Raw genomic sequence first — 121,896 nt, 5'->3', positions numbered from 1 at the left:
AGCCATGGTTTACTCTGAAGGGAGCTATACTTTTATACGAACTAGTTTTATCGATAGTGCCGCGGTCGTTATGCAACAGAATCAATTTTGAAAAGAATTTAGACCTGAAGTCAACTGTGGCTTGTAAAAGGAATACACTTAGCAATTATCAACCACTTCATGTTAAGGCTAGACTGAACTCAACAGGGCTATGACGATAATAATCCCAAAATACGTCTAGGCTAAATAATTATACATTGGTGATTTTGAGTGTAAACTGGAAACAAGAATGTACTGCATGGATACATTTTACAAAAGCAAAAATGCACCAAAATGAATTTGAGTTTCATCACTTTAATGAGTTCATTTTATACCAACAAACACAGTCTCCCTCTCCCTCCCAACATCCACCCAGGGCAGGCTGTCAGAATAGGAACGCAAAAAAAAAAAAAAAAATTAAAATCAACCCATAAAATACGGTTAAAAGAAAAATGTACAGTCATTTCTTCATTTGGGGCTGGCAGTACAACTGGGAACAAACACTAAGACGGGAACAATATCGGGGAACGTGCTCTCAATCCGCAGACACTGACGATTCTGACGCTTACGCACTTTTCTCTCAGACACGCGCACAAGCAGCAGGTCCAAGCTCTCAGACGCACGCACACATTTCACAGATATTTCACACCGGCTTTCAACAACACTGCTCATGTGGGGAGAGGAAAGAAAAGAGAGGGCGCGAAACGCATCGTCTCCTGGGTTCCATTCATGTCCGTGTCCGCGCGACGAATGCACACATTCCCCACGCTGTCCTAGACGGCTCGGGCACATTCAGGAACGCAGGCCATGTTCACCCGCGCCACCACTGTAAATCTTAAAACCACGAAGGTACACTTTCACATTAAACTGGTTTGATGTATCACGGCTCCAGAATCACTGTACAGTGCTGACTGGATGTCTCAGATCTTTCTAAAGACACTATCTGAATATGGTGAACTTGACAACATTACATGTCAAGGAAAAAAAAAAAAAAGAATCCCCAACACAAAAAATAAATAAAAGCAACAGCAACAAAATTACATTTGATGAGGAGAGGTGGTATAGACAGCCAGATAGAAATGGTGGGAGAGAGATTAGAGAAAAAAAAAATTTAAAAGACCGTTTTTTTTTTTCTCCTCTTTGACCCCAGGACTTAAAATAACCATATTTACAGACTTGAGACTGAAGTGATTGAAGGCCGGTCACACCCAAACCAGCCCTCCTACGCAAGAGAAAAAGAACACAATATAACAATAACAAAAAAAAAAAAAAATTAAGGTAGTCGATATTTACAGATTAATTTCAGAAGAAAGGTAAAGGGGGAGGAAGGGAAAGGTGGCTCCAAAAAGAGACAGGGTAAGGTAAGAATCCAGCTAAGCTTTCCATCTCTGTAGCAGTGGGAGTGAGGGGCAAGTGGTAGAGTGAATATTAAGACTAATGTAACAACCAACCACCGTTGAATTCCTACTGATGTGAACAGCGGTGATGAGGACAGCACTCTATAATTCATGCAATCAAGATTTTTGGATACACAAAACATGACAGCCGCTCAATATGCACCGCACATTGAGACTGCTGATACACACGAGTCACCGACAATTCAGTCATACTTTTCTCACTCAATCTCACGTTCTCTCTCTCTCTCCCTCTCGATCGTTCACAGACAGACAAGCAAGCATGCACGCACACACGCACAAAAGTGCATACCATGGCATGCAAGTGCAATCATCATCTGGTTAAAGAAAAGAAGAAAAAGAAAAAAAAAAGGGCAAGACTTATGTGGATGAGACGGTGTGAGGTAGCGTTCGCACAACAGAGAACGGGCAGTTTGCACCTTGCCAAACCGAATGAACACAGCCGTGTCTGCCAGTCATCTACCCTAGCTTCAGTGCACCAGAGTGCTCAAACACTTATCTAACGCAGCCTGAACCTGACGCGGCTGGTACTTGGCCCCAACGCAAACACGCGCTAGCCAGCTCTCCCGGGCCCCTTGCTCCCTTGATAAATAGGTGTGATCCTAAGAGCTCCCCTCCGTTTACTTTGATGTCCGCTTTACTGACACTGATGCATTTATGTACACGTGGTGGTGGTCGGCTGTGCAGACTCCATTTTAAAAAGGTCCCTCCTAAAACGATTAACATTAAGACTTTTCGCATGGACACTTTTGAATGTCAAACAGTTCTATAAAACAACCAGCAACAGCTCTAGCCCCTGTGGGACATTTGGATGTTAATACACAACTCACAGCCCATCTCCATCCTAACTTAAACCTGACAAAAAAATTAAAAAATTAATAATAATAAACTTCAATGTCCATTCAAAAAGAAAAATAAATACATTTACAGGCATGTAAAAAAAAAAGCAGTTTCCATTTTGTTTTTTTAAATAAAATTTAATAAAAAGTATAAAAACCTCAGCCTCTTTCTCCATTTATATAACCATGAGGAAATGACCCTGTTTTAGCTCGTAAACTGACCATTTAAGAACAGACAGAAGCATGGAGGACTACAGAGGATGAACGCTTTTCCAACTGAACTTGAGGCGTGCCATGCCTGGGCACTGGTCTAACACAGCAGGGGACGCCTTCTCCGATTGCGGCAGAGAGCTCCCCCCTCAGCCTGTTCTGAAACAGAGCGCCATCACAAACTGGCCTTAACTGGTAGAGTAGCAGCAGCTGAGATATTGGTACAGTACGAATCCACGCTACGGTTGTGTGTGTGCGAACGAGCTCCCGGGCTCCCGGGACTGCGATTTGGGCCGGGGGGGTCCAGCGCTAGTCATCAGTGTTGTTGGTCCTGAGCTACCGTGTCAAAGCAGGAGAGGGCAAGAGAGCCGCGGGGAGGGGAGAGTAACCCTTACACTGTGCAATCGGGCGTCGACCCTGCGGTACGCACTGCCAGAACACTGATATCTTTTCATTGTCGTCGTCATAAAAACAAAGTCTAAAGAGTCAAATAAATTAACATTTCTTAAAAAAAAAAAAAAAAAAAAAAAAACTGAGAAAAAATTGTGCTAACTATACAGACCACCTGCCCCTTCCCTTATTAAAACTCCTGTTTAAAAAAAAAAAAAAAAAAAAAAGAAAAAGAAACAATCTGGTACGTTGCAGATATCATTACCGGCAATAATGAGATTCAGAGGGACCCAGACGGATGAGTCGCTGATCAGAACTAGCTTGGTTCATCGGGTACGGATACTGGACCAAAGTGAGGCTTCCACTGACCAGGCAGTCTAACTGGTGCATGAAAACTGGACTGACGGGGGTCACTGTCTGTGACAATGACACTCCCACTCTGCTACCCTACCGCAGAACTGAACACTTACACTAGAGCTGCAGTGAGGTCATGGGCTGGGCTAACGGGCTAATCGGTGCGTGTCTGTGTGCATGTGTGTCAAAGTGTATTATCTGCTTACTACAGTTTGGAGCCGGTAAGGAATAAAAAGAGGAATGAGGAGGAGGAGAGGAGGCAGTGGGAGAAAAGGAGGTCTGGAGGGGGAGACAGACAAACAGAAGAGTTTCAGGGAAGTATGGGGGAGGGGAGGGGCACAGATGGGCAAGTGTTCAGGTGCTGTTGCTAAGAGGTCCTGGCGCTGAGCTGGGCTGGGCTGGGCTGTCGGACACACCGCCCTCTGCAGGAGAAGGAGAGAAACGCCATCACACACAGCTAATGATTTAGACCGCCAGTGTCCTTGAGCTCAGAGCTCCTTTTCAGCCTTTAAAATTCTGAGTGCGGGCACAAAATGTGGGCAGGAAGCTGAATAATTTAAAGCTGACATAACTCTGTGCTTCAAATGGACCATTAGATTCTGAGGAATTCCAACACGCCGACAGAATATCTGGCATTTTTTACAGGTTCACTTGCATGGTTTCATCTCATTTGTGCTCATGAGATGATTCCTTCCTTCATTCAATCATCAAACAACACAGCACGGCAACACGTCCATGACAAGACCATGATGGCATCGGAGAAGCATCTGTTCAGTTAACGACTAAAAAATGTCAAATCTTAATCAGGCCAAAACATTTGACGTCACTGACAATGATGAGCTGCAATTCATCCAAAACATCCCAACCTCTGAGAGAGAGACTTTCACATGATACTGGCTGCAAAGAGCACAAGAGGTGGAAAGGACGGCGCAGGCGTACCGTGCGAGGTGGGCGTGGCCTGTGCGCGGGCGTGAGGAGGAATGAGCATGGGGTTGAGCTGGGGCTGAATGGACAGCTCTGCGGAGGAGACAGAGGGAGGTTAGCAAACACGACCAGCAAGCCCTGCCGAAATCACACCGCGCCGACTCCACGCTCGACAGAACCTTCAGGGTCCAAGCTGAACTATGCGGTTGTTCCCTGCACTTGGACCGGTACTTCTCTCTAGGGGTTTCGTCATACTTGTTCCTGGTTATGGTTATACACTTTGTTGTACGTCGCTCTGGATAAGAGCGTCTGGCCAAATGCCTGTAATGTGATGTAATGAACAGCCGATGGAACGCGGCCGTCCTGTAGAATAACCAGCCTCCTGAGGCGCTGGAGATGGGGATTCGGGGGGGGGGTGGTAAGGGAGGCCCCGCGGCGGGCTGACTGACCCACGGGGCTGAAGTTGAAGAGCTGGGGCAGGTCGCGGCCGCTGGGCAGGCGGGCGCCGGGCTGGCGCAGCTCCTCGAAGAAGGCGTGGGCGCAGGCCTCCAGGGGCGACAGCCGCCGCACCGGCGTGTACTCCAGCAGCCGCGAGCACAGCATGATGGCCTCCGGGGGCGTGCGAGGCTTGAACACCTGACCCGCGGGAGGAGAGAGAGAGGGAGAGAGAGGGGAGAGAGAGAGAGAGAGAGGGAGGAGAGAGAGAGGGAGGGAGAGGGGAGAGGAGAGGGGAGGTAGAGGGAGAGAGAGATAGACAGAGGCTTCGTCATAAACGGGAGCTCGCTGCTGTGCATCGCAAACAGTGAGGGAGAGAGACGCCGCCTACCTTTGTCCAGGGGTGTGCTTTGATCTGTGGGAATTTGAACTCCGTGTAGTTGGGGTTCATCTCGCGGATCTGTTCCCTCGTCGGGGTCCCCAAGACCTGGGAGGGAACCGGAGAGAGAACGTGAGTTCAGGCGCAAATGCCGTCTTTCAAGCACTATGGCTGTGTGACCACAAGTTCTGCAGGTCCACCAATACTCTGTATTACCATCACCGATTGTTCTGTCTGAACCTTCCAAGTAGATGCATCCTATGAGCATTTATAAAGGGGCCTGGCCATGGGTGGTCTGTACTGTAATACAGCCCCGGGAACACTTTAGGAAGCAGGAGGTTGAAAGGAAAGGGGCTGCCCATCTGGTTAGTCTACAGCAGGGCTGCCCAACCCTGTTCCTGGAGATCTACCGTCCTGTAGGTTTTCATTTCAGCCCTAATCTGGCACACCTGATTCTACTAATTAGCAGCTCGATGAGGTTTCCCAGCTGTTGAATGAGGTGCACTTCATTAGGTTTGGAGTGAGAACCTGCAGGACGGTAGATCTCCAGTGACAGGTCGGGCAGCCCTGGTCGATATAATCGGCGGTTGAATCGGGGACCGCGGTCTCCGCGGTGCTGCCGGTGCAGCTCAGAGCCGAAGCCTCACCTTGATGATCTCCACCAGCTGGTCCACCCCGCTGTCCCCGGGGAAGATGGGCTGCCCCAGCAGCAGCTCGGCCAGCACGCAGCCCGCCGACCAGATGTCGATGTTGGAGGTGTAGTCGGTGGCCCCGAAGATGAGCTCGGGGGCGCGGTAGTACCGCGAGCAGATGTAGGACACGTTGGGCTCCCCACGCACCAGCTGTTTGGCACTGCAGACAGGTCGATCGGGCAGGTGAGCAACCTGCCTCAGCACTAATCCTCCTTACAAATATACTCTGTATTACAGCTGCATGGCTAAAACCTGCCTAATGCTTTTACATTCTTACTCTCAGTGTTCAACGCTCTTCCCACTGAATGCTATGGAGGCAACTGACCAGCCCACATTAAAGAGCTGTGCGGACTGGTGAGCATTAGCCAGCTTACATGCGTCCAACTACTTTCACAGTTGACATTAACGATTATAAATTGTCTTTTTAAAATTTTTATCCATATAAACAGTTATTACCCAAACTAGCCAACTACCACAGCGACAGATTCTAGTGATACATTCAGCTTCGAAAGCTTTTCATTTTAAAACATTAGAAAACAAAGAAATCTCTTTCTTATATATGAACAAGTGTGTAAAGCTCCAGACTAATATGACGAGATGACAGAAAGCACCCAGTTAGGGTGAGTCTCTCCCCCTGGCTCTACCCCGCTGGGGCAGAGCCCGAGGAGAGGGGCGCGGCAGACCCACCTCCCGAAATCGCAGAGCTTCAGGATGGCGGTCTCCGGGTCCACCAGCAGGTTCTGGGGTTTGATGTCTCTGTGGCAGACGCCCTGGGAATGGATATAGGCCAGGCTGCGGAACAGCTGGTACATGTACACCTGCCGGGGCCACAGAGGGGCGGTTAGAGAAGGCCGCGTCGCTGCCGCCGGTGGGGCGTGGGGATACGCCCCGAGCGCGTCTAACAGGGCAGCGCACGCATCGCCACGCCCCACCGGAAACGGCCGCATTAGCATCGCGGCTGGCCTTTCCTCCGGGCACCGTGATTTCAACTGGAGGGAAAGTTCATAGAAAGGTCCAGAACTTTCTCCGCGTCGAGCGATTGTGAGCGATGAGCTAGGAGCTATTTTAACCCAGCGAAGCGGCCCAGTGCGGACCGCCCCATCACTCATACGCCTTCGGTTGCACAGTTTTACGGTCAGCAGACACAGTGTGGGGGAGGGGGGGAGTGGGGGGTGAGGGAGGGGGGGTGCGGTTAATGACATGAACGCTGCGCGTGATGAAACGCGGCAGGCTGAGGGAGCGAAGCGCCATTTTAACACGCCGGCGCCCTGACGACCCCGCTCGGCTGGCTAGGGGACGTCCGGCCAGCGCACCGTGCGCCGCTCACCCCCCCCCTCAGGCCGCGGAGAGCAGGGGGGCAATGAGGCGTGACTGAAATACAGGGAGGGGCTCCCCTGTGCGCACCGCGACTCAAAGGTCAAGGACTCCAACACCTGCTTGTGACAATGTCTCTTTTTATGGCTACCACAGGTGCACGCTGGCTGGTGTGTGTGTGTGCGTGTGCGTGAATATGACACACTGGGCGGGGTCCGCACTCAGCCGCAGTGCGCTGCCGAAGCAGACCATTCACACAACCGACAAAGAAGCCCGGCCTCCATGTGTAACCTTTCCGCACCACCCGAATTTCAATTCAGCGTAATCCAGAAAGGATTAAGTGCAGTTTACTGAGAAACACCTGACCTGACCAAACGGCCAATAAGAGCCTTTTACAGGAGAAGGCTGCCAGTATCAATATTACGGCTTTGAGTATTTAAAAGTAAACATAATGCGTGACATTTGAAAAGATTAAGTTGCTGGGGAACAAGGGATGGAGGGAGGGAGTGGGAGGGAGGGAGAGAAACAGACAAAGAGAGCAAGAAAGTGACAGACAGCAGGAGCGTGGCAGACAGCGGCATATAAAGAACAACATGAGAAGAGCGCGTCACAGAGAGAACCTATCGGCTTGCTGCGCGCGTGACTGTGGGGGCGCTGGGAGAGCAGACTGTAAACGCACACAGACGGAGGGACAGACAGACAGACAAACAGACTCGGTGACTCAGAGCACGGTTAGAGCTGTGTTACCTTGACGTAGATTACAGGGATGGTCGTCTTGGCCTTGTTGAAGTGCCGAGCCACCCTGTACACCGTCTCTGGGACAAAGTCCAGCACCAGGTTCAGGTACACCTCATCTTTCTGGAGGAAGAAAAAGTCACCAACATAGGCTCGTAAAGTGACTGTTTATAATGCCACTCCTTCAACCAGAAACACGCAGGCAATGACAATGGCTTGTATTTAGGCATGTTAAAACAAAGGGAACATAGATCCTCTTCCCCATAATATATACAGTGCTTTTAACAAACCCGTGTCATCATTTACCACCTATATGCATCTGGTGCTTGAAGGGAATGAGGTTTAGATAGGTAAGATCAGAGTAATACAGACACTGTGCCTCACACCCGTCCATGCATAAGCAGCTAAGATGCATTTGATGCACCGTAGATGCTTTCAATTAAGTGAAAATTTCATGCTTGAAAAGTTGTCTAATCAGTCATCTGCAGCTCTGTTGTTCGTAATTTATTTTCATTTTTAATAGCCATGCTCACAAGCAAAGCTATATGCTGGTCTCTGTAGCACTCCAGATTCATGTTCTCTGCATAATTAAGTTCAGTAAAGTGAAACTTAAGTCAAAATATTATGTTACCCAAATAAAATCGGTTATCATTTTTCCTTGGATCTGTGCTCCTCCGCTTCTTCCCTGAATGTGCAAACCTGGTTACAGTTTGCATTTGAGCTACAATGTAAAACGTGGAGGTATCAGCATCAGCCAATATGGCCAGCCAAACACTGGTTATTAATGTTTGCCCCAGAATTTTTAAATTGTGCATCAAAGGATCATGACAAAGCTATCAATTTGCACATTACCAAAACGGCACAGAGCAGAGAAGCAACATTTTTTTACACCTTCTTTCCCAAAAGAAAAAACGAACACATTCCAAGTAAATACAGAAAATATATAAACGTACTCCTAGATCAGGTTTCCTTCAAATGAAAAGTAACAGAAGTTTCTGGAACTTTACAGAATCTTCTGACACCTGTGTCACCACTGCGTATAAAAGGAGGTTATGCACACGATGAGCAAATCCATTAGTAGAATTCAGTGTTGTGTGGTCCAGATATTTCATGAAAATGATCATTACTCTATTATTTGATGACAGCTAGAACGAAAAAAGCAAAAAAAAGGCACAAAAATAAAGGTAAACAGGAAACCGACTCCACAGTGGCGTGAGGTTCCAGGCTCCGGCGGCTGTGTTACATTGCCAGGGGCAGGAAGGTATTTTAACCACAGCGAGCGGTGAGAAGCTCAGGCCGTGACTGCGGAAGGCCGATGGCGGAGGTGCGAGTTTGAGACCTGTCCCCTGGCCGCGACAGGAAGGTGGCAAAGCGCCGCGGGCCTGCCGAAGCGCGTCGTCACTCTTCACACCTCTCTCCGCACCGCTCGCTACGCTCAGACTGCCCCAGCGCCCACAGACCCGCTCAGTGGCCGCTATATCTGGAGCCCAACGGCCAAACCTATCCGTAGCTCTGAATCGCGGAGGCAGCGATCCACTTTGCTCTGGGGATGACTTGCGGCTTATCCCAGGGCCTCGGATAGAATTGGGGGGGGGTAATTGAATGGGGGAATGGAGGCAGATGTGTACTGTGAAATTGAGCTCGGGAACCGAGCGTCCTCAGCTCAGAGGCTAAGGCCGGTCTAGAGATGCACACTCGCACAGGACAGTAATCCAGAGCGCACGTCCATGTCAACAAAGAAACAAGTTACGTGAGCACAAATTTATCTCAGCCAATCTGGCCATTGCAATCCCCAGACTTACAACTGAGCACGCTCAAATTAAATCAGGGGCTCAGCAGGCAAAATCCAAGAAATATTAAAAGACCCGTAGAAAATCTGGCAAGGGTAGTGGCCAAAAACCCCTCCCTGAAAGAACCTTCATGAATGAGGGCCCTTGCTGTATCATCATAAGAGCAAGTTCAAAAAGCTGATAGGGTAGTAGCCAGTATTTTTTCCCCAATAACTACTGGTTAAACAGGTCTTGTACTGCATTGGCCATACTAAACTTGACCTACTTTTACTTATGATTGCATTTCTTCCATGAAACCCTTTTTTGCTGAGGTTTAATGGCTTATGGCAGAAAAACAGACAGAAAAAACTGTTTATTGCCGCTTTCCCACAGGCTGGTAGGAATATTTTTAATTGGTGTTTAACACCTTACAAACACACAGTTCATTGCCAATTAAAGCCAACTGCGCAAAATGAAATGTATTTTTTTAATAGAGAATCGAGTAGCTGCAGCACACCGGGGCTTTAAACTAAATCGACCAATCATTCAGAGCGTAGCCGTTCTTACGGCTCGAGCTGCTCCCCAGGCTCACAGCTCATACAGCCGTACTGCCCGCAACCACGTGCACAAACAAACGCCAAGACGAGATTAGCCTGACACCGAACGTCACTTCTATGGCTGGCGATAAGCTGAGCGCCGCTCTTAAAAAAAAAAAGAGGAGTTTTCAGCTTTGAAACGTGCAGGCTGCTGCTGCTGCTGCTTAACGTCTGCAGGGCGGATGTGTTCAGCGGAGGCAGACTCAGCCGCGCCGCTCGGCACACAACGCGGAGACAGATGGGAGGTGGCATTAATCTGGGGGGAGTCGGAAACCGCTCTCTCCCCGACAGCTTCAGCCCCGCTGGGCAGCAGCAGCCATTCACCAACTGCTCGCTAGCGCTTAAACCCCAACTTTGTTTCCAAAATGTTTCACAGAACGATCCACGGCCGTGAAAAGGCTGGCTCCAGTCCCCACTGGCGGCAGCGTAGTGTAGTATAACGGGTCAGGAGCTGGTTCTTGTAACCGAAAGGTCGCAGGTTCGATTCCCAGGCAGGACAGTGCCGTTGTAACCATGAGCAAGGTCCTTAACCTGCATTGCTTCAGTGTATATCCGGCTGTATAAATGGATGCAGTGTAAATGCCTGTGATGTAATGTAACAATGTGCACTGGCGTGATTACGGTCAGGGCCAGGAGAGATCTACACACAGCCCAACAGCTCGCCTCCCTGAGGGCGGTTTGCATGAGTCTTTACGTGCAAGCAAACACTTTCAACTGCCCATATCTATTCATTTTCCTCACAGAAACACTCCAGGAGTCTTAAGTGGGATGAAGAAAAGCATGCTGGGAAGAGAGAGACATGTCCACAGTGAACTCTGAACCCTATTGGACGGTTGTGGCGGAGGGCGGTACCTTCTCCCCGCTGGAGTAGAAGAAGTAGCGCAGCCTGACGATGTTGCAGTGGTCCAGCTTCCTCATGATCTGTAACTCACGGTTCTGCAGGAGGGGGAGGGACGGGGGGGCAGAGGGGTGATGAGCACAGTGACAGCTCCCGCTCTGACTAACCGCTTCTCACCATGTGTCATATGAAGATGCACAAAGTTCAACCGTATCATACCGACTGACTGCTTATGGAGCCGTTATTGTGGGACGTGATTCAGTCTTTATGGATTAACACATTCTGCACAAGGGCATACAGGAACAATGAAACACAAGCATTTTATTAGCAACTGCGAGTGCTAGCTTTTGTTGTGTTATTCATCCTTTAGCTTCAGCACCAAAAATAATGTAATAAGTCTTTATTCCATCACTAGCGTAAAGCTGGCGAGCAAAGATAAGAGGTGCACAGGTATATATCCCGTAACATCCCCGGTGTGTCTGCAGCGTTGAGTACCTTGAACCTCTTGTCCTGCAGAACCTTCTTGATGGCCACCATCTCCTGGCTGTCGATGAGGCGCGCCTGGTACACCACGCCGAAGGAGCCGTTCCCGATCACCTTGTGGTCCGTGTAGGACACCTCCTGCGGGCGGTCGGGCCCCTGCCCCGGCGTGGCCACCACCGTGGTCACCTTGCTGCTGTCTCCTGGGAAACGCAGAGCGGCGGCGTCAGTGGCGGCGGCGACCGTCCCTCGGGCCGTCCTCCGGAACGTTCCCCAGACGCCCGCGCCGTCCCCGAAACGACCGCGGGGCCCCGACGCGTCCCGAGGGGCCCGAGAACCGGCCCTCCGCCTCACGGGGAGGGTCGCCAGGGAGGCCCCTTCTCCCAGACAAAGACATCAGTCCCCCACTCCCGAAAAACGATCGCATACCGCAGCCCGCCCCCCGGGGTACACAACAAACAGCGCGTCTCCCCGCTCTCAGCAGGCAGGCAGACGCGCTCGCGAGGGCTCTCACGCGCCAGCGCACCGCGGGCCTCCTTTCAGCTGAATATTTAGCCAACATCTGTGCGCTGCCAATTAGCGCCGCGCAGAACTCCTCAAGGAGAACATCACGGCGTCGCGAGCAGGCACTGTGCACAGAATGCGTCCTGCCGAGTAGTGAAGTAGCTAAAAGTCTTCTCAACTGGTGTTTCCTCCTCCTGGTTTTAACGCACCGGATTGTAAACGCAGGATCAACCACTGGCACGAGCTTAAACGTGAATCTAAACTAATGAAATAAAAATCAGACAGGAACCTCTGTTACCTCCTTCCCTGTAGCGGTCACGATTGCTCTGACTGCTCTGTATCTGTGTGTGTACCATCACACTGAATGGAAACCAACCAAAATCATCCAGGGGACAGACTCAGCTTATGCAACTATAGTGTAAACCTATACACAAAACAAATAAATATCCAGAAAATACAGCACAGAGGGCTGCAGGGTGACTCATTCTGTTATGGTGTGGGTAGGCCCCACAGACTGGCACAGAATCAGGACTGTGCGCCAGTGTCAACTGTGGCCAGCAGGGCATCACATCATTGGCACCAGGGTCACCCAGCCTCCAGCCAGCCAGGACTAAACATCTCGTTGTGCACCGGCAGCCCCTGCTGGTCAATCCGGCGCTCGCGGTTTGCCCGTTAAGCCGCACGTGGGGAGTCCTCCTCCAGCTCGCGTCTGTGCGAGCAAGCGCCATCACATGCTCCGGGGGAAAGGGCATTCTAGCCTATGGCCCTCCTGAACTAAGAACAGAGGTTGCGATAAGCGTAGCAGTGCGACCGTGACCACGCATACCGAACTGTGGAGAAAAAGCGTTGAATAACCACATTCCTTATGACTGATTTTACTGGACACGTTGGGCCAAGCTAGTTTTGTGACTGCTGACATGTGCAGGGTTCCCTCACCAGAGGACGATCATGCATGAAGCGAAAGGCCTGCAATGCAACCACTGTGAAATCACACCCATTTCAGAACTCGTCTGTGTTCACACCACTCCCCAGGCCCCTCCCATTTCCTCCATGGGTAATGCCTCAGACTGGGTTCTGTGTTCTTTACACACCAAGTGCTTATCACTTATGCACATAATGGCAGGTATCTGATGAAAAAAAACAATGTCCATTTGCAGGACATGAGCCAATTGGCACAAATCAATTACACATCACATACAACTAACCGTTCCATAAAGGCACTCTGTCTTACACTAGTATTATGTGTTGAAATTAACCAAGATGATGTTCAGTTTTGTGTCTAGGTTACTTTAGAAGACTCTATAACCCATACTTCAATTCTGCCATGTTCTGTCCATTTCAGCAGGTTTCTAAAATACGGTACCTCCAGGCATGACTGTACTTGTAGTTTGTAGTCTTTTCAACCAGTTAACATTACTCATGGGGACTGAAAATGGAACCTGATTTTCTGATAAATGCTCATTTAGCAGGGAGTCAGGGACAGACCAATAAGGGTCTGATGAAGGTGCCAGCCATCCCAAGCAACAATGCGCAGGAGAGTTCCCCGAGACGTATGCGTGCTCAGACATGGCCGGACGACACGCCCATCCTCACTTCCCCTGCAAAGAAGCAAAAAGCAGGCAACGCATCACCTGACATAAACCAACTGAGCCTCTCAAACAGCTCCAGGCATGCGTGCTGACAGGCAGCACAGCCACGTACATGTGCTCATTGAGCGGAACAAGATTTATCAGACCAACATAATACAACTCTCGATGATGCCAAGGCGGTTAAAAATGACCGATGGCACTAAATGGAGAACTCTCCAGGTATTTAAAAGGTTTTGTAAAACTAGTTTCGATAGGTCAAGTCAAATCATTCATTTTTAAATCATCATAGCTATCCCACAAAAATGCAAAAAATGTAGGAACAAACATAATGGTGGGGAAAAAAAGTGTAAAAAGAAAAAGAATAAAGTAAAAGCCTACCGTTTTGTCAAATTATTGCCAGATGAAATTGCATTCTTTTGTTAAGAAAAGAAGGAACAATCTGAACAATCATTTGCTCTGTTCAGGGTAAGTTCAGGACAGACTGAATTTACCACAGGCGTAAGTGTTTCTAAATGAAAACATTCACTTCATGTTCTTTCAGAGCTCCTTCATGCTAGCGCCTCTCTCGCGTTCTGAGCGTTATGAGTGGACACACGCAGAGCTGATGCAGTGTCCAGAATGACCGGTTACCAAGTAATGCTGGTTCCAGTGCTTAGTGGCTTGGCTTCTCATATTCATTTTTAAAATCCCCCCCCCCCCCCATTTTGAGTGTGATTATAAAGTCACCTCTGCCTTTTCCTCCCCACAGTAGTGTGGCTTTAGTAAGTTCAAAGGTCCAGGCAACTGGATTCAAATTGCGGGGATATTCCTCATAAGTGACAAAGGATTGTCTTCTTAATATTTATTTCCAGTTTTTAACCCAATTATAACCATTAAATTGTTCAGCAGATAAGGACAGGGAGGGCGTGTATCCTGCCCTCATTAACTTTCATATCCGTACGACACGTCATATGTAAACCGTTCCTCATCGTTAGCTTGGTTAGAGCGGTAACCTTACACTACAAGAAAAAAACAAAAGAAAGCAACATAAACTAAGCTTTACCATTCTTGTATAGTTAAACCTGAGGATCATTCAATGTTGTAACACTGAGCTTCTGTACACTAACAACAGACTCTTTAGAGGTCTCAAACTCTGGACATTACACCCGAATAAAGAAAATCTTTGATTCCACATATCTACACTTAAAAGCTATCTAACTGCCGCTAGCTAACGTAGGCCTACTTACCAATACACCACATTCTGCGAGTTACAGGCAAAAATGGGCACTGCAAATACTCACGTCATTGTAACATTGCAGTGCCCGTGGGCTCCAGAAATAAAACCCATTTCTTGTAGGTCTCTTCATTTTTGTGAGGAAAAAAAGTCTGTATCCAGAGAAGGGGCAATGCTTAGGCATTGTCAACTTAGCTTGCCATACCCATACAAAAGTGGCAATTTACATATTAGCCTACATGTAGAAACGATTTCACAGGACTTAAGGTTTTTGTTACATAACTAACACCCAGTTAACCATACCAGTGAAAATCTGGCGTTTGGCCAAGGGGGAAAGCAAGCCAATTTCGGCACAGTCTTTGATGTTTTTTTTTTTTTCCAAGACTCATTTTTAAATATCCTTCGGCCATTTGTCAATGCAAAAAAGTATTAAAACAACACATCGGCAAAGAATTCACAGATTTCAGTTTCCTGGACCTCTAATAATGAGGTTTGGCACATTGCTCCTTTCCTTTAGCTGGTATAACAGAAGTAGCCAGTCTGCCATGCCAATATTGCCAACCATTCACCCCAGGAATGTGCAAATGAATATGATATAATTTCATTCATAGCCTAGAGCCTATATTTTCATTTAAATTAGTGTCTGCAACATAGAACAAGCCCATGTGTGTCACTAAGTCTTAGAACACACATGCACATGTTCTCTTACAATGCATGCATATGGTATTTATTTGCCAAAATCTTTTTGGTTATGCCTCCGAAGTGATTTGTTTAATCCTCCACTTTTCACATAAGCACCCAGTCACGTATTCTGGCCTAACAGCGCAAACAATGCATTAACATTTCAGATTAGCCTCTTTCTTCCCCCACATGGAGTATTAAAATTAATCAACACCGAGCCGAATTTAAGCTCAAACCTTCACAAAACAAGCTCTGAGAGATGCACGGAGGAGGAAGGCAAACATGGAAGCAGATTCATTTTTGAGTCCCGGGCCACTTGATATTACTACAGCATACGAACCTGGCACCATGCAACAGGAATCGATAAGTGAAAACCTCATTAAAACTGGACACTAGATCTACATAATCAACAAACTTTTGAATGCCCCATTATGGCAGTGACCTTTGAACCTTGTTGAGGGTATGCGGAATTATATATGCATAACGCCTACATATTATATAGCTTTCGCGTTTATATTCGAGTAAAACAATAAATTACTTGGATGTGCTGTTCTGCAAACGCTAATGGATTACCACAGAGAAGTTCACAATGGCTGAATGGCCATCAAACACGATCGGATACGGATGAAACACGCGACCCATGATCCTTGAGCGGCAAAGTCCCAGCCCGGAACTTCATCGCATTATTATTTCCAGCACATTCTCTAAAAAATATCACAAAGGCTAAACAGTACACTGGCACTCCCAATCATTGTGTACAGGGGCTGGAATTACTGCAGGGCTGGCATTCCGACTTCTAATTCCAAAACATGTAGAATTGAAGAATACTCACGTAAGATAATCAGATCATTTCTGGCGATAAACACCCAAGCATATTTTTTTATGATGATGATGAAAGACCACATTTTGGACACAGAAGGACAGGCAGCAGCTAGTTAGAGGACTGCAAATAGACCATGTGTGCCCACCTGTTGGCCACAGACTTCAACTAACATGGAAACATTAAGCAACATCCTACATCGTGAGCCCTGAAGGGCGAGCATTTCTTTAAAGGACCAACATTACACTATTAATATGAGGCTTCAGGCTTTCTTACCACAGGTAGTACGTGGCAATGCATGCCAGGAAAGCCGTTAGTGAACAACCTCTGCAAATCCTTATTTTCAGACTTGCAGTGTTCACGTTGTTTGTGGAAATAAAAACACCACTGGGTTAACTATTTAACTTTTGTACGGAGAATGCGAGTTCAGATCAGTGATAACTCAAACTAAGTTGATGCTGCTACTAGGAGACGCAGCTTATCCAGATACTCCGTTTGGCTTCAGAAACTACTGGTCAAACTAGTTACAGTCAGGTTCAATTTCTTTACCTGGAGAGATGCTACAAAATCTATTCACCAAACTCAACGTTCAATGAACAGCAGATGCTAGAACACAGCTTTTCACCTAACTTTTTTCGTAGGCAGTTTTAGATCTAGTAGCTAATTGAGCGTTGCCAGTTCGAAACATGTCTTTCACAAACATCCACTCTTCCTTTACCCCACTCAAAATCAAACTCAATCTTTCTACCGCATAGTTAGCTTGTAAGCGAACTTACGGTATATGCATTTCAGTGTTTTTCCGAGCAGTTAGCCTCGTCTCAACACTAGCCAGCTAACCAACTGCCTAGGTGCCTAGCTAACCAACTAAGGAAGGCTAAACAAGTTCACAACTCTAGCCAACATTACTTGACGGTTTACATACAGGTCAACTGCATCGAATACAATTGAACAAATATCATAAGTTGATAGCTAACAGGGGGAAATAAACGCCAGATTGTGAGAGATACCCATGAAATGTAATTCCGTACAGCTAACGTTAGCTAGCAACAGCCCTCGCCAGTATTTCTGGCAAACCGAGTCGTAAATGGCTAACAAGCGAAGACATGTAATCGGACGAGAAGGTCTTCACTACCCAGGAACCCTTGACAAGAAAAAGCAAAGAGCCTCGTGTATCTAGTGACACCGACCCATACTGGAGCTACCCTAGCCAGCCCGGAGAACAAGATCTGATATAGCTAGCTGCGTGGAAGTCGACACTGCTTGCTTGTATTTTAGTCATCATAATCCTATTTTAAACAGAACTCATTTGCATTTTACCTCAAACACAAAATTCCCCTAGGCCTCTTTTTAAAGCAAGACAGTCAGTTACCAAAATTCATTCCACTGCATGAAAGAAAGCTCGCCTCAAACAGCTGTTCATAAGCAAGCAAAGCCCTCTTTTAATCCAAACTGGCTAGCTAACATTAACTGGCTAACCATTTCCCCAGACGACTCTCTTCACATTTAGCTAAACTACCTAGCTTGCTAATAGATAACTCCACAAGTCGCTCGTCTCAGCGTCCATTTTTATTATGGATAGTTAAAATACAATAAATACTCACTGCTTAATTTCAAGTTTCCGAACCCAGACGAACTGCTCCCTGAGGCCTGTGCAGCCCCGGACTTCCCTGCAGTGTTCCCCCCCGCAGTGGCCGATCCGGCAGCGGCTGCAGCGGCTCCTGGAGCACCGGGTGGCTCGGCAAACGAGCTGGCCCTGGGCCGCCCGCTGCCGCTCATGACTGTGCGCAAGGGTGTCGGGGCGGGGGGGATGGGGTTCGCTAAATTGGGCCAGGTGAGCGACGGCCGGGTCTCCTCTGACTTAGCTAAATAATCTTTAAAATAGAGACCGCATTAAAAGCATATCGCTGAGTCCCCCTCTCCGTTTGTCTGGACAGCTACACCTGACGCATTGAATGTTTGCATTGCCTCCTGGGAAACGAAGTTCGAAGTAGCAGTTCTTTAAAATGATTCGAGAACCTCTGTAAAACCAAAACAACTACAAGAACCGCAATGACATTTGTAAATTGAACGAGAGATGGCGCTCCGTCTCAGATATTCACACAAAAGAAGCGAGGATGCGTCCTAAAAACTACAATGCCCACAATCGTTCACATGCACACACGCGCACACACACCATAGACGCACAACAATACTTAAAATATGTATTTATAAAATATATTTTTAATTGCTTACTTTTTAAACCCACAGCCTCCGTCTTCAGACAACTGCTCATTCCTAACGGCTCCACCTTTCCTCGGGACCACAGCGAGCGCCGTTCTGCGAATCACTGGAAACAGGTGAACAGACTGTGCTGATGAGATCCTCTGTATGATATGGGTATATAAATGAAGCACCAGGGCTTGCTGTTGACATCTGGGATGGCATTTCAGGTGAATGAAATACTGTTTCCAGGACAGTTCATGTAATCCCATACTGCAAAAATATCGGGATATCTCTTGAATAGACTAATTTGCAGGCATAAATCGCCTCAGTAAATGCTTTTATGATTGTTTTATCACTTAAATGTGAAACCTGATGATTAGCTGTTCTTGCGCATGCTGTATAATCTGCATTCATCTGCATTCAGCTACTAGTTTTTTTTTTTTGTTTCCTACATGTTTTTATCTTTGGGAAAAAAGTGCGTCTGACCCCGAATCAGATAAAGTCCTCAGCTGCCCTGTATCCTAACAGGGTATCAGCAGAAGGTGTATACATAGAATGTCTGGTGATAGTTGTGATGATGTCGTTACGCCTGGTGCAGGAAACAGGTTAAAGGTGGAACACAGTGTTCTGTGGATTAATGGACAACCCGTGCTGTGCACATGACACAGCATGTAGTGTTCAAGGCAATTGAAGACAGACTCACATAGCTGTGTTCTAACTGCACGGGTCTTTTTTGTCTTCTTGTTCTGACAGAACTTCATTAAAGTTTTAAATCCCCACCCCCAAAGCAGCTTTGGATCTCCTTGGAAGCACTTGTAGAAGCAAATTTCCACAGATCACCAGCACACACATACACACAAGCCCTCCCCCTAAGCGTTTCCAAAGCTTTCTCCTGGCTAGTTGACCCATCAAGGCACAAGTTGCCTCTGTAAATGTGTATGTGCATCTGCGAGTCTCTGCACGTGTGGGTGCATCTGGGAGTAAACACAAATATCTCTGCCATCCAGTGAGCTCCTAGTTCCCTTGAAAACAGGGAAATTGGGAGAAATCACAAAAATTAACAATTAATGTGTTCAGGATTTAAAGGAAATCATATTATGAATTTTAATATGAAAATTTGCTAAAGAAAATGGTTATTTGAAATTTTTGGCACTATAGTACTTTGAATACTAGTAGCATTTTAGAAGTAACAACAAAACCACTGGCGGTATCAGTGACAGCTTGTATGTTTGTGGCCATTTTTCTCTGGAGACCTGTTGATGTACATAATATGGATACCTGCTATAACCATTATAACCCCACTCTCTCTTTTCCCTCATCTTTCATGTAGAAATGACAGGCAGACAGTATGCTGTGTTAAGTCTTTAATATTATTTTTTTTTTTAAGTAAGAAATATTGCACATGGTCAACATGCCCCGTTTAGGAACTATCACTCACCATCAGTCTCATTGTAAAATTCCTTCTCAAAATAAGAACAATTTATTTCACACACACATACATACATACATACAAAGTACACACATACAGGTGTCTGTGCATGTTGTTGCACCTGCATGATTGAAACTGCAAATTGGATTTTTTTTCATGTTAAAAATCGGTCAAAGTTTCAATTAATACAATAAAACAAAACTGCACACCATCCGACTTCACCTAAATTGTCTCATCCTTCAAAACCCTGTTTTAATTGTTCTCTATATAGCAGTGCGTCTGGCATTTGCGAACAGAAAGGTTTGACAACTTCCGATTGTACAGTCTTTTAGTACAAGAAACATACACTCACTCATACATATTTGAACATTATTTGTATACTGAAAGGTACAGATACACACTCAGAATATTTCATATATATTTATATAATATATCTTTTTTTTTTTTTTACTTTATCAGCAAAAACAAGTAGTTACATAAAAATTAATTGTATTTTTTTATTTTACAATTGTAATTTCTTTGATGATGTCTGTAACACTCAATTATGAATCTTATTAATATCATTTATATTATTCTGATGAGTCTTCTGACTCTACAGTAAATATCTATGGGTCAGACCAGTCTTGCACAATGAAGACTTTGCTACTGTAACACCCAAACCTAATTTCCTCTTATTGCCCCCTGTAAAGTGAACAACAGAGAAGAAAAAGTGACAAGCAGTTGGGACAGGGGAGGAAAGGAAGAGAAGGAGCAGGGGGAGGGAGGGACCAGTACAGGGGTGGGAATCTGAAGCTTAACGCTTAGAGGAAAGGGGAGTATTAATACACCTATAAAAATAATTGTTTTTCATTAAAACTTTAAAATTTTATATTCCAGCCCCTTTCCCCCCCCAATAAAATAAAAACTAAAATAAGGGGGGGGGGGGTTGGAAGGTCAGAAGGAAGACCTAGGGAGTTTCGTGGGGGGGGGGGGTAGTAGTGATTGTTACAGATCCCCTCATTTTCTGGTGAAAAATAATGAGAAGTGGATGCTGCTAAATCTACACAGAACGAGAATCCGCAACACCAACACCGAAAGGATCAGCAATAACAATCATAACATCGTCAGAAAGGTGAGTGGACTCAGTGAAATCAACTCAGTAGGTTCTCTCTTCTTTTTTATAATTATAACTAAAGCTCCACTTATCTTGAGAGGAAAGAGTTACTACTGTGTTCCCTTCCTCAGTTCTATTTTTTTTGTTATTCATTATTTTTTTAGGTCACTGCAGAGCAGCTGCAGTTTGTTTGAGTCTGAACTCAGGCTCTCGTTATAATTTGACCCGTTAAAAGCCCACAGACCGCCTTCCCCCACCGCCCTCCATCCTGGCTGGAGATTCACAGCTGACAGACAGGAGCTGCAGTCAGCTCCAGCCAATCACAGGAGAGCAGTTGACTACATCAGAACTAATGTTAACCTGACACTGATGCTCGTCAGCAACTTGAGTTTTCAAACCGGTGGAGCCAATGAGAGGCGGCGAAAGATCGCACCTCTCTTCAGAAGCCATTAAAAGCCCTTCTCCAGTCAGTCAAGTCCTATGACAATGGTGCTCGAGACCCTGTGAATATAGACCGCACTCTTGTGTTAACAGTACACAAAACGACAAAGAAAGCCTGACAGTTACAATGGTGATAGTAACGGTGTGCCTATTTAAGTGGCATGTGGAGTGCTCAGTCTTCTGAGGGTCGCTCACTGGCCAAGTTTCAGTGTCAGTGGGGGGCGGGGGCGGGTACATTTGTAAGGACGTCCCATTCCTTTGCTTTCTCGCGCAGCCTTTCCAAAACTCCCTGTCTACCGAGAAAGCAAGCGAGAGGGAGAAGGGAGGACCGAGAGGTGCTCTGGGTGCTCATCTGGTGGACTCCTGCGACTCGCTGGTGCTCTTTTGATCCTTGGGGCTGCCCTCTCTCTCTGGCTCCGCCTCCCTCTCGGCCAGCTCCGCCCCTCCGGCTTCCCCCTGCGGGGGATTGGAGGGCCCCGGGGAGGAGGTGGCGCTGTCCGGGCCCCCCGCCTCCGAGGGCGCGTTGGTCTGCATGATCTTCTGGCGCACCTCCCGGATCTTCAGCTGCAGGCACACCTTGGTGGGGAAGATGTCCGCGTAGCGCGCCTGAAAGGCGGCCGTGGCCTGGGCTGGGAAGGGGGAGGAGCCGGGAGAACAGCATTAACACCGCGGTGTGAAGCCGCGAAAGGCCAGAGCGCGCATCTCTTAGCCGTCCACACAGGCTTAATCCACCTGGTAAATTATCCGTTTAAGTAAATGAGTTTATGTTCAGGCCACGCCTAGTGAAAATGCAACGATAGCTCTGTGAAAACGATGCCTTGTACCAGCGTGAACAACAAAAGTGACACCCAGACTTCCAAGATACTAAGACTTGCAAGTCCAAGTACAAAATCAAATACACAATTTATGATTTTCCTGCAGAAAATACTGATGGAAAGAGAGAGAGAGAGAGAGAGAGAGAGAATGTGAGAGGTGCATGCTATAACCATTGAGAGTCTGGTGATAATTAGTGGTAATCCCACCCAGACACTGGGCCAGGATGTTTACATCTACACATTTAAAGGGTGTTTAAATCCACAAGAGAGAAAGGTTAGGTATACCCAGTGAGAGGAGAAACGACACTGTAGAGCGAGAATCGACACTGGACCAATGGGAGAGGGAGAGGGAGGTCACCTGACGGGAAGAAGCCGTGCTCCTGGAAGAGCTGCATGACGAAGGCGCGCCGCTGGTCCAGAGTGCGCCGCAGCGAGGAGAAGGACACCTTCTCAAACTCCAGCTCCCCGAGGATGTCCTCCGAGTCTGTGCCTGGGGAGAGAGGACACGGGTGAGGGAGGAGAGAGATGAGGGAGGAGAGGATGGAGGTTATGGAGAGAGACAGAGGTGAGGGAGAAGAGGGACAAAGGGATGGAGAGAGATGAAGGTGAGGAAGTAAAGGGATGGTGGTGGGGGAGGATAGGATGCAGGTGTGGGAGGAGAGGGATGGAGGTGAGGGAGGAGAGGGATGGACAGAGGAGAGAACAGAGGTGAGGGAGGGAGGAGAGAGCTGGAGGTGAGGGAGGAGAGGATGGAGGTGAGGGAGGAGAGGTATGGATGGAGGAGAGAGGATGGAGGCGAGGGAGGAGAGGAATGGAGGGACAGCAGGGGCATACCAGCCCTGTCGAAGGTGAAGATGTCCCCCTCGCACTTGGCGGCGCTCTTGGGCGTGTTGGGCTCCGAGCTGCAGCTGGAGCGGCGCCTGCTCTTCCTCTTGGGGGAGATGGGGTCATCCGTGGAGGAGTCCAGATCTGGGGGAGGGTTAGGGTTCAGTCAGGTAATCAGTCCATCAACCTTTACTCAGCACAGCAGGTACATCAGAAACTGAGCAGCACTGGGAAATGGTGGTACACCCAGGAGAACAGAACACTAAGACACTAAATACAAGCATACATGCAGGGATCTCAAACTCCAGTCCTGAAGGCCACAGTGTCTGTGGGTTCTTAAACAATGGGAGAGAACTCTTTAGCCATTCAGCCACTTAAATTAAGCACTAAAGTGCAAACACACAATGAAACCTGCAGACACTGCAGCCCTCCCCAACTTGAGTTTCAGATCCTTGATATGGGTGAGAAAGGCAGGAAGTCCTCAGAGATCCTGGATGACTCATGTTGTGTAATGGACATTTTCATTGCTTATGAAAGCTATTCAGGGTTTAGAGGCTGAAAGGTACATTCATAAACAGACTCCCCATTCACCTTAAGCCACTCAATTAAAATAAAAATCTATCAGTGACAATACGCTAGCACAGGCTCCATTTGCCTCATCTTGGAATCTGAGATATAGCTCTCTATACTCCTCTCATTGGTGAAGTCATTCACGTTCTAGGTCAGCCGACCCATATTTCTCCTCTACTTCTCCATCCCATCTCCCTCGCTGTTCTTTCCTTGCCTGATCCCTCCCTCCCTCCCTCTCTCACCGGTGGAGTTCTTCCTCTTCTTGCGGTAGCTGCCCAGGATGACGCGGGGGGAGGTGGCCAGGCTCTGCAGGGTGGGGGAGGGGAGCACTTCTTCTGGACGGAACTCAGGCAGCTCCGCAAAGCGCTCCTCAAAGTACATTCCGGAAAGGACCCTGGAACAAGACAGGCAGTCAGTGAGCCTCAGTCTCTCTGTTTACAGTCAGTGAGCCTCAGTCTCTCTGTTTACAGTCAGTGAGCCTCAGTCTCTCTGTTTACAGTCAGTGAGCCTCAGTCTCTCTGTTTACAGTCAGTGAGCCTCAGTCTCTCTGTTTACAGTCAGTGAGCCTCAGTCTCTCTGTTTACAGCCAGTGAGCCTCAGTCTCTCTGTTTACAGTCAGTGAGCCTCAGTCTCTCTGTTTACAGCCAGTGAGCCTCAGGCTCTCTGTTTAGTGTCAGTGAGCCTCAGGCTCTCTGTTTAGTGTCAGTGAGCCTCAGGCTCTCTGTTTACAGTCAGTGAGCCTCAGGCTCTCTGTTTACAGTCAGTGAGCCTCAGGCTCTCTGTTTACAGTCAGTGAGCCTCAGTCTCTCTGTTTAGTGTCAGTGAGCCTCAGCCTCTCTGTTTACAGTCAGTGAGCCTCAGCCTCTCTGTTTACAGTCAGTGAGCCTCAGCCTCTCTGTTTACAGTCAGTGAGCCTCAGTCTCTCTGTTTACAGTCAGTGAGCCTCAGTCTCTCTGTTTACAGTCAGTGAGCCTCAGTCTCTCTGTTTACAGTCAGTGAGCCTCAGGCTCTCTGTTTAGTGTCAGTGAGCCTCAGGCTCTCTGTTTACAGTCAGTGAGCCTCAGGCTCTCTGTTTACAGTCAGTGAGCCTCAGTCTCTCTGTTTAGTGTCAGTGAGCCTCAGGCTCTCTGTTTACAGTCAGTGAGCCTCAGGCTCTCTGTTTACAGTCAGTGAGCCTCAGTCTCTCTGTTTACAGTCAGTGAGCCTCAGTCTCTCTGTTTACAGTCAGTGAGCCTCAGTCTCTCTGTTTACAGTCAGTGAGCCTCAGTCTCTCTGTTTACAGTCAGTGAGCCTCAGGCTCTCTGTTTAGTGTCAGTGAGCCTCAGGTTCTCTGTTTAATGTCAGTGAGCCTCAGTCTCTCTGTTTACAGTCAGTGAGCCTCAGGCTCTCTGTTTACAGTCAGTGAGCCTCAGGCTCTCTGTTTACAGTCAGTGAGCCTCAGGCTCTCTGTTTAGTGTCAGTGAGCCTCAGTCTCTCTGTTTAGTGTCAGTGAGCCTCAGGCTCTCTGTTTAGTGTCAGTGAGCTTCAGTCTTTAGTCATGGCTGCTTTGTTAGGTCAGTGAGCCTCAGGCTCTCTGTTTAGTCAGTGAGCCTCAGTCTCTCTGTTTACAGTCAGTGAGCCTCAGTCTCTCTGTTTAGTCAGTGAGCCTCAGGCTCTCTGTTTACAGTCAGTGAGCCTCAGTCTCTCTGTTTACAGTCAGTGAGCCTCAGGCTCTCTGTTTACAGTCAGTGAGCCTCAGGCTCTCTGTTTAGTGTCAGTGAGCCTCAGTCTCTCTGTTTAGTTCAGTGAGCCTCAGTCTCTCTGTTTAGTGTCAGTGAGCCTCAGTCTCTCTGTTTACAGTCAGTGAGCCTCAGGCTCTCTGTTTAGTGTCAGTGAGCCTCAGTCTCTCTGTTTATAGTCTGTGAGCCTCAGTCTCTCTGTTTATAGTTTGTATAAAACTCACTTGTCCACAGAGTCAAAGGTCCTCTTGAGTGGTGGGGGGCGGGACTTCGCCTTCTTTGGCAGGTGGGCGTCCTTGTCATTCTGTGGGGGTGGCAGTGGGGTGTCCAGCCCAGAGGGTGGGGGCAAGGGTGAGGAGGGCAGGGAATCCTTCCATGCAAACCACAGAGAGGGGAAGATGTGTACCTTATCATACAGTACATTGCGTCTCTTAACGGTGTGAAGCTGAAAGCGGGCATTACCCTTAAATCTGTGTATTATGGCGTACGGGTGAGTGGTCCTGGCCTACCTCTTTGGCACCTCCCTCCCTGCTGCGACCGCCGGGGCCGTCTGCATCGCTGTGGCCCTCGGGACGTCCCGCCGAAGGGCCCTCCTCGGCAGGACGAGGCAGGGGGGACCCGGTGCCCCCGACCCGCTCCGGCTCGAAGGAGAAGCGCCCGCCGAGGGCGCCGTCCCTCTCCCGCTCTCGTTCCCTCTCTCTCTCCTTCTCCCTTCCTCGCCCGCCTCCTTCGTAGCTGCCCACGGGGATGCTGGCCACCGCGGCCTTCACTTTCTGAGGGGTCCTTGCTGCGACCGGGGGCAGCTTGGGGGCGTCTAGCGCGCTGCCTGCTTAAAAATAGAAAAGAACACAAGTGTTGAGATGGACCAGGCAGAAGTGAGGAGTACTAAGATATAAAGGTATAAAAGCGATAGCATAAAAAGAGGAAGACGCAGAGAAGGCGGGTCAAAGCAAAAGGGAGGGACGCAGGCGAGCCGCAGCTTCTCTCACCCGTGTGCGGGGGCGGCGTGGGGCTGCCGGGCCGCAGCGGCGCGGTCACGCCGTTGGGGGCGCCGCCCGGCCTGACGGAGGCCTGCCCCTCGCCCCGCCCGTCCGTCGGGGACCGGGCGGGGGGCTCCGGCCGCGCCTCCGCCAGGGGCTCGGCCTGCGCGCGGGCGGGCCTGTCCGTCTGTCCGTCCGCTTGCGGGTCGGCCGGCGGCGGCGCGGCGGCGTGCTTGGGCAGGATGTGCGGGGAGGCGGGCGAGGGGGCCGCGTACGCCCCGCCGGGGGGCACCGTCGTCACGGAGACCACCCCCGCCGCCAGGGTGACGCTAGGGGGAGGGTAAATGGCAGTGACTATTTGTCCCCCGACTCCTGAGGCAGGGGCGGATAGGGAGGTGAGCGGGGGGCAGGGAGACTGTGCTGGAGCCAGGAGGGGCGGCTGGCCTGGGGAGGAAAGAGAGCAGAATCAGAACAGCGTCTGTAACACTAACGCTTCCACACTTCACTGCTGCGGTGATGACTGACTCTTCTACACTGGATCACTATGGGTGATCCCTCCAGTGGTGACTTGCAGTGGACTGACCTGCTATAAGGGGCTGTACCAAGGTCTGCCCGGCTGGGGCGATGGCTGTGAAGCCCAGAGTTGCCAGGGGCGACGGCATGTACGCCGGGGCAGGAGGGGGCTGTGCTGGCTGAGGGGAGGACCCAGTCACCGTGGAGACCAATGGCAGAGGGGTGGGGACTCCAGGGGTGGACTGAACATACGTGATCCTATAAGACAAAATTTTTAAAATATAATTCAACACTATAATTCAGGTACTTGGCTAGAAACACATTAGTGTGTGACAGTGATGGTGGAGGTTGCATTGTGATGTCAGACCCTGTTCCCTGGCAACAGTACCTTGTTGGTGGCGGAGGAAGTAGCACCGTCTGTGAAGGGGCGGGGCCTGAAGCCATCATCGTCGCCGTTGCCACAGACACAGGAAAGGGGCTCCCAGCATGCACGGCACCCCCGGAGGGCAGCTGGGATTGGACGACCGGCATGGGTGCAATCTGGAAGATCTGCATAAGAGATGTGACACGCGTCAATCACAGCGACTTCAGGTTCTGTTCAAAGCTCCACACCATGCAGTTCCAGCCTCCCTACGGTGGATATAAGCAGGGCCCGATGCCCGTTTTGACCTTGCGATGAGCGTACGTCTCTCGGTGAGTGTCTGAGGCTCGCCGTAAAGCTGACCGTCTGTGTGACGGCAGTCACTTTGTTCCGAGTTCTATCAAGCCTAACGAGCTGCGAAATCAATTTCCTTTTCAGGAACCGCATAAAATGAATGGAATGTGAAAACACCGCTTCAGGATCCAATCGGCAGTGCAGAGTCTATTTCACCCAAGCACATGCGCCAAGTTGCATTTCTATTGGGTTCCAGGTGCCTGGTAGTTAAACGCATTAAGGCACTATCGTTTTGCTGGCTTTTGCCAATATCGTTGCCTCCTCTCATTCTACCGGTGGCCGCGTGAACCGAGCTGGTAAATTGCTGCCGTTTTTCATCGCGTCGGCGCCGGGCTCGTAAACCCGCCTGCCAGGGCTGCCAGACGGGCTAAAAAAGACTTTATACCACCTCAGCCCCCCGCACCGCCCGCTCGCACCGTTAAGAGCGAGAGGAGCAATCACAGCACACGGCTCATATTCGGCTGCTGCTGCTGCCTGGCTGAGAACAGCTTGAGATCTTTTGTATATGATGTGTTTTTATGTCCGAACGACGTAGCGAAGAGCGCGGTTATCTAACTTTAATGCAATCCGTCCCCTCTGTCCCATTAAGAAGGGCCTCTGAAGGGCGCCGCAGCGAAGCGCTCGCATTAGCGTGAACGAGGGTCTGCCGGGAGACAGACGAGCAGCCCGCACGGGAGAGAGTCAAAGGCAGCCTCGCCTGGTGCCATGACAACACGGCAGTTCAGCTGCAATCAGCAGTAGCAACAGCAGCAGTCTGGGGGGGGTGGAAGGGGGGGGGAGCAGAGACACCACCACCCCCCCCCCCCTTCTGAAGGTCAAAACTCGGACGTGTACCTTGCTTGCTGGCTGGGTGCCATTTTGGACCGGGAGAGCCGGGGCCACCAGGGGCACAGGCTGAGGGGGGGCGGAGCCCGTTCTCACAGTCGCCATGGGAACCACCATCTTGCCTTGTAAGACTGGAGACTGCGCTTGAACTATAGAGGAGATAGGGGGTATAGTTTACACCTCGTGCCCGGAAGTATGCAAATTCTCCAACTCATTCATCTTTACACCAAATGACATGAATAATTTACTACAAATAATGACACTTTCACCAACCTCATCCCTCTTAATGGTCACTAAAGGCAATGTGAAACTAGGATTCAATAATAGTGCGTGAGTGTATATGCATGTTAACCCTCACCTTTACAAAACCCAACCCTTTTGTAGGGAAGGTACATGTGCATGTATGAGTGAGTGTGTGAGAGTGTTCATTTGAGGGTGACTCTCTGACGGTGTGGGTGCGGGTGTGGACTGGCATGCACGCGGGCGAGCTGGAGGGAAGCGAGTGTGTTTCAGCAGGCAGTGGAGTTGGGTTAATGGTGATCTCTGGGTTTTAGTGCTGAAGCCCTACCCTGCAGGCAGCATGCCTAAGCACCCCTCCCTCACTACCCCCTCACCTCTGGCTCCAGGGCTGACCACTCCCACTGCCGCCGGACTGGTGGCGTACGCTATTCCTGGCCCCACCCCCGAGTGCTTCCCGTTGGCCAGGGAGACGTGAGTGGGCGGAGCTGTGGGCAGGGTGAAGATGCTGGTTGGCTGCAGGGGCTGCTGGGGGGAGGGGCTCTTGGGGTTAGCGCTGGCGTGCAGGGTGGGCAGGATGTACTGGACTTGCGTGATGGCCTTGCTGCCGCACGAAGACGCCAGCTGAGCAGCGGGAAGGAACTGGGACTGGAGTACGGGGAGGGGCAAGGGGCCGTTGCTATGGCTGGAGGGCGTGGCCGGAAGCGGCTGGGGTGTCAGCTGGGGAGGGGTTATAAGCTGAACGGTGGGCGGAGCCGGGAAGGCGTTCCCGAGGACCAGGTTGGTGACCAGCCCCCCTTGGCCGACGGCGCCTACGCTCACGGGGTTGGGAGAGGACGAGGAGTAGTACCCACCCCCTCTGGCTGCCCCGCCTCCTCCTCCTCCTGCTGCTCCAATCAGCAGCTGCGCATGGGGCTGCTGCTGCTGCAGGGCGGGCTTCCTCTCCGCGGTGACGGGGCTGAGGGGCGGCCCGCCCTCGCGGGGCTTGCTGGCGATGGGCACGGGCGTGCTCACCACGGGCCGCACCACGTTGGTCACCATGGTGGAGGCCACCCGGCCCACGCCCAGTATGGGGGACAGGCCCAGGGGGTTGGCGAGGGCGAGGCCGGGGCCGGGGTCTGGGGAGCGGAGGGGCGTGCCAGCGGCAGAGCCGGCCATTAGGGACTGGCTGGAGGCGGGGCCTGAATGAGTGGCGGTTGTTCCTCCACCACCAGCTCCGACTCCATCCTTGGTACTGCTGCTTCCTCCGCCTTCCCCTCCTTCTCCCCCTCCTCCTCTGCCCTCGTTCCCTCTCTTCCTTCTGCTTTCCGAGGCCCCTCCCCCATTGCCCTCGGGGTAGGAGGAGAGAGGGGTGCTCCGCCCCAGAGAGGAGGAGAGGGAGACTGAGGGGGAGGAGGCAGAGGAGGAGAAGATCATAGGAGCAAAGGAGCGCTGTAGAAAAGGAATAGAGAAAAGAACTGTCATAGATTACACCTGTTTTCACCTGAAAGCATGGCGCTCCAACACTGAACTGTCCTTCTGTTGTTTTTTCTGATGCAAGAGCAGAACGCTTGCTGGCTGTTTCTTCCCATGGATGCAAACAGGAGCACGTTTCAACGTCTCAGTTTCAATCACATAGATATAATAACATATACTGAGAAAAGCAAACATGGCAAACAAAGTCACAACCTTTATATTTACTAAGAATTTACCAAAAAGTTAGTCACATTTTCAATAGCTCCCAATTTTAAAGAATCACTATATTGTAAACCCTATTAGAACGCATTCCTCACTTCTTTCTGTATTTACCCCTACCTTACACAATGTACACGATGGGGAAACTCTGACATTATTGAGAGCATCGTATTTACATACATACAGAGCACACGGCACGTGCACATCATAAATGAGCGGTCAGAAGGTGCGGTTCCAGCAGCAGTACCTTTCCGTCGGCCTCGTCTGCAGAGACGTTCTCGCTGTCGCTGTCGGTCACTCTCTCCTTACACTTCAGGTCAATGGAGCTGCCCGGGTAGGAGTCATCTGCAGAGGACACGAACAATCAGACCTGCGTCCCAATACTCTAAAAGTGCATCCTCCTCTCCTCCGTGCCCCGGACACCCGTCTGTGCGTCCTCCCTCCCTCCCTCCAGCGTCCCAATATCGGAGGAGACGAGCAAAGTGGCTTCAAACTCAGCCCCTCCCGGGGAAGGACACATCGATGTCTGCGACCGCGCAAGTCTTTTCACATTTCTGGGTTGTGTCCTCATGTCCACGCCCACAGGGATTGAAATACCATCCCACAAAATCTGTCACCCAAATTATAGAAGGTAAAGATGAGAGAGAAATTGGATTTCCTCAATTATGCAAGATATTTAGCCAAATTTGTGTGTAGTTCAGCAGGTTATCACCGGAAAGATCGATTGCCAACAACAGGTGTCAAAATGTTAGTTCGTTTTTGTCGCTCATATCCTACCGAGAAATTTGGCAATTTAAGACTGGTTTATTTATTTGCCTGCCGTTGAATGTTTATGGAACTAACATGACTCCAAACATAAATAAGCATGGCAGCCACCATTATTTCAGAATGTGAATAGTATGCGTTAATAAATTTATTCAACCAAACGTTTCCAAAGGACATATTTATTATCAACAAATGTTATTTCAGATGTTACAGTGGAAGATTATCACTTTTGAACACTGGGAAACAACTCAGATGTTATGAATGAAGCGACATATCCATTTAATCCACAGAAATGTTTCTGAATTAGCCTGTGTGAACTGACAGTAAGAATGTAGGCTGCCACAGTACATGAGGTAAATTAGTGCTCTGTATGATAAGACATGCACACTGGGATTCTGGAATTGCAGTAAATTACGTTTGTGTACTATGAGACGTTTGCTTTGATCTAATGTTGCCGCTACCATATCAGAGTCTCCACGCAAACTGCAACCTCAGGTTCATATTTGTACAGGCTACTGTGGCCTACATCCAACAACTTGCACTTGAAACATACACGCTATTTTGTAGCTTTAAATAGGCTGACTATGTCAACGTTGACTATGACGACGGAGAGGCAGATACGCTGTCCCTGTCTTCACACCTCCTCGTTCTCTCCTTTCCTCCAGTCCTCTCCTCCCCTCCTTTCCTCCACATACTTCCAGGTAGGAGACGAGAGGGAGTGGGGGGAGTGGAGGAAAGGAGGTGAGGAGTGACAAGTAATGGGACGCACCCCGCTGACTGAGCCCGGGGCAAAAACATTACAACGCAGGGCGAGGAGGCGCACGCTTATGACATCACAGAGGCGCCGGGACCGCGGACCCACCGATGACATCGTCGTCGCCCTCTTCCTCGCAGATGACCATGCGCTCCTCGTCGCTGGTCATGTCCTCGCTCGCTCCGCGCTGGGACTGGGAGAGGGGCGGGGGACGTCCTGAGCTCTGGCCCCCACCGTCCCGGGACATCTAAACACAGGGACCGCGGTCAGAACGCAGGTAGAGGAAAGGCCAGTAAAGGTAAAGGATGGGTAAAGGACAGGTAAGGACAGGTAAGGACAGGTAAGGACGGGTAAAGGACAGGTAAGGACAGGTAAAGGACGGGTAAAGTACAGGTAAAGGACAGGTAAGGACAGGTAAAGGACGGGTAAAGTACAGGTAAAGGACAGGTAAGGACAGGTAAGGACAGGTAAGGACTGGTAAAGGACAGGTAAGGACAGGTAAGGACAGGTAAGGACCGGTAAAGGACTGGTAAAGGACAGGTAAGGACAGGTAAGGACTGGTAAAGGACAGGTAAGGACAGGTAAGGACGGGCAGGAATGTGAAGGGTGCTGATTGGTCGAGGCAGCTCACCAGCTCTTCCAGGGCCTGCACGTTCCCCCGCTCCCGCTCCCTCTTCTCCAGGGTGTGCACGGCACTCTGGGAAAAGGCTCGCGGGCGCGTGAGCTGGGTCATGAGCCCCGCCCCCGCGTTCCGCTCGGCCGCACCTGACTGACCGGGCCCCGCCCCCTTCAGCTCCGCCCCCAGCGAGGTGGGCTGAGGCTCTGTTGGGCAAAAGAGGGAGAGGTGAGGTCAGAGACAGCTCACACACATACGCGCGGCGCAAACACATGCTCACACACACACGCTCAATCGCTCTCACACAAACACACACTTACACACCCACACACGCGCACGCACGCTCACACACACACATGCATTGTATAACAGACGCACAGCCACCTCTCCTCACCAGTGGTTTCGGACATGCTCCTCTCCCGCACATCTTTGCCACAGGGGAGTCCCCGGCCTTCAGGGACGGACTTCTTCCTGTCTTTGTTGCACCACTTCCAGTCAGGGTGGGCCTTGAAGTGAGCCTCCTTAACCTGAGAGAGGAAGGCAGGACAGCAGGAGGACAGGGAGGGAGTCAGGAGAGAGGGCATAAGGGTGTGCATCTGACCACTCACAAACACAGCCAGGACTCTGCTATTCTCTAAATCAATTCCACTACCCTCCTCACGCTTTCATTTTAACTTGCTTTTCAACTGCTCTTCTAAATTCTTTTGTTACGAATACATTTAATACAGACCTGGGACAAATACGTATTTGCTTTGGATTCAAATACTTTTCTACGCTTCACTGATCTTGTCTGCTGTATTGGAACCAATTAAATACTCCCAAAAAGTGCAAACCCTGCCTTCTGGTCATACGGGAGAAAGTCTAAATGAGAAGTCGATCAGCTCAGCCGGGTGTGTTAGGGTGGGGGTGTGTTCTGACCTGGAAGGCGAGGTCGTGGTACTTCTGCTTCTCTTTCTGCCCCAGCGCGTACCACCACTCCCCCAGGATCTTGCTGACCGTGCGGTTGTCCTGGTTGGGGTGCCGCTGGTGCACCAGGGCCCGGTGGCGCTTGCTGAAGATCATGAACGCGTTCATGGGCCGTCGGATGTGGTCTTTCTCCCTCTGGGGAAGGGTGGAGGGGGAAAGAGGGAGAGACGCAAAGGGAGGGAGGGAGAGGAGGGCAGGAGCAGAGAGGCAGAGTTACACAGCCGACTCCGTCAGTGTCAGTGACCTGAGGGTGACGGGCGTAAAAGGGCGGGGGGAGACAGCCAGTCAGAGAGCGGACGTGAGTCACGCTCGCACGCGGGGACGTACCTTCCCTGGGCTGCTCTTGTCGTCCTTGGGAAGGGCGCTCAGTGACTGGGTGCGCCTCTTCCCGGGTGACGCCGACAGCACCGCGTCAGGGAGCACGCCCGAAAAAAACCTGTCGTGGGAAAGAGAGCAGGACACTTAAATCTGCGCGAGGGAAACCGCGACAGGAAGCTGCACAATGCGACGCGCCGTCCTGCAGCAGACTGAAGCACACACAGCGTAGTTAGCCTGCAGTTAGCCGCAGCACAGACACACAGCCTCCTATTCCAGCACCTGAGCAGTTAGCAAATTCCTAACAGCATTGTTTTCTGCTTGCAGATTCTTTGCATCGGCAGTAGTAGTAGGAACTGAGAGACCCTTTCTGAAAAGGGATATAACGCAATATACAAAATAAAATATATTATCAAGATATTACCACAATTCACAACATACGGGCAAACACACTAACTACTGTCACTGTCAGATGTCTTCATACATTTATTTTAAAAAGTCACTGCTGTCAAATACGTTGACCATCATATTTTAGTTATTTACAATACGCTGCACGGTGTTCCAGTATGTTTCACTTTCGATAACACACAAAACGCTTACGGGTCGTCCACATCACTCTCGGTCTCGCTGTCCCCCCTCTGTCTCTCGGCCTCCCTCTCCCTCTCTCTATCCCGCTCCCTCTCCGGAGGGGGGGACTTGTTCGTGGTGGCGGGCGGGCGAGACGGTGATCCTCTCTCCACCTTTGGGGAGTCTGTGCGTCCGTCAGCGGCCGGGGCGGTGCTACACTGTGGCTCTGACACACCGGGACACGTGGGGAAAGAGACGTTAACGACAGAGACTACGGCGATCACAGATTCCGGTTTCATTTCTCATGTACAGCTGTATAAGAACAATAAGAACCTCTGAACGTTTTTTTGGACGTGGTGGGATTTTAGCTCTTTTTCCGATGGGAGAATTTGTGGCAGGGTACATTTTCAAAATACTCATTTCTGATTATTAGAGCTACCACTGAATGCAGACCCCATAACAAACATAATAATATCTCTCAGTGTTGTCTCTTTAGTAGATGCTGTTATCCATAACATCTCATAGTGGTAGGATACATAATGCTTTTTAAATGTTCTCAAAATTCTTAAGATACTTCAAATGTGTTCTTTCTCCAAAACTGCGCTAGTCATCTTACCTTTGCTCGGATTGGTTGTATGAGCCTGATCTACAGGCTGTTGGCCGTCAGTCGGCTGGGCAGATGATTCTGATTGGCTCGGTGCCAGAAAAGGGACCAATGAATGCCAAGGAAAAACAGGAACTGACCGGGGCTCCACATTCGTCCACACTGGAGAAAGGAGGAGGAAGTAACAATAATTTAGACAATAAATCGTCACCTTGCTCATATACACTGTATAATAAATCAGTTATATTCAATTTCTTCTGTCCCATTGGATAGTGTGAAGTTGTGATACTGGCTACAACTTGCTCCAGCAATACATAAATGAAGTCTGCTCTTAACCATGGTATACAGGACTCAGGTTTCACTTCAATAACTGATCACTGCTTTAGTCAGTCTGACTTTATGAGCTAATACGGAAGTGAAGAGGTTAAACTGGGGTCTGCCTTTTACATCGTGTATGAGTAGTTTTATCACCCCAGCACCCTACATCATGGTACCTTTCACAAGTAAAGCTTAGTTGTTGAATTTGGGATTATTATGGCTGAATAGGCCTTGTCCACAGTGTTATACTAGGTGGAACTACACATGGCTGTAGTATTAAGGTTTTAAACATTAAACATTTAAACATTTAAAGAGTTATAGAGGCCAACAGAAGTAGGAGTTCAGCAAATATTCTGTAGTATTCTGTGGGTCACACGGTCTGACCATCATGTTGGATTATGTTGAGTTCTTTTTTTTTTTTAAACACAATTCAATCTAAAAAAAAACACAAAGGCTTAAAGCAATAAAACTTAAATTGCCTGAGTGCTTCCTGGCATAGAAGTCAGTACTACTGAAAGGTATTTCGATAATTTAATGCACAAGTATAGTCTTGGGTGTCTTGCTATTGTATGTTGCTGAAGGACCTGCATCACTCCCTATTTGCTGTGGCACAACAAATTCGGCAGTGTTTCGGTCTGGTGTAAACAAAGAACTCGCGTTAATATTAATCAGTTTGTCGAATAACTTGATGAAAGTATCACAAGACCACATATAGTACTAAACAGCTACACTGCATTAATAATAGCCAGTATTAAATACATTGTTTTGTTATTTATGCTTCTGGTTTCTTGCTCATCGCTATGAATGAATCGCCAGTTAGGCCTACTGGAATTAAACCATACTCCATAGCAACACTTTCCTGGTAGTTCAGAAAAAAATTCAGCAAAATTAGCAAATATTAAACTCGATATAAGGCAGACAATACGAAGTGAATACACGAATGTCATGTATGGTAAATGTAATGGAAAATATGAGTGTTTAATGGAAAATAAGTAGATTATCAAGACTTGTATAGGTAGGAAATGTTATTATACTGACCGAACATACTCAAGCCTTGCGAGGGATGCTGATGACGTTGCGTCGAAAACATGTTTCATTTCTTAAAGACTGCGAGGACCCCAATTACTCGGTAACTATAAGTTAGTGTCACCCTTTCAAACCCTTATTCTGGACCGTTTAAACTCCTTACAGATGTATAAAAAAGATAGATCCAGGGGGACTGTGTTCAATTACAGCCAGTCCATGCAACGCAGGGCACGTGCTCTTCGATTCTCGATTCAGTGGTTCCTGGAGTCAGTAAAATGCTAATCAAGCAAGCCAATTCCAAGGAAACGGAACAAGCAAGTCGTTTTCATTACGTAGAAAAGATGTCATTTCAACTCATAGCTTGCTAAACAAAACCGATCATCAATATAGTTAGTTTTGCATGCCTGAGTATGTCAAACATTACCACTGGTTAGCTAGTTCGTCAAACATTAACATTTCGGACCTTTACTACTACACTTATGTACAGTCAGTAACGAAGAGCATGTGAGGCTTGACCGTTTAGATATTTTTAATTTGACCAGTCCTGAAATGGTAAGTAACTAGTAGATAATAATCCTTTCGCGAGTTTCATAGTATTGGGGGACAGAAATAAGATTTATTCATTTGAGCAGAGTTAGCGAACACTAACTAGGCCTCTTCCACATCCTCGGCATTGCGTACCTAGTATCGACTCTGCAGTAGTCGCATTGAAAGTGACGTTAGAGTCTCATCCGTTTCTTTCAGGTTGACTTCAAGGCAGTGCAGAGTTCAGTAATTAGTTAACTTGGCTTTTCCATTTTTCGGTATTCCGCATGAGTACTGTTGCTTCGTTGCTAGACTGTTAACCTTTTCCCAAACCCTATACAGCTAACGTTTAATGAAAAAATATTTATTTTTATTTCACCATTTAAATGTCAACTTCGTTGACTTAAGTTTAATGGCTAGCGCCACCGCATGCTGAATAGCCAACGTGTTTTAGTGCTTCAGTATTTTCCCGTATTTTGCACCAGTGTCTTTATAGCCAGGCACAACACCCGTTTAGTGGGCCAGTGTTCCTTTTTTTAACAAACTAATGTCGTTCCCTGTTGTTTATACAATTTCTATGATAAGTATTGCCCACCAAACGCAATGTGTTATTCCAGAATCCACCCAATGTAGCCAGTTCGCGACGTTCATTTAGCAGGTTGACGAAAAAGGTGTCAGACATTGATAACATTAGTTATGCATCTACGCACTTTTCCTTAATTAAAGCCAGCCGTAGTCATATGACTCCAAAGAGTTTAATTCCCAAAATATACAACAGCCTGCTAAATTTATGTTATACTGGATTATCACTCAACTGGCCACCATCCCTGAATAATAAAAGACAACAGTCCTAACTCCACTAATAACACATTGGGTAACACCAACTTGTTAACAGGTTATGGAGGTATCAAATAAGCTCCACAGTACTTTTATTTAACTGGCTAGAACAGTAACTGCATTGAAGTCAGGACGATTTAAATCCAGGTAACTGGTTTCAACAACAGCATGATGGCCAGTTCCCGCAATGTTGCAATCTAATTAGCAAGTTAGCTTGCTAGCTCGCAATATCCATCTCTCATATCAGTTATCTCTGCTGTGACGTTCACTATACATCTCGTTTTTAATTCTACCTAATATAACGTCTAGTCCCTACAACCACGCTTTTATCCAGAAAATAAAACACCAGAATTCCATTACCAACGAGGACGCATAAACAAATACATCAACCAGACTGCAAGGCGAATGACCCAAACGGCTCAGTATCACGCTTTTCTGAAGTTCTTAAGACAACGCGTTTTTACAATCTACAACAACACATACACATGATACATATTCAGAGATAAAGATCTGTGCAATGCCGGCTTAACTGTACATCTAAACAACGGATATGTAGGTCCAGTGCAAGCTGTCTGCAGGTTACTCAATGTTATTATTTCCCCAAAGCGACACGCACAATACTCCCTCCAGTCAGGTCAGGCTTTGGTCTTAGAAAGTCACATAATTGACTCATTCGCTCTTCATAAACATTACGCTCTCATTACATTGCCTCTCGTTATTTCCCTGCCCCGCCCACTACCCCTGTGAAAACAAGGCTGCCCCCACTGAACTGGATAAGAACTGCCCCTTTCCGTAGTGCTGTGATCTCAGAATCACGTGAGACCAGTGAACGTTCCGCCCCCTCCCTGGGTATGAAAATAAACATCGTCCCGCTGATTGGACACTATGGCTGTGTCCCAAACCGCAAACTTCCATGCTCCACACTACCGTGCTCCGGAATACGCACTCCAGGCAATGCTTGGGACTACGCACTCCGAACCATGGAAGTGCAGTAGCACGGAGAAACAGTTAAATAAGTGGGATGCACTTCGTGACGACATCTGACCCATAACCTTTAACCTTTGCCGTAACTATTGGTAAAATTCCGGTAATAAACCTGAGGGGAATAACGTGAGAGTGAGAGGACATATTATCGACCATCTGAAATGCTACCGCATTTATTTAATTTTTAACCAAGCGGACTGGACTCCATTACCTATTTAAATGCAAGTCTTGTAAAAATTACACATAACTGTCTAAATGGGAAAAAAATCCAACTTAATACATATACATTTTAGTTATATTGATATACTAATTAATTCCGTAATCGCGAACATTAAGTAGTGAAAATGTCGCTTCTTCTTAATGGCTATTTTGCTTCCTGCTACTTGGGTTACAACTGTGAATATGTAACGGATCGCTAGAAATGCTAGTAGGGACCAGCCTTTTTCATATTAACCTGAAATACACACGACGGGACACTTCTACGATCTCAAGTAAAGACAAGTTCCATTAATCTCTATGCAGTGGTAGATACACGTCCCCGTAGCAGCTAAAGCTAGCACTGGGCAACCTCTGACTTATTTGCCGACACAGAAAAAAATCGCGAAAGTACTGAAAAAATTACCTCCAGAGGATAACAAGGACGTTTTTTTCTACATAACTAGGTACATGTTGTTACTTATATTTCGCCTATTTTATATAGACTACAGTTGAAAATCTGATGTCTGTCTGTCTACCGAACGAACCCGGTCGATAGATGCTCACACGAAAGTAGTAGTAGGCTACTGAAATATTATGATCTAGACTAACTAGTGGGCTAATACTAGCAACTTTTTGCGAGCTAGCCACTTCAATTGAATTCTCCTTTTTGCTGTCAGAAGAGCAGTGGAAGGCAACGAAAGCTTGGAAAATATTAATTGCCGTTTGGATAGCTTTCAGTGTACTGTCAACCCCATAATAAAGTTGCCATTTCATTGTAAACAGTCGTGTATGTTTTTTCATTATTTTCGCGCTGTGTAGCCTACTCAGCTAGGCAACATTTATGGAGCCAGTCATGTTTGTGGTGGCTACTCCATAGGCAAGGGGTGTATTTCAAATTAAATGAAAAAATGGGCAGTGGCGAGGATAAAACGGCAGTTTATAATTAAAAACGGGACCCGACGATTAGCACGTATTCAGTATAGCTAGTTAAACTCGTTAAAAGTACATATCTTTAAACGAAAAAAACAACTGATACTTTACATATTGCGTTATTAATTAACACTGTACCCCTTTATTTATATACCAACTCCTGTGTACCATTTCCCTATGACATGATTTCAGTTTCCAATCCGAGAAAGTAGCCTACACTAGACTGTCATCCGCCATTACCGTTGTTTTTGACAGTTTTCGCGAAAGGAATTATGGGATTTTTCCCAGTCGGAGCATGCACGGATGCACACTTCAAATTTTGATCAAATGGAGTGCGCATCCGGGTACTTTATCCGTGCTCCGCACTACCGAACTTCGGTTTGGACTCGCACTCCAAGATGGAGGCATGCTCGCTATGCGCACTCGGAGCATGGAAGTATGCGGTTTGGGACACAGCCTATGGCTTAGGAGTAGGACTGTCAATCATATGTAAATTTGACAGTTGTTGTCCTACTGGGCGTAACGTATCGACTGGGGAAGATGAATCACGCAGATGCAGCGGTCAATCCAGGCTGTGAAAGAAACTTCCACAGAATATCTGGATAGTGGCTTTTCGCTGCTTGACATGCGCTTGACATGAGTCCCATTTTTGATCAAGTTTTGATCCAGAACACCAAATTGAACTAGTGTTTCATGCATTTCACACAATTATGCCCAGCTGGTAAGCATTAAATGACAGTTCTAAATGGATTTGAGAGCTGGCAAGTACAAAATAACCAAACAACAGAGCAAAACAAATTGAAAACTCAGCCTATCCCCGAATGCTTGAAGTGCAACCATGGTTCTAACCACACGATGGCACTGCAAACGGCATATATTATCTTATAACGTTGTAACTTGTACCTCAGGCAAATCAGCCTTGAAGAAACGTAAAATCACCACGCACTAGGTCAGCGTTTTCAGCACAGAGGAGCACCAATTAAGATACCCCCAGAGCAACCAAGCATGTCAAAGCCAATATATTTTAAATACATTAAAGTCTGTTTGCTTTTCATTTTTTCCAGTTTTACCTTTAGGTTTTGTTGTCAACTTGAGTTGTTGATTGTCTGAAGTCACTACTTGCACTGCCATGAAACTGATGCATGTAATAGTTTCCCTTGTGTCTCAATGTCCCTTTTCTTGATATCACATAGTGTGATTTCCCCATTATGTCATTAAAGACCTATATTCTTGTCTTTTGTAAAAGCCAATGAAACAAAGATCATTTAAGTTACTTAGGGCCTTTCCCAGAGTTCACCCAAATGGAACAGACAGAGAGCATATATCCAAGATTCCCTTTATCGTAGGCACAATTTGTTGTGTTAGTTTTGCTAGTGAAATGCTACACCCATCTAAACTGTCAGTCATTTGATCAGTGGCTTATGTTGCCTTCAGAGTCATTTCACCTGCAGCGTTATTAAATATCTATGAGAGGAAAGCGATCGATTATTTCATGCCACTCAAACACTGCAGGGCTGTTAAGTGGCTCATCCTGCTAACTGCTACTCGGTGTAGGGCACTCCTGGATGTGTTATTGAACGGTGATTGTATCATTGTCGCTGGCACCCTGACAGGCGACGTGGAACTGGCCATGATCTCTACCCACATTGGGCCTCAGTCCTCTGTCTCATGACGCAACAGCGACCCCTCTGGTCAGGTCAAACGGGCGCCTGAAGTCTGTCTGCAGCAGCTACACATTTAGTCCCAGACAAAAGTGCACACTTGCCTCAGACGAGAGTGCATACTTGCCTCAGATCAGAGTGCACACTTTCCTCAGATCAGAGTGCATACTTGCCTCTGACGCAAGTGCATACTTGTCTCAGACTAGAGTGCACACTTGTCTAATGGACAGGCCTACTAATACAATTAGGAATCTAAATTTTGTAGACACAAAACAAAAAATGGGATAAAATAATGTACCTTCTCATTTTTTGGTGTCGGGAACAATTCTGAATCCTACTCCGAATAAATGGTCATATTAAAACGTAATGAAGACAATTTTCTGCTGGTGACTTCCCATTTGACATTTCTTGATTATTACACAGAAAATAACCAAATTATGAAATGTCAAAATTCTAAAAATACAGCAGACTTAGAGTCAGGCTTTTCATTTGCAGTTCCTTTGTGCTACAGTTATTCCTACATATAATTTCAAAGGTATTAAACTGCCAGGCACTGTGGCTCGACTAATCCAACTATTTGTGATAAAAGCCATACCATATGGCTTATGAAAGAGCAAATGCCCACTCGTTTCTGCTAACAAGTACGAAGTCCACTAATCACAAAATAAAAAGGACAGAAAGAGTTCAAATAAACATGTTTGTCTCTCTGAATGTTGCAGGAGTGAATAAACATGTTTGTCTCTCTGAATGTTGCTGTCCGGTACAGACTAGTCCATACTGGTACAGATTTGTAGCTGGATTCACAAACGTCACACAAATTAATAATTTTTTTTTAAAAACAACAGAATAAAATGATTTTCCAGCAGGGAAATCATTTTACCATTGTCAGTACATGGCCTCGTACACTCAAACAGACGCCCGTCTGTGACAGAGTTAAAGTTTACAGCATCTGTCCGTCACCAAATGTCACCCTGCCCTATTAAAAAAGGAAAGTGGGAAAGAGGCGCTGTGATTTTATCACTGACAATAACAAACCAGCATCATAACAAATAACAAAACCTTTTATCATTTTCATAGTGAATCATTCACCTCAGGCCCGACAGACTTACACACAGAGCAGGCGCACACGCTCAGAAAAGCGCGCCCAGCTTACGTAAGAACGCGCTCGCCTGAGAAACGCGTAAAAGATTACACCCTCCGCCCCCGCTGAACTGAGCAAATGACGCACTCGGAACCAGCGCAGCCCCGTTTCCATCGGACGGTCCAGCAGCGAGGCCTCTGCTTCGCCTGAACGCGGCTCGGCGCGCGCCAGCCTAAGTGCAGCCGCCCGGAGGACGCAGCCGGGGGCCAAACCGTGCCGGTCACAGTGTGTGCGTTTTCTCCTCACCGCCCCTGACCGCTACATAAAGTTCGCTGTTTGCGTGTCTGCTTTTAAAATAGACCGGCGCAAGCGTCAGACATTAGCTGAAACCACAGGGCAGGAGCAGGAGCCGACTTGTGACTACAGGAATTTTTTCCAGACCAGCTCCTGATCTGAAAAGATTTTCTTTTTTGAAAACACAAAGCAGCCTTCTAAAGCACAGGTTAGGCAGGCTAAGCAAGGCCTACACAGTAAGGCATGAGACACACGGGTATATCCACACATGTGCATGCATACACACACACACACACACACACTATCCATATGCATGCACACACACCCAATCCACACATAGGCATCCACACACAGCCAATCCAGACATGCGCACGCACACACACACACACACACACACAACCAATCCAGACACATGTATGCACACACACACACAGAATGAGTTTGGGAGGGTTGGAAATTGAGGGGGGAAATGGGTGGGAAGGAAAAATAGCAAGGAGAGCAAAAATAGACCACAAGTCGTTCTGCGCACAGAGAGAAAGGGGGTGGAGAAGGAATGGCTATGAAAAAATGTTTTTTCCCTCTGTTGCCATGATCAAAGAGAATGAACTGACTCACTCAGCTACACACAATTTATTACCTACATTCATCATTTCAAACAGGTGCTTTACATGTTGAACAAAAGAAGGAATGTATACACTCTGGGAATACTGGAAATAATCTTTACACCATATGTGGAAACACACCAAATACCAGGTACAAATGCTTTGAAATAGGCATATGTGATTACTCAGAGCAGGGGTGTAAACTGATATTCAAACCTACAAAATATAAGTGTACATTAATCTAACAAGTGTACACAATGAAAAGGGAGGCTTATCTCCATCTTCCAGTCAGAGTTTGCTTGGAGCCCTGGCTTCCAGCCAATTAGAATCGAGGAAATACCAGTCTCAGAGGAGGCTGGCAGTCTGGGAACCCCCTTAAAATCCTGGAGTGATTGGGTCCCTACACTGGCACTTAGACAGTGAGTCAGGCTCACTTCGAGGGTAATTGTGCATGCACTAATGATGAAAGATGGCTTTGGCATTATGACTAATTACCAGCCAACTGTGAATGAAGAACCAGTCCCGCAGGTCTGCTTGATCGAAATACGCCATTTTCAACAATGCAGATGAGAAGCTTCACACAGCTGTTGTAATGCACATCTCTGCCCACTGGACGGCAGTATTGGTCTTAGGAAAAAACTGGCAATTCAGGGACAGGAATGGAGAAATGCCAGATTACTCACTATTTAAAGAATGAAATACTCATTTCTGCTTGCCCACGAGATACCAGATTAAGCTCTTCAGAATAAAGACTCAATGTTGCACTGGAGAAAAATGAAAACAGATATGTTAGTGAATACAGCCAAGAGATTTCCCCTCATACCACTGATCTGTAAAAGACAGGAGACCTTGAAGTTGAAGCCAGTGGTGGCGTAGACCACATTGTTCAAAAAGGCAGCTGCGATACATAAATAAATAAATCAGCTTATGCGATATTTTCCAAAAACATAAAAAGCAAATGGGGGCTAATAAATGGTCAAGCAGTTTATATGTGGAGAGAAAATGAAGAGGAAGCCAAGAGGGAAAAAAATATATTCTTAGACATTCGACATGGAGAATTTTGTCTCTAAGTTACAGACTTTGTTATGGCGATACATATTATTTACACACCTCTTCGTGTGTTTCCACGGTTCTTAAACCCAGGCTGCATGTTAACACAGTAGGCTAACGCACTTTATTGTGCGAGAGCAGTAATTCCCCTTTTCGACTGCCAGGTTGAAACGAAATGTCTTGCCCTGGTACGGCTGTCCTTTTTTTACACCGTAAAACCAAGTGTAAAGTGAGCGTAGTGTCAACGGAAACAAAGCTCTACACCTCACAGCGGTTGATATTATGTGATTTGCTAGCGATGAGAAGACTCAACCTTTAAATCACGTTACCTTTAGTCGACTCATGATTAACCGTGTCCGTGCTCCTTTAAGACACACGTACTATGTGTGACGGCTAGGCCTATATCGACGGATAGCTAACCTAAAGTTTCATTAATCACTTAAAGTATGAATAGCTGCGCACTTGTGGATCGCACCACTCTGACGAGATTTGATGATAAATTTACCTCAATAAAAGCTACTTGAGCGTCTCGCGCTTGGTCTTGGGGTCTCGGCGTGTCTCTTGGTTTTTCTTCCAGCTGCACTCTGTTAATGAGGCTACAATGATCTGCTAACGGAATACTGATATGGATTTGCGGTTATTTATGCACCGGCTTAGCCCTTTTCTTCAGAACACATTTTCAACCACCTCTAACAGAAGTATAAAGGTACTTTGTTCATTTCTATTCATTGGAGCCCCTTAAATTAGCAATGCAGACAATTATTTGTTTATTGAGTGTAATTTGTTGTTCAATGGTGTCTAGAAATTCGACAACTAATTATGCCTATTTGAGACATGCGCCGAAGTGGCAGGTAAAACAACATATTGAAGAAACGCCTTTACACTTCATTAAACCACATACACCCGTTTCTTTGGTACCTTTAATGCAGACTCAAATAAATGAAGACAGAAATAAAATAAAGATCAGTATTCAGCTAGCTGCTCAATCAAAGCCCAGTGACCGTGAGCTCCGCTGGAAGCAAAAACAGCACACAGAGAAGGCTCAAGAAGCTGGCCCGCGCAGAGCTATCTAGGCCTGACACACTGTCTGATAAATGGACAGCGTACAACTGCGTCTTCCTTTTGTCGGTTACTTACGTGTCTGCAGTGACACGTTCGCTTGTTTTGCGCACACGGAAGTTATATGTTGTACAGTACTCTTAAAAAGTCTGGGTTCTACGGCGGAAAACCCGAGCTAGCCTGTAAGACTGGCCCACTTTTTAGGTTAACCTAGGACACAGGCACCCGTCTATCTCTAACAAAGGCCAATGCGCGCAGTTTGTAATGTTCCCATGGAAACGCCAGACATGTGGCAGTCACACATTTCTGCGGATTGGTGAGTGACAGATGCACTTACAAAACACAAAAAAGCATCTTTTTTTCCTGCTGGTCCCCACACTATCTGTTGAAAATGTAGTGAACAGGCCAAGAGATGAGCACTAATCGGTTTCGAACAGGGAGCCCAAACATGAAAGTAACTCTCGTTTTGACTAATTGGCCCTTCCCCTCAGAGCAGGACTTCTCCAGTTTGTGAGGTCAACCTGCCTTAAACAGACAAAACTTACGAAAGGTTACAACAAAAAGATTGGGCATAAAGGTTTAATTATACCGCCCAGTAAAATTGTTTTGCTTGAAGACAATCAGCATACATTTGAAGGAGGAATTCAAGGTTGCGTGAGCATTCTGCGTTCCGGCACCGAAGACGACTCGCATTTGTAACGCCGATTATTTATACGTGCTATGTAAGCCTCCGGGATGCAGAATTATGCTTCACGCTCGGATGTGGAAGAGAACGCGAGGCCACAGCAAATGCAGATAGCTTGGCAACACACAAAAGCAGGTAGCAGAGCTTCTGGTTTCTTCTAGAACATCAGTGCCTCACTAACGCATCAGATCAGGACAGATTACGAACGTCTTCTCTTCTGAAGCCACCGCACCAAAACGACACTACAGCATGCTAGCACTTAATCTAACTTTAGCATTAGTTTTATATTGGTAATACAGTAAAATTGCTGCACAGTGCAATACTGCTATTAATAGACGGAAAGGCAACCGATTTACTGGAACTGTACTTTGGTTTAAAAAGTGTGACGGCTTTTCACAGAGGGAGGTTTACAAGTATAACAGAATTATGTTACTTGATAATGACATGTATTTCACTTTTTATCCAAGGACCCATTTTAAGATTTCCCAAGATGTAATGTTGCAACTAGAAAATATGAACTTCATTGTTACTGTTCATTACATATAAAAAAAGAATTCTCCTTGTTACTAATACCTTTAGCACATGCAAAACCAATGATTGGTCATGGTATTTGTTTTGCAACAGTCATTGGTCATGTTATTAGTTTTGCCTGTTCTACAAGGTTTTGCATGTGCTAAAGGGTCCATAACACTTAAAGGCTTGAACAGAAATTTAAATCTGGTTTCAGAGAACTGCTTTTATTTTTATCATTGTGATTTTTTCACGTGATATCCTAGCAGCTAGGGCTTAGCTCAACTCTGTCATTCAAATGTCTGAAGCAACCCACTGACAAAATTGTATTTATACTGCATTACCTTCTGCTCAGTAAATCAGATGCGGCAGCTGGCCATCAGCCTGTGACTGTGGACTTATACTTTATGTGGATCAGCTGACTTGGCGGCTCAGTGAATATGATGACCTATCCAGATGATGTTAGTAACAGTGAAGAGCGTAGATAAAAACAAGTCATTTCACAAAAAAAGTACAACGCAGATACCCTCCCCTGTGATTCCAGAGTGAATGCAGTTCTCTGTGATGTGTTCACATACACCAATCGAAGCTGCATTTGGCACTGCCTTCAGGGAAGCTCAGGCAGATGTAATATTTACCTTAATACCACCAAATGTAAAGCTTTCTGCACATCCCTGTCACCTGAGAGCTAACACCCAAAGATTCCAGAAGAGATGAGAAAAAAGTTTACATACATTAGTCTGGAAAATGTTACAAAGCCATCTCACAGGCTCTGGGACTCCACCGAACCACATTGAGAGCCATTATCTCCAAATGGAGAACAGTTGAGAAAGTAGTGAATCTTCAGGAGTGGCTGATCTGCCAACATTTCTCCAAGGGTACAGCGACAACTTATCCAGGCAGTCACAAAAGATCCCAGAAATAAATGCAAGGAACTGCAGGCCTCTCTAGCCTCAGCTAAGGTCAGAGTTGATGACTCCACAATAAGAAAGAGAAAAGCAGAATTATCCCCAAGCCTTTTGGGATAATGTTCTATGGACACATGAGTCAAATGAGGAACTTTCGCGGGTGTGCTCACACACGGGTCCCATTATGTCTGGTATTAAGTAAATACAGCATTTCATTAAGAACATCATACCAACAGTCATGCAGGGTGGTAGTAGTGCAATGGTGTGGGGATTCTTTGCTGCCTCAGGACCTGGACAACTTGTCATTATTGAAGGAACAATTAATTCTGCTCTGTACTAGAAAATTCTCAAGGAGAATGTCCAGCTATCTGGCTGTGAGCTGAAGATAAAGCGTAATTAGGTTATACAGCAAGACAATCATCCAAAACACAAAAGTCCACATCTGAATGCCTGTTTTGAAGTGGCCTAGTCAAAATCCTGACTTGAACCCAATAGAGGTGCTGTGGCAGGACCAGAAAGGAGGAGTTCATGCTTTAAAACCTACCAACCTGTCTAAATTAAAGCAGTTCTGCAAAGAAGAGTGGGCTAAAATTCCTCCACAGTGACGTGAAAGACCGATATCAAACTATAGCAAGCGTCTGGTTGCAGTTATTGCTGCTAAAGATGGTGTAACCAGTTATTAAGTTTACTCTTTCACATGGGTGATAGGAGTGTTTCATCACTTTTTTTCATTACATAAATGAAATAATAATTTTAAAAAAATGTTTTGTGTTTTGAGGTTCCCTTTGTCTAATATTACATTTTTTTCAAAAGATCTGAAATCATTCAGTGTGACAAATATGCGATAACACAGGACATCAGGAAGGGGGGAAAAAAATCTTTTTTTAACGGCGCTGTAACTCCCGTTTGACGGCTGGCCGGCGTCGGTGACGTGCCTCAGCTTTACGCAACGCTAATCTGGCCGTACCGAAGGCCCGCGCGGGTGTCAGACCCCCCGGGAAGAGAGCAGCTCGGGGAGGACAAAGGGACCGGCCGGTCGTTAGCGCCGCTCGGCCCGTGCCGCGGAGAAGGGTCGCAGCGCTGGCGGACGGGGGCGGGGGAGGGCACGCGCTCCGGCCGCGAGCGCGGGATACGGGGGCGCAGCGCCCACCCGCCAGCCCGGACACGAGGTCTCAGTTCATCCCTGTTCACGGCCAGAGGCAGCGGCTCGCAAGCGCTCCGGGTGTCAAAGGCGAGAGACCAAACGACTTTCCCCTAATAGCGATTTGCATCTGCAAGTTGCCCGACTAAATACATTTAGCGCTTGCTTCTGCTTGCTATGTCTGTATGTGAGCATGTGTGTATTGTGTGTGTGTGTGTGTGTAATGTTTATGGTGTATGCATATATCTGTAAGCTATAATGAGTGTATGTGAGCATCTGTATATAAGGTGTGTGTGTGTGTGAGAGAGAGAGGGGGAGATTATGTGCAGTCATTCTGTATGTTATACCGAAAGGAAGAAAGAGCAGGAGATGACAGGCAGGGTAGCGCTTTGCCCAGTGCTAATGGCTAGAAAGGTGATGAAGAAATGAAGGGAGAGAAAAGGAGAGAAGACTTCTTCACTCCCCCTCCCTCTCTCTCTCTCTCACTGTTTATACTGATAAACCTGCTTTCCTCCTTCCATTTTGAATACTAATTATCTCTTCTTGTCTGTTAAAAAACAATCCAAGAGTTCCAACACTATCTCAAAATCTTTGCTCTTCAAATATGCTTTACAGAACATATTAAACAATATGAATAACATTGTGTAACATCACTGCCTTATTCGACCACTACAAATAGTGTGACTCTGGTCTTTATTATTACACTTACATTTCTCTCTCACACTCACTCACCCAGTCAAGGCCATCATAATGACTCTGGCACAAGGCCATTATAATGAATCTGGCCATTCATACCTGATAACAAGCCTCTCTCTCTCTCTCTCCCTTTCTCTCTCTCTCTCTACATGTCTGGGCAGGTCTGAGTCAGACAGTTTGTCAATGTTCCTTTTCAGTTTTACTGAATTGCAGTTTTAACCCTCCCACTACCTTGCACTCGGATACACACAGATCTATATAATCGCAGGAGGTCGCGACATTCAGAAACTCCCACCAAACAGCTATTATTACACACATACAGACAGGCGCTCGTTCGCCCTCTCGCTCTCTTTCTCTCGCCTATCTTTAAGGGGATTTCAGAAGGTCAATGTTCCATTTTTCAAGCATGTCTGTGCATATCCACTGCAACACGCACACACACACACACACACTAGGTTCTTTACAGACCCACTTGCACTCAAAGACACTGAAGCACTCATTCGGCATGTACCTAATTTGAATATGCAAATTTAAAGACTGCCACTTTTTTTAACACTTTGCATCACCCACCATAGAAGTGAACTTCAAAAGCAGTTAAGAGATGTTTTGAGTAAGCAGGGCAGGGATTGGCTCCTGGCTGCTGTGCGTCAGGCCTTGAAAAATTCCTGTGCTGGTGCTGTGAAGAGTGGGAACGCCCGTGTGAGTCAGGAGTGAGAGGATGTGTGTAGGTAAACGGGAGGGAAGGGTGGCCTTCCCTCCGTCAGAGCCACCAGATGTGCTGCAAGCATTAAGCCAGGCCAACGGTGAACTATCAATCCAACATACAGTCTCTCAAAAGCTACCTGGTAGAAAGGCATTCGGTTTTGTAACATAAACAACAGCTTAGATAGATCCTAAATTAATCCAAGGTCTTGTTTTATGTTATATTAGGGGTGTCGGCACCAATTGTGGGTCAATACTAAATAATTTGGAGTGAGAATCTAGCGCTCTATTAAGAGAAATACGGCTGAAGAGAAACTAGCCCTCCACATTCAGAGACACGCATGTTCAATGTAAAAATCGGGCATGTCTATACTGCTACAGGAGTGCCCTGAAAATGGCTTTTCTCACTCTAAGCAGGGTCCTGCATAAAATGTCCAAGGTGGCCAGCCTAAGTGTTTTTTTTTTTTTCAAGCCACATAAGCCGCCTATGAAATCATGCAAAAAATAAAATAAAATAAATATCTTAAACAATTAGAAATGCTCCCTGCAGTTACTGGATGCACAAACACAGAGGAAGAGGTTGAGGGTAATATTATGGTGTCATTTTTTTTCAGTTTCCTATGAATGATGCAATTCAGAAGAAATGGGTGGCATTTTTGAAAAGCCAGCCATGGCCACACTGGCAAGATCAAACACCCGCTTCTGCAGTGACCATTTCACAAAGCCAGACAGCTCTCAAATTTATAACCAGAGACTTCTTGGTTTGGCCAGATTCCTGAAACTTGCTGCTGGGGCTTATCACGGTTGAGGCTCCCCATTCTGCCTTATACATAAATAGTCATATTTGACCGATTTTACTCATGAAAGCCATTCTCTACAGGTAGATGTAGCCACGCTAGCCACGTGTGTCCGTTTACTTGCGGGTGGTACGTTTAGGGAAGAGTTTAGGGTCAAAATGGGGTGGCAGGCCATCCCAACCACACCCATATAATCCTGAGGTTTTTTTCTATACAGATTTTATGTCCGATGTGAAATGTGTGTTATTATAGTTATTAGCATTACTTTGAATAGATAAGTGGTGGATCTGTAGTGAATCCATTCCTCAGTGATAATTTATGATTATTAAACTATTTTCAGCTCCTTTACAGTCACTTTAAATAAAACCAAGGTAGCATTTTTGAGGATTCATTAGGTTAAAAATGTTATATTGTACCCCAAGTTTGAGTGACATACTGCACCAGTAGAATGACCCTTACAAATGTGTTAATCATTCAGTATAGGCTTTATTTACCTCTGAATTCTGGCCCTCACACTCACTAAATATTTAAATTCCAATTTTAAATTTTGCCACGCGTTTCATTTTCTCATAGCCTACATCTCAATGCATTGTGGTGGTCATTTGAAGACTTCACTGAATTTTACACTCCAAATGTAGCTAAATATGGGGAGTCGACTTGACAGTGGCAGGACCGGACCGACTGGAGTTGCTGTCACACACAGTCACCAATCTAAGCCCTATTTTGAGCCGGGACGCCCCTGTCTAGGGTGTTCGGTGGGTACAGAGGAGTAAGAAATATAATGTGAACAGGCTCATCTGTCTCAGCAACTTGGGCCAGTCTTGAAAGATCATCCATTCAAAATGAGGACACTGAAAACGGCCTGGCGTGTTTTTGGGGCAGCCGGTTCTTAAAAACGGTTTGCTTTTTTCCAGTTTTTTAATGAATTTGGTCTTGTTCAAAGAAAGCTTCGAACTTTTTTAATAGATCATTAAATATGACAGACAGCTTCACTGATACATAGTCTGATTGGAACAAGCTTAGCACAAATCAATTCCTGTTTTTATACTCAACCCATTAGGGAAAGTTTGAACCTTAAAATTCAATTTATACAAAATGGAGAAATTAAAGTCAGTATTCAGCTTTTCTTCCAGATGCTCTGATGTTATTTGCATCTCTAAACATTTTTAATAACCTGATTTTTGTTTCCAAACATTCACAAATTATTAGGGGAAAACATGTGCAATATGTTAAAGTGCGTTAGGCCCTATATGTTTGTATTTCTAGCCAGAGCATTTTTAATGTCACAACTATATTGCTAAACTGTTAAACGCAAATGTGCTCATGAAAATTAACAGCTCAACGGTCAGCTCACCTGTCATGAATTAGGCTACAGGTTATTAGCTTGACTGCAGCTTGGTTACACTCTCCTGTTCGCATCGATTTCTTTTATAAGAGCAGGCCTGTCATGCTAATTGTTTTCCATTCCCAGGTATTTCCACATGGTGGTTGCATTTTTTTTTTACGAAGTGCCACAAAAAAGTGTCTTTGAAAGGAATATGCAACAAGCACCTTTTCAGCGGTGTTTCAAAAATGACACAAGAAAAGCTTTCTTATAACCAAGCTCCCCAAAGGACTCTTAAAATACCTCTCGGCCTATAACGAGTTCTGCAAGGTGGACTACCGCACTTTCAGGAGCTACTGATTACACTCCGTTGCGAACTGCAAGAGCCAAGTGATTGCAGATGAATTTAAATTGGCTGCGTCAACGGTTTCCGGGATTTACTTTCAAACCGTGTAGAATGCTTGAAACCAGACTCTGGCAGTGCCAGTCGGGGCCAGGGGTCATGTGGGCCGATGATGCAAATGAACTGCAGCGCCACCCGCTCGCATCAGCAGCCTCAGCCGCACAGTCACCCGTCGGCCTACCGCACGCTTCGCAGAGCGAAAACCTGCGATCGCCTTCACGCTCCAAAACTGCCAGAGGACATCGCCTCCGAGCTGCAACTGGGTTTCGCAAACTCGGCTAATGGCTAAAAAATATCAAATTTATACATGTATCATTAATTTGTCCAGATGAGAAAAAAAATCTTTTCAAGGAAGTCCTAGCCAAGAGGTCGCAGCACACAGCATAAAATACAACCCAGCATAGTAAAGTAGAAACCACAATCATAAAACACAAAGAGTCTTAATGAGCTTACGGGTGGTCACCTCCTGTACAAATCCTTATCTGTCATAGCAACGGCACGCGTCAGCATATAGCCTACGTCTGTAACAAACTCTTTTAAAAAAAACATAGGAATGAAGTGCAGTCGCTGTGTCCCTTTCAGGAGCGCCAAATGCACAGAGCACAAGCACTCAAATCCATCTTCCCAAAATTCAGTGGTAAGGGCAAGGAACAGCAATATATAGCAATAAAGAATAAATAATAACAGGTATAAATCACGAACGCGGCGCGCACACTTGTGTAACACCCTCTGGCCGCCGGTGCGCTGAGGAGGCCTTACATCAGTTCAGAGGAAATGAACAGCCACCGCTGACGTCTTCTTTAATTCACTGCAATGCCATTACTTCATTACCTCAAAGCACGATACCTCCTCGCACAAACGCTACGGTGCTATCAAATATCCAGGCCTGATGTCCTGAATACCCTGAGAAGCTATGGCCTTCATTTCGCATGATTCAGGCTGCAGAGCACGTGAATTCGCGAAAAGCTCTGGCGTAGGGACTTCCCTTCAGCCGACTGACCTGTTAAGTATTAATCTGTATGACGGTCACATGTTGAGGGAGAAACGGTCTGTAACTGGCCACTTTAAATGTGGAGTCCACCTGGCATGTGGAAGATCAGCTCTAATAAAGAACACACAACTGGTGATACTGCTCAGAAATACCAGTGCTCAGCGATCGAATCGACCCTCATAATCACTTTTTGTTGCCTGTGGTTGGAGGTGAAACTACAAACTCAGTGGTTTATTGCTTCCTGTATACTAATGCGCTTTTAAACACTTCTGCAATGCTCACACACACACACACACACACGAGGTTGCATTTATGTTATGAAGTATTGTTTTTTGAGGGAGTTATTCCTTTTTTGGAACCCACTTCCCTGCATACTGTATAATTTGAACAACAATATAGGCCTTGTATAATAAACAATATTTGTGAAAAAGATGATCAAAATGAATATCCCAAATATTTCTGTTTAATTTATTTGTTAAGTTTTTTATTTTATTTTTACAGATTGCAAAAAATTTTCTTTTTGTTGTAACATTTTTTTTAAAAAGCAGGTCAGACACAATGTTTAACCTTACTTTTAACAGGGACAACATAATTAACAATTAATTACCGAAAATAAAATACAGGCCTATTATACCTTTCTAAACACTGAATATCATATTATACACATCTAGTACATACATATGGGTGACAAATTAAAGGAAAAACCAGAGTAAATGAGTGGAGAAACATAATGAATGCAAAGGCTTACATACAGGTGTACTGCATGACACAATTAACCAAATAACACCCTATCATGTTCTGTGACATGTATAAAAATGCTGAGCAGGTCCAGCTGACCTTGATTTTGGATCAAGATGGCAAGAGAAAAAGACCTAAGTGACTTTGAAAGAGTGTTCATTACTGGGGCACGGGTGGAAGGAGCTTCAGTCACAAAGACTGCTCAACTGGCTAGTGTTTCAATAGGAATAGTGACTAAAGTGACATCGGTATTTATATCTATGGGAAAGACACCAGTAAATAGGGTCGGAAATTGTGGTTGAAAGCGCAGATATGATGACTGTGATGCTCATGCATTAGTGTGATATGTAAGGAAAAAACAGAAGAGCAATTCTTCCTCAGATAACTGAGAATGTCAATGCAGGCCGTGATCAGACAGTGTCAGCCAGAACAGTCCGTCAACAACTACATAGAAGGGATATTATAGTAGGGTTGCAGTGCATAAACCGCTCATTACAAAGACGAATGCACAATTGCAAGTTCAGTGGTGCAAAAGCCATAGGCACTGGTCTACAGAGATGTGGAAATAGTGATATAGTCAGATGAGTCATCGTTCACCATATTCTCGATAAGTGGGCGAGTGCGTGTGTAGCGTGCACCAAGAGAACGGTACAGGCCTGAATGCTTGACCCCTACAGTGAGGTAGTCCGGTGGCTCTGTTATGCTGTGGGGGCATTTTCCTGGCATGGCTTGTGTCCACTTTTCCCCATTGAGGGAAGGGTCACTGCAAGTCAATACAAAGTTCTTCTGAGTGATCACCTTTACCCTATGATGAAACATTTCCATCCTGATGGACGTGGTCTTCTCCAGGATGACAATGCCCCCATCCACAGGGCATGAGGGGTCACTGAATGGTTTGATGAGTATGAAAATAATGAATCATGTGAATCATATGCTATGGCCTTCACAGTCACCAGATCTCAACCCAGTTGAACACCTATGGGAGACTTTGGACCGATGTTAGACAGCGCTCTCCACCACCATCATGAAAACATCAAATGAGGGAATATCCTTTGGAAGAATAGTGTTCCATCTCTCCAGTAGAGTTCCAGAAATTTGCAGAATCTATGCCAAGGTGCACTGAAGCTGTTCTGGCGGCTCGTGGTGGCCCAACACCTTACCCAGACATTTTAAGTTGGTTTTTCCTTGAATACGTCACCCGTCTGTATGTATTCTGCACATACACATATCTGGCTGACAGTTGGAAACATGAGGTTTAGCCACTTGTTTCATTTCACGCTGGTTTGATTGCTTGCAGCTCCTGGCAGTCAGGGCAGTCTGCCCTTTGGGTGCTGCCTGATCGCCCACACAAAAGAGGAGGCAATCAATGGGCCATTCAGGCAGGCACAGGCCACCACGCCGCGCCATTTCCATCCACCTCCAGCTGTAAAAACAGCCGGCGTCCTCCGTAATCCACCCTCCATATTTCATTCATCAGTACTGTGTGAGCCTTAGCAGTCTTGCTGGCAGATCTGGGAGGAGAAATAGGCCACCAGTCCAGGTGGGACCGTAACCTTAATGAACTGCAGCGTTTCCTGCCAGAGTTTTTGGGTGAGACGGCACCACCTACACATGCATACCTGCCCCATGACAAAGGCACAGAAGCTGCGCTCTGTGACAAACAGCTGCATCTGTACTCGTAGGTAATATGAAAGCAATCAGCCTGAACTCAAATCGTGTGTTGCTCGGACAGAAGGCAGGGTCTAGGCCACATCATTCCTACACTTTATTCCGCATTTTATATCTCCAAGGAGACTATTAAGACAAGGTAATCGACCTCCGGACAGCCACTCCCATGACACTGACAATATCCAAATGTACCCCTGCCTTCGTACATATGTGAATATGCACTACAGAAGGTGTTCAGTACAAAGAAAAGGGGTACAGATGGATAAAGAAAAGAGCTTGCTGGATGTATTAAGCTTAAAATCCTGCTGGTTGTCATGCTAGAAGTTTTTTTTTTTTTTGTAGATTTGTTTTTGGTCCCTCAATGCATGGATGCAGCCCGTTTGCCTTGGACTACAGTGACAGTAGGGCTTCCTCCCCTGCTTTGCTCCTGCAGTAAGGAATGTCCCCATCAATGACATCATCAGGAATGCACTTCCTGCCTGCCTCTGATGCGGAGTCAATATGTCCACATTCCTGACAGACCACATTGGGAGCTGATGGAAGGTTTAGTGCAGCTGGTGCTGGGGCTGAGGAAATGGCAGCCTCTCCACTTTACAGGGTAATCCACGGCAGCAGGAACATGTGCACAACCTTGTTTTGCCTTTGTATCCAATGTGTGGTAATTGGCTAATTTCAAGATGAGATGTTCTCATTGGCAGATGCAGCTACTGGACTCAAGTGGTACTGGACCATTTGTGATGATGCAATTGGCAGGAAAAAATGCAAAATAACCCAAGTTTGGGGTCATGTTTGGGGTCCGTTTACATGAGGTTAAAAGGTACAGAAGTTAATGCTTTTAAGGGCTGAGAGTGCATGGCTCTCTCTCTCTCTATTTAATAAGAAGATATGCCCAAGAACAGGATATCCATCCATACACTTTCAATATTAACAGTGCCAAGCTATTTAACTGGCTTGTCCGTAGACTCTCTGCAATAAAACCTAAAGTATTTTTCCCCCACTTCTGCCAACTAACTACTAGTACCTACTACCTAGTGCATACTGCTTAGCACCTACTAACTAGTACATTCTACCTCATAGACCTCATACATACCGACTAGTACCTACTATTTAGTACACACCACATAGAGCATACTACTTAGTACTTATTATTATTTTGTTTAGAAAATTGTGTTCACAACGGAAGTTTACAGAGTAAGTGTTGGAATGTGTTCTTCGTGCCAAAGCAACACACCCAGCATCACTGCAATACCAATACTACCTGTGAAACACCTGGTCCATCCTCTCTGCCAGTATGTACTGTATCAGAGGTTTCTGATGTGCAGATCGCCCGGCTACCTGGCAGTACCACCAGGCTGTGGAATGGCCTTAGCTTTAATGCTAAGTCTGAAATGCACTGGAAATGAACTGCCTGTCACATAAAATGGGCCGAGATATATATGCATAATTAACTCATCAATATATATTATAATGCACATAGACATACAGCCATTTTTTTCATTTGATTGGAAATAAATTATTTAATGGTGCTTTGGACCTGGATCTTGATCTGTCATTAACAAATAAATACAACAGTATGTGACTGCACTCATTATGCATTCAATTGTACTTATAAAAGATTCAGAGGGCAGATAGTTGGCCCAGATGAATAGAACCTGAATATGCCTTTCTCTGCTTCTGTACCAGCACATTTTAATCCGTGCCTGTACGACGCTGGGGATATATACAGAGCTAAAGCTGTGAATCCAAAGTTAATTCGCCTCTGAAATGCGATCGATCCGAAGCGTTTATCATTATGTAGGAGTGGTTTCACATGGGCCAATAACATCCAAATTCAAATGTGAGGATACTGACATAAATGCGACCAAGTGTTTTTTAGCAACTGTATTCTGATCCAGAAGCTACCTGCTTATCCTCACGTTCCCCTCCAATATCGATGCACTGCTGTTACCAATCTGGAAAAACAGATTTGAGGTTTCAAAAAAGTATGCTCATTATGGATCCAGATATTTGAACTGGGTAAGGTTACAATATCTAGCAGTACTGGTCTGACCCAGGCATGGAGCAGGGAATGAAGTTTGGTTGTGGTACATGGAAATGTAGCACAACACTGCAACTAGGCTACATCAGATTGGAAGCATTTACCCAAAGTGAAACTAAATTTTCTCACTCCTTGTTCTGGCTGAAATGGTATTAAAATGGCATGATATGTGTCCCAGAGGTAGAAATGTGAGGTTTGAGCATAAATGGTGTGCTTTTACTGAATAACAAAAGAGGTAACTACTGCACTGCCAAAATGTCAATAGTTTTTCATTGTTTTTTCAACATGACCTTTGACCTCACAGGCACAACCACGTTTCGGCTTCCATAATACGAATCACACTTCAGGAAAACCTCCTTTTGGTCGACTCTGCAGCATCAGAGCGGCCTTCGCTTCAGCGTAAACCTGGCAGCCAAGCTGGCGCGTGGCCACCGTTTTGGAGCCACCTTCCATGCTAACCGATGAGGGCTACTGACACGACCGAGCCCACAGTCGGGCAGCGTGGCAGACAGAGGGCATGTTGGGGTTTGTAGTCAAACACAATAAAATAAGCTTCAGGTAAATGGTCAAAGAGAAATGTTATGTCTCATGAGGTTGAACATGCATATTACCAGATTATTCTCAAAACATTAAATATAATTTGCATTGGAACTATTTTTATGGCAACCTAACAGCTATGCTCAAGGAGAGAAGTAAGGGCATGATATAAAAACAGATCCTCCAGGTCCGCCTTAAAAAAGAGATTTCGATCTCAATAGGAATTTCCTGGTTAAATAATATTAAATAAATAAAAATATATATACTTATGTTTAAAACTGTGAATAAACACTATGAAATAAATCTGTAATACGTACATTTCAAACTTACATTTTTTTGTAAATTATCAGGTAAAATATAACTGTACAACCTGTGAACACACAATGTTGCTGTAAAAGCTGCTTTGGAGTTATATGAAGTCCAGCTATTGTTTCTGCTCTGCACCAAGCAAAAACATACACAAACTCAGAAATATTTTTTTAAACTCCAGCAAGTGAATTATCAATTTAAGGACTAGGGAGCATTCATTTGGCAAACATGTAACAGCCTTTTACCATTTTATATGTCGCTCCCATGGAAAGCTACTAAAAAGAGCTAACATAGCAATTCTGAAGTTGCAACATCAAAATCAAAACCGTTACTGGATGTAGGTGTATGTTGGGAGAATATTACTCAAAATGAGAAAAAAACAACTCACTGCAATGCAAGTGTTTCTCTGTAAAACCACTTTACAATTTCAGCAGAGAAATCTAATGGTCTCGTTATGCTGGCCTACAGAGAGCTATTCATAGTGCTCACGTGACGTCACTGAGACATGGGAACACCCACCTGGCAAAACGGAGCATAACTACTATTGCTGGCACACCGTATCACCGTTATCACACCATATCTCCTCACAAAACGCCAGACATTTGTTGTGCGCTAACAGAATGCACTAACAGGATGCACAGAAGAGGAGACCAGCCTGGGGTATGTTTCTACAGAATCCCATCTGAGAAGGAAAACCCAGAGAGGAGGAGAGCACGGTTAGGCTAAGTGCTATTAACCGTGCTATTAAACATAAACACACCGATGACTGCATAGCTTCAAGCACGTACTTTAGTGACATTCATATCCTAACTGGTCTATATAGCCTACCGCAAATAAGTAACGTTAGTTCAAAGTCATGATACACCTGTTTCACCTCTACCATCACAGGAAGTTAGGTGGATTAAAATTTTACAGGCTAGTGGAGTAGCTCGTTAGGGCGCCCAGTGTTGACATCCGTGCTAGAACACTGTTTTGCCCCCTTAGCAGTCACGTGACTGAAAACTATAAATAGCCTACGTATAATCTTTCGAAACGGTATCACTGGAAAAATTTCTAATTACATTTCATAGCATAAACCTGTTTATGTTGGCTTAGTTATTATTTTATCATGGCTGCACTGTGCTAAAAATGGGACAGTTCCTGTTTTCTTTAGCCAAAATGAAGTACGCAGACATAGGCTATCGTGTGCATGTTACTTTAACAGCAGACCTGAAAATGGTCGACCTGGACTGGAATGTTTATGTTCTATGGGCAGGGGGCTGAATATCCAGGAAAAAAAATGTATTGACAGGCATGAGCTAGGGTGTTTCATAATCCTGACATGCACAACTCTACTCAGAACCTATAACAGGATAAACTTCCTTTTAGGCCTTAAAAACGAATGGCTTGAACAATAAGAACAGACTGTATTTATTTACTTACGTATTTTTCTTATTTTAAAATTAGGCTACTTTCCATACTCTGCTTAAGTAAATAAAGACATGTCTTCAGCACTGCCAAGCAAAGGCTTGAAGCTTCTCATGAATAAAAGACATTTAATTTTAAAAAAAGTTTTCTCCCCTTTCTTCCCCCTTTGGAACTCGCAATTCAGCTTGGTCGTGGATTCAGGACAGTGGGTGTGTTCTCCTCCAAAGCAATTCAGCCCCCGCTTCTCACTGCACTTACTACCACTTCTTACTACACAAACACCAGGTCGAAGAGTGAAGTGGGGGGCCGGTCCATCAGCCGGGGTTCGACACCAGACTGCAGGGCCCACCCGTGCACTATAACAACGCCTTAACGGGAAGAACCACCCAGCAGCCCCATCATGAAAGATAGTCTTTCAGTAACTAGCTATCCCACCTGAGAGCCAGGAGGGAGTCCACCCTCCTAATGTAGTTTTTCACTTCATTCAGACGGGTGATAGCAGAGAGGATTACAGAGAGACGGGATCACAGAACAGAAAGTGTCCAGGGAATCTGACCCATCCGTGTGGGTGGATTCACAAACGGGAGCCCACTGCTCTGCAGACTGCACCACACGGCATCGCCCTGGAAACTCCATTCTTACACAGTAAAAAACAGCCCCCTAAAACATCCGGTCCTGACAAAACTCACGCGCTTCAAATTCCAGAAAACTCCCCACACCTTCAGACTAGAACGAGTGTGGACCAAAAAAACCGTAAGCACGCCTCAAAGAGGTCTGAATGAAAACGGAGCAGAGAGACATGTTTATACGCGGGGAACAATTGAGGATCTTAGGGATTTAAAAAGGGTGTTTGTCGTCATCAGAAAACAATTTCAGGAAAGGCCTCTTCGTAAGCCGCGAGATAAAACGGGGGGGGGGGAGCCATTCGCCAGACCGCACGCGTGTAACAACGCCTGGGACCGTGTTTTATAGTCAGATAAAATGTGCAGGACGCGAGCCGTGCGAAGGTGTGGCTCACGCTGAAAAGAACATCATCCCCTCTGTGAAATATGGAATTACAGCTGTCTTTCCCTGGATTAGTTCAGATCCTCCGGTCCCCCCTGCTCTCTTTCCAACTGATGCAAAGCTGGACTGTGGAAGTACGCTAGGCCAATTTCGACTAAAAATCCCAGCTTCCTCCTCTCGAAAGCTCAGGGCATCCAGAGTGACATTGATCCATGGCACGCAACTTAGTCTACAACCAAACAGTCAAGCGGAGACCAAACTGATAAAGCGGACTGACTTGTTTCTTAGACTAAAACTGGTAACTTTGTTCTTTTGGTTGCTTTTTTAATTTAGCATGGTAAACTGATCTCTTCAGATTAAACTCAAGAAATTGGTACATAATCCAAAAAATAAACGAATGAAACTCGACTAACATTACCCAGAGAACTCCTAGAAACCTTCTGAAAAGTTCTGGAACCCCAGGGCACATCCATAAACTATATTACATCTGACACCTAGCCTATCTATATTGACATCTGTTCAAAACATATGCTCACTTTCAGCAACCACAATTAGAAACTGCAGTTGTTCAATATCTTATCAGTCGCCCCAGATCATCTTTGCCTATGACCATCCATTCCTAAACTCAAAGTCAGCGAATTTTTGCATAGGCCTACTTTAATATTTGTGAATCAATATGGCAGCTACAGCAGAGCAGAGATTATGCACCAAGTGCAGACCAAAGAACTCACAGTTAATTTATGCTTTCTGAGTGTAGCCAAATGTCAATCAATAAGTACACCACCTCCCACTAATTCTGAGCAAATGAACGATGTTAATTATTCAACTCATTTTACGTTAATGACATGCAAAACGCCTCGTTCGGTTTTGAAATTCCTAAATCCATTTACCATACGTCTGTTCCATAATTGCAAAAAGCAAACGCTGTTGATATGCGCAATGTAATTTCGCCCATTTTAATTTTCCCCCCTCTCAAAACATAGTGATTGAGCGTCGCTGAAATCATAATTTCTCTAGTCTATGCGAGGCGAGGACAAGGCGGCTGCGTCTGCTGAACCCCAGAAGGGTAAGCACACTCACTGACGGACACTCGAGCGACTGAAGTGCGCAGACACGCTCTTTGATTAGCTCAACCTTCAGCGCCGGAGCCCGGACTCTTCCACAGGCCGGCCAATCAAACCGGAACAAAGTCTGCTCTCGTCCCCGTTGCTTTATCTGGCTTCCATCTTGGGCCGGACCAAAGCATCCACATGCTGCCTACCCTCTTCCGTTCCGCAGCCTCCCTCATCACTCCACACTACTGACGCTGCTGATGTCTATCTGAGCGCATTACCTCCCAGCTCATGGATCCCCCTGACTGTGACACCCTTCCCTCTGCAAAGCATCCCCACTTCAAAGCAGCTGAACGGTGCTCCTACCTGTCCCGGGACGGCCCATGATGATGTCCTTGCGCGGGGCGGGGTGCGGGGATTCGGCAGGGAGGATGAGGGGCAGCAGGGCGGTGGGGGAGGGGTGGCAGGCCACCGGCTGCTGCAGGGGCCCCGCGAAGGCTCCAGCGTGGCCCCCCCGGTCCCGGCCCCCCGAGCCGGCGCTGGCCAGTGCGGGGCCGACGGCGGGGCTGGACACGGAGATGCAGGAGAGGGCGGGGCTGGCCTGGGCGGGGCGGCTGAGGGGCGCGGCGGCGGGCAGGGAGGGCGCAGAGGACACCAGCACCAGCGCCGGCCCGGAGCTGCGCAGGAGGACGGTGCCGTTGGTCGCCGCGGCGTTGATGGGCACCGGCACCTGCAGCCCGCCCGTCGGCTGGGCCGCCTGGCTGTGCTCGCTGGAGCAGGCCCCGCCCCCGCCCGCCGCCCCGCCCCCGCGGCCCAGGGGCCGCTCGGTGAACTTGGCCAGGGGCACCTCGGGGTTGCGCACGATGACGGGCGAGTCGCGCGGGGCCTGCTGGGACGCGGGCACCAGGCGGCGCAGGGCGGGGTCCTGGGGGAGGGGCGAGGGGGGCGTGGGGGACACCAGCATGGGCGGGGGCGAGGCCGCCGCCGAGGAGGAGGGGGGCCGGCTGCCCAGGCCGCGCGGCCGGGAGAAGGGCGCCCCCTGCTGGCCGTGCGGGGACATGGCGTGGAAGGCGGCGGGGTTGAGCGCCAGGCCCAGGCCGTGCTCGGCGTGCTCCAGCTCCGCCTTGGCGTAGTCCTGCGCGGACGGCGGCGGCGGCGGCAGCGGGGCGTCCGGCTTGCGCTTGCTGGGGCTCATGGGAACGGTGAAGGTCAGGCTGGTCTGGAAGGAGGGCGGGATGCCCGAGGGGTGGCGCTCCCGCTCCGCCCCCGGCGTGCCCAGCTTGGGCGTGGCCCCGCCCCCAGTGCCGCTCAGGTGGCGGTGGCGGCGGTGCGGCAGGACGGGCGAGGCGGTGATGGGGCTGAAGTTGGCGGGCCGGAAGCCAAAGAGCGGCGAGGGCGAGGGCGAGGGGGCGGGCGAGAAGGGCGACTGGTTGGACACGGGCGAGAAGGAGGGCGTGCCCGAGCGCGAGCTGCCCAGCGACACCAGCATGTTGGCCGCCTCGCACTCCTCGAAGTCGAAGCGGGACAGGTCCTGCATGGAGGGGAGCACCAGGCGGGGGCGCGAGTCCCCCCCGCGGCTGCTGGCCTCGCTGCTGTCCCGCGACGTGTCGTCCCAGTCGAACTCGCTGCTGGCCCGCCCGCCGCCCAGCCGCAGGTCCGAGGGCGTGACGGTGCCCGAGCTGCTGCCCCCGCCCCCGCCCCGGTCCCGCTCGGCCCCGCCCTCCATCTCCTTGGTGCGCATGGACAGGTGGCGGGAGCAGTAGCCGCGGCGCTGCGACTCCTTCATGCAGCCCTCGCGCGAGCACAGCCGCCGCCACTGCTTGCCGTTGAACTTCTTGCGGATGCCGTTGGGCGTGCACACCACGTCGCCCTTCTTGTACTTCTGCTGCGCGGCGGTGAGCGGCGTGCGCGAGCGCGAGGAGGAGGAGGACGAGGTGGAGCCCGAGCCCCCGCCCGCGGCGCCCCCGCCGGGCGCGCCCGCCTTGTCCTGGGCGCCCAGCGAGCTGCGGGCCGAGGACGAGCAGGAGGAGGAGGAAGAGGAGGGGGGGAGCGGGGGCGGGTGGTGCGGGTCCACGCCCACGGCCCCGGGCCTCTCGGGGCCCTGCAGCACGGGCGAGGGCGGAGGGTGGAGCCCCGCCAGGGGGTTGAGGGCCAGGTGGGCCACCGGGGGGCCGCCCAGGGGGTTTCCGACGCCCCGGACTACGGACAGCTGGGGGCCCGGGTAGCCGGGGGGCTTGGAGAGGATGTGCCTGTGCGGGGCCCCGCCCACCCCGCTGGCAACGCCCCCCTCCTGCAGCTGGGCCATGCTGAGGCGGGACACCTCCATGTCCTCCTCCGGGGTCTGGGGATGGACAGCCTGCTGCTTCTGCATCTGCTGTTCCCTCTCTCTCTCTCGCTCTCTTTCCCACTCCCTCTCCCTCTCTCTCTCCCTCCCCCTCTCCCTCTCTCTCTCCCTCTCCCGCTCTCTCTCCATCTCCATCTCCATCTCCCTCCCCCTCTCCCTCTCTCTCTCCATCTCCCTCCCCCTCTCTCGCTGTCTCTCCATCTCCCTCCCCCTCTCCTGCTCTCTCTCCATTTCCCTACCCCTCTCCCTCTCTCTCTCCATTTCCCTACCCCTCTCCCTCTCTCTCTCTCGCTCCCTCTCTCTGTCTCTGTCTGTGGCCAGGCTCAGCACGCTGGTGGAGGTGAAGGAGGAGGAGGAGGTGTGGAAGGGAAGCTCTGTCCTCCCAAGGCCCTGGACGGGAACCCGTGTCTTTGCCTGGACCCCCCGTCACTCAGCTGAAACACGCTGGGCTCCGCCTCCATCTCCTCCCTCCTCCTCCCCCTCTCGCCGCCCTCCCACCTCTCCTCGGGCTGGGGCAGCTCCCAGGGGTGGGCGAGGAGGCGCAGGCTCTGGCGGGACACCCAGACGGCCTGGGCGCTGGCCCTCCTCTTCTCCTCGTCCCCGGCGGCGGCGTCCCAGAGCACCTCCCTGTCCTCGCAGAGCATCACGCGGTACGGGTAGGCCACGGCGGGGTGGGGGTCCACCTGAGAGACCACGCCCTGCCTGTAGAGCTGCTCCGCCCCCTCCCCGCCCTCCCGCCCGCCCCCGAACGGCACGCACACCCTGGTGCCGATGTCCACGGGGGCGAGGCCCGGGGGCGGGGCGTCCAGGATGAGGTCCGCCTCTCGCTGGTGGGACGTCCTGTCCGGGAGGGGGTAGTGCCACAGCACCCTCTCCCCGTTCAGCTGCACCCACACGGTGCACAGCTCGCCCCCCACCTGCCGCACCGCGCCCACGCGGAACACGGGCGACGGGGGCCCGCTGGCCAGCCCCGCCCCCCACCCGGGCTCCTCCCGGTCCCGCCCCCTCGCCTGCTGCCGGACCAGCACCCGCTGGTTCTTCAGCCACTTGGCCAGGGCCTCGCCCGGGCCCCCCTGCGGGCCCCCGTCCCGGTGCGTGGAGTTTGGGCGGGGCGGGAGGACGGGCGAGGGGGGTCGCGTGCTGTGGCGGGAGACGGGTTCGGGGTCGGGGTCGCGGGCGGGGTCGGGGGCCGCCTCCAGGTCGGCCGAGTGCTCGCTGGCCGTGTCCGTGGAGTCCGACGAGCGCACCGAGCTGGGGGGGCCCTCCCCGTCCCCCTCCCCCTCCCCCAGGGGGCCGCGGTCGGGGCGCCGGTCCTCGGGCGGGCCGCTGCCGTGGCTGTGCGCGTCCGTGTCCGTGCTGTCCTCGCTGGCCGCCGCGCTGGCTGCGCTCGCCGCCACCGACTGGCCGCCTGCGCTGGGAACACCACCGCCGCTGTTGCCGCTGCCGCTGTTGCCGCTGCCGCTGGTGCCGCTGCCGCTGTTGCTGCTGCCACTATTGCCGCTGCCGCTGTTGCTGCTGCTGTTATTGTTGTTGTTGTTGTTGTTGTTGTTGTTGCTGTTGCTGTTGCTGTTGCTGTTGTGCGGGGGGGTGGAGGCGCTGGCGGTGCAGTGCTCGTAGGTGTACTTCTTCTTGGGCACCCTGGCCTTGAACGTGGCCGTCTTGCGGCTGGACGGCGGGTTGGGGCTGCTGTTGGTGCTGGCCGCGCTGCTGCTGCTGCCGCTGCCGTTCGTGCCCCCGGCTTTGGGGCTCACCCCTTGGTCCTCCGGCTTCCCACAGTCCTCAGCGGCTTCTCGCGGCCTAGCTCCGCCCCTCTGGCCCTCCCTGTCTGGGGCTGGGGCGCACCTGACGGCGGGCTCCTCTCGGCGGGGCTCCGAGCCGGGCGGGGTCTGTCTGTTCGCCGCGCTCTCCGTGCGCTCCTCGGGGTCCGGAGCCTGCTGCTTCTCCCTCCGCTCGCCCTCGCCCGCCGCCTCCGCCGCCCCCCTCCTCTTCCCCCCCTTGGCCCGGGTTGACGGGGGAGACCGCCTACCTTGCTTTTTCAAAGGCTTCATCTTTTCTTATTTGCTTCCTTTCAGCCCTCTTGTTCTTCACAGCGGGGTCCCTCTGCTCCCTGTCACTCTTATTTGTTAGAGTCTTTTCTTCGCAGTTTCTCGCGTCTTTTTTTCCCCCGCCCCCTCGCTCTCTCTCTTTCTCTCTCTCCCTCCGTCTCTCTGCCTCCTGTTCTGTCCTTGGGCTTTTCAGGACTAAAATGGAGAATAAAGACAGAGACAGCAGCCGATTAGCATTATTGTTAATACATTACACTGCATTGCACTGGTGACTTCACTAACACTTGTCTGTGGTCACAGAGTAGCTGTGGCTTGGGACAGGACTTAACTCCATCCTATTCAAAGCAGGGCTGTGTCCCTTTCCAAACTGCACTATAAGTAGCTGTGTGGACTGTCTGAGTAATCAAGAAAGGATTCTGAAATTATCCGCAATTGAAGATAGCGGAAAAGAAACGGTAGCACGCACTCCGCCGAGCTGCATTGAACGTAGAAACCGAAAGAAACCATTTCCAAAAAAGACAGAAATAAAATGCAAACAATGCCTGGATTAAAGCGGTAACTTTACTCCAAATTATTCAATTCATAAAATGTGCGAGGATCCACTCAACTTTTGAGGTGCTTCTAAGATAACTGAAATTGCAATTCAATTTTCTGTGGAAGATAATAGAACGTTCAGGTTGCCAACAGCAATTAATGAATATCAGTTATGAATATCTAGGCTTTTTATTCTGTTTAATAGCAGCATGTGTATTGTGTACAAGAGACAGGGAGAAAACTACATTTTTCTTTATCAAATATCTGCAGTTCTATACACCAGCTATTTCACTTGCATCTGACAGTACTGCTGCTGCTCACGCATGGCAATTTAGGTGCCACTGGGCACAGGCTAATTTAAGTTACTCTGAAGTGCAAAGAAGCAGAAGTGATTAGGGCAGAATTGGTATTTGGCTTGCCAAATTGATCTGCAGGAGGTGCTGGACTAGAACTAATCCTGTGGCAAAGAGGTTGTCCAAATGCACAGAAATTCTCCCACGCAGGTGAAAATTATGTCTGTGCGGTGAGGTGACACCTGACAGCAGCTGAAAAATGGTAGAAACGTTTATACACTTCCAAATTTTGCTTCCCTTTTATCGTGTGAAAGGAAACAGTTTTTGGCACAATTTTTTTTTTGTTTAATTTACTCTAGGCCACCAGGGGCTCATTTCACACAGGTCGTTTAAGTCAGGATCAGTTTAAGTTCTCTGGCCTGATTCAGAACTAGTCTGATTCAGATTAGAGAACCAACTCCACTTCCTGACTCTAAGATTAATATGACCAAGCCAAGTCAAGGCCAGCGTGTCAACTTTAAGTGCGCGTGCATTTCTAAACTGTAAACAGCTTACGGAAATCAGTTGGTAGAAAATGGAGTAAGAGGGTATGCAAGAAAGGGTAACAGATAAAATCATTTTATTCCAGGACAGTAATACTTTAATTACAGATACTAAAAATGCCATAGAAACATATTTTAAATCCAAACAATCACAGTACCAGCTGCTTGGCAGAATATGGTGCAGTTTTGGAACAACACACAGCATTTTTTCTTGGTGACTGTGGGAATATTAACATTATCCAGCACAACACAGCTAAATCTAATATCGAAAAGGAAAGTGTCAACTGCAGCGTGATAAACATCCCGGGCATCTGCTACACAATCAATAATTTCAAATACAGTAAATATGCTGAGCGAAGTTATTTTGTTTTTTTTTTATATATCCAACATGTCACATACAGTTCTGAACAGAATATTGACTTTCATGCTTATCCCATCAAGGGTGTACAAAAGCATGCACATAATATCAATTACAAGACTATTTTTATTTAACCCCTTAAAACCCACTTAAAATCTAGGCTTTTTGTAAGAACGGCTATTTATCACACACACTAAATCCAATTAGAAACAATCACACCACTTGGTTTTACCTTGCTGTGCACTCTGACCTGCACACAGCAGTCAGGTTGCTGTAAGTCAGGCTTGTAAGTACTAAGTAGGCTGCTGTAATTTGCATATGCAAATAGTGTCTGTATGAAATGAGGCATAGCCTCCCAGCCCCACTATAATTACTTATCCAGGCTTGCAAAGGCACCCCGAAAGGAAGTGTGAACTGAGGGAACTCATGTCTTTCACCAGCATCCTCGCATAGGTTTCACAGGTTTGAGACCAGGCAGTGCTCTCGACAATAACAGCTGATTTGACTGTGAACTCTGAACTGACCTCTCACCTTCAACCTGTCCTGTGTGCTAAATAACCTGCCAGGAATTTCCTCCCACCAGTGTAGCCCACAGTTGTCAAAGGAGTACGCAAGCCTCCTGATCACAACAGGGTGACAGCCAAAATATTTTTTGAAAAAAAATGACATTTTTCACATGTTAAATTCTATTAACTAAAAAGATAGAAATTCTCGTTTTTAGGTGCTCCTGAAAACACTTCCAGCCCGATGGAATTACTGCATTTTTTGCAGCTTATGTAAAAAAAAAAAAAGTGGATTGATTGATCATGCCTCAGAGGAGGATTTTGGCAAAGTCAATGCCATCGCTGTAGTATTACCAGTTGTTTGACTTGTTGCGGCCAGTTATTGGATTATAAAATACCATAATCATCAACCTGGGATATCAATTCCAGCTCTCCTTTGGGGAAGAGGACTGCCTTGTTATTTCTATTTTATCTCTAGTGATTTTACCGATCGAGACAAAGTTTTCTGCATCAAAGTGTAAGCTTTACAATGGTATACGGGTTATAGCGCTGCATCTTGAATCAATGACCGATAAAAAAATAATAATTTAAGAGAATGTTATTTTCAGACGCCAGCATCTAATTTCATAGCCCTTAGGTTTTAAGGATTTAACATCATCATTTTTCTAATGGGCTGATTTTCTTTCCCCAATATCCCCGGCCATAACGTCAAGGTCACAGGTTTTCTTGAATAGAGAACATCCAATTTTATTAACCAGATTTGATGTTCATTGTCTCAAGGTTTATATCAGATACCAGGGTGACTTAATTTTTGTCCATCACAAATATTTTTTATTTACAGAGTGAAGTTTCATGCACTTTTGTGCCGAGTTGGGTTCAAATCCACAAACTCGCTTTCAGTCCCAACTCCAGGCCCGATCCCAGGACCTGGCAGCTCATAAAGTGCCCAGTTTGTGGGCACAAAACAGGCATACAGTCCAGGACTTCAATTGCAGACATACAGACCCATGCAATCTACGCTGAAAAACGCTTCAAATAAACAAGATTTCAGCCAATTTCCGTAATGGAAAATTCCACGAGGTAGGATGCGCATGCAAAGTCCTCAGACAGACTCGACGCGACGACGCATCAGCGAGACGCCGCTGCTGGGGAGCTGCCGCCGGTATGATTCAGTGGCTGGGATCTGAGGGCAGGTGTATGGATGCACTGCAGTGGAATCAGAGCTCGGCCTGTCCGTGCGGAGATCCCTCCTCCACGCATCACACGCCACTGCATCAGGGAGGATGTTCATTCATCACTCACTGCCGTTTGCTCTAAAATGTACGTTATTTGGCAGCTTTAAGTTCAGCTGGAAAAGGCATTCATCAGTCCAGATTTCTGTATAGGCTGGGCTTTCACTGCCAGACCTTACAAGCATATCGATACGTTCGAAAGATAAGTCCCGGCAGAACCGTTTCAGCAATAATGGAACTGATGGACAGCTGATAATGGGACCGATAACAAAACAAGAACTTTCACACAAGCAATCTGCTGTGGATCACATTGAGCAAAAGAAGAGGAAAAGGCTAAAACAAGCGCCCCCCCACCCCCACCCCCTTCTGCTTCCTGTCCTCATTTGCATACCCAAGCCAACAGCATGCGGGACAGATTGCATTCTAATCTGCTGTATCATGGTGATATAATGAACACAAATTGCAGAAAATAAAAGCTCTGGCGAGCGGCAGGCGAGCGCGTCCGCGGGGTCACACACACGGTCACGCACGGGGCTCCCGGCCCAAACGGCCCAAACGGCTCCGGGGAATTCTCCTCTCTCTATTTTCAGCCTCTCCCTCTCTCTCTCCCTCTCTCTCTCTCTCTCTCTCTCTCATTCTAGCGAACGTTTCGAACCCTTTCTCCGCCGAAGACATCGGCGCGCCTTGGCGCAAATCCACGCTTCCTGTCGAAGGCCATGATGTCACTTCCTCACGCGTAAATGCCCCTGTTCCCTTTGCGTCCGTCGCTGCCTCTTTCACATCCTCTTTCTTTCCCTTTGCTCGTGTGGTTTGTTTAGAGAGGGAAAAAAAACATTAATTCTGCAAGAGATGATCCATGTTCTTTAATTAAATAAGCCAAAAACTGAAACTGAGATCATCCACAACTCTTAATTATGTGCAAATTTGAAAGGTTATTCACTCCGTTTAGATTTAACAGTGTTAAGGCTATTCAATGATAATAAGTAGGCCTAATTAAAAATACTGAAGAAAAACCTAATATATTATTCAAGCCTCGATATTTAAAAAATAATGTCAGCAACTACATAGAATCGCGACCTTAAATGACCAGAATTTCTTTTAAAAAATAAGACAATTACTGAATAACGTGCACATTTAATGTGCATGTGTTCTTGAATTCTTAACTGAACCATCTGACTAATAATTACAGATAACAAAAAGAACTGCTACACAAATAGGACCACTGCCTCAAACACAATATGACCCATACATTTTGCCAGGAATTCCCCTGTAAAAAAAAAAAAAAAGACCAAGATGACACCACTTAAGTTCCAACTGCACACATCTGTTCAGTAATGTACAGGGACAAACACAAAGCACATAAACGTATCAACACACAACACTAATCCTTTGGGCATCGGGTGACATTATAGAAGTGCTAAACCTGATGCAGATGATCACGCAGTAAGATTATACTGATAAGAAATGAACACCAGCTTATGGCATTGTAAATACACTCCAGATAAAAAGCCATTGCCGTGTCCAATATAATATGGTGTCTTAGCAGATGTCTGTCAGCACAGCACAAACGTGAACTATACCATGCCTATGTCACGGTGCATTTGGTGCAGGGCTGCACTCTGACAGGAGTCTTCAGATGGGCCACACTGCACCAAATTGTTCCTGTACGTCATTATCTTATCGTCTGTCTGCGTGGAGTACTGTGCTCCAAACGTGCAGCGTGTGCATATGTGTGCCTTGACATATTACTACGTCTCAGTGCACTCTGCAGGCCAGTGGAGTGTGGATTAACATTACTGCACTGCACTGCACTCCACTGTGAAGGTAGTGCAGTAGGTTACTCTAAAAAGTGGGTGTACAGGAGCTTTAGTTTCGCATGGGACACTATCAGGTTAGCGTTGTCCTAACTAGGTCACCAGGGAACGCACATTCCGAACAACAGGAAAAACCCACAAGAGCACTGATAGAATTCCATATGCTAAAGCAAATTTTCTCAAGTGGTTTTATTTGGTATTTTGGAAGTCTGGAGCTAGTTGCTTCAAAGTGAATGCATTACGTTGACAGAGACTTAAATACATTCGCAGTAGTGGCCGCAGTTCGAGACAATACTATAAGTAGCAACGTTAGCAACCTATATAGTCCAATTTAATCTATACAGTTCCAGTAACCGCAGTTACTTTGCCATTAAAAATATACTACTGTTATCTGATTTACCAAAATCTAAATACGTAATGACAGAAAACAAGCGACAGGGCTCACAATGATCTATATCTTATCGATTATTGGACGAGTGCTAAACGCAGGCATAAAACAATAACGTCATTAGGTCTAGCTACAGATATGCAATGGCAGATTATCAATAACGTTGCAGTTAGATATCGATACATATATTCGCAATAGTTAACCACCTATTGTACATTAAAACAATTTAAAAGTTCTGTGTAAAACACTATGGTAGCAAGTGGCACTACTTAATTTTACCGATAAATTTAATCTTGCTTGTTAGTTATTGTTATGAAGTGATAACTGCCGATAATTTACTTTAACGAGCGATTTTCGTTTATATGTCTAGCTGGCTATAGCTATGACGGTAGTAAGCCATTGGCCGTCGAACAGTTCGCGATCTACAACTACTAGCACTACCACCGTAGATACTACTACACACGTAGTGTTGCAAGTCTATGGTTGTAACTAAAGCAGATTACGGTCTCAGCAAAACAGGATCGAGTGACGCTGGACAGGCCTCCTCTTAGAAACAAATGCTGCTAGTTACTTAGCTAACTAGCGTGTAATATATACAGATAAATATCCCTTTGCAACGAACTTAATTTGTTAGCTGGCTGACAATATTCAACCAACATGATAATGCAAATGAATAACTTAATGCACAGAAATTATTAACGCTCAGTGAATAAATATTAACAAATAGAAGCCGACACCGAAAGTTGGGCTGAAACAGGTGCAGAAGGGGCAGTAGTAGTTAGTTAGCTAGACTAGTAGTAGTAGAGTTAGCTGTCGTAGTGAAGTAGTAACGTTAAATTAATTAAATTGTAAATAGCTTGTCGCTCGCTAGCCGGCTAGATAAGTAGCAGGAAATCAAGCCAAAACAACTTATTTGTGCCATGGAAATAATAATTATTTTATAATGCTTGATGTGTACAAGCAAGTTTACTGTTGCAGGTGCAATAGGTTGTCTTTGTTGTCGCAAATTAACTGTATAAAGTCAAGTTTATAACTTAGGGCTGTGCTAACTACCTAGCTATAGCTAGCTCTGTGTCAGTCGCAGCTGCGACGCAGTAGCAAAAATAGCTAGCGTTGGGTTAGCTAATTAACGTTAGCAAGCTCCAGGGTCTTGGTGTTAAGACTATTTTTCGGTAAAGTTTTTACTGTACACCCCCGCACCCCCTTTCGCGCCCCTCTTTCTATTCGCCTTGTTTCAATACTTAGATAGGTAGCACGCTACCCAGCAATAAATCTTTCCTACTCTTCTTCCAGACGGGGACGGTCGCAAAACAGCATCACAGATAATACAGCGCTAGCCAGATAGCTAGCAACATATCCTAGTTTGCTTGAAAGACCAAAAGAGAGTATAAACTCGTTTGTTTAACTCACCCCAAAAGATTTACGGTGCTGTTTGCTGTCGATACAGTAGGGAATGTATTAAAATTACACTGCCGTCCATGGCTGTTGCTTGTCAAGGTTTACTTTATTCTTCCTTGGTAAAACATATCTTTCTTCTCACAGCAACCCAAAGGAGGAAAAACTGAATCCCTTTTACACTACAATCACAAAATGGTGAATGAATCTCTAACAGCTGGCCCGTTTAGCCAATCAGAAATCACTGACAGGTACAGTAGCCTGTAGTTTTAAGGTATTAAACAGAGGGCGTGGTCAACTGTCAAACTACAGGTAATTGACACTGACCATTAGCGAATCGAACTGTGGGAAAATACCTAGCCGGCGCTTGGGCACAAAGTTTACAATACCCAATTAGAGATCAGGGAGGCTTAGAAACAGCGAGTAGGTGGGCTAAGCAAAGGAAATATTACGCTAATAGCCAATCTGAAAACAAAAAATACACCCTATATGTGAATAATTAGTTATGAACTGCACAGACATTACTCCCAGTCCAACGGTGCACTCTGGGATGTGTTGTTCATTATTTTATCAGGCAATTTTGTACTCTAGTTACTCCTGCTGCAAAAACTACAATTACCCCATCCTAGTTTCTCGATTCATGTATTGTCTCAAGTTTACTTGTTGGCGATCAAACGAGGAAGTTAGAGGAGGAAAACTATCCTATGAAGTTGTTTCCTCTGAAATTATATAATTCCTTTTTATATTATCATTTCGCCAGGTGTACTGGAATTATTAGTGAAATTGCTAATTTCAGTGCATACTGATGCCTTGCATCATTCTCTTAACATTCCCTATATACTGTTCTTCACTTTTTCCACACTCCTCTCACCATCGCTCTATTTCTGTTAGCAACAGCCCCTCACCTTGCCCAGTCCAACCAATCGCATTGCTCAGCCAGTCTCTACCTGACGTCAGCAAAGGTCCAGCCCCTCCTCCTCAACCAACCTGAGTTGAGTTTTAAGATGACGTCATTCAACGACAATGCAATTGGTTAAGAGACAGAACTCATCCCAGCCAATGACCAAGTCCAATGGTGATGTCATTACGCTTGTTGCCACCAGATGGAACGAAAAGGCGGGGTTTTCAGTAAACTCAGCTAACCCCATGTTTACTACAAAAAGAGCTGTATTATAATTAGCAGTGCCATTATACAAGATGTCTGTTAACACCGTGTCTGGATAATGACATTTGTCATTCCTCAATGCGTGAAATATTTATCTTGTCTCGTATTTTGTTGTTTGGATTAACTATTTTTATGTTTGCCATTCCACTTTGCTTGCATGATAGTAAGGCCAGCAATGCACTTATTTGAGACCAAAATTCAAGAGGAAGATTAGAAGACAGCAGTAATGCGTATTTCTGTCTGGTTCACAGGCAGCAAAACCGTGTAACAGTTACGTAATTGCACTTTGCAGTCGCGCATAATCATGTATGTACAGAGAAAAGAGAAGAGCATCTCCACGCCCCAACGTGATATTACTAAGGTTTATATAAATCAGTGTACAGCATTGCGCACTCAGGTTCCCTGCAGCCTTTTACTTTTCTAAATGAATGAAGAGTTACCAGAATTTGGGGGTTGAAATTTAGGACACTATGGAAGAAGAGAAAATAGTTTAAGAGGGATGAATGTAGACATTTACAAGAGATGAGAGCTGCAGAAGCAATTATAGCTAAAACAGCAACACGTTTGGCATTTATAAATGCTTCTTGGATTAGAGACATCATATTGGCACAAATGCTGCAGTTGTTTATGTGTTCATTGTTTATAGAAAACATGTTAAATAGGTATTATTAATAGGTTGATTAAATTATGAAAGCAAAAAAGAAAAATTTTAGAAGCTTTTGATTAAAAAGGGAAAAAAATTGCATGGATCATACTATCACCATAAACAAGAGAATGGAAATATCATGTTCAGAAAATTCAAAGAAAAACTTGAAATGGCGTAATGGAATTGGAAATTATGGTGTTAATTACATATACTGTGCAAATATAAGAAGAAATGAAAGGCAACTGCTTTGTATAAAATAAAGAAGTGAATTTTTTATTTCCGTGTCTCAAATGTGCAATGGAGCCACTGAATCTTTGCCTTTAATACTAGCTCTCTATTTTTAAAGCCTGCATATCTCTATCTCTATAGAAAACTGTTGCATCTTGGCTTTCTTTCATTTCTCTCTTAGATCTGGAGTTACAAGGAATAGCTTGCAATAAAAAAAATCTGTGAAAACAGTGAATACCAGTAGCACGGTATGTGTCAGTGAGGTGCACCAGGTACAAATAAGAAAAATAAACAAAAATGCAGTCTGCAGCATTACTGTGGGAAGATGCACACTGCCTCACATGACACACCAGTAATGCAACCCAATTAGCTAAATTTGGCTCATGCACAGTCTAATCTGTACAGACATGCATGTTTGGAATCCTTACAAACCTGCAGCTTGCACAGTGTCACCAACATGACTGGGGGATGGGGGTGCCAAATAAAGCATCACTTTCACAGATGAAGGTGGCTGGATGCCAGCCTCACATGACTCCTCACACAGACTTTGGTGGGGGACACCCTGTGTGTGAGGACCCATAAGGATTGTGACAGCTTGTTTTAAGATTGGCTGAGCTCATTCAAGACAGAACAGATATATTTTTGGTCACAACATAATGGAGGCACCAGGCACAGTGTAAAAAAAAAAGAAATGATCAAAAAGAAGTAATCAGCAGAAGCTTAGTGCATACTCAGGGCATGGTGCATTGATTTGCACAGGTAAGAGGAAATGAAATGAGTTTGTACAGTACAAAAATTGTACTATACAAATACACAGGAGCACCTAGTTTAATGTAAAATCATTGAATCCAATTAAATTTCATTTGTATTGCATTTTTTCACTGTCATAAAGATGCTTTAATGGAAAATGGAGATGGATAGAAATGGTAAATTAAGAAAGTTCCCCAAAAACCATTAAGTGAGTTAAAAAAAACTCCCCAGTAGGACGGAAAAAAAAACACTCGAACAGTGAAGAGAAAAACTCCTAATTTGGATGGGGTATGCCAGCTATAGAGTGGGTGCCTATCCTCCTTTGGCCTGCTCAGGGCCAATAGTTAAAATAGGCTAGAAGGGTTGTGGGGAGTTTATAGGAACAAATATCCATAGCGGTTGGACAGATTATAGCCCAAGATATTAAACACATTGTTAAAGGGACTTGCTCCAGAGTATCTAAGCAAACTTTTACTTTACTATCCCCCACCTGTGCTCCGTTCACAAGGCGTGAGCTATTTGAAAGATCTGATGATAACTAAAATTACAATGGGATCCTACTGAGCTCCTGTCAGATGAAATGATCTCCTTTTGCATGTTTGTGTTATTGACACACTCTCATTGTTGTGTACATTGCATTCTTCTAAACTTTTAGATATGTTGCCATGGCATAGCAGCCCCAGACTCCTCCATGTTACAAGCTGCCGCATTTTGAATATTTAACGTTGTAATTATCCAGTTAATTTCAGTTTGTTTGTGTTCTCTGCCCTGGGATGTCTGCCCCTTTCCCCCACCCTGAGTTCGCTGACTGCTCCTGCCCTGACCTTCTCCTGGTTCAGGCCATGCCACGATGTAACCCAGAGGCCTGGACTCACAGTCTTGTTCCTCTGACCTGCATATTAATATACACTTCTTTGTTTTGACTATAATTTAAAGCCTTGGTTCAGTAGCTTGGAGAATAACCTTGTCATCAACTTTAAATTCAGCAGGGACACAAGCACCAGACCGATGTATTCTCATTTCTTAGGTCTTGTAAGAACCTTAGCTGCCAAACTTTTTTACCAGTTGGAGACTTTTCAAGGTCAAATTAATGCATTACAGTAGACCAGATGAGAGGTTATAAGAACATGATTTTTTTTTGACATCACACAGGAACAACAAACTCCATTTAGATATATTTCAAAATAGAAAAGGGCCACTTATGATATGAGCAACGTAGGCCTGAAGGAAAGATATTAGTGGAGTCACACCACAGTTATTAACAACTAAATTTACAGCATACTGTTCAAATAATAAGAGATGTTGAGAAATAAGACACATTAGGTGGAAAGTAAAAAATTACATGAGAAGTTAATTAATATACGAAGTCAATTAGAATAGAACACTGTGTGGCTTTATCCAGTTGCTCACCGGGCACCATTATAGTTCTAGTTCAAGGATGGGTCAGGGCCCGGGATTCAATTCCAGACAGTAGCAGATAGCCCTGTTTGGCAACATATAATTGGCTGCGCCGTCATCCAAGGCTAGGGAAGGTTCAGTCAGCAGAGATCCACATCTCATCCCCTCTCTTAGCAACCCCCCCGCTGGTCAATCGGGTGCCAGCGAGTCCGCCTGCAAGCTGCTGATGAAGTGTCTTCCTCCAGCTCATCTCTGCTTGAGCCTGGCTTGCGAGCTGTGGTGTGATAAGAAGTGGCTCTTGGCCTCGCCTGCTTCAGGGGAGGGCGCACGCTCGCCCGTGTTCTCTCGAAACGACAGCGGAGGTTCCAGCAGCGGGGGCTCATATAATATGATTGATTCTGGAGAGGAAAAGAATGAAAAATTAAAAGTGAATTACAAAATTAAATAGATAAATAAATAAACAGCATGACCCTGTATAAGCTGGAAAATAAACTCATAAGTGTCCAGACCTTCCGTACCAGGAGCTCCTGTCAAGAACCTGTCAACCTGCAGAGGGTATTCAGAAGCAGCGCTGAGCAGTGCTGTTCTCCTCAAACTCAGGTCTAAAGGACATTGAAGCTGAGATTGAGCCGATACACAGTACACAACTGGCCAGTGGAGTTTGCCACCCATCTGTTATGAGCGCAGAATCATAGAAGAGGCATCAGTGAGAATCTTACACAGAAATAATAAGCTGAAAAAATGCATTCACAATGCAGATTTATATTTCTCGCTATATCTTCATCTGCAAACTGTTATGTCCCTGCAGCTGTGACCGGGTTGTATGCATGTGAAAGTACAATGGAATGTTGCGCAGATCAATCTTTATATCCTGGCTCTGTGCCTTGGCAAGATAGCACTCTGTGGTCTCTGGTGGTCTATAGTGGACAGGACAGGAGAATTCTCCAAGTACTACCAGCAATCACTGCTCACATTCATAGCATACTCTGAGGTCATTTGCATTCCAGGAGACTATAAACAGTCTTATTTAAACCATGAAAGCCATTTCTATGACAGCTCGCATACTTGGTGGACCATTGGCTCAGATAAGCAGGAATCAACAAAATACATGAATGGACCTGAGAAGTGAAAGCAAATGCAGCAATATTTTACCAATAGTCAGAGGACCGTGATATAATTTTCTCTTGCCTGATGGCTGATGATATTTTGGGTTGGACTTTATTACCTTTGCCAAGGAGGTTATGTAACGGTGTCTGTCTAGCCATTCATTAATTTGTTCGTCTGTCTGGAAAAGTCATGTCTGGATTGCCATGAAATTTTCTGTGCACATTCATTTTCCGAAGAGGAAGAAACCTATTGATTTTGATGACCCTGTAACCTTTCCTTTAGCGCCACCGTTAGGCCAAACTTTCAATTTGTGATTGACATATTTTGAAAAGTAATGGCCAGAGTGCCATGAAATTTGTTGTGCACATTTATGTTCCCAAGAGGAAGAAAGAAACCTATTGATTTTGATGACCCCATGACCTTTCCTGTAGTGCCTCCATTAGGCCAAACATATCTCGAAAATGAATGGCTGGATTGCCCAGACGTTTTCTCTGCACATTCATGCGAGGGGAGATAATTGGGCTTTGGAAGGTCTGCACTCCACTGCTCCTGCCCACTGAGTGCATCCTTTCTAGTTAACGCTGAAATAATATCAGAATTAACAATATGCAATAAAATAATAAAAAATAAATGCCCCCCCCCCCCTTCCGGCAGAAAACCAGTGTCACAGTGATGGGGATCCTATGCTGAAAGAGATACCCTCATATTGATGAGATGTGGTCAAATTTCAAATCTCTTTTTCAATCTGTCAATGTATTCATCTTCTAGTTTTGTCAAAGCCTTTGATGATGAGGTTGTACCTCTCACCATCATCTGATATATGATGAGTTTTCTGGTGCTAAAATGTTTTCTTTGCATTACTCAGGTGGGTGTTATATGATGTATGACTACCACATGACTGTGAATGACAAATCTGTAAGTTTAAGAAATTAAAGTTTTATAATGAAATGCACTAAATAAAACAAAAAAATTGTGTGAAAATATTTTCAAGCAATTGTGTCCCTTGTTTCCCTCTGAATTAGAATAGCCATTTCTGCTTCTTGAGTCACTGCTGTCCCTTTACCCTTGTATGTGCAATGCAGCTGCAGTACATTCACACTTAAGCCAGTGACTGTTTTCAACAGTTTACAGAGTACTAAAGAGAGCCAGCACTTATCAAATAGATATCATTAAGTCATATGCTTCACTACTGACAGCTACAAAGTCTTGTTGGGAAAAACTAAGACAACGGGGTCTTGTCAAATCTCTCCTCATTACCTAGGAATTAAGAACTGCCTGGTAATACTTTTCAAAACAAATTATCAGGATCTTTGGTTTAACCATGTTAACCCAGGTTTTCTTTTTCTCCCAAAATGGAATACCCAAATTATGTTTGTAGACCTGTCTTAAAACTATGATTTCAGTCAGGACCACTGTCATTAAAGTAAGTATCTTTATTGACAATAAAGGCAATATAGTTATGTTTGGTGGTTTGGCTCTGGTCTGGAAGCCCTCCTGCCAACCTTGCAGCAAGCGTGGATAAGGCCGGGAGGCCAGCAGCCAAATGCAAATTCTTAACACATAGGGATGGAGCTGGGGTGGTGGAGGGGATTTACAAAGCAACGTGCAGTAAGCTTGCATGCAGGAGGAGCAGCCGAATGAGTAGAGGGAGGCTGTTTAAGTAGACCACCCTGTTATGTGAATGTACTGTGATAGGCGAACATCACTCAGCTGAGCCATCAGCTGATTCAGCCGGAAGCGGCTTGACTCTCGTGGCCTGCCAGAACTACACGATGCTCCCATATGTTGGGGGATGGAAAAAAACGTTTTGCAAGCTTCCTACCTACAGAAACTTTGTAACTTGAAGCTAGTTTTTTCTGCTATCAGCTATAGTGTTGCCAACAGTGTCGAAGCTACATGTTGGAGGAAGTAGTACATTTCTAGCCATTTCTAAATGTATGATTGCAGTGTCAATCATACATTTGCTATAAGTTGATAGGCCTTAGGTAGAATACCAACCAAGGGATAAGCGATGGAGAAACAAACTGTTCGCATGGGTGGGGGTGATGTTATTTTTATCCCATTCCCCAAGCCGAAGACAAGCTTGGTAAAGTTTGTTACAGATAAAACTTTTTGATACTTACAGTCAGTGCTGTAGACAGATACAGCTACTTTTTAATCCAACGTAAGCTGCATTCTGCCTATTAATGACATTAGATAGCATATCTAGTCTATTAACTGGAGTTAGCTGAGTGATTGAGTGAGTAACTGGATTTGGACATTAGCCAGAGCAAATACACCCTTGCCGATAGGAATTACTTGCAGCACTCTGCAGTGAAGAAAAACATTATTTTAAATGCATATAGTATGACACCTTTTTCCAAACTTGACTGCACATAAAGGGAAGACGTATTCCCAAAGACTGTCAGAAGACCCCCAAACTCTTGACCTTCCACTCATATAAGGAGCCTCATTGGCTGATTGGCTGGCATTTGAAATCCAATTATTGTTTAGCATTGAGTGACTCGTCAAATCACATTATGCTCCTGGATAGACAGCATCCACGTTTACCTCCACTTTACAACCATCATGGCTCATTATGCCATTGAGAGCTTACACGTTTGTGTGAGAGGCTCAGAGGAGACTGAGGCCTGAGAGGAAACAGAGAAACACAACAAAGGACTAAAATACAGCATAATGGGTTCATTAAATAATTAATTTATGGGGAGAATATAAATATAATTGTGAGCCATAGCAGGATCACATGAAACAGAATTATATACAGCAAACAAAGTCATGTGCATAAGAGTGAGATGAATTGTATAGTCATCCTTGTCAAATGCTAAATCAGTCATGTTAGAGTCCTAGTAAACAACTGCAGACAGTGTGTAAGTAACTGCATGCTGATACGTATATTGGTTGACTGTGCTGTGAAAAAGATAATATTTGAAAATGTCTCCAGATTGGGTCCAAATTTGCTCTCACATCTAAACCACCACCCCAGGTAATGACTCACTTGTTATCCTATCTGTCCCTTACATAGACTCCCCTGTTCCTCACCTTGGGACTTTTGACCTTTCACCCTACCCTCGGCCAGGCAAAAACCCCCGCAGCATATTCCATACTCACCAATCAATCACTTGTCAAAGATGGCTCCACGTGATTGGCTAAGAAAGCAGGCAACAGCAAGCAGAGATAAGAAAACAAATTACGCTGGGCCAATGGGAGAGGACAGGGATTTGTGTCGCAAACATAATCAGCAGGGGCAGAAGCACTTGGAATGAGGAATAGCAGCAGTGCTGACGGAGGCAGTGTTCATTCTCTCTGTCGTGAGCATGCAGTCGATCAAGATGTGAAGCACAGCTCTCATAAAAGCGGTCCAAATAAGTCTGAATAAGTCACGGCTTTCTCTGCCCCCGTTAAAAGGCGGCCATGTAAATGAGTCGCCTGACTTTGGCGCCCTCGCCTTGGCACGTGCCTCTGAGCTCGCCAGATATGCTCCCGCCACTTCCTGTCCTTTCAGCCGGCTCTCTGTGCTCCTGGCAGTCGGCGACGTGGCATCCCAGTTCAGGCACTGGACTACATCCAAGAGACTTATGGGTATAACTCCTGTCTGTGTAGTGCTGCGCCAGGCCTGCCGTGGTCGGTTGCCAGCTGTGTGCGGTCTCCGGAGCGCTGCCATGGGAGTGGAGTGGTTTGCCTCGAATCCCCCATATCGGGGAGCGCTGAGACCATGCTGTGGATGAGCTAACGGCTGCGGCTCCTGCTCAAGGTGCAGGTGAACTGGGGCGTCTCTGGGTTTTGAGGGTCAAGTTAGCGGGTTTATCCATGTCTGAAACTCCCCTGGACGCAGCATCCCGCTTACGCCTCCTCTGACTGCACCTCTGAGGGCCCCGAATTCCCGCACCGCACTACCAAGTGACCACATGACCGGGCGTCTGGGTGTCGGTGCGAAAGTAGGCCGTCGCCTGTCTAGGGTAGAGGAGGCAGGACTTTGTGGTGTTTTTTTGCAGTCAGCGCCAGCACCTGACTGGAGCCGGGATGGCCCCCAAGGCTGCCGGCTGGGGGAAGCTCTGGTTGCCTTCAGCAGTAATGATGTTCCCACACAGGCACAGCACATCAGAGGAGGCCAGTGAACGGGTCTTTGTTACACAGGTTGTTACAAGATAGCTGAAGGTACAAAATGTCATTCTGGCGCAGCTGAAATTTCTTTCACAAGTTTACCATTATTTGTCTTGGCAAGTCCACTAAGAACCAAATTCTCTTTTGAATCATGACCAGGCAAAACAAGTTGGGCAAGAGAGTATTACACCAATCGAATAGAGGGAATGATCAGGTGGCGAGGTGTAGAGAGATACTTTTTGTGGGAATCGGACCAGGATGCCACAGTTAACACCCCTACTTGTTAAAAAAATATTATATGGTTAATTATTAAATTGTACATAAAACTATGCAAATTATGTAACAAAAGAAAAAAATGTTTGACATATGCTCCAACTGTCCACTTATGACATCTCTGCTAGTAGGCACACATTGTTTTTTATAGAACCGCTTTAACATAGGGTTAGCCAGAGACATTAATTAGGCATTTTCAGTGTATTTAATGGTAGCTAATATTGGTTATTTGCATTTGTCTTCATGGCATGGCCGTATTACTTTTGAAAGTTTATGTTGCATTGAAAGACTTAAATCTGATTGTGTGACTGCAATAACTCCTATGAGCAGCAGAGGGAGGTAGTTCTCAAATAATGACAGTGAAGCATCACACCAACTTTCATGTTTCCTATTTTGAAGGCAACGTGAACTACAGTTCACGCACACACACACGAATACGCACACTGTGATAATATTCTGAACCACGCACAATCCAAGAATAGTGCTGAAAGTAGATTTCTTTACAGGTATTGTTCTTTAATGCAACAGGTAGCAAATAACAATGCAAAAATGCATTTTGAAATAATAACATGCTGGTAAAAATACATATCAAATCCAAATAAACATTAAAATACAAATATCAAATGATTCATTATATTAATTTGGACATCAGCTAAAATGCACCCAACCACAAAGTATGCTCAAAACTTTTCTTCCAGTCCAACATTTTCCCTGCATGAAGTAAAAGCTTAAGGGTTACCATGACAATTCCCAAGGGTATGTTCAAGATTCTAAAATGAATGGAGGTGGAAATGTATGAGAAATACTTTTTCTCATACAGATGTAGTTGACTGTACAAGTGCCCTGTGCCCAGACCCAGTGCCTTTCCCCCATTTCATTGCAGGCTGGTTATTTCACCCTAAACGGACAAACACAGAGCTGCTCATGAAATGGAGAAATCGGTTTTTTAATAGCCTGATTTTAAATTATTTTAAACTGCACAGAGGTTTATAAACAGATGTCTATATGCTTCTTTGGTATCAACAACTCAGAATGTGCATTCCCTGATAGTTCAACCACTTTATGACCACTGTCTCAGATAAGTTCCTTTCCAGCAACTGAACTTGTGTCTTTTTATTTCTGTGTTTCTCTTACCCCATTCTGATCTAAAATTGGCAAAGGACATTACCAGGGGTGATGGCAGTTGGCAAGCATTGAGCAACATTTGGCAAATGTCCCAACGGGTGCTGAACTCCATAATTAGAGGCTGTGTAGGGCTTTGGCTACGGCTGTGGACTTCCTAGCACTCCCAGACAGCACCTTCATGAAACCTGGCATAATATGAAAGGGGGGCAAGCGGGTGAGAAGTACACATCTAAAAGACTTTCAAAGCTGTGATTGATTACTCATAATTATACCCTTCTGTTTCTCCAGTAAACTGTTTCTCTTTAAACTTCACTTTAAAATTGTTCCTTTTTTAACTGCGTGTACTTTGGCAAGACCGGCATGCGCGCACCGTGCCAGAGAACGAATGTTAATACGAATCCGAATTTGAAGAAAAGGGACACGTAAGTGAGAGACCGTCCGATACATAACGATCGGGGAGACAAAGGACGCTTCGGTACGAAAAACAAAAACAAAGCAAAATAGGCCATTAATCAACTGGAACAATCCTCCAGAGGTCAGAACGGTCCTGGCGCGACGCGAGGCTCGGTGCAAAGACGCGTTAGCGGTAGCGGTAGCGCTAGCTCTGGTCGCAGGAGTTGTGCTTGTGATTGTAATAGCGATGACTACAGTGAGATGAGACACAGAGCAGATGACAGCTCCAGGACGAAGAGTCCTCTATGGCCGTTGAGTCAGAGGACGTCTGCTTGTTGACAAATATCCCTCCTGTTCTTTTTCTAGTTCTCCCACCCGAGTCCTGTTCCCTCAGAGTGGAGTTGTCGGAAAGTTTTTTTGTGATTGTTTACCCTTTATTTAATGAGGGAACCTCGCTGAGTTTGAAATCGAGTTGCTGGTGGTTGGTGGCGAGGGGCCGAGGTTACTGGTGTGGAGGTTGTAAATAGAGCAACCTCGAGCAAGTCGTTCCAGGAAGGCCAATGTATGCACTGGATTCAGTTAACTAATCAGCTCTATAAACCACTGGCAGTTCACTTGAGGATTAAACTGCAGTAAATGTTTCACATCAGCCCACAAAAATAAATGTTGTTAAAACATCAGATCATGCACTTGATTGGACTGGTTAAACCATTAAGATCAGAAGTTGTGGAATCCAGGAACGGATTTGGCCCTCCTTGCTGATCCCCTCATAGAGTCCAGCTGCATGAAACCCTATGATAGTGTGTTCCATGCGTTCAGGCATTGTGACCAAACTATAACCTGTGACTGAGCTGATTTCCAGTGCCCTGTCTCTCCCTCTCTCATACTATCTCTTCTTGTTCTCTTCCTTTCCTATCAAAAGGTAAAGCTGATTGATTTAGACCCCAGTGAGCACAAGCCCGAATATGAATGGAATCAAGACATCTAGAGGGGCGGAAATCTATGTTGAGATATGTTTTGGCCTAAACGGGCTAGGTTAGTTCAATTTAGCCCTAATTTAGCTCAGGCTTTACCCGGATGTAGCCTGGCTATGTCCTAGCTGGCTCGAAAACATTAACATATCAACAAAGTCTAGCCAGACATCACTGAACAATCTACACATTTGGTGAATATAGCCAGGCAATATCTGGGTAAAACCTGAGCTAAATTAGGGCTTAAATTGATCTAACCTAGTCCATTTTTGTCAAAACATCTCTCAACCTAGATTTCCACCCCTCTAGATGTCTAGATTCCGTCTATATTCAGGTTTGCGCTCGCTGGGGCTGAACCGTTGTCTTCCTCATACCTTGCATCTCTACCCATCAGTTGTCTCTGGACACATTGACACATGCATGTCTACTCCAATGAGATGGCTGTTGCTCTTGGGTCATTGAACTTTGTGGCAGACATGGATGCCAACTCCAATGCATCTGTGTATTCAAGCGATTCACAGCCTTAGAAGTGGACTTCCCCACCATGTTTGAGACATGTAGACGAGTACTGGATCAGAAGTGGACTTCCCCACCATGTTTGAGACATGCAAGCGATTCACAGCCTCAGAAGTGGACTTCTCCACCATGTTTGAGACATGCAGACGAGTCCTGGCTCAGAAGTGGACTTCCCCACCATGTTTGAGACATGCAGACGAGTCCTGGCTCAGATCCTCCAGGCGTTTGCTGTGTGTGGGGAAATGAGCTTATCCTGGTTTCTTTTTTTTAACCTGTAGTTCCTCCAACCCCGAGATGCTAATGCAGGACTTTCGCATTGCAGTACTTTCAATTAAACATGCACTTATTGCAGCTGTGTCCAATCTTATCTGAAAAGGGTTGACGTGGGAGCGGCCTTTTATTCTAGCAAATACTACAACCCCAAGTTCCAATAATAAATTAATCATAGTATTCAGTCAAGATCAAGTGGAGCTAGATCAAACTGTGCTGATAAATACACGCGGGCCCTTCACTTACTGCAATTAGAGTGCCTGCAGTAATACCTTGAGGGTGAGGACTGAAACTGAAATTCAGTGTTTCCCAGGTAACATGTTCAGGAAAAAAAAAATCATGGCCATTGTTTTATGGTTATGTTAAAAAATGTTAACTGGGAAGAATACTCTATTTAATATATATGTATATATGTATATATGTATATTTGTTAAGTGCTGAAAAATCCACACCTTCATTTTAGTTTTAGAATCCAAAGGCAGTAGCTTATTTTTGTGTGGAGCCATAATGCCCCCCAATACATTGTGCTTCAAACAGTAGGCCTAGATCTGTTGTGTAGTTTTTTAATAATATTGTAAATCTGTGGATAAAAATTTTTAAATATATGTTTTTACAATCAACTGAAATGCAAAAGACATTGTTTGGAGAAAGAGGTTGTGTAATAAGCAGATATGATTTTTAAAGGTTTTCCTCTATGGGAAATCCCATTGTTGCAAACCACTCCCTAGGTCCAGTCATTTTTTATTTTTTATTTTTTGCGGTGGGCGGGGCTTTAACAATGTATAGGTGAGGGGTGAAATGCCTGGGGGCGGAGCCTGAGAGGCGAGTGAGATCAAGTAAGAAGTGAGCGCTGAAAGCTGAAGAAGCGACAGGCCGCCCATGAGCCGGGTGACGTGCTGCATGTGCCCTCGCTCTACCTCAGTCTCCATGCCAACCCCAGCGTTGCCGGTACCTGTGAAGCACGCTCAGTGTGCCACCGTGGGTGTTGGTGTGACAGAGGCTTGCAGCTAAATCAAGCGCCGCTTGCAATGGCGTCACCCCTGGGGTCAAACGCAGAGCCTGCCTATGCCGTGTAGCCGCATTCAGAACGAGGCAACCCACAGACCACTGGCGGATAATTCTAATGCTGGACCGCTGGTTTTCTGGGCCGTGTGGTTGAGTCATTCCAAAATGAAAAAAAAGTATGTAAATTGGAGTTCTGGTCACAGCCTTGTACTTGTTGTTGTAGCGATGCAAAACAAAACTAGACCGTATGGCGGGAAACAAGAGAGTGACCGTGAAATATTGTTTAAAAAAAAGGAAAGAGCAAGAGAGAGAAAGAGAGAAGAATAGGTTGGTGTGAAAACAGTCAGAGCGCCCGCCCACTAGCATCCCCCAGAGTTTTTGGTGGGGGTGGACGAAGGCCTGGTCGCGCCGGAGCCCCCGCACTGAGCAGGCCTACAGAGGCAGCCTGGGAGTCTCACGTCGCCAGGGGAGTCCAGCTCCAAGACCACAATGCATCTCTCCCCTCCCTAAACAGCCCAAGCCGTGACTGAACCCACTGCGGGTGTAGGAGTGCTGAACAAGTGTGCAATCGCAACAACACAGCTACTACAAACTAAATCTGTCACAACACGCTGTCCAGGCTCTGAAACACATCACCGCTGACATTAATGCCATTCCAGTTGAATTTCCAGTGCGCCGCGGACAGATTTTCCAAAACAAGGCTTGATCCAGGTCATTAGGTGGGGGGTGGGGGGGTGAGACTTCTGTCAAAGGCTTGGTTTAATCTGCCTCTATGCCTGAGCTTTCTGAGAAGCATGGGCGTTAAATTTTTAATCTGATATCAGTCCTGGAATGACTTATGGAAGGAAAGAAGGCGTGAGTGGGTCAGGCAGTGAGAGAGAGAGAGAGAAAGAGAGAGAGAGAGGGGGCAGAGAGGGAGAGAGAGGGGGAAGCAGTGAACAGTGCCAATAGGAAGAATGTGTTCCTCACAGAGATACAGGAGACACTGTCAACACACATGCTGAGCTCAATATAGAAACTGACACAGTGCCAGGCATACCTCTCCCTCGTTCTCTCTCCCTCACTCTTTCCACCTCTCTCTCCCTCCCTCTCCACCCCTCTCCCTCACTTACAAACTCTTCACTGTCCTCTCACTTTTTCTCCCCACTGAAATTAATGGGTGTTCTCCCTCCCACTCTCCCCTCTCTTTGCATGTGTTTGACACGCTGCCAGAATCAGGTCTAATATAGCGTACATATCCTCTCTGTCTCTCCTCCTTACTGACTCCCTTTACCCTCTCACTCTCTGTAAAGTTAAGGCACTTTACTGACACTTTAATGGGGGGGGGGGGGGGTCCACCCGACGGTTCAGTAATGACGGTACAACTTCACCGACTTCAGGACTTTCTGGTGTGTGTACATTGCTGTCTGTGTGTGTGTGTGTGTGTGTATGTGTCTGTTTGTGTGTGTGTGCATGCATGCGTGTGTGCGTGTGTGTGAGATTACTTGCTGAACTAGTTATGCAGTGCATAAGTAACATTCCCAGTGCTCAGTACATGCATGTTTCAGTATGTTGTTTTTTATGTGGGGGGGGGGTGGTATCGTTAAGGTCACCTTTCTATTATGGTCCAGCAACATTAATTCACTTGTCATACAAATAAGAGTATTTGACTTTGAATTTGAGAGAGATTTATAGTTTCTAAACAGGTCTTCTGCATCACTGTTTTTTACACTTTAAAAAGCTGTCATAGATTAGCATATGTAAATCAATTTTTTCTTTTAAAACAATATTCAGACATCTTCCCCCCTCCCACACCCTTCACCAGTTCCAGCTCTCTCTCCCTCTCTTTCACCCTGCTCTGCAGTCCACCCCTTTCCCTCTTTCTCAGCCCTCTCGCTGTTTCTCCCCTCTTCTCAAACTGAAGCCCTTTCTCCTTGCCTGTGCTTCCCTCCACTGTCTCTTGCCACTCTTCTCCCCTTTCATGCCCTCTCTCTTTCCTTCCTCTGTGCAGCAGTGTGGTAATCCCATTACCCATGTGTGAATACCAGCTGGGAGAGGGAGAGAAATTAAAGGAGGGAGCGAGCGAAGGGAGATAGAGCGATAGAGATGAAGAGAGCGCATACAGAGAGCAAGTCACTAAGCTGCAGTTAAACGTTTCATGGGTAGAATTGTACCAGCATACCCTCAAACAGGAGGAAGAGAGGTCGAGAAAGAGAGAGAGAGGAGAGAGAGAGAGGAAGAGGCAGAGAGATGAGTTGAGTTTGGAGAAATCCAGAGTAGGACCAGTTAGCCAGAAGACGGAGGGAACGTGCAGCCTGGCAGTTTAAGAGCCGAGAAAATAAACAGATTCTTTGGTCACAAAGAACCCATTCAGTCTCTCTTTGCCCCTCACCCCGCCACCCCCCACCCCTCCCCCCAGGTCGCCCGAGCCCACCCAATCGCTCTCATTCTCTCCACCCAGTCTCTCCTCTCCCTCTGTCTCCCTACCCTATCTTTTCTTTCCTGTTGTCCAGAATCCTCCCTTCCCTCCCTCTCTTGGCAGTGGTTTTTCTGTGGAGTCCGTGTCGGAGTTGGTACGAGGACTGAAGGGGCAAGCCTGCCTCCGGACGAGGGCGGTGCTCTCCGGCTCCCCCTCAGCGGGCCCTTATTCAGGAGTAATAGGGATGTGCGGGCTGACCCGCAGATGAAAGCCTGCGCCTTTAATATGCCTGTTCAGAGCGTCTCGGGCCAGGGCGCTGTACGCCGCGGCTAGCCGACCGGCGTTCTGTTTCAGCGCGGTCTCGGTCTGTCACATATCAGTTTGCCTGGTGTCAGCATGGATCGGTGGAGGTCAGTGGCTTCGAGCTTGACCTTAACCACATGAGTTTGAAGTGTTCCTCCTGCGGTCACGGTCAGGGTGTGGGTTGGACTGGAATTTTAAGCGCAGTTACTTGACATGATTTTGATTAGAACTGGTGGTTTTTTATTTTTTATTTTTTATCCTGGCTTTAAAAAAAGATATTTTCACCATCACTACGCTCCTCTCTCAGTTTCATACATTAATCCCATTTGGTTTGATTTCTGTTGCTTGTCTGGCTGATTTCTATGCCACCAGGGTACAAATTCATCAGCAGCCTAACTCAAATTACAGCACCGCTCCAAAAATCACGAATGCTTTGCAATTTCGTTAGGGACAAGCAATGAAACAATAGTGACCATGTTAATTAATATTGTGAATCAATTGTAGCAGGCTAAATATGCCTCAGGACATAAGTGAGGGCAGGTTTCTCTGGGCCCTGACTCTATTAGGCCTAACAGACCTTTCTACTATTCCTCTCTCTCTTTATCCATGCAAAATGGTTTGTTTGTTCATTTGATCTCTCACTCTCTCTTGACTAATCCTCAGTGAGTCTCTAGCTATGTTTTCCAGTCGTACAATCTCATCTTTTCTCTGTTCCTTTGTGTTGGGAAAGAATGCGTGTGAGTGCGTGCGTGCGCGCGTGTGTGCGTGTGTGTGTGTGCATCTACAGATGGGGGCCCCTTGCCCACTCTTCTGAATAGTGTGTTATTTCTGTGTCGCACGATCGGTGCCAGCACCTTGCTGCCTGCTGCATGATGATGCCTGTCTGAATCAGCCTCGGTGGCCCGTTTGCAGGGACGCTGAGTGTAGGTTGGCCACACAGGGGGTGTTTCAGTGGCCCTTTTCAGAGAGGCAGAGGCTCGTCTCACTCCACATTTCTCTCACGCCTTCCCGGCCAGCGGTGGGGACGTTATCTCATAAAAGACAGGACTCAGGGTGTGCATATTTGTGGGGTGTCTATGGAAGGGGTGCCGTTGGTGGGTGCATTATATTTGGGGGAGGGAATTCTCAGACTTCACTTGGAGACCTATGGCTGTGATGATTGCATTTCACTCTAGCAGAGCTCTTATTAAATCCAGCAAACCCTTCAAGCTGACAATTGGAAAATGGGGGTTCAAAACCCTATAATGGGTTGACCTGGCATGTGGTGTTAATCATTGATTATATGAACCAATCAAAAGGCTTTCTTCTCCAGAGCAAAACAATGTGGAATGTGTTGAATCACAGAGGCAAATGTATGACATCGGAGCCCCACCCATGCAGGGATTCATGAAGCCTCAGTCTTCCATCACTGCCTGAGGCCATATCTCAGCCCACACTGGAGACCCTTAAAAGAGCAACATTCCCACGCATTCGCTGACCAGTGTAGAGAAGAGAAAAAGATCAATTGCCTCAGGATAATCCATTTCCTTTTTAAATTTTCATGTCAGGACCAGTTTTTGACATTTTTTTTGTAACTGTTCTGATTAAACTTTTTGATGGTTTTCTTTCACTTGAGGCCTTTGGCGCCTGCATGCTGAAAAATACCTTTGAAGTGACTGTATAGAGAATGATTTTTTTTATTTTTTATTGAGTTATCATGTCATTCTAATGACTGGCTATCAATCAATGAGATAATTGAAATGGATAAAATTTCAAGCAATTTAAAAATTTACTGAGAACATGTCACATGTTAAAATAATAACTGCTAATGCATAAGGAATTCAAACAAGTTAAGACTTTGGCTGAACACCCAAATAGATAAAAAGTGAATCACTCAACATCACACGTGGCAGTAGACTAAATGACATGGGCATGAAAAAGGCTAAATTAATCAACATGCCACTACAGACATGAATGAGGAAACAACCTGATTCGTGTACATAAAGATTTCTTTTTACTTGAAGACTTCTTTGATAAAAATAGACATTGGGAATGCTGTTTAATGTGTCCACATTCAAAAACTGTATGAATGAAATGCTACCTAAAGCTATGTTCTCTTTTCCTGCCTTTGTATTTTAGGCTACACACCAATGTATAAATGCAGTCATGGTGCTAGTGTCAGGGTTTACAACTGCTGGGTAGCCAGGCATTTACATGAGTACTTCTGCAAGGGGTGGGCGGTGTCAGAATTCTGAAGGTAACAAATACAGAAAACAGACAGATTCAGCCACACGGCAAGACTGACTCACACAAGTGTTTTTGCATAATATTTATTTGATAATCCCTTTGCCAATATATTTCAAGCCAGGGGTACACACAGGGCTCACTGTAGCATGTATGGCCGTGGGTACACATGCTGCATATTGCTCCTGAGGCAATTTGATAAACAATAAAGAAAGAAATCGTAGATGAAATTGATGAATGTACAGAAACTTCAGATTCAAGTCTTCAGGAGCCATTGGCACTGGACTCGAGAGATGGGAGGAACACAGAGTGACAAACAAAGATGGAGTGAAGGATGAGAGGAGGAATGGTGGAAAGGTGAGCAAGTGAGCTGAGGGACTGAGGGGAAGGATAGCAGTGCACGGAGGAAGACATAAGGAGGGAGGAGAAGATATGTAGGCTGAGGGGGAGGAGCCTGTTGATCTGTGCTGGGGAACTCCAGGGAAATGTCATTAAATTCACTCGTAGACACACAGAGTACTTTCAAAAGAGAGAGTGGGAGACACTGCGGCAGAGGTAGATGAGGGAGTGACTGAGAGAAAGAGGGAGGAAGAGTGAGGGGAAGGGAACGTGCGTTCTCTGCCTCCCTGTTCCTGTCTTTTTTATCCTTCGCTCACTCTAAGATAGCCTCTTGCTACCTACCATTGCATCTTATATCTTCAGCCACAGTTCCCCCGAATGCTGCTCAGTGGAGAGACAGAGGCAGGGGGAGGAAAAAGGCGTGACTGATAACCCGTGTGGTTCAGCTCAAGCCTGCGACCACGCCTCAGAGACCCACCGACCTCCTCCGCTGGACCACCCTCACATCCACTCAGATGTGTAGATGAGCCACACTGTGTGCTGAAGAAGCCTGACCGTCGGTGTACAGAGGCACACTGTACCCTGGACCCGAGACAGGTGCAACGGCCTTCTGAAAATACACGTCTGATTCACGAGAGCCAAGATGACTTTTCTAGAGCTTGGGAGAGGGCGAGAAAAGGAACAGGTCTCGGGTTGTGAGAGCTGATGATTTCCACTTCTGCAAAATCCCATCTTTGTTAGAGTCACTCACTTACAATGGATGACTACTGTCCCTTTGAAGGGCAACTGGATAATTCTATAGAAAACATGGGGAAAGAGTTCTGCAGGATTTCACCTATGAGTGTGCCTGATGTAGCTGACTAACTAAGTAGGTGGTTCATTTCTAGGCACCCCAAAGTTGCAGAGAGATCTGGCCGGCGTTTTATGATCAAACAATATTCTGAAGCTAAAGCAGAGTGGTCCCTTTAGCTGCCTGATAGAATAGCTCCAGTGATTTGAATTTTATATGAGCTAATATTGGTAGCTAGGGAAGTTACCCATGGGCTACACTGATTCTGGCTACAGAGGGCTGGGGTCTGAGGATGTCCAGTCTGCCAATGTTATTTAATTGTGTACACTGACGGCAACAGTGACCAATCACCTGAGGCAAGAGAAAACGCCCTGTTTACAAATCAAGTAACTCTAAAAAACAGAATACTAAACCATATTCATTCATAGTTCATTTTTCAACAAGGCCAGTGTCACATGTTACACTGTGAGTCTCAGGACATATGAGTGAATGCACAAAGCGCTTGGAGACAGAAGAACATAAGGATATTTGATGATGTGCACAGCCCTTCTAGGCACAAAATTTAGTAGAATACAGGCAAAATATGGAAAACTTTAAATTAATGAAGAATAAAGCCAATTAATTGAACAACAAACTTCATCTGGCATCTGTACCACAACATTCCTCTCCTTACATCATAACACTGCACAAGCACACACAGATGAAAACCCCACAGGTGAAACCTAGTGTGCAAGAAGTGTTCCGAGCAGGGTGTATCAGCAGATAAACTAGGATTTATCTCTGAGTTGTGAACATTCATGTCAATTGCAGATCCATATTGCATATTTCTATGAGGATGCCACAATTCATTTTTACCAATGTGCTCTTCTAAGGTGGAAGTAGCAAGGAGCATTGATTGTTTACCGTCTTGTGCTTCCTGTAATCCTTGATTTGACTGCATGGTTACCATAAACTCCTACAGCATTTCTGCATTTATCTATCCTTTTACATCACATTCGTACTTTCTAATGATACTGTCTGCTATCGCCTATAGAATACGAGCAATACGCAAAAATTCATAACAATACCAATAAATATTTTGGCTATGTTATGTGTGTTTTACTAATGACGTAAATTGGGCGTGATTGTGTCATTTTGCTTATCACGTCGGCGGCGTGTAGGACGTGCATGTGACGTAATGACAACACGGCGTTGGCGGTCTCCATGGCTCCCGGCCGCCGGGCTCGTGGCGAGTGGGCGTGATCTCCTCCCCCCTATCCGCGTGGGCGGCCCCGTGCTGTAGAGAGAGAAGGAAACACGACACCCCGAGAGAGGCGAGAGAGAGCCGGGGGGAGGAGAAAGTACAGAGTGAGTGGAAGAAGAAGAAAAAGTCGGCAAAAACAGAGAACGAGAAAAAGGGGGATTCACTCTCTCTCTGTCACAGTGAGTTATCGGCGACGAATTGTTGTGATTTCTGGAAAGACGTGGAATAGAGATAGATTACACGCAACTGCTCAGAACAAACTGGCAAAACAACAACACAATTCAGTTTCCCGGTCGTCCATTGGGACCACTGGCCCGTGTATTTCTCTGCAACTTCGGCTTAGCGGAGTGACTGCGCGCTAGTCCAGGGACACGTTCAGCGTACTGCAGTTTTCAGAAAACTACAAAGCAACACAAACTCTGGGGAACCGTAGGGGGCCTGGGAAGTGCGAGTGCGGTGGGGGTGTCTGAACCAGCGAGTAAAACGGAAGCAAACCAGCGCAAGAGGGGGACAGAAAGAAAAGTTTCAGTTTTGCGGCTGATACGCTAGGAGGAAACGAGAGGAGGAGGGAGGCCGACTTTCACCTCCCGAAACAACTGACCCACCTACATTCATCATGAAAACCCCGGGAGATACGGGTGAGTTCTTCTGATATTTATTTAATAAGCTCAATTATCAAAAATACGTCGTTGATTTAAGATGGATCCTAGCTAACTTGGGCAACCTGGAAATTCTTTATTCAAATTTGGAAGTTCCTTGAGAGTTTGAGTAGCATTACGAGCTTGCTAGCTACTTAGTTCTTGATACTGGAAAAATCAAAAAAGTTTCTTTTGTTGAATTTCTTGTGGGCTAGTAGCTAGCTTGTGGCAGACCCAATGTAACGTTCGCCAGCTAACGTTCAATAGGCTAGTTTATAGAGAATTTGGATATCGTGACACAGATTCATTTTCGTTTCCAGTCGGCGTTCGAATAAAATATGTGAATTAGCTACTAGCTGGAGTAACTACTAGAGTTGTTAACTTGCTTGCTAACATAAACGTTGTCTAGCTACATTAATGTTGACCCAACGGTGCATTCACCTGGCTAGCCAGCGACTTAATAATAATCATTACATTTATGTAAATATGTATGTAAATGAATACGATAACGTTCGTTAATCAAGATACCTCACACCATGTATGCCGTTTAAATCAATGTCTTTAGTGTTGCAATTGTGAAGGTGTTACAAAAATGACATTCTCTAACGTTAAAGATTCGGTGGAGTTTCTTCCATCCTTGCAGCTTTCTTGGGCATTCATACTTTAAGTTCGCTAACTTGTCATTTAATAAGTTAAATGCGTGCATCATGCTAGCTAATGTACTGAGCAGAAAGCAGTCTTTCGTTGACCTGCTGAGTGCATGGAACATTTAACTTAGCTAGTAACTAGAAATCAGTAAGTTTTAGTGTGGACTATTTTGTGAGAATAGGAAAGCAACTGAAATGCAAATTTTGACAGTCATTAAGTTCGCTAGGGGTGAACAGAAGCTAAGTTGACTACACCGTCAATACTTCACACCTATTCAGTTAGGTACTTAACGAGCGATATATAATTACCCTTCTCACGATAATTGGAAACGTAATGTGTCTAGAAAGGTAGATATGTTGCCAACGTTAGCTACACTAGTTAGCGTGCTACTTTTTAGCTGGTTTGCTAACTAGCAACATAGGCAAACCTACAAAATGGAAGCGAGCGCTCTTACATGTGACAAATACATAGCTCAGCTAGTTTGGAACTAGTTATTTTTCTCAAATTATACTCAGGGGTAATCGTTTTCATTTGTAATGATTCATCGAAAGCTTGATGTTGCTGAGTGTTTTTATTATTTTTGTTTAATCTACAAAATGAAGTTCAATAATGCTTCGAGTTGATGTGTAGTTCGACCTCTTTGCCAGCTGACGCTGGCTAGTTTTGTGTCGGTATGTGTAGCTAGTTTCCCGGCTAACGTACGCTGTTTGATCCCTGTAGCTTTCCTGTCTTTGCGAGCAAGCTTGCGAGTTTCTCCCTCTTCCGGAAGTTATACTTTCGGCCTAGCAAGTTGCGGAATGTTTAGGAATCCATGTTAGCTAACGTAAGATCTCCCCCGTTTCTGTTCATTTAATTTAAAGGCATGTTTTCTTCAAATCCCACTCTCCCGTCGCGCACGTCTGAAAATGTAAGATTAGCTTTTGGGAAATTTTTGTAGCAAAGACATCTGTTATTCGATTTGCTACTTTGCATGTACACGCGGTTTTTCGCATGTTTTGAACTGCGAAAGTTTAAAAACGGAAAGCTGTCAAGTACAGTTCGTGAAACGCCACGTTCCCGAGAGAAGCTAGTAATATATGCGTACATTTCCACTCTTCAAATATAAACTTTATATTAATGCGAGACAAGGTTGGTCTAGATCGAATCGCCCTATGGTTTAATGAAATTAAATGCGCCGCCAGTGAAGTCATACTCACTTTTATGAAAACATTAGCCGATTATTCCATTTCACCCCCCTCATTCTCTCTTGAGAACACTCGCTTAGTGAAACGAACTCATTTTAAAAGTATAAAAATCCGTTTTGTACGTTTTGACTGGGACCTAAATTACCTACATTGTGGTACGGGATTTTTGAGTTGAGCTCTTCCGAACCCTGTGCAAACAATAACTTTGCTCCCCCAGTTATAAATCACGGCCACCCGTTTGCTGACAATAACACACGAGGAATTCACACATTGATGCTGCAGTGATAATGTGTTCACCCACACTGCCCGAGCCATCAATGAGACACTGACAAAACAAACAAAACCGTATCAGCCAGGCTAGGGTCACGATCATCCGGAAGGTTTGTGTGTAACTGAAAACGGAGTTTTTATTCAAATTTTACGAGTATCTGTGTTTTATAGTGGTGGATACAAATCACAGGGAACTATTAAAGCTGTTATGTTTGGTTTGTCAGTGGTGGGTTCACATTTATTGTTCGTGATGGGTGCTTCCTTTGCCGAAAATAAATGTTGAAAATCTTAATTTTATTAGTTAATCGTGGAAGAGTGTTGATACTATTTGTCTGAAATTGCGCGAAAGCATATTCGTGATATTGTGCGAGGGAGAGCTGTGTTCATTGTGCCGTCCCGGCTCCTGCCCCTCCCCACCCACACGCAAAAAAAGGTGTTGAAATATGGCTTTTTAAATACAGTATTGTAAGGGGCAGAGTCCCTCGCTGGGGTACTGACATTAGCTGTGGGACTATCTAGCCTTTATCAGGGGGACAGGCTAAGGGAAACTTAGCAGGCATACCTAGTCCCAGGCACAATGAGAATATTGAACTGAGTGGTGCGTGTGCTTTTTTCTAATACTGCTGAACCAATGGTCCAGTCTGATAGTGGTTTGAAGAGTCAAATGACCTCATGTGTCCCCCAGATAAGTTTCTGCTTGATTGGCCCTTACTCTACAGCCTTTGCATAATTGTTTGGTTTTTGTGATTTCGGTACCCCACAAAACACATTTGCAAATGCTCATTATTGTAAATTGGGTATGGCACGGCTGTTTTTAACACCTTTTGGTGCATGTTATCCTGGACTACTAATTGGATCTTGCCATTGCTGGTTCCAATTTAGTTAAAAAAAATTTTTTTGAGGACACAGTTGTACACACTTTCTCCAGTCTGAGTTAAGGAGTCACGGGGAAGCATTCCAGATGATCACTTCAGCTGCATCCACATTTCTGAGTGCTCTGAGTCATGTCGTTCGCACCGTGGTAATGCCGCAGTCTTTATCTGAACTTGCCTTTTGTTTGAATTTGCCTTAATGCCGGGGAAATCAACACTGAGTGGGTGTGGTTTACGGCAACCCGAAATGTAAATAGGAGCTTTTTTTTCCGAGGCATTGTTGCGTCGTTGACGCTATGACTGTTTTGAATACAAGGGCGGTCACAATGTGACTCTTACCCATCGGGTGGAATTCATGTTCTCTCAGATTGGTGACCCCCTTTGTTTCTTCATCGATGCCTGGAGTTTATAGGAGAGGTCTCTGTTTGAATCGTCCGTTCGTCAGCCTCTGTGCCTGTCTGTGTGGTGTGGAGTGCAGTTTGGCGACTTGCCTGCCAAACCGTCGCGTTCATGCCCCGGTTTGGGTTCGGCTGTCGCGTGTACTCCAGCCCAGCGTGCAGTCCACCAGCTGAACCCCTGACCTCTGTGTCACACCTCCGGTGCGCTGACCCACACCGCATTCCACACGCCGCCTTATCTTTACTAGCGCCGTCGCCTGGAGCTGCGGAAAGGCCACCGTCTTCCCGGGGCCCCTGGACCCAAGCCCTCCCGCGGCGGCCGCGGCCATCCGCGCCTGCATGCCGGGGTTGGCGTTTATTGGGTGGGGCCGCTGATGGAAGTGGGGCCAACGGCAACGGAATGGCGCAAAGCCGCGGCTGTTGGCCAGCAGTGGAAAGGCTGTGTGGAGACGCCAATCCTGGCGGCCGTGTAGAAGACACCGTTGACTTTGGTGGAATGTCAGATAAAAAATAAAAAAAAGAAACCCCAACTGACTGAACAGCGTGGTGACAGAGGTCGGGAGCCGTACTGTAGTCTGCATGCTCAGTCCTGATAGGTGGAGTCCACTCCTCTCAGGCCCATCTGATTGGAGGACTCTACTGTTGCCACCGAGTCATGCACTGAAAGCAACACCGTTAGTTGGCTGACGATTAGCTGGTGGATGGAGGTGGACTTGGACAAGAAACCAAGTATGAGGAGCACGTGAGCTAAAGGTGCCTTCAGTGCGGAAAGACAGACGACTCCAAGTCATTCACAACAAACCAGTCTTTTAAAAGTTTGTTTGATGGTTGTTTAAAGGGAGCCGTAGGACGCAAGTGGGAAAGAAGCTGACTGCGGGGGCGTATCGATAGCCCTGCGCTGGCAGCACGTTCTCCACCAAGACTGCGCGATTTATAACGATCGCGGGAGAAGAGGCAGCGTCTACACTTGACACCTTTTACACCTGCACGCCGCAAAGGCTGAATTCACCGCTGATTGTAACACCAGAGCTCTTCTCACCAGGGTCTCTGGGTGCTCGTCCCCGTCCACCTCTCCGTTGCCGAGGGGAACGCATGCAGTTCCCCTGCAGAAGTCCCGAACGGCTACGTTTTGGTTATGGTGGACGGTCTGAATTCCTGGCCTCAGACCGGTCTGGTTTTGGCCTGGCTTCCCGTAGCGGGGATTCAGTGCGAGGGACATCCAGTCCGTTCCAGATCTGTCAAAGCTGTCAGGCGGCCGCTTCCCCGGGTTGTTATGGTCAGTGGTCTGTGCTGCAGGCTGCTACTTTAGCTATCAAAACATTGGCCGTCATAATTGCCCTCTGATGTGATTTATTCCTTTGAGTCTTTCATCACTGTCGTATTTCAGTCATGTTCAGGAGGCGTGTGATTTCTTGAGCCCCCGCTCCCCCTACCTGCCTTAAGGTACAGAAAGGAGCCCTAGCTATAGGCTATGTTGAGGAACTGCACCTCAAAAGTGTTCTTTCTGTCATAGTCATATAGCGTATAGGACTGTTTTATTCCTCTTGGTAATCTCAGTCCACTGCTGACTTTGTGAAAAGAGAGTGTGATAACCGAGCGTGGGGCTTCGGTCTTGCTCAGGCGTTTTTTTTCCACGCAGCGTAGCGCCCCCTGTCTGCAGACTGGCACGGCGCTCCTGGCTCCGGGCCCCCCCGGGGAGAGCGGGCCAGGCCTTGGCGGGCGGCGGGGCGGCTCGCCGCCGTGTCATCAGTGGAAAAGGGCTGTAATCGAGCGCCGCTGACTGGGCTCGGCGGGCCGCCCGCGGTGCTATTCGAGGCTGGCCGGGGACGCCCGCGCGGTTTGCTTTAGTTTCTTTATTTTTTTTTTGCGCGTGTTGACAGTGGCACGGCGGCTCCAGATTCCGGCGGCTGTCCCGGCGAGGCCGCGTAACTCTGGCGTGCGGCTCGGGTTCTCCAGGTGCGGCGGACGGCGGTCTTGTGACGCGCTCCCGCGCGGTCGCTCCCGGGGCCGTTCCGGGGGCTGGTTCTCACAGTGTCCCCCCTCCCCTCCCCGCTTGCCTGGCCGCGGGTGTGGTCTCAGCCCGTGGAGGGCCATTGATGGACTAAGTTGGAGAGAATGTAGCTGCCTTTGATTTCGGGGGGATTACTGGGCCCCACTTGTGTTTTATTCTCCAGGCCCCCTTAACCCCCTCCCTGTCCAAGTGTTCTGGACCCATTATCAGTTCAAAGAAAGAGGCAGAGGTGCAGTGGAAGGGTAGAACAGGGGGATGGGACGCGAAAACAAAGGGAAAGATTTGTCCGCTCCTTGTAGTGATCCAACAACCGTGCCAACTTCAGTTAGCCAAACTTTTTCCTAGTTTTTTTTTAAGTTTTTTATTTATTTTTTATGCTCCAGCTGAAATATTATAGTGAGTCTGCAGTCTTGGTGCTAATTACTCTCCACTTCATTTCACAGCCTTTACTGATAAAACCCCAGGGCCAAAATGCCACCAAAAACATGCCTTTAAAGATCAATTAAAGGAGTTCTGTCAGAGGATATCATTGGGCCAGATGCACTTTGGCACCCGAGATATGAGGCTATGAATATTTGTAGGAATTTATTAGGGCCGTCTCACAGAGAACCACACTCTGGCTCATTTTATTTGAAAGCCCAGACCTACCACACACACACAGCTCAGCAACTTACACGCGCAGCACACCACACACACGCACACACACACACACACGCACACATACACACACACACACACACGCGCACACACACACACACACACACACGTGCGCGCTAACGCTTGTACTCGTGTGCATTGGGATTGCCATCTCTGTGGCGACGCCACATTGACTCGCCTTGTATTTTTATACTTTGGTTTCTGTTCCTGATGTCAGTTCATTCTGGAAGCAGAAGGCAGTGTGAAGGGAGTGGGTGTGGGAAGGGAGCGAGGCTGTCCCTCCGGGGTCACGCAGGCGCTAAGGTCACCGAGTGCGGGCCTAGCTCTTGGTCGAAGGTCTTGAAGCCAGACTTGCAATAGCTGAAATGTGAAAGAATCACTTCCAAAAGGCACCGAATCTGCTTTTGAATCACATGGGCTTACCTGCTGGACAGCTGGATGCGATGGAATTGTGAATATTGTCTTTACCAGAAGAGTGCACGAGTGACGTTCAGTTTAAGGTCAATTTGGCCCGAATTGACTGGAAAATCAGAGAATACTGGGTCATATGGGGGAAATTTAGTGGCATGACATTGCTGAAGTATTTGCACTGTTTGCACTTGTGGCTTTGAGATTGACGGTGGCAGCAGGTGTGTATCAGACTGTGTTCACTGTCTGACCACAAGTGGAGGTCAGAAAGACCACAGAGATGTAACCAAGGGCAACATTTCTCTTCTTTTTATTTTTTTACAGCAGAGAGGCAGGATGATGAATTGGAACCTCTCTCTAATTTAATGTTTCTGTATTTGTATATATTTGTTTACAGTTTTATATAGATGATTGATTCGATTTTTGAAGTCACAGGGTAACTGGTTTAAAGCTGCAGGCAGTGGTGTAGCAGGGTAACTGGTTTAAAGTTGCAGGCAGTGGTGTAGCAGGGTAACTGGTTTAAAGTTGCAGGCAGTGGTGTAGCAGGGTAACTGGTTTAAAGTTGCAGGCAGTGGTGTAGCAGGGTTACTGGTTTAAAGCTGCAGGCAGTGATGTAGCAGGGTAACTGGTTTAAAGTTGCAGGCAGTGGTGTAGCAGGGTAACTGGTTTAAAGTTGCAGGCAGTGTGGTGTAGCAGGGTTACTGGTGTAAAGCTGCAGGCAGTGGTGTAGCAGGGTAACTGGTTTATAGTTGCAGGCAGTGTGGTGTAGCAGGGTTACTGGTGTAAAGCTGCAGGCAGTGGTGTAGCAGGGTAACTGGTTTATAGTTGCAGGCAGTGGTGTAGCGGGGTAACTGGTTTAAAGTTGGAGGCAGTGGTGTAGCAGGGTAACTGGTTTATAGTTGCAGGCAGTGGTGTAGCAGGGTTACTGGTGTAAAGTTGCAGGCAGTGTGGTGTAGCAGGGTTACTGGTGTAAAGTTGCAGGCAGTGTGGTGTAGCAGGGTTACTGGTGTAAAGTTGCAGGCAGTGGTGTAGCAGGGTAACTTGTTTATAGTTGCAGGCAGTGGTGTAGCAGGGTAACTGGTGTAAAGCTGCAGGCAGTGGTGTAGCAGGGTAACTGGTTTAAAGTTGCAGGCAGTGGTGTAGCAGGGTTACTGGTGTAAAGTTGCAGGCAGTGTGGTGTAGCAGGGTAACTGGTGTAAAGCTGCAGGCAGTGGTGTAGCAGGGTAACTGGTTTAAAGTTGCAGGCAGTGGTGTAGCAGGGTTACTGGTGTAAAGTTGCAGGCAGTGTGGTGTAGCAGGGTTACTGGTGTAAAGTTGCAGGCAGTGGTGTAGCAGGGTTACTGGTGTAAAGTTGCAGGCAGTGTGGTGTAGCAGGGTTACTGGTGTAAAGTTGCAGGCAGTGGTGTAGCAGGGTAACTTGTTTAAAGTTGCAGGCAGTGTGGTGTAGCAGGGTTACTGGTGTAAAGTTGCAGGCAGTGGTGTAGCAGGGTAACTTGTTTAAAGTTGCAGGCAGTGTGGTGTAGCAGGGTTACTGGTGTAAAGTTGCAGGCAGTGGTGTAGCAGGGTTACTGGTGTAAAGTTGCAGGCAGTGGTGTAGCAGGGTTACTGGTGTAAAGTTGCAGGCAGTGTGGTGTAGCAGGGTTACTGGTTTAATGTGTCGTCAGTGTTCTCCCAGCTGGAGCTGCTGTATTTTTGTCAGCAGCTGTGGGTCTGGCGTGTGCGTCTGGAGGAAAATGAAAGTAAAGACAGAGAGTCTGGAGACCAAACCACAACACAGACTATATGGGAGATGTAACCGCTCTCTCTCTTTCTCCCTCTCTCACTCTCTCTCCCTCACTCTCTCTCCCTCTCTCTCTCTCACTCTCTCTCTCTTTTGCTGTTTCTCTCTCTCTCTCTTTCTCTCTTTCTGTTTCCCTGTCTCTCTCTCTCGCTCTCTTTCTGTTTCTCTCTCTGTCTCTCTCTCTCTTTCTTGCTCTCTCTTTCTGTTTCTGTCTCTGTCTCTCTCTCTCTCTTTCCGTTTCTCTCTCTTGAAGTGAGGAGCTCTGTGGAAACTGTAAAGCCAGATTGCTCCTAGCCTGTATTTCTGTGAGACATCCCAGCTCTTTCTCTCTCCTGCTCACTCACTCTCTCCCTCCTCCCCTTTGTGATGGGACTTTGTTTCCCTCCAGACCCTGGTCTTCAGCGATCATCTCCCCCGTGTCTTTCCGTGCAAACTCCTGTACCTCCTCACTGTATTTGTTTCCATATGAACCACTGTATCTGTATAGAGGTTTGAGGCGACGGGGCAGATGTGTTGCTGTGTGACTGATCCGCGTTTCTGTGAAGGCCAGTCCTTCGCCCCCAGACTGCCGTTTCCCGCTCGCTAAAGTGTAAGAAGGCTGCCTTCACAGTGCTAATCCAGATGAGCGCCCGTGGCTCTGTGAAGGCTGCCTTCACAGTGCTAATCCAGATGAGCGCCCGTGGCTTTGTGAAGGCTGCCTTCACAGTGCTAATCCAGATGAGCGCTCGTGGCTTTGTGAAGGCTGCCTTCACAGTGCTAATCCAGATGAGCGCTCGTGGCTTGTGAGGCTGCCTTCACAGTGCTAATCAGATGACGCTCGTGGCTTTGTGAAGGCTGCCTTCACAGTGCTATCCAGATGAGCCTCGTGGCTACTGTGAAGGCTGCCTTCACAGTGCTAATCCAGATGAGCGCCCGTGGCTTTGTGAAGGCTGCCTTCACAGTGCTAATCCAGATGAGCGCCCGTGGCTCTGTGAAGGCTGCGTTAACCGTTAATCTCGGCACTGGGAGGGAAGGTCTTCAAGCGTCCTTGATGCTGCCGTCCACCAACTGAAATACAGCAAAAGCTTTTAATTCTGATAAACCGTGCGCACAATGCACGTCAAATAAAGGTGTCCGCTACGCGACAGAAACCCGCTGCGCGATGTCAGTTAAAAGTGAGAACCGAAGCGGGTTTGAGAGTCTCCGCCATGACTGTGGACAACTCTGGTAGGTATGTGTGGCCTATTAGCGCGGAGCGTTAGCATGGAACTGAGTGTGAGGGAATAACCCGGGTCGTACTGCAGCGTGGTTGACCTGTTCATGCCCGCGCCCGCGCAGTGGTCAGGTACACTGCCGCTCTTGTTGCTCAGGTGTTGGAGAGCAGCTAGGCCTTCCTGTTGACATGGCCATCCCAGCTCAGGAGCCAGCTGGGCACCAGCTTCCCTCTGCCGTCTGACCTGACGCACTGATTGGCTGATTTCATTTAATGAAACAGCCCAAAGAGCCGCTCGCCGTGCTTCGTCTTTTTCTAATGCAGTAACTTAAATGTTGTTTAAGTGGACGAAGCCAGTTTTTGGATTTGTTTTGTTTTTTTTATTAATTTCTTTTTGCTGGCACCAAAATCGTTACTGGTTGTTCCTTGTGTTTGCTTTCAAGACCAGGCTATTTCAGGAGCAAAGGAAGAATAACAAAAACAGAAACGTGATTTGTGCCGGCGGCAGTCGCCCAGGGCCAGGCGATTAACCGTGTGACCGTTGGGCTGTTTATGGCCGATGAGGGCGTGACGTATCGCTGGCCGGCTCTGTGTGCGGCAGGGCTGCCAGGTCCGCGCCCCGCAGCGCTCCCCTCTGGCAGCCCCGTCCCGCTCTCTCTGCGCGGCCGTCAGGGGAGCGCCGGCGCTGGGCTTCAGGCCCCCGCCACCCGCCGCTTCGGAACGGCGGCGCGTGAAACCCGCCCCAAAAACCCCCGTGCCGCCCTTCCCAGCGGTGCCAACCCGCGGCAAACGAGGCCGCGGCCGTATCTCGGACCCCGTGAAGCTCAGACGCCCGCGAAACGGTACATTCTGAGCGCGAGGGCGATCCCCGAGCAGCAAGCGGAGAAGGCCGAAACGCTGGCCTAACGCGAAACGCTGGCATTGAAAGTGTTGAGGCTGTGCTTCTTGTGGCGAGCCCCTGAGGACTCCAGGGCGCTCTGTTTTTCTTAAGTGGCTTTTGCGCCGCTGTGAAAGGAGTTCTTGTGGGTGTGCAGACTTTATTTTTTTTCCCCCCCTCTCTAAAATTTTTAACCCCAAATCAGACTGGCGGATTTGAGAGCCGTAGGCCCGTCCCGACCCTGAAAGGCGCTTGGTTGTTTGGGTGGGAGGGGGGCGGGGCCAGCCCAGCCCACACACACGTCCTCACGCTCCTGTTTGTTTTCCACTGGAAGCTGCCAGCCAGGCTGCCTGTGCTGCTGCCGCTCTGGAGGACCGCCCGGCCCACACACACACACACACACACACACACACACACACACACACACACACACACACAGGCGGCTCACAGGCGCCCCATTGGTCGGAGGGGTCGCCCGGTCGCCAGTCGGGCGCGAGGCAGGGCAGACCCCTGCTGGCTGAAGCCCCGCCCGCCCCGGGCGGCTCTCCTGGCGGGACCCCCGGCCGCGGAGCGCTGGTCGGGACGCCGCGCGGCGCGCGAACGTGCTGAGTCGGCGGGCCGCCGGGGATTCCCTGCGCGCTGTGGGCCCGCTTTCGCTGCAGCGTTCCGTTTGCTGCGAGTCCAAACACAGCGAGAACGCCACCATTTCACCCACAGGAATTTTCCATTTTTGAAGCCGACACATGAAAGCAATAAAATTTGCTTCTCGATGTGGTTTTGACTGGAGTAGAAAAACAGAATGCCACACAGTCTCACACTCTCACACATGCACACACACGCGTACATACACACACACACACACGTGCGTACACTCACACATGCGTAAACACGCGCGCACACACACACACACACACACACACACACACAAACACACACACGCGCAGTGCCCTGACCCACAGCGACAGCTCTTTTTGTGGACTGCTCTCATTCTGGTCGTAAAGCACTAATGACATTTTTCCAGTCCTTCCCCCGCTGTGTTTGTTCTGTAGTACTGGTAAATGTTTGACCGTTTTGATTCTGAGTCAGAAGAAACCTGAAGGCGATGTTGTTCTCTGACTCAAGCTCATTATAATGCCAGTCCTCCATTTTCGCAGCAAAACAACCGTAATTCTAAAAGAAATCGCGTCCACTGCACAAAAACCAAGCAACAAGTAACGTCAGTTTTTGTTCAGTTGTTGTTCGGTGCTCATCTGCTGGGTGTGAAGGGCGTTAATTAGTGGTTTTCTGCCCCAGTTTTTGGACAGTGAACACGGGTCCCGCGATTTCCTTTTTCATTTTTTCCGCTCCCGCGGTTGGCTCGAGGAGCGCTTTTGTTGTAACCGGTGAGTTGCGGGCGCCTTGCATAAACAGTCTGGCCTGTCGGGCAGGGTGAGGTCTGTCTGTCACGGGCTGCTCGGAAGACCTTTGTGAAAACCACAGCCTGTGTGAGCCTAGCCTGAGCCGCACGGTTAGACCCTGCTTCCGTCCCCATGCTTCATACCGGCTTCCAAAACTATGATGATGGTCAATTTATGAGGTGTTTTCTCCAAATATGGGCCTTGACGCATGTCCCTGATAAAAAGCAAAGTTATGTAACATTGAGGGCCGTAAAAAAATACGCAAGTCTTCCCGCTTTGTGTATTGTTGCCGGGTTGCAGGCTTGGATTGATAAGATTGTATTTGTTTGTTTTGTAGGATGAGATAATGCCGAATCTCTGTATGGCAACAGTTTCACACATTTATGTACAAATGTCAATGGTAGAATTTAGATAATGATAATCTTTAAGTTTTAAACTCCATGTAAGATAATTGCGTTGTTTCCACATTAACACTAATGTTGGCGGTTGAATTGAATCGTAAGAAGATCATTACCAGTTTAAGGATCTGTGGACACAAATTCAATTGCGTGTTCCTGCATATTATTACTAATTGGGCACATTGTGACCATAGCATTTACTTAGCTTCCCATTGTAATATGAGCACGGGCACTCAGTCCAGGCTCTGCTGGTTGACTGAAGCAGTGCACAGGAAGAAGCCCTGCCATTCTGTCCAGAACCAAAACACAAGTAATTGCTGGTGTGGTGAAGCAGCCTCTGGTTTAGATGGCCGCTGGCCCCTGATGGAGACGCGGCCGTGAGGGCCCTGCTGTCGCGCTCTAACCCCGGAGAGGCCCCCGTGATTGATTCGGCCCGGGGGTTCAAAACCATGGTGTGGGCAAGCTGTGGGCCCACGTCTGCGCCAGAGAACTGCCACTCTGTGACTGAGCCCTCCTCAGACGGACTGACTGACTGACTGCTCCACTCACTGACTCACGCACTGACTGACTCGCTCACACACTGACAGACTCACTCACTGACTCGCGCTCCGTCTGACTCACAGACACTCACTGACTGACTGACTGACTGCTTCGCTCACTGACCCACGCACTGACTGACTGACACACGCACTGAATGACTGACTCACGCACTGACTGACTCGCTCACACACTGACAGACTCACTCACTGACTCACGCTCCGACTGACTCACAGACACTCACTGACTGACTGACTGACTGCTCCGCTCACTGACTCACGCACTGACTGACTCACTCACACACTGACAGACTCACTCACTGACTCGTGCTCCGTCTGACTCACTGACTGACTGACTGACTGCTTCGCTCACTGACACACGCACTGACTGACTGACACACGCACTGACTGACTGACTCACGCTCCGACTGACTCACAGACACTCACTGACTGACTGACGGACTGATTAATGTACGCTGACTGACTGATGGACTTGCGCACTCCCTCACTCACCGACTAACTCGCTCACTCACTCTCACGCACTCACTGGTTCACTGACTCCCTGACTGACTCACTGACAGACTGACTCGCGCTCTCCCTCACTCGCAGCCCTTCCACTCGTGCATGCTACTGCAGTCCTGCGCGCTGGGGCTCAGCTCATTGCAGTCCTGCGCGCTGGGGCTCAGCTCATTGCAGTCCTGCGCGCTGGGGCTCAGCTCATTGCAGTCCTGCGCGCTGGGGCTCAGCTCATTGCAGTCCTGCGTGCTGGGGCTCAGCTCATTGCAGTCCTGCGTGCTGGGGCTCAGCTCATTGCAGTCCTGCGCGCTGGGGCTCAGCTCATTGCAGTCCTGCGTGCTGGGGCTCCGCTCACTGCAGAGAGGCCTGCAGGCCTCTCCCTCACCGCCGCTCTTCAGCAGCAGGATATCCCATTACAGGCAGCGCAAGGCCTGCACCTGTTCAACACACTCGTTTCCTGCGCAGAGAGGAAGCGTTTCATACTTGGGTGGCTCTGCCACGTTATTTGCTGTGACACAGTTACTAAAGATAAAGTCGTAAACAGAATCAGTGCGAGAGAGAGAGGGCGTTTTGAAGTATAAAATCTATTTATCTGTATGAAACGGTGTTATTCAAACTGGATTGGCATGCCTTAATGGGTAACTTGCACCTGTGCTAAATGAACAGCAAGCCTACTTTGCGGACACTGAAGGGGCATAAATCCATCATTGTGACAGACACGCAGAGGAGTGGGCCGGTCTGGGCCCTTCACTGGCACAGCCACACGTGCTGGAGTATAATGGCCTGGTTTATAATGTCCCCAGCTCCTCATCGGGTCTGGCCCTCAGCTGTGTGTGTGTGTGTGTGTGTGTGTGTGCGTGTGAGTGTATGTGTGTGTGTCTGTCTGTCTGTGTGTGTGTGTGTGTGTGTGTGTGTGTGTGTGTGTGTGTGTGTTGTGTTTGTTTGTCTGTGTGTGTGTGTGTGTCTGTCCGTGTGTTTGTGTCTGTCTGTCTGTGTGTGTGTGTGTGTGTGTCTGTGTGTTTGTGTGTGCGTGCGTGCGTTTGTGTGTTTGTCTGTGCGTGTGTGTGTCTGTGTGTGTGTGTGCGTGTGAGTGTATGTGTGTGTGTCTGTCTGTGTGTGTGTGTGTGTGAGTGTGTGTCTGTCTGTCTGTCTGTCTGTCTGTCTGTGTGTTTGTGTGTGTGTGCGTGCATGCGTTTGTGTGTTTGTCTGTGTGTGTGTGTGTGTGTGTGTGTGTGTGTGCAGTCCAGGGCTGTGGCCAGCGCTGTTCCAGAGCCGAGGTGGTGTGAGGGGAAACTGATCTGCCGCCACACGCCTCAACACATCTCCACCAGACCGGGGGGGGGGGAGGAGGGGGGTTCAGGCTAAAATTAACATCTTAGGATTGGCGCGGCGAGTAGCGGAGCAGCCAGGGTGGGCCCGCGCCCGTCTCCCCCCGCCTGACTCGCCGCCTCTGACGCCAGCGCTGCCGCTCTCCCCGCGCACACGCCGCGGCACAGCGCCGTCCTCCTGGCCTTCACAGCGCCGTCCTCCCGGCCTTCACAGCGCCGTCCTCCCGGCCTTCACAGCGCCGTCCTCCCGGCCTTCACAGCGCAGTCCTCCCGGCCTTCACAGCGCAGTCCTCCCGGCCTTCACAGCGCCGTCCTCCCGGCCTTCACAGCGCCGTCCTCCCGGCCTTCACAGCGCCGTCCTCCCGGCCTTCACAGCGCCGTCCTCCCGGCCTTCACTGCAGCCTGCTCGCTGTGACTCGGCCACAGGCCAGCGGTTAATTAGCAGGGGTTGCGGGTTCAGATCCCTGACGGCACGCTGCCGTTGCACCCTCTAGCAAAGCGCCTCAGCCAAGCCGCTCCGGTAAATTTGCAGCTGCGTAAAGGCGCATTATGTAAAAAAAGCGAGCGGTTGGCTGTGGATGGGGTGATGCAAATGAGCGTGAATGTAAATGCGCGGCTACGCGTTATTGTAGCGGTTGGTAGCGGTGTGAGGCGTGTCGTCATTATCGCAGGTGTGGCAGGAGCGCGTTCCCTCCAGCCTGACAGAGCGAGGCCTGACCCCCCCCCCCCCCCCCGCCGTGGGAAAGGAGCGCTCATTTGAGTACGGAGCCACTAAAGTCAGAGGAGTCGCCTCTGTACCGCTCCGCCTCAGCTCCAGCACGGGCTGACACTGCGTGTGGGCTCTGCTGTTGCCCTCTCTCTCTCTCTCTCTCTCTCCCCCCCTCCGCCTTTCCTCCCGCCCGCCCCATCGCTCGTCCCCGAGTCAGGAACGAGGCGCGTTTGAAGCCTTCTCCCGCTCCCTCTCGGGGCCTGTCGGTTTTCGGGGCCCCTGTTCTGAACGCTGCGGTTCGGGCGGAGAGGGAGCTCTGCGGCCGCCGGGCCAAATGAGATTAAGCCTGAATGCCCTCCTGTGAGCGGAGTGTGCGCTGGCAGGGCGTGCAGTGAAGGCACTGCTACTGTGAGCCTGGGAAAGCAGGGGCTGCGTGGTGTGTGTGTGTGTGTGTGTGTGTGTTTGTGTGCTCCATTGCTGTAATACACATGAAGCATTATGACTGTGTGTATACACTGGAGAAGAGCACAGCTTGGCCAGAGAAATTAGAAACGGGTTCCAAGTAAGGGCAAGGGGAAACTGGTCATCTGCATCAACAGCTTGAGCACAGATTTACATAAGGTGTAAGGATTCAGAGAATACGCTGAGTGTGCTGGCATGTGCGTGGCAGGCAGTGTAGGGGACATCAGTGAATGCTTGAGTTAGCAGGTAGGTGAGTATGCAGTACTGTTAGGTAAGTATGCAGTGTCGAGTTATCTGGTAGGTGAGTATGCAGTACTGTTAGGTAAGTATGCAGTGTCGAGTTAGCAGGTAGGTAAGTATGCAGTACTGTTAGGAAAGTATGCAATGTTGAGTTATCAGGTAGGTGAGTGTGCAGTATTGTTAGGTCAGAAAGTATGCAGTGTTGAGTTAGCAGGTAGGTAGGTATGCAGTGTTGAATTAGCAGGTAGGTAAATGTGCAGTATTATTAGGTAGGTAAGTATGCAGTATTGTTTGGTTGGTAGGTATACAGTTAGCAGGTAAATATGCAGTGCTGGAAGCCAGTCCATTACTGTATATCCCCCTTCCTGCAGAAAAGGGATCCAGAGTGCAGTGTATTGGGCCAGAGTTTTGTGTTTTGTGTGGCTAAACTGGGTCATACGTTGTTGCTGTTGTGTGTAGTCTGAAGCTGTGCGACCTTCTCGACGGGAAAAAGTTAGATTATTCATCTCTGTCTCTCTCTTTTTACACTTTTATTAAGCAATCCGCTAGCTAATATTAAGTAACTTGCCAATGCAGAACAAAGTCTTAACAGCTAAAATCATCTGGTGCCAGCTACATATTAATATGCATGCACCTTTGTGGCGACTTCAGAAGCTTGTGAATGTGTGCTCATGATAATCGTGTGTAATTAGGAGGGCATTATTTACTCGCTGTACGAGCTCTGTTTACATTAGAATCTCTTTACGGCAGCAAGAAACAAACGTGGCTGGAGGGGTGTCATGGCGAAGCGGAGTGGAGCCTGCACGCCCCGTCCCTTCATGTTAAGGCTTTCTTTTCACTGCCTCTGAAACGCGGCGTTTGCCTTAACGCCGCTCGGTCTCGATCAGCCGAACCGGCGGGGCAGCTTTTCCCACTCTCGTTCGCACGCGACTCCTTACCGGCGACGTTCCGCAGCTTTCCGGAAAGACCGCGTGCGTGAAGAGGGTCGTCAGCGAAACTTAACGGCCCGGTGCCGTGGGCCCGCGATGTCAGCCTCGGCCTCGTGAACGTCAGCCGCCGGCTTTCCCCCGAAACCGCGGAGCAGCCTGCGTCTGTGTGGCGCGTTCGCTCCGTGTTTGAAGCGGGGCGGGCGTGCCTCTGCGCGCGGCGTTCGCACCTTTCCGTCGCGTGCGCCGGCCACGCTGCGGCTGTTTACAGAACAAACTCCCCGAAATGTCAGCGTGCCAGCGAGGCAGCCGCTGTGGTCTGAGCGCGCGAGACTGGCGGCGGCGGCCCGGGAGCCCGCGCTGGACGCGCGTCCGCCGCGCCGCGCCGCGGCTCGAACTGCGTCGCCTCCATCTCCCGTCCTCTCCGCCTCCCGTCTTTCCTCCCCCTTCACCCTGATCGCCCCGTCTCCTCTCTGCTGTACCCCTGATCCCCCATCTCTCCTTCCGTCCTGCTGTGGACTTCCTTTGAGCTCCTGGCGCTTCCTCAGGACCGTGTCCGGGGTCTGCGGTCTGTCGCTCTGTCTGTGCTGCGTCTGTGCTGCTGACCTCAGCGAGGGGCCGCTCTCCTACTCCGGCTGCAGCGTTCTCCTCATCTTTGTCATAAACTGACCTTTTTAGCCACAGATCCAGATAAGGTGATTATGCAATACACAGACACACACACACACGCGTGCTCACTCAGAAACTCACATTCAGACACACGCACACACACTTAGACACACTGAGTCTTGGACACTCAGACTCTAAGCCCCAGGGCCCTGCTGTAACTCTGTGGAGTACAGTAACACAGCCTGTTTGTTGTGTTGTTCGGGGGGAGGGGGAGGGGGGGGGGGTTGAGGAATGAGCCGTGAGCTCAGAGCCTCCAGCCCCCCCCCCCGCCCCCCCTTCCCGTCTGCCAGGTCCAGACCCAGCACACCTGGCCGCCCGGAGCACACACTGAGGCCATTGTGTTCCTGTCAGACGCGCTCATGCGCATAAACATACACACGCACGCACACTTGTACACAGACACACACACTCTCTCATACATGCATGCACGCACACACACACACACACACACAGAGGCTCAGCTCATGAGCAGCTGGCTGTAGTTCTCAGCCCACCTCTGTGCTGCTGCTGAGTTTGGGTACTGAGCCCTAGGCCTGTCCCTCAGGGCACACTGTTATATGGAGGGGAGGGTCCCAAATCTCAAACCCCTTGTACCGCGTGACGGACAGGCAGACGCACGAATGGTTATTTTTTTAAATCATGCTGCCAGTGTGACCTTGTATTTACTCACCCGTCCGTCCCTGACACACTTCTCAGCGTTGTGTTGACTTTACGCTCAGGTGTGTTCTGTGTTCAGTTCCTACCCCTAGGTCAGCCCACTTTTTGACCTCGCTTCTCAAATATTTCTACTTCCTCCTCCTTTTTATGTCTTACTGTAAAAGTACAGCACGTGTGACTCAGCAGTTCCACTTGGGAATGTTTAAGTAATACAAGGAAAGAGACGTGTTTGTCGGACACGTGACCCCGGCACTATCAGTATTGGACTTCATTTCCCAGCAGCCCTCTCTCTGACCCTCAGTGGGCTTTTTTTGTCCATGCCTGGATGGTGGTGCCGGACACGTGACGAGCCGCCGGGTGGGAGGGGACGGCCCGGGCGGCCGTGCGCTCTGTGACTCAGCCGCCGGAGGGGAGGAGAATGGCTGGGCGAAGCGTGGCTTCGATCGCGGGAGAGCAGAGCACAGTCTCCGCCTGCGAGCGTTTCTGCCGCTAGCGCGCCACGCCCGTCCTGCGGCGGGAGGAACTGGAGACGCCTCGTTCTTCACCCTGCTCCGCATTCGTTCCTGAGCAGTCCCATGTGACCTTTACACACAAGCCTAAACCCAAATCCCCGTGCCTAAGCGCTAGCGCGGTCGACCGCTAATCCGGCCGATGTGATTTCAGTGTGTATTTCTGTGTGCCGTGACGCCGGCTCCCTGCTTTCTGATCTCTGATAATGGACACAGATGATGAGATTGACGCCCCCGTCCGCGTGGCACAAAGGCAGGATCTGTGCAGCCCCGGCTCCAAACCCGCGTCCACACGTAAGACGCTGGGCTCTCGCCCAAGGGGAGAGAGGCCCTGCTCAAGTTTTGTATGTACGGCATGGGGGGTGCATCCTACCCTACTTACGGAGCCCACAATCCAATTTAGACCCAATCTTTTCAATCAGAGCTGGCTCCTGTGCTTCTGCCTGTGTGTCCGTATGTGTTCCAGCAGCTGAGGTGTGTGTTGTGAATGCCATGGGAGCGTTCTGTAGTGTGTGTGACAGCTGTGCCTGTGTTGGAATGGACCCCACGGCCCTGGGGGGCGGGGCCAGGGGCGGGGCCGGAGCGCGCTCTGCTGCCTGGGATCTGGAAGCTTCATCGCGCGCCGCGCTACGCTGGGGTCCGGGTCGGGTCGGGCGGGGCTTCGTCATCTCCGCTTCTGATGGGAACCCGCCCCACAGCTCTTCCCGCGCGCCCGCTCCAGATACGCTGCGTTTGTGGATAGCGGCGTGCCCTTGGCCTTGCCGTCGTCGCGCCGCCGGGCTGCGGTTAGCCTGCTCATTACCGCCAGAAAATCACACGTCTGCCATAGCCCTGCGAGCGGTGATTAAAACCCCGTTCTGCTCATGTCAAACTTCAGAACTTTGACTGGCCTGAGTGTACGTTCCTGTCACATCCGTAGCTGTTCGCGAGAAGATGGCTGAGCTCAGTAAATACGCTTAACAAATGTTTGGGTGCTGTTAGCATGCTGTGACCGCCTTTTCTGTATAAATGTGAAGAAAGATACTTGTTGCTAGCCAGTTGTAAGCTGTTGTGCTGTACTTTAGCTTTTTTTTTTGTTTTTGTTTAAGTACCAAACTGTTGGTTATTTCTGGATGACACATGCGTACCCATGCACCGTATTTAATGTATACATATAAACGCCAGAGCAAGGTACAGAAGGTACTAATGTTTGTATATACAGTCCTCTCGTGCAGCTGGGTCTCTCGCTGGGCTGGTTCAGGTTCAGTGTCTTGCTTGTGACTGCTGTGCCCGGCTCGGGAACTGAACCTGCAGCCGCTCAAGCCCGGTTACCCAGTCGCTGGCTGTAAAATTTGACTTGGAAATAATGAAATATTAACTCAATGGAGAATATTTTTATAGTCGTATCCTTGAGTCCGCTTTTCACAGAGCTTTTTCAGTCTGTTGCTAAGGCCCGCGTTCTGAGGCCCATTCAGGAGAGGCGCGTTTGGTGAGCGAGGCTCTCGCTGCGGGCTTCCTGTCAGCCCGAGGCCTGTCTTCAGCACGGCTCTATTCATCCCTTACGCTGACGAACGGTTTGTCCCTGACCTGCAGGGTCAGCCAATTGTGGAGTCTCTCTCTCTCTCTCTCTCCCTCCCTCTCCCCCCTCTCTCTCTGTGTCTCTCTCTGTCGCTCGCCCCTCGGTCAGAGTGGCCACGCGCGTTCGTTATGTAAGGGCACTCTTCGTTATTGTGCGAGCGTGCGTGGGGCACCAGCTCCACACTCTTTCTCCTTCCTTTGTCCTCTCCCCCCCCTTTGTGTGTTTGTCATTCTCTTTCCCTCTTTCTCGCCCCCCCCCCCCCCCCACTGCGTCCAGCCTGGTAGCCTGGCTATCTGGCCCCGCCCCCCCACCGGCCCACACCGGCCGGCCGGCAGCGCTGTTACATCACCGCGCTTACGCAACCGCCAGCGCCGTGCGCCCCGGCCGAGGGTTACGGTCTCCCGGGAAACACCGGGGAAGCGGAGCGGTGTGGGGGGGGGGCAGGGGGTGTCTGAATGCATGGACGCACCAATAAGCAACCCAATTAATCCGGCCAATTAGTCAATTAACGGGGCGCCTCCTTTGAAGAGCGGCGTGTGGCGACCCTGCTGGTAGGGGGCCTGCAGAGGGGGCTCTCGCGGGAGGCCGGGACAGGCCCCGTTTGGCGGGGAGGCCGGAGCGCGCCTCTGCCCCACACAGGAGCTAAGCCCCTGCAGCGCCGCCAGGCTCAATCAGCTTCAGCTGCCACGCTGAGCCCTGTAGCCCTGTGAGCTGTGAGATCACAAACACGCCATTAGAACGTTCTTAACTCAGCATTCTAATGCTGATGTCACAGTCACTGCCGCTGACTGGAATCAGTGCAGTTCTAGAACACTGCCTTAGGACTCTGAAAAATCATTCCAAAAAACCCACTCTTTGGTTAATGAGCTGAGAGAGCGATAGGCACAGCCATGTCCTCACTTCCCTTCCCTTCTGTGTACAGCCCATAGAGCCCAGCCCAGCACAGCGTAGCGACTGCTGTTAGCATCGGCCCTGCTGAATACACCCATACTCCACTTTTCCATGCGCCACTGAGCCAGTGGTATGGACTGGAAGGCGGTGACATCAGCTTGAATGACGCAGCGAGGCCCCGCCTAGCCGGCTCACCCAGCGCGAGGGTCAGTCCGCGCTGCACACGCGTAGCAGGGAGAGGCCCGGCACCACCCCACCCCCACCCCCACCCCCAGCCCCACCACGGCGCTGGGATTGTTAGCGGTGCAGACGGAGGCTCTTCCTGCGGTTAAATTTAGCCCGGTGGAAGAATGGGAGGAAGGCGGAGCGGGAGGCCTGCAGGGCTGCTCCAGACCGGGCCTGAGCCGGACCCAGCACCCTCTGAGCCTCCAGCGCTCCGCTAGCCTCCGCGCTACCCGCGGCTAACTCGCGCTCGTCTCAGACGCGGGTCTCGCGCCGCGCTTAGCGTCGCCGTTCCGTTCTCATGGAAACGCGCGGCCCCTCTCTGCGGAAACGCCCCCGTCCCGGCGGTCTGAGCTGAGGGGGGGGCGGGGACGTCCGCACGGGAGGCGCGTGTTTGTTCAGCGCTCCCGCGCGTTCCGCGCGTCTCGGCGTCGTGTCTCCCCCCCAGCCCGCAGCGCTGCCCGGGCAGAGCGGGGGACGGCGGCGGGGAAGCAGGGCTGCAGCTGCGGGGGTGATTAGCGACGGGCGCTAATACTGAGGCTGAGTGACTGACACACACACACACACAGCTCTGCCACAGGAAGCTACGCGCCCCCAGTGGTCTGAAGGCCTGGAGGAGCCGGCACCGTGACCTGAAACTCCGCTGGCGACTCTCACACGTGAGACGCTGAAGCACAGAGACACTGACGGACACGGGGGAGCCCCGCCCCTCCGCGGCCTCTCTGCTGGCGGCAGGCTGCCGTTTCCTGCTCGGACCAGCGCGGTCTGCTTTCCCGCCAGCCGCCAGCGCGGAGAGGAAGGCGCGCCTGCGCGGGCGCTTCCTATTATTGTTTTCGCCGGCGAGAGCGCGTGTTTGTGGGCGAGAGGTGTGTGCGTGCGCGAGTGCGTGTGTGTGTGTGTGTGTGTGTCAGATCGGTCCCTGGAGGCACACCTCCCGCGCTGAACTATTAAATAACTGTGTGAGAAGCGTGGCTCGTCCGCGGGGACGAGGCGAGAGAGCCAACCAGCGAGCGAGCGCCTGGAAACGGGATCAGCAGCAGCCCAGAGCCGCTGCTCGCCCGGGGAACCTGCTGCTCTCGTCCCCCCTCTCCTCCTCTCTCCTCCTCTATTCCAGTCCCTGCTCTTTAAGTCTGAAAGCCTTAATTGTCAATTTTTTAACCCCCCCCCCCCCCCCCCCCCATCCCCCCGCCTTTTCTCTGTTATGTTTGTGGAGTTTTATTTTTAGTGCCCAAGTATCTGGTTGCTAGGAGACGGTTGTCCGAGAGAGGGAACGAGGGAGAGGAGAGCGAGGGGAGCGAGCGGCGGAGGAGAGGAATTTGCGTCGTGAAGGCTGAATGAGAAGCGCGGCGGGCGGGCGGGCGGAGTGAGTCAGCGGCCAGTGACGCAAGCGCCCGGCGTGTGCCCGCGCTCGCCCCCCGCGCCTGTCCCCCCGCGCTCGCCCCCCGCGCCTCCTCGCTGTCCGGGTCGCCTGCGTGCACACGGCTCCACAGAGCTCCCGTTTCAGGAGCACGCTTTCCTGAAAACTGGCGTCTGCTACCCCGAAAAAATCATTTAGGAGCCCGGCGACTGATCGGGATGCATTGGTGTGCTCCCTGGGAAATACGGTTAGGGTGTTTTAGCAGTAATTAGCCTGGTACAGAGCTTCAGTAAAGCTTGCATAAAGCCTTAAGCACATAATAATAATAATGAGTGTTAGACGATAAAGCCAGTTGAAGGACGAGCAGCTGTGCAGTCAGTGGTTGAGCTCCAGTGTCATGTGAACCAAAAGAGAAGGTCTCTAAGGGTGCGTTCACTTGTGAAAAGGGCGTTCAGTGTGAGGTGAAACGTGCACTCTCACGGTCTCACTGCTGCAGTGTTTTTTTGTGTCCATAAAATGGCGGCACCAACAGTTGAGCTTCAGCGGGTGAAGAAAGCAAGCAGCAGTCTAATGTGCACTATGATCTGCACCCTTCATTAGCACAGCCCTGCTGTCCTCCAGCAGGCTGGTATCGGTGCTCGTGGAGCCGGTGTGGAGGCCGGAGCCCCCGGCTGATTTCCCCCCGCCGCACACGCTCCTCGTATGCGCTGAGGGTACAGTGCAGGAACTGCTGCAGCGAGCGCATGGGCGCAGGTGAGCTGCGGCTTCTGAGCCGTGAGAAGCTCTGCAGCGGATGTTTGTGGCCTTATGCTTCACAGCACGCTGGTGTCTCATTGACCTACGTTTCTGTGTCTCTTCCACAGGCGCACACACACACTCACACACACACACACACACACATACACAAGCGCACACAAAGGCGCACAGAGGAAGCAGTTTTGTTGTGGCGTAGAGCAGTCGCACACTTCCTGTCACAATTTCACACATTCCTGGAAGCTCCACCCCACGTGCAGCCCCAGGCCTGGTGGAGTTAACTGTCTCCCCCCCAGAGTGGCACTGCCACATCACCCCCAGAGTGGCACTGCCACCTCACCCCCAGAGTGGCACTGCCACCTCACCCTCAGAGTGGCACTGCCACCTCACCCTCAGAGTGGCACTGCCACCTCACCCTCAGAGTGGCACTGCCACCTCACCCTCAGAGTGGCACTGCCACCTCACCCTCAGAGTGGCACTACCACCTCACCCTCAGAGTGGCACTGCCACCTCACCCTCAGAGTGGCACTGCCACCTCACCCCAGAGTGGCACTGCCACATCACCCCAGAGTGGCACGCCATTCTACCCCAGGTGGCACTGCCACATCACCCCAGAGTGGCACGCACTCACCCCCAGAGTGACACTACCACCTCACCCCAGAGTGGCACGCCACATCATCCCCAGAGTGGCACCTGCCACATCACCCCAGAGTGGCACTGCCACTCACCCCAGAGTGGCACTGCCACCTCACCCCCAGAGTGGCACTGCCACCTCACCCCAGAGTGGCACTGCCACATCACCCCAGAGTGGCACTGCCACATCACCCCCAGAGTGGCACTGCCACCTCACCCCAGAGTGCAGCCACATCATCCCCAGATGACACTTGCCATCTTCCTCCCCAGAGTGGCACTCGCTACATTCCATCACCCAGTGCATCCTCATCACCCCAAGTGCCTACCCTCACCTCACAGTGCACTGCCACCCACCCCCAGACTTGGCCTCCATTCCCCAGAGTGGCACCGCAGTCTCACCCCCAGAGTGGCACCGCAGTCTCACCCCCAGAGTGGCACTGCCACCTCACCCCCAGAGTGACACTACCACCTCACCCCCAGAGTGGCACTGCCACATCATCCCCAGAGTGGCACTGCCACATCATCCCCAGGGTGGCACTGCCACATCATCCCCAGAGTGGCACTGCCACATCATCCCCAGAGTGGCACCGCCACATCACCCCCAGAGTGGCACTGCCACATCACCCCCAGAGTGGCACTGCCACCTCACCCCCAGAGTGGCACTGCCACATCACCCCCAGAGTGGCACTGCCACATCACCCCCAGAGTGGCACTGCCACATCACCCCCAGAGTGACACCGCCACATCATCCCCAGAGTGGCACTGCCACATCACCCCCAGAGTGGCACTGCCACATCATCCCCAGAGTGGCACCGCAGTCTCACCCCCAGAGTGGCACTATCACCTCACCCTCAGAGTGGCACTGCCAACTCACCCTCAGAGTGGCACCGCAGTCTCACCCTCAGAGTGGCACTGCCACCTCACCCTCAGAGTGGCACTACCACCTCACCCTCAGAGTGGCACTGCCACCTCACCCTCAGAGTGGCACTATTTGAGATTACATTTTTTGCATCTTCCTCCTGTCCACATTTGTATTGGCGGTGTGTTAGGTCTACGCCTACATTTCCCATCAGCCCCAGTGCCATCCTTCATCCCTCCAATGCTTCTCTTGCAGTCCTTACAGTCTGACTCCGCCCCCGCCCCAGGCACCTTGAATCCTCTTCCCACAGTCTGTTAGTAGCGCAGTGACCCTGCCGTTGGCTCTATTTTGAGCTCTCCAAGGCCAGCGGTGCTCTCTCCCTCTCTCTCTCTGTCTGGCGCTCTCCGGCTGCGGGGCTCGCTGTTCTGTGTCAGAGCTCCTGGGCAGGTGCACGGATCTGCACGCTGAGTGGATGGGCGGGGACGGCGGGATCGAGAGGGGGAAGATCCCGGGGATGAGCGCTGTCTCGCGGCCCCGCCCCGCTCCAAGGCCAGCCGTCTGGCCGCGGGGGTGAAGGACGAGCAGCTGCGCTCGGGAGTCTGAGCCTGTCTGACGGGGGAGCGGCGTGTCTGGCGCACGTGCTCAGCGCATCTCGGCCATCTCTACCAAACAAACGCCTTATCTGCGCCTGCTAGCAGCGAGCCAGCGGCCCACAGGAGCGCCGCGCTCCGTCTCTGCAGGAGATCCTGTGATATCTCTCTCTCTCTGCTGATTTAATCTGTGTTTTGTGTCTGAAGTGGTGCTTATCTAATGCATTAGAGAGGGGCCGGTGAGCGCGGGGGCTTGGGGTTTTTCCCGTAGTCCGCTCTGTTCCGCCTGGCTCTCCCAGGTGCCCCCCCCCCCCCCCCGTCCTGCTGATGGGCTGCAGAGTGGCCCGCGGCACTGGGGGAGGAGCCAGGCTGCCGTTTTAAAGTGTGTGTGTGTGTGTGTGTGTGTGTGGAGGAGCGGGGGGATTGGGGTGAGGAGTGTTGTGTGTGTGCGGGAGTGTGTGTGTGCGTATGGGCATGTGTGTGTGGATTGTGTTGTGTGTTGTATGGGTGTGTGGGGCAGAGTGGTGTGTGTGGGTGAGTGGTTTTGTGTGAGTGTGTGTGCGCATGCATTGTTGTGTGTTTTTCCCCCAGGCGCCTGAGTGAATCTGCACGTGTCTGGGTCTCTGGGTGTCTGCTCTTGTTGTGACTGCAGACCCAGTTGTCTGATTGGCCTCAACTCATTGATCATTGAGACGTGCTTCTCTCTCCCCATTTTGCTCTGACTGGCTGGAGAACACACACACACACACACACACACACACACG

General features: G+C 48.3%; 3 protein-coding genes across 4 annotated transcripts in view; 1 reads left to right on the top strand and 2 right to left on the bottom strand.

Moving 5' to 3' along the window:
- Window positions 1-317: 317 nt before the first annotated feature.
- Window positions 318-18,564, bottom strand: LOC135261556 (glycogen synthase kinase-3 beta-like). Of its 2 annotated transcripts, none has more exons than XM_064348007.1 (10): window positions 18,428-18,564; window positions 11,404-11,591; window positions 10,923-11,006; window positions 7,718-7,828; window positions 6,344-6,474; window positions 5,612-5,816; window positions 4,977-5,072; window positions 4,600-4,786; window positions 4,166-4,243; window positions 318-3,648 (listed from the first exon to the last, which is right to left on the bottom strand). In XM_064348007.1, exons 1-10 carry the CDS (start codon window positions 18,465-18,467, stop codon window positions 3,581-3,583), a joined length of 1,188 nt encoding a protein of 395 aa, XP_064204077.1. In that variant the 5' UTR covers window positions 18,468-18,564; the 3' UTR covers window positions 318-3,580. The 2 variants fall into 2 exon arrangements, with proteins under 2 accessions (XP_064204077.1, XP_064204076.1); XM_064348006.1 differs by lacking the exon at window positions 18,428-18,564 and adding an exon at window positions 17,797-18,202.
- A 1,182-nt stretch (window positions 18,565-19,746) lies between these two features.
- Window positions 19,747-73,987, bottom strand: LOC135261557 (protein capicua homolog). The gene is made up of 23 exons (XM_064348008.1): window positions 73,759-73,987; window positions 65,054-66,879; window positions 64,879-65,018; window positions 62,662-64,686; window positions 34,832-34,981; window positions 34,249-34,441; window positions 33,661-33,769; window positions 33,286-33,468; window positions 32,762-32,894; window positions 32,383-32,573; window positions 31,860-31,998; window positions 30,480-30,577; window positions 28,936-29,989; window positions 28,331-28,470; window positions 27,170-27,330; window positions 26,852-27,039; window positions 26,278-26,712; window positions 25,798-26,117; window positions 25,513-25,658; window positions 23,813-23,964; window positions 23,010-23,144; window positions 22,534-22,665; window positions 19,747-21,989 (listed from the first exon to the last, which is right to left on the bottom strand). Exons 2-23 carry the CDS (start codon window positions 66,685-66,687, stop codon window positions 21,709-21,711), a joined length of 8,139 nt encoding a protein of 2,712 aa, XP_064204078.1. The 5' UTR covers window positions 66,688-66,879; window positions 73,759-73,987; the 3' UTR covers window positions 19,747-21,708.
- A 20,964-nt stretch (window positions 73,988-94,951) lies between these two features.
- Window positions 94,952-121,896, top strand: part of LOC135261554 (ETS domain-containing transcription factor ERF-like) — a 44,311-nt gene continuing 17,366 nt past the window's right edge. Inside the window, exon 1 of the mRNA XM_064348002.1 lies at window positions 94,952-95,625. Within this exon, the coding sequence (XP_064204072.1) occupies window positions 95,604-95,625 (22 nt within the window). The 5' untranslated portion in view covers window positions 94,952-95,603. The remainder of the gene's footprint in view (window positions 95,626-121,896) is intronic.

This window comes from Anguilla rostrata, chromosome 8 (genome assembly GCF_018555375.3).
Source record: "Anguilla rostrata isolate EN2019 chromosome 8, ASM1855537v3, whole genome shotgun sequence".
NCBI lineage: Eukaryota > Metazoa > Chordata > Actinopteri > Anguilliformes > Anguillidae > Anguilla > Anguilla rostrata.
Note: the sequence above shows the minus strand (reverse complement) of the source record. Positions and strands in the feature narration are given on the sequence as shown.

Coding starts and splice junctions, on each gene's coding strand:
- LOC135261557 (XM_064348008.1), bottom strand. CDS start 66,687: ATGAAGCCTTTGAAAAAGCAAGGTAGGCGGTCTCCCCCGTCAACCCGG. Junction 27,331..28,330: donor GCACCCAGCCAGCAAGCAAG/GTACACGTCCGA, acceptor TCTCTTATGCAG/ATCTTCCAGATTGCACCCAT. Junction 26,118..26,277: donor CACGCCGCCCCCGCACACGG/GTGAGAGAAGCT, acceptor TCTATTTTTAAG/CAGGCAGCGCGCTAGACGCC.
- LOC135261556 (XM_064348006.1), bottom strand. CDS start 17,971: ATGAGCGGCAGCGGGCGGCCCAGGGCCAGCTCGTTTGCCGAGCCACCC. Junction 11,007..11,403: donor TGCAGGACAAGAGGTTCAAG/GTACTCAACGCT, acceptor CCCCTCCTGCAG/AACCGTGAGTTACAGATCAT. Junction 4,244..4,599: donor CTTCAACTTCAGCCCCGTGG/GTCAGTCAGCCC, acceptor TCTCCTCCGCAG/AGCTGTCCATTCAGCCCCAG.